Source organism: Ammospiza caudacuta, chromosome 6 (assembly GCF_027887145.1).
Source record: "Ammospiza caudacuta isolate bAmmCau1 chromosome 6, bAmmCau1.pri, whole genome shotgun sequence".
Lineage (NCBI taxonomy): Eukaryota > Metazoa > Chordata > Aves > Passeriformes > Passerellidae > Ammospiza > Ammospiza caudacuta.
In genome coordinates this window covers 36,737,043-36,858,487 of record NC_080598.1, presented here as the reverse complement: position 1 = coordinate 36,858,487, position 121,445 = coordinate 36,737,043, and the positions used below count along the sequence as shown (strand labels likewise).

General features: G+C 38.0%; 3 protein-coding genes across 4 annotated transcripts; all 3 read right to left on the bottom strand.

The window, feature by feature from the left end:
- Positions 1 to 694: 694 nt before the first annotated feature.
- ACTC1 (actin alpha cardiac muscle 1) lies at positions 695 to 5,699 on the bottom strand. The gene is made up of 7 exons (XM_058806367.1): positions 5,612 to 5,699; positions 4,968 to 5,116; positions 3,883 to 4,207; positions 3,078 to 3,239; positions 2,774 to 2,965; positions 1,362 to 1,543; positions 695 to 1,023 (listed from the first exon to the last, which is right to left on the bottom strand). Exons 2-7 carry the CDS (start codon positions 5,094 to 5,096, stop codon positions 880 to 882), a joined length of 1,134 nt encoding a protein of 377 aa, XP_058662350.1. The 5' UTR covers positions 5,097 to 5,116; positions 5,612 to 5,699; the 3' UTR covers positions 695 to 879.
- Positions 5,700 to 30,841: 25,142 nt separating this feature from the next.
- Positions 30,842 to 79,083, bottom strand: AQR (aquarius intron-binding spliceosomal factor). The gene is made up of 35 exons (XM_058806365.1): positions 78,916 to 79,083; positions 77,966 to 78,022; positions 77,105 to 77,145; positions 76,069 to 76,104; positions 74,912 to 75,032; positions 73,485 to 73,625; positions 71,847 to 71,915; positions 71,273 to 71,373; positions 70,553 to 70,629; positions 69,278 to 69,342; positions 65,984 to 66,100; positions 64,421 to 64,534; positions 63,573 to 63,676; positions 62,960 to 63,062; positions 61,830 to 61,950; positions 59,946 to 60,087; positions 59,064 to 59,242; positions 57,108 to 57,275; positions 56,511 to 56,680; positions 53,171 to 53,412; positions 51,590 to 51,733; positions 51,002 to 51,071; positions 49,975 to 50,085; positions 48,722 to 48,831; positions 47,250 to 47,385; positions 45,363 to 45,572; positions 44,412 to 44,549; positions 43,474 to 43,545; positions 41,863 to 42,050; positions 40,064 to 40,235; positions 37,647 to 37,817; positions 36,775 to 36,860; positions 35,802 to 35,976; positions 34,399 to 34,512; positions 30,842 to 31,366 (listed from the first exon to the last, which is right to left on the bottom strand). The coding sequence occupies exons 1-35, from the start codon at positions 79,009 to 79,011 to the stop codon at positions 31,121 to 31,123; spliced, it is 4,407 nt and encodes a 1,468-aa protein (XP_058662348.1). The 5' UTR covers positions 79,012 to 79,083; the 3' UTR covers positions 30,842 to 31,120.
- A 10,098-nt stretch (positions 79,084 to 89,181) lies between these two features.
- Positions 89,182 to 97,954, bottom strand: ZNF770 (zinc finger protein 770). Of its 2 annotated transcripts, none has more exons than XM_058807258.1 (2): positions 97,916 to 97,954; positions 89,182 to 93,164 (listed from the first exon to the last, which is right to left on the bottom strand). In XM_058807258.1, exon 2 carries the CDS (start codon positions 93,020 to 93,022, stop codon positions 90,827 to 90,829), a length of 2,196 nt encoding a protein of 731 aa, XP_058663241.1. In that variant the 5' UTR covers positions 93,023 to 93,164; positions 97,916 to 97,954; the 3' UTR covers positions 89,182 to 90,826. The 2 variants fall into 2 exon arrangements, with proteins under 2 accessions (XP_058663241.1, XP_058663240.1); XM_058807257.1 differs by having other exon boundaries at positions 97,895 to 97,926.
- Positions 97,955 to 121,445: the final 23,491 nt, after the last annotated feature.

The following is a 121,445-nucleotide window of genomic DNA, read 5'->3' as shown; positions in this document are numbered from 1 at the left end:
TGATTGTAGTATCTGGGTCAAATAGCAAAGAAAGGATAGCAAAGATTAAGGATTAAAAATTGCCTAAGACATATGAATGATGATGTGAAAATAATTGCGATTGTAATAATTCTGGGTTTATACAACAGAAGTTTGATTCCTGTGCATTAGTACAATAAAGATTTCACTTCTTTATCTCTGGTTTCGAAGAGATAGGGGAAGATGAGTAAGCTGTCAGTTTCAATTAATGTTTTGCCATAAATATTTATAGCCCATGGAAAACAATTGCATGACTCTTTAGGATTGAACTAATTATTTATAAATCACATTCTAAATGTATTAACATAATTCTTTTACAGAAGCTTTGGCTTTTAATAAATGAATATTAAAATCCCATTACGATAAATGGGATAGAAGAATCTTTCTTAAGTGAGTGAGTGAGTATGAGAGGTTTCCTTTCACTTTTTCCACTTACTGGGTCAGCCCTAAGGCTTTTTCTTTATAAGCCTTGAAATATATTGCTTCTTTTGTTCCAAATTTCAAAATTAAAACTATAAAGTGTAAATTCTTTCTTACAGAAAACCATGACCTAACATGCATATATCAGTTAGGATGCAGTAAAAGTACTCCTAGGTCTGATGGGAGTTTCCAAATCCCAGGGGTTTAGTCGCATTTTTCTGACCAAAAAGTACTTGAAATAAGACAAAAGACAATATTTTGTAGGTTGCAAGTCCCAGATCTCGTTTATTTATAAAGCAATAAATATTAGAAGCACAAATAAATTGCACGGGTGTGTAAACAAACTGTACAATGACTGAAGAGTTCGGGAAGGTTTGCCAGAAGACTCCAAGAAGCATATTGTCGTCATCCTGAGTGGGAAGTAAATTGAGGAGGGAGTGCTTAGAAGCACTTGCGGTGTACAATGGATGGACCAGCCTCATCATACTCCTGTTTGCTGATCCACATCTGCTGGAAGGTGGACAGAGATGCTAGAATGGAGCCACCAATCCAGACAGAGTACTTGCGTTCAGGAGGAGCAATGATCTAGGATAAAGAAAAGCAACAAAATCCTCATTTCTGAACAGTGAATCCATATTGCAATGTTACATGCCAGTAGATATTTCCACAAGAAAGTAAAGAACATTTCTATAATGGTATTGATCTTCAGCAGCTCTTAAAATACATGTAATGTATTAAAAAAATCTGTAATCATATTTTCTTCTCTTCTAACCAAGAAAATTATTCTGATTAAATGGAATTTCTGCTCATCTGCCCATCAGCTCTAGATCTCATTTTTGAGTTGTTCCCACATCCCAGTTTAATGAAGCTGACATTGTCTCCACCTTTATCCACCATTTATAACACAGGGTCAAGTTCCTTACCTTGATCTTCATAGTGCTAGGAGCCAGGGCAGTGATTTCTTTCTGCATGCGGTCAGCGATGCCAGGGTACATTGTTGTACCACCCGAGAGGACGTTGTTAGCATAGAGGTCCTTGCGGATATCAATATCACACTTCATGATGCTGTTATAGGTAGTTTCATGGATACCAGCAGATTCCATACCTTGAGGAAAAAAAGACAGTAGGCCAGTGAATTATACAAGAGGTCTCCATTAAATGAAACATTGGCATTCCTGATCATTGTTAACATGAACTTTTTTGGCCTTTTTCTTGTAAAAATGTTTCCTGGTTATAAAGTGTTACAGAAAAATATTTAAAAAAGAGAATTACAAAACTAATTTAGGAAGTGAACATTACTTGTTAGAAAAGGTAAGAATCATAATGCATGTGCAAAGGCAAGAGACTCAAAATATAACAAGTAAGATAACAAGTAGACATGTGAGATAAACTCATTTAGTAAATGTCAGTGGAAGAAGGGTATCAAGAACAGAAAACGTGACTATTGGTTTACATCAGTCTCACTGAAAGTACTAGCTGAATATAGTAAAGACAGCAAATGAAGACAATAAAAATAGTTGAAGTAGAACTAAAGAAGATAATAGTAACTTCTTCAGTCTACTCAAAATGTAGTCTATACCACTCAGAATCATCAAGGCAAGACATAAGCGTCACACGGAATTAAGATATTCGTACTTGATGGTAAGAAAAAAGAAACAAGAAGCAAGTGGTTGTAGGTTGCATTCCAATTTGTTAATTTTAACAGGTGCTTCCTGAAAGGGCAGACACTGGATCCACAGTAAGAAGTCAGCTGATGAACAACTGCATGTACTACTTGGGACTCAAGAGTGTAACATTTGCTGCATCTGTCAGCTGCGTGCACGATCAGCAAGGCTTACCATCTCGACCATGGCAATGTTAATTAGAGTGTATATAAATACACTCACACCTTCACTCCATGTCCTTCCCCTCTCTGACACTTCACTTCTTCATGGAAATAGATACTGTTTCGAGTGTAAGCCTTACAAATACAGCTCTGAAGGCTATTCTTGCCATCAGTGACACAGAATCATAAAATGTCTTGAGCTGGAAGGGACCCATAAAGATCATGGAGTCCAACTCCTTAATGATGGTATTGTAACTGTATGTTTTATCATTAAAAAACTGGGACCCTAAAACTTGATCTAAACCTTGCAGCAAGAGCCTGGAACTCAGCTAATTACCAGATGAGCTCACATCAAGCCCATCTTACAGGAACCAAATGATCTAAATTATTATTCATTCATGTCGGATTTTGTGCCAAATTTAGGTAAGCAGGAAGAGGAGCAGGGCACCTTCCAAATCTTCTAATTCATTCATACCTCCTACGGAAAGGAGAATTTCCTGGAACACTTACCAATGAAGGATGGCTGGAATAAGGTTTCAGGGCAGCGGAAACGTTCGTTACCAATTGTGATCACTTGACCATCAGGCAATTCATAGCTCTTTTCCAGAGAGGAGGAAGAGGCAGCAGTGGCCATTTCATTCTCAAAGTCCAGTGCAACATAGCACAGTTTCTCTTTGATGTCACGGACAATCTCACGTTCCGCTGTGGATACAGGAGAATCAAATCAAGCTTTGGATAAGCACAACACTAGAGAAGATGGTGGGCCAAGAGAGACGTGAGGGTTTTCACAGCAGAGAAAAGATGAAGGACTGACCTGTTGTCACAAAGGAGTAGCCACGCTCCGTGAGGATCTTCATGAGGTAGTCAGTGAGATCCCTGCCAGCCAGATCCAGACGCATGATGGCATGAGGCAAGGCATACCCTTCGTAGATAGGCACATTGTGGGTGACACCATCGCCAGAGTCAAGGACAATACCTGGGAGAGAAATGTCAGAGAGCAGCTGCAGTCACCTAGAGAATGCTTAGAGCCCTTACACACTGGACGCAGCAAGAAACACAACAAAATAAAGGATTTTTCAGGCAGTATAAAGTAGCATAATTCTTTTTCAGTCACAAAGATCTTTCCAATTCTTTCTGCCTTTGCTTGCCTGGACATTTGTGAGGGGTGTGAATCTTCACACAGAATAGTTGCTCCACACATATATATATGGATAATCCATAAAACCTGCCTTCCACTACTACTATACTGAGCAGTAAGAATATTTGCAATAGTGATTGTCTTGGTCTGATAATGGGCATCTTTGGTCCAGTCTAAACCCTTAAACTGGTGTAACACTTTTGTGACTGCAGTATCCCTACAGGAATGTCTCCTCATTTGCACCACAACAAGCAGTGGGACAGCCAGTTCCATGGTGCCTCTCCAAAAGCAAGGCAAATTGTCTGTGGAAAGAACAATGTGGACCTATTTTGTACTGGCTTTTATGCTACTGTTGTCATTAATTGCCATAAACCAAAAAGACCTATTTTTCTGTAAATTTAGTGTGTTTTCCTATTTAGAATGGAAAGGAAGGAGAGTTCCTGAAAGGAAACAGAATCTAAACGGTGTTTATTTGTTTTACCTGTTGTACGACCAGAAGCATACAAGGAGAGGACAGCCTGGATTGCCACGTACATAGCAGGTACGTTGAAGGTCTCAAACATGATCTGGGTCATCTTTTCACGATTAGCTTTAGGGTTCAAGGGGGCTTCTGTGAGCAAAGTAGGGTGTTCCTCAGGGGCCACACGGAGTTCATTGTAGAAAGTGTGGTGCCAGATCTTTTCCATATCATCCCAGTTGGTGATGATGCCGTGTTCAATTGGGTATTTCAAAGTAAGGATACCTCTTTTGCTCTGAGCTTCATCACCCACATAGGAATCTTTTTGACCCATACCAACCATAACACCCTAAGAGAAGAAAAAACAGAAAAGCATTATTTGAGGAAAACGACATCACAGAGTCCAAACAAATACATCACAGACAGCTGGCCTGAGGCTGAGTCAGGAGAGGTTTAGGCTGGATATTAGAAAAAGGTTCTTCACCCAGAGGGTGATTGGGCACTGAGCAGGCTCCCCATGGAAGGAGTCACAGCACCAGCCCTGACAGGATTCAAGCAGAATTTGGGCAACTGTCTGAGGCATATGGTGTGACTCCCATGTAGGACCAGGAATTGGACTTGTTGATTCTTGTTTGTCCCTTCCAAGTCAGGATATTCTATGATTCTACAATTCTAACTGTCTTATTTTCAAGAAAGGTACTAGCAGTCACACTCCTGAAAAGATGTTTGTGAAAATAAATTTAACATTATTAAAATATTATGTCAACAGAATCTGAGGTGTTCTCATAAAATCTTTTTTTTTCCTTCCATGAGATTAATAAATTTTCCCCCATTTATAATACACCTCTTATATTCATATTCTTTTTTCTTATTTGTTTCTTTCTGATTTTCAAAAATTTGACTGAAAGTAAACTGCACAATATCATGAGCAGGAAAAGGAGTTTGTAAACAGGACAATACAACTGATCAGATACTTCATATTACTTTGCAACCTTAGCAGTAATTTATCCAGGATAAAAAAAAAAAAAATAAAAAAAAATAAAAGTACAAATTGTAAATGTTTTCATTTAAAAACCCATTTTTATGGAGTCTTCTGCCTCTGAATTTACCTGGTGCCTCGGGCGACCGACGATGGACGGGAAAACGGCCCTGGGGGCATCGTCCCCGGCAAAGCCCGCCTTGACCAGCCCCGAGCCATTGTCGCACACCAGCGCGGTGGTTTCCTCGTCGTCGCACATCTTCGGGAGGAAGCACGAACCTGGAAAACAGCAGGGCGGCCGGCTCAGAGCCCCGCGGGCAGCCCCTCCGCGCCCTCCCGCCCGCCATCCCAGGGAGCGCGGCCGGCTCGCTGAGGCGGGAGCGGAGCGGGAAATTCGAGCTGTCCCGGAGGATGCTCCACGGCTCTAAACGGGATCCGTCAGCCGCCGGCTCCTCCGCGCTCCAAAAGCCGCCCCAGCTTGCAAAATGCTCCATGAGGGCGTCATTAGCGGATCCCTCTGGCCGCAGATCGAGAAGGGAGGGAAAGCTTTTTAAATCGCAGAGATGTGTCCGGCCCGGAGCGCGTCGCGGGCGGTGTCCCCGGCAGGAGCAGCGCCAGCCGGGAGCAGCACGGCCCCGGCCCCGGCCGCGCCTGCACGACCGGCGGTGCCTCCCGTCCATCCCTCCCGTGCGCTCCATCCCGCCCCGTCCCGTCCCGTCCCGTCCCGTCCCACCCAAAGGCTCCCGGCCCGCCCCTCGGCGCTGCGCTACTCACCAGACCAGCACCGGCGGCGGGGGCGCAGCGGAGGAGACCCGGGCTGCTGGCTCGGCGGAGACGCCCCGATTTATACCCGCCGAGGGGCAGCGCGGTGCGGGGCCCGGCGGGCCGGGGCAGCCACCTTCTCCTTATTTGGTCGCTGCCGCGGCCCCGAGCGGCCGCGCAGCCATGAATGGAGCCGGGCCAGCCCCGGCCGCCCGGCCCATGTAAGGCAGGCGCGGGGCAGCGCGGCCCCGGCCGCCGCATGGCCAAATAGGGAGCCCAGCGCAGCCCCCGGGGGTCAGCGCCGGCGGGCAGGGGCTGCGAGGGGCCGGGCAGGGGCCGGGAAGGGGCCGCAGCCCCGCTCGGCCCCCGCGGTCAGCAGCCGCCCGTGCCCGGCCAGGTGCGGCGCCGCCAACTCGCGATGCTCGGGCTTGGCGGAGGGTGCGAGGGAAGCCGCACGGGCGTTCTCTCTCCCGGGTTTTCATTTTTCCACCGAAAATAAAAGGCCAGTCGAGCTTCTGTTCAACCAACGAGTGATGAGGTTACTTCGGTGCCAACAACTGAGGCTCCTCTCTTGCGTGGGGGCGGCATCTGCTCTCCTGTGCTGCCTTAGGAAGGAGCAGTGCACACTCAATTTCTTTTAAACTTTGATGAGCACATCCTGTAAAAATCACCCTTTTCTCTGCTTTTGGCTGACATCTATAGCGCAAAATGGGATGTGCTCACTTATGTTACTATGCATATACTTAAACTCTTCTTTGCTCTTTTAATGCACACCAGATCAGTAAGGGATAGTGATATGTCTAGGGCAGAGAACGAGATATGGAAATAGCTTGGACAAAACCCAGCTATGGTATTAATGTAATGTGACAGTTGTTTTCCTGCTCAGTTGTTGAAACATCCACATTGATAATTTGTTGCAGCGGTGGAACCTTGAAAATCCGTGTGTCTTCAGGACTTTTTTTTTTGTTTGTTAAAAATAGAAAGACTGGAGAGGCATCCCTTGAGTGGGTTTGGCCTGGTATGTGAAAGCAGAGATTGTCAACTCATGTCCCAGAGAAACTCATTATAATGTGGAGTGCAGTGTCCTCCAGGAGCTCATCTTGTAAAGTGCCCCGTGTCTGCCGGTGAAGCAATGCTGGGATGCAGTGGGGAGAACTGAGGTTTGGGACAGGAGGGGATGGTGAGATTCAAAGCCAAGAGAGGAACACTCAAGTGGATCAGCTGCTTAAACACAGGTCCAGTTTATGAGATGCCTTACAAAGGCTGGCAGACATCACATGGATGTATACATCTTAAATTAAGTGGAAGGAAAGAGCTTGTGAATGCTACACAACCTGAAGTCGGGGGCTTTGAGAAGTGTTTGGGGAAGAGCAATCTGCATGGTGGTTTAGCTCTGACAAAGCACAAACAACTGGAAATCCCTATTTGTTTCTAAACAATATCCAAAGGGGGCGTCAGAGACCCCGAGACTTTGATTTCTTCTGAAATCAGAGATTGTGGCATCAGTTTCCTTGTTTCTAGCACAATTAATGAGGTGGTTAGCTCCACCCCAACCCCAGTTTATCTTGGGTTTGTGCTAAATTACAATCACAGCTCTGAAAGAGATGGTAGCAGCAAAGTTCTTGGATAAGCTCCTGCTTTACTTTAAGTGCTGCAAGGAAAGAGAACCTGTTCCAGGTGAGACACCATTTTTGTACAGAGTTTTGTATGTTTATTTAATACATCAGTATATATAAATATATATGCCCATATATATTTTATATGCACGTATTTATCTGTGTGTATATGTCTTTATTTATATATTGCTTTTTTATTTTTCTTAGCTACCTAAGAAAGGCTGTGTAGGACTGTGAAATGCAGTGACCTCAAAAGGTCAAAGCAGCAAAACGTTGTGATTCAATGCCTCTGCTCTGGACAAGCTTTGGCTCTTTGTTTGCTTTGTCTTGATGGAAAATCAACCAAAATCAATACTGGTGGGATAAGGCCCCCGAGAATTTGTTTATCTAAAGAATATGTTTATCTAAATTGATCAAGCCCACGTAACAGACACTTGGAAATGCTTTGGTGATAGTGATGCTTGTTTATACAAGAATTCATACAGATGCAAGGATTTCTAAGCATATACACCCTGGTACAGAGCAATTTTTCAAAGAAAAAAATATCACCATATGCTGCTTTCAATTTGAAAAAGTCAGCATATTTTACCCGATGGTAAGTTGCCATATATAGTTTAAATCTGCTTATTTTTTTCCCTAGCACATCTTTTCTACAGAAACCATATAATGTGAGGGATTGACCACCTTTGCCAGCACTAAGATTAGTTTACAGTGTTATCTCAGCTGTTGCTTGGTTCAGAGGTGTTGCAGTATTTACATAGAAGTCCACTGCTGATAGCTGCATTGAATTCCTCCCCAATCAGACTCTCTCTGACACATCCTACATTCCCTCTGGCTAGGGAGAGACAGACTCTCCTGAAACTGAGACAGAGCCAGCTCTCACTGAAAAAAATCTATGAAACAGTTTGTATTTTCTTGTTTACTGCCAAACTAAATTTTTGTTTTCTGCACTATTTCCTCAAGTTTTACATTTCTAATCCAGCAGGACTCACAGTTAGCATCCTGGTCCATTTGAGAACTCATCAGTCCACACACCAACTCACTCCCATATATTGCAAGGTCAAATGAAAAGGGCACCACACAACATACATAATTCCAAAATATCATTTCCTTCCTTGTAGCCACTTGAAAATTGCCCAGCTAAAGTTATTCCTTGGGCCAAAATAATTCTGCTTTCTGCAATGAAGTGTCATCACAGGCTTGAGTAAACCAGAGAAGGAAAAACCTACTGAAGTATGTTATGCAATGTCATCTACAGGAATAACACTCCAGCAGCTCTGGCTGACCAGGGCTCCCACATGCTGTGTACATTTCTCATGACTTGGCTGTTGGGAGTGACCCCAGGGACAGGGGAAACACAGGCAGTGCAGGGTGCTGGAGAGCACACAGATCTGCGTGGACGTGATCTGCATGTCCCCAGAACAGCCTGAGCACACAGGAGCATGAAGCCTCAATCTGTGTGATTATTAATAGGAGAGAAAAATTAAATACATGTATGTCTGTGTACATATATATAGAGAGATGTGTATATATATATATATATATAGATATATATAGGAGACACATGGATATGGGCAATACTGGATGTGTTGTTCAACCAACAAGACACTGTTGTGGCTGCAGCCAAAATGAGAACATGAGTCCTTACCTCTGCATGGTAAAAATGTGAACAAAAGCAAACACATTGTGATCTTGTGAGGCCTAGAAATCCTCACAATTGCTATTCAGCTTTTGACTAAAATAAAATACAACAGCTTAAAAATATAGCCATGATTCTTTAAAAGCTTTAAAGCCTAGAACACTTATTACAACAGCCTTCAGATTATTTACAGTATTTAGCAATGCATTCAGAAATTGCAAATGTGTAGAATCGGGTCCTCTCTGTATTTTTAACTCAGCCTTTCAGTTTATTATGTTTTTTCTGTAAATTTCCCAATAAAATCAACAAATTTTTCATAATATACCAAACAATCTTATATACAGTATATCCTGACCTATCAGATTCTACAGCAACTTCTCACTTAAAATCTGGTCTTTCTAAATCCAATGGATGTTGACATATAAAATCTGTCCTAGCACAGAGCCAAATGTTACCTCTCTTAAGCCTCAGGCCAGTGTAGTCTTTGAAAGAAACTTAACATTTTCAAGAAAAAGAAGCAAATGCCATTCTGACAGGCTTTCTATTGTCTCTTTTGTCTCACAACAGCTGTTTGGAGCTATATGGTCTTTAGAAATATAGGCAGCATTGCAGCAGAGTCTTGTTGATGGGCAGAAGTCCTGATGAGATAAGAATGCCAAACATGCAATATATGATGAAAATCACTGTCATGAAGGAGTCACTGTCACGAAGGAGCCATGTGTTGTTATCAATGTCTGTGCAGTTATGAATCTCCCTGTGAATGCAGACATACCAGGAGAAGCCAGAGAAGACAGTTCTGCAGTCACCACAAATCTGAAATTATTCCCTATGAAACTATTGAAGTCTTGAACCTTCCAAGTGAGAAATCTTTCTCCTAGAAGAGTCTCCCAGTTTAATAATTACATTATCTGGTAAAATTTCCAGAGAATTCACTGGGTGTTCCCTTTTCTTAGTTATGTCTCATCCACCCCAGTACTAGCCCATGTTTCATGCCTTATATATTCCTTGTCTGCTCAGCATTTAAACCCTTCACATAATTGCAGGCGCTTATCATCTCCCTGCCAGTCTCTCTCACTCACTCATGTGCTGCTGCACTTCTATAATTAACCTAAAACATCTTAAGTGTGCGCTGAAAGGGTGAAATGATGGGGTGGGCGCTGGGAGTCAGACGTGCAGCTGAAACCTCTTGTCACAAAGCCACGGGCAGCCTACGGGGAGGTGAGAGCCAGTCAAAGAGTTTGTTCTTCTGAGTCTCTCACTCTCCAGGGGTACTATTTGCCAAATGTCAGTTCCAAAGAAAGGATGGGATTCTTACACCCATCCTGCAGCTTTCCTGTGAGGAAAAGCTGAGAGAATTGGGAGTGCTCAGCCTGGAAAAAGGAAGGCTTGGGGGTGACCTAATGGTGGCCTTCCAGTACCTGCAAGTAGCCTACAAGAAAAATGGAGAGGGACTTCTTAAAAGGACCTGGAGTGACAGGACAGGGGGGAATGGCTTCAAATTGAAAGATACTATATTTAGATTAGACATTAGGAAGAAATTATTTTAATTTGAAACTAAAGGACCCTGAATCTACCAGCTGCTCCAAAGTAAGGTGAGAGCATCCAGATTGTTTCTCAGCTGCCTTTTCGTTCTCCAGAATCAGACAGATGTCTCTTGATTACTACAAAAGCAGCAATTTCACAGTCTTTTTTAATTGGATTCTGACTAAAGAATTACCCTTTAATAGGGAAAACCATCAAATACTTGCTTTTCTCTTAACCTTTTTACATGCATTTGGTTGTACTGTGTGTGAAAGCAGGAGGACCAGCATTTCTTAATCTGCATAGGCTAAGGAGAGAAGGAAGTGATGCTTTACAGATGAGAGCTTCAGCAGGACAGTGGAAGTCACAGTGGAAATCAGCAGTTTCTGTAAGAATTGAATCCAGCTCCTGAAGACCAGTTCTGCCATTGAATAAGAAGCACTCCATTGCTCTCAGATATGAGTACATAAGATTTTCAGAATCTGTGGTGTATGCAGAGAGTTGGCTTTGCCACAATTCACAGATACATCTTTCTGAAGAAAAGTTGTGTTCCAAGACCCATGGATCCTGCTGGAGCTATAAGGAACACAAAGATATTTGATGAGTCTCATAAAATTGTGATGGTTCCCACATATAATTTTGCTAAGCTGTAAGATGATTTAGATAAAAAAAATCTCAGTTATTAATAGAGGGTGTAGCTGCCCTGTGTTACATGGAGTTGAAGAAAGTGGATTCAGGTGTAGAACTGGATGATGCAGAGACCGGCTTGGAACTTTCTGTAAAAATTATTTATCTTGCTAAAAAACCAAACCTCCATCAAAATACATTTACCCCAGAAGTTTGTTACTCCATTTTTCAAAGAATGCTCCCAAATCAGGTCATTTTACTTTCATACAATTTTTAAAAATCCAGAAAGCTACAGATTTACTTTGCAGAAAAACCCTATATGAATTGCAAAGAAAAAATTTTTTTGATGGGAACTATTTTTTTCCAAATTTTGTTTCTAAGTATTTTGATATTTTTGTCCCCCAGACAAATTCAGTAGAAAAATTATTTTTGTCTCACTGTTTTCAAAAGATGAAAAATTAATAATAAAGAATATTAATTAATTAATAATTAACATAACAGCTTCAGTTCCCTTGAAAACTGAACAATTAGCAATTAAGCAACTGGCTACAAGATTGAAGAAGCTTCCATAATGTTACCTTATAAAGAGAGTCTATGTAATAGAAAACCAAAATCTTATAAGAGCAAACTGATATATTGTATATTGTATTTTATGTAAATTCAAATATTTTATATTGTGGTTGCATACCATGTTACAAATGCAAATTTTATTCAACTTTTCCCATTTTTTCTCCTTATGCCTAGTAAGAGAGAGAGAAAGATTGAGACAGAAAGCATAATTCAAAAATCTACACTTACCAGGGAAGGAATGGTTATGTAATATGGGTTCCATTTCCTGAATTTTCACTCAGCCACTGGATCACGAATTTTGCTTTCGCAGGGAACTGATAATATGGCTGCATTTTTTGTGCAGGTAGGCTTAGGCTTTTTACCAGATTTTATCAATAGTTACTTGCATAGTCTGTTTAATAAAGAGCACCCAAATATTTACAAAATCCATGTCCTACAGTGAGCTGTCTTCAGTAATGCAATCTTAATTCCAATCCAGAATTTCCATAATATATTCAGTACAACTAATAAGAATCCATAGCAGACTGACATTTTTCATTTTACCAATAAAATATATGTGCAACATTTTAACAGTACTGACAGACTTTTAACATCTCAGACAGCAATTATTGAGTTACTCCTATTGAGTACCTACAGGCTAAGAAAACCAATACCACAACAAAAAATCAGAGTGAAATGAGAATAGCAAAACCACATTTTAAATCATTATAAAATGCTTGGTGATGGAAACAATCCCAGTGGACTAAGAGGGGATTACATTCAGGGTTTAATAATTTTCTAAATAGTATTCTAGAATGACAGTGGGAAATATTTTCTACCAGTACTTATTTTGTCACTTATTTATTCAAAGTCCCAACTACAGAAAAAAATAAGTCAGGGTGTCCTTCATTTTTCTTGCTAAAACGCCCTGTTTTATACAAGACTAAGCATTTGCCAAGATTTCATTAACATGATAGAAAACATGGCATTTCTGAGTTAATTGTAGAACAGAAAACTGGATTTCCAAGGTATTGGAATACTTTATTCAAGGTACTGTCGTCCTTAACATAGGAAGATATGTTACTGGCTCATCAAACTTAATAATTATTTATGCTTGCTACAAAGGTATCCAAAATACAAATTTCAATTAGTATTTTGTATGAAGTTGTCCAATATGTACTGCAGGTAGAATTTGTAGACACCAGTAAGAGAATTTTCCATTTAAAATGCTGTTAGTCATAGCTAAAATTTCTATTGATTGTCATTCATCCAGTAAAGAATTGACTAACAGGAGCTATTCTAAGCTTGGGAACAATGATCCATTGCAGGTGGGGGTTTGAATAATTGCAAAACTCTGGGAAACTTCTGGGAAAAAAGGTTAAAAGGTTAAAAATTGAAAGGTTAAATGCCTATTCAAGGAGCAGGTAATCTACCTAAAAATCTCAGTAATTCAAGATCAGAGAAAGTACCAGATGGAAATCAGTAAAATCTCACTGGCAAAAGTTCATCATTTAAGTCATTTGGGGAAAGTGTTGCTGAAAACATGGTTTTAATAGATTGCCTTAAGCATAGTAGATGTTCAGGGGAAAAAAGGAAAGGTCAATTCAATGGTTCATGAAGCAATTATTTCCCCATAAAATGTTTTTGAAAATAATATACATAGTACAACCAAAGGCAGGGACCACAAGGAAAATCTAAATACTTTGCAAAATGGTATCTAAACTACCAGGTTGCCCTCAGAGGAAAGGCTGTCATGATGAGCATTTGTTTCCCAGTGCCAAATGTCTTGTCTTGGATTGTACTGTCCTCATGACGTAGCTTGACATGAAAAAAAAATTCAAATATATCATACTGCATTTCAAAATGAGATAAAATGGCCTTAAAACAAATGATTCAGCAAAAAGCAGTAAAAAAGAGCAGTTTCTTGCAGAGGGTTCCAAGCCATCTCACGTATTGCAGGTGGAACCAAGACACCTATGCCAATTCTCTAGACTCCTGCTGAGTGAGAGGCAGCTAAGAATTAGGTGTGCAGCACCCCCAGCCTTCCTTACATTTAGCACAATACACCTATTTTTCTGAAAGCAACAATTAAAATCTATGATGCTTTCAAAAAAGATATGATTTTTAAGCTAAAGGCCTTAAATACAAGAATCTCTCCTGAAATGTAAATTCTGTTAAAGCTTTTGGAAACTGAAAAGAAATACTTTGTAAGACTCATCTTCATTGGTTCCTTTTTGTGTCATTCATGGTCAAGCTGATTCCCAGTGAGGACCCTAGGACAGCTCAGATGGAAGCTATCTAAATGGCTGCTGTCAGAATTAAACAATTAAACCATTGCACTCAGAAGGCAGGTTCTAAGTACTCTGGTCCAAGAAAAATGGGAATTAACTCCAGGAAATTCAGAAGCATGATATGTTTGAGAGAAAATCTTTAGAAGAAAGCTTAAGGAGTTCATAAAAACTGCACTAAAATTCTTTATTGTCCCTCGCTGAATTTATTTGCTTTGGAATATGTCCAAGAAGAATCATTTAGGTGTATTTCTTTCCTATCAAATTAAGAAGGACACAACAACTATTTATAGCTATGTAGAAGGCATAAATGCCCAAGGATAAAGAAATATTTGTTTGGTAGAAATATAACTAGCATGTTTACTCTGGTCATTAAATATTAATTACTGTGTAGCCTACAAAACTGTTAATTTAGGTTGTCACCTTGAAAGGATACTGGGAGAGTTCAAACCACAGCAGAAACTGGACTATTCCTGTTGAACTAAGCAGCTGACATATTATTGTGCTGAGTCAATTTCCGTAACACCAGGAAGAAGATGCATTTCCATACAAGCAGGAAATAAATTCAAGATTAAATAAGTAATAGGATGAATATTGAAAATATAATGTCTAAATATACTCTGAAAATTCCTGTTGGCCTGGGAGCATATACACTAGGAAGTTTACATACAAACTAAATGAGTTCTCAAAGCCTGAACATTAAGAGAAAAAGATAGAATATGCACTATAATTACATTCTTGGGCTAGCTAACAGCCTGTCTCTGTCCTACAGTCAGTAGTTCTCTGGCTCTTCAGAGGTCTTCTGGTCTGATATAACTATGATGTTCATGCTTCTTAGTGAATTTTACATTCCCAAAACTCCTGTGAGGCTTCCATGCATAAAGCAATGAGGTACAGGTTAAATGATTTATTGATAAAAAAATTGTTTATCAACCCAAAAAATAGGAAAAAATCTTCTTGGAAGTACCACTCCAGTGTTTTAAACATCAGTCCTACAGTCCTCAAATTTTCTAAATATCCCCCATTCCTTCGAGTGTTTTGTGGCATGCAGTTTTGCAGATGACTTTAACATGACGGCATAATTGTCAGCTTGAGGAAACTCCTTTGCTCAGCCATGTTTTCCAAGCTGATCTTCTTGAAAGCCCTGGAAAGTACTGCTGGTTTCAGCAGCTATACCCACCTGAAGCCAAAGAGCAGTAAGATTCTGCCTTCAATTATTAATAAAAAGGAAATTAAATACTGGAGGCCTTACCTTTAGGAAAATTATCTCTGCATTATTCAAATAAAAAAAAAATCTTGAGCACAGAAACACAAGGGGTTGAAAATCACAGCTTAACATATATTCTTGGTTTACCTCCTAGTTCTGGAACTGTTGGGAGAATGTAGTTGGATATAAAAATCTCACTGCTAGCAAAACAACCTGTATGATATCATGAGAGATTAATTACTTAGCATGGAAAAAAACATGTGAGATAGGTGAACTCTAAAAGGAAGACTGAAGAAATTATCCTAGAAATTTGAGTAAAGGAAAAGAATGTTAGAAAAGGTAAATTCTGTGGGGTCCAAGTGAGATGCAAGGACCAAAGGGGGTGCACAGGACAATCCGCTGGGGTGCAGGAAGAACATATTCATTGTACCATTATTAGATAAGATAAAAATATTTTTAAATTGTGTTTGTTTAATCTTTATCTCATTCACTCTCCAATTTTTTTTTAATAGGTTTTATAGTGTACAGAATGTGTTATTACAGTAGCACTCATACATAAGTTATACATTAATAAATACACATAGATTGGATGTGCTCGCTTAAAATTTTTACTGACAGAGGTGTGCAATCAAAAAAGTTTGGAGACCACCAGCGTTGGAACATTTAATGCTGGAAGCCCATTCCAACTAGGAAACAATAAACAATAGGATGTAGTCCAAAAATCTGATCAAGGATGGCTGAACAAGAAAACTTAATAACATAAGGTTTAACAGACTGTGATCCAAAAAACACAACAAAAAACCAAAGCACCACAACACAAAACAAAATGCAAAAACCCCTCAAGACATACTCAGCACAAGGAATTCTACAATTGCTATGTCAGGCATAAAAGCAGCTTTTTTAAATATAAAAGGGACTTTAACAAAGTAAAGTGTGTCATGGTGAAGGTAGAAAATATAATGAAGGAAAAATAAAATCTATTAAAAATCTCAAATTAAAAGAGGATGCAAATTACAATGAACTAAACAAAAAGCCAGAAATATAGGAAAAATAGAGGAAAGACTTAAAGAGACTAAAGATGGATAGCATATTAAGACTGAAAGGGAAGGGAAAAGAATGGAGGCTATTCTAATTGACATTCAAATCTGTCTTGATTGGTGGGTTCCAAAACTCATTGCAATCCAAAAGTTTTTGAGCAATTACCTACTAATTTTTAATTTGAGGGAGATGGAGAGGGAAGAGCAAATTAAAGAGGTGCTCACAGAGATCACTCAGCATCCTAATTCCCAGTCTCCGTCTCCCAAATGCTCCTGGGGCCCTGGGCCACAGACACAGCCTTGACACGTTGGTGCCCATGGGTGTGTAAATAACTGGGAGTGTGACAGAAGTGACACAAAGAGCCAGCCAGCTGCTGCTCCAGTGCTCCCAAGCAGCACCTGCTAGGCTTGAGTAGCTAAAAGATGTTTGTACATTGGAGGTTCCATTTTACCAGCCAGTGCAGTCGCTGTTGGAAGTCACACAGCAACATTTGTGATTGAGAAGGAGATCTAATTACAAGATTGATTTTTGCAGAGCAAAAATTAACACATACAGGTATTTCAAAATATCTGATTTTTCAGAAGTTTTTCTCAATTCTGTTCAATCATTATGGAGCTATAAAAGAGGGAGAAAAGAGAAAATAGCTGAGTCATCCTGTCTGTGCTAAATAAGTCAAACAAAAAATATGCTTTCATTCCAGCACTTAAAAACCAACCTACAGGGAGTCCCTCACATGAACCACATACAAAGTTTAGGTTTTGAGTTTGGATGTACTTATTTCTCTTATTTTTAATATCAAAAACACATACTGCGCCCAATCTAAATCTCATATTTCCACCTGATGTGTTAACATGAATGTTAGATGAATGTTTAATGTCTAAGTTTTATCTGTCTGCTCTGCCCTAGCAGAATTCACAGCTCCCATGTTAATATGCAGGGGAAGTTAAATGTTTCAGAGAACAGAATCAGCAAAAAAAAAAAACCCCAGTGAATCAGCATTGTGTATTCTCTGGTCCTATCCTCTAAAATATTAAATTTCTCCTGTGTATCATCACCCAATTCAGCATAAGATGATGCTTGAAGGTTGAGGCTAAATGAGGACAAGGGTATTTCTGAAATACCATTCATCTTCAAAGCTTAGATGCTCTTTTTTGCCAGTTTTCAGTATTCACAGCCTGACACCACTTCCTAAAGGCTAAAAATGCATCAGTTATGGTCAACTTTATTTTCCAAAGGTTTTTTAATTGCAGTAGCTTTTTCATAAATAGCTTATTCTCGAATAGTGTATGTAATCCTTCTGTTTTCCTACTGAGGTAGAAATATATGTCACTGCCTCTCAGAGCCAAGTTCAAGGCAGTTCTAGCTCTTACAAGAGTAATTATGGATAGCTGTACACAGGATTGAATCTCTCACTATACCCTGATGATTAAGTGCATCATCAAAAAGAGGTAATATTTGAGATATCAAGAGAGATATTTGGGGGTTGTTTCTCTATCCTTCCCTTTCAGTAGTTAAAAAGTAACTGCATTACATAAATACTGAAAACAGCCTTGGAGATGGTTCTCTAAGCTGTCGGCAGGAGAAGATGGACTCTGGTTTCCTCAGGCATTTTCCTGTACCCTTCTTCACCACAGAGTTTTCCAAAGGTCCTGCAGAACAAGAGGGTACATTAATCTCCACATATGAAAAGCTCTGGAATAGGTTTGAATAAAATTAAAGTCTGAAGCATCACACCCAAAGCACATCCCTGTAGTGATACCAAAACCCCTGCTGAAGAGAATATTTGCAGTCATTTAACTTTACATAACCACTAAGAGAAACAATCCCTTCTTTAGATTCTTGACTTTGTAGGCATGGTATACTTTCACTGAATTGTCTTTGCAAAAAGTCTTCAGGGAGACTTAAAGAAGGAAGCTGAAATTCAGAAGTGACATCATATAGCACCATAATGCTTTTTCCTCAGTGAGGTTTGGGTCTTTACTTTCACCAATATTACTGTCACAGTAATATGTGTGTTTCCACAACCATGTTGAAGGTAAGTACCATTCCTGGGTGCATTGTTTTCCTCTAAATCTTTCAACAACATCTCATCAGCCCTATAACCTCATTCTTTCTGTTACATTCAAGTCTACCTCCATCTTGGCTGCCCTATCCTCCGGTTTTCAATTGTTTCTAATTAATTAGGTTTTGACACTGAGTTCAAAACCTGATAAATGCATATAGATCTACCTTTTCCAAGTAAGCCACCTTCTGAAAGTACACGGTATCATTACTCAGTTTCACTTCCATTGTATATTTTAGGAGACAAAACCTCTGGATTGTTAAGGTTTCTGTGACATGCTCAAGAGAAAGGTTGCTCATACCTGAAAAACAAGGATTAACAGAGTAAACTCTGAAATGCACCAGCCTGCAGCTGAGAGGTGCTGTGATGCAGAGCTGCCTGCCCTGCCTGGCACAGGAGCTGCCCACTGCAGGCACCGTGAGCACGCTGCCTCCCCAGCAACGCTGCGCGCTCCAGCGACACTTTGCTTCCTTCATCAGCTCCTGCTGAGCCAAGGGACGAGAAAGGAATCCAGGGAGGGCACACAGGGCTGCACCTATGGGCCAGCCGAGAAACACCAGCAAAATAAGGCATGAGGCAAAATAATCTCCGTGATATGCAGATGGCAGTGGTTTCTGCCATCTGAACCACTGACATGGAAAAGAAGGGTTGATTTGGACTGTGAGTGCCTATAGAGATGTATAGATAGACCTCTTTCATCTGATTTTTTTTTTTTTTTTTTGAGCGAGGGAGTGACAGATATTTTCAGCCAAGGAAGACCTGTTTCCTCTATTTAACAAAAGCCTAATTTAAAAAATACCAAGTCATACATGCCTTTTGGGCTTTCCTCCTGAGGAAGAAAGGAAAATACCAGAGTCACTTTAATGAGTAGCATTCTAGAGCAGAAGGACTTAGATGCAAACTTTTAACACAGCTCTACAGAGATAAGTTTCAATGTCCCTTCAGTGCATGATAAAATATTGCTATAGATGAAGAATAAAATTAATATATGGAAGACAATACATTTGGAATATAATACGTTATTAAAATCCCAAGAATAAGACTATGGCTAGTCCGTAAAGCTCAGAACATTGCAGGCTGACAGCATTGCTTATTTTCTGGCTTAACAAGGAATAGGTTGCACACAACCAACCAGTAGCAGGTTAATTAAGTTTGCATATCTGCTGGTTCTTTTCATTATCACCTACTCCCTGTGATGAGCTTCGAGACTATGTGCTTTATTTAACGGATCCATCAAGCCTATTATCCACTAAGAATATTAACAGCTATCTCCCCAATGACTGAGATGTGTTGTGGGCTGTCACAGTATTTTATTTCTGCCTTGCTCATTCTTTCAGCAGACAGGAAAATTGCAGATATATTTATGATAACACCACACAATTGAAAACACAACCTGTTGTTTTCTGATGGTCTTGTGAGAGGTCCAAAAACTAAATAAACCTAAAAAAAGGATGCAATGGAAAAATAAAGCATCATATCTAAAATACTGAGACATTTCTCAATGTTTCCTTTTTAATAATTCATAATTGAGATTTCATGGTAAAAATACAAGCTTCTTTTAAAATTAGAATCCAAGAACTCTGTACACTCTTGGTTATCAGATGACTGCTGTTAACTAGTTATATGATGTACAAGGTGATAAAGGGGTTAAACATCAAGGAGAGAGAAAGAGAAGCAAAAGTTGGGGTAGTAAAAAGTAGTATTTCTCAGTCTAATGAGAGATAGATAGCTGGATATGGTACAGTATTATTGAGTTAAACAGATTGCTGCAATTCAGATGTTAATGAAATACATGAACAACACACAGGGGGCACCTCTTTAAAATCATGACAAAGTAAACAGTGACATGAAAAATAAGAGTATCTCTGGGTGTAGGGGCAACATACACAGTTCCATTTCTTCAGACAAGTTCTGCTTATAAAGCATTTAAATATGATCAGAAAGAATGCTTTCTTGAACAGTATAGCTTTACCTAGAGTGTGTTGCTCGTGGGCAAATTTCATAGCAATCACACTGATCATACTAACACAATCACAAAATCTAACATGCTAATCTAACTAACATACTAATGCAGTTTTCATCATTCCTGTTAATGAAAATGGACCAAAGAAGGGCTCAAAGATCAGAAGGTGTGGATTAACTAGCTGAATTTTTAGTGCCTTATGATGTCATACTGTAAAGTACACAAATTTATCAATTATGAGTAAAACCAGAAAAATATATGGGAAACAGCCTTCCTTACCTTGACAGCACAGATTAATGGCTTTCTAAATGATCCAGTGGGTATTCACCAAAGCAGGAAATCAATGTTTGTCACCCTGCTGTCTCCTCTTGTGTCACCCGAACACCACCAACCCCACTGTAGCCAAAACACAGCCATGCCACAGGCACAGGTGTGGTCCCAGCAAGTGGCCCATGCCTCAGGAGGGCTGCAGGGGACGGAGGGACTTCTGTGGTCAGCAAATGTCTCTCAGGAACTGAGGGGTCCTGAGCCTGACATTCCCCAACACTCACACCTGTAAACCAGCAACCATGGCAGGAAATATCTTTGTGCTGGCTCATGGAATCCCAGCTGGTGGCTGGGCTATCTGGAGCTGCTGGGCAAGGACAGAAGGGTGCAGATGTCACCAGCATCAGCCAGAGACTGCCCATCCCAAGAGGCATCGATGGCTGCCCTGGTTAGACCCCTGTATGTCACTTGTTCTGAAGAGCTGAAGATGCAGCTTCCAGCCTCAGCTATGGTTTGGCAGAGGCATTTCAGTGAATACAGTAAGTTTCTTCTGATCTCAGCTACAAAAACATGAGGCAAGGAAACTAAAAACAGACACTAATGCATGTGCATGCTGTGTTTTGATTAGTGAAAACTTCTGGAGGAGAGACATGGCACACCTGAAGATATTAAAAACTAGTCCCTCCATTCCTTCCGTGACAGGAATAGAAAAATAAAGAGGACTAGAAAAATTTTGCAGTGATCTTACAGAAAACTTCACAGTGATCACTGTGAAACAGCATATTCGTCATGTCATTCACATGGCATGAATCAGGTGAGGTTTAGATTGGACATTGGAAAAATGTTCTTCCCCCAGAGGGTGGTTGGGCACTGGAGCAGGCTGCCCAGGGAAGGGGTCACAGCACCAAACCTGACAGAGCTCAAGAAATGTTTGGAAAATGCTCTCAGGCACAGGGTGAGCCTTGGGGATGGTGCTGTGCAGGGCCAGGAGCTGGACTCAGTGACCCTTTCAACCCAAATATTCTGTGATTCTGTGATTTTGGTACAGGCATACCAAAGAAACAGGAAACAAACAGGAAGCAACCAGACAGGGAGGAAAACATGTCCCAAAAACCCTATGTGAAAGTTTCTGTTTTTATTCATCATACAAGCACTTCCTCAAATCCTCCATTTAACTTGTCTTTGCCATCATTTTGCTAGATGACAAGAACATTCTATGGCTTCCAGGGAATGTTCAGTCTGTATTTTTGTTAGCACATTTGGTAATTTTTTAAAGGCATTTAACAAATGCTTTTGTATAGACAGCTTTTTTATAATTCAACAATGTTTATGCTTCAGAAAATTCTGTTAAAATTCACTTAGACTATATTAAATCACATCGGAGTGAAATGCTGTAAGATATTCTAAGTAACTCTCTTCTTGTGGAGATATCTCAAAGAAAGTCTCTGCCACAAAATGAGTTGAGCATTTAGTTTAACAAAACATCTTATAGTCAATGTAAATAGATGTTGATTTGAACAATGTCAACATTTTTTTTTCACAGTGTATATGAAGAAGTCAGGTTTTTTCCATAAATTTATTCCATCACTGAAGTTGCAAAACAAATATTTTTGTTGAAAATCTAAGTATATGGATGTCATGATATTCACAGTGAAAATGCTGCTGGCAAGCCTGACAGCTTGTCAGCTGAAATTTTAAACACACAGTCAACTTAAGCAAAAGAACAAATTAAAATAAAGAAAATGTACCGGACACAGCAAAATAATGGCACTGTACCTTCAGTCTCATAATTCCTGAACAGGCCCTTAACACTAATTTGGAGATGGTCTGAATTTTTTTCTGCCCATCGAAAACAAACAAAACCTTCACTTTGAATATGTACCCAGAGAAAAAAAAATTGCAAATTGGTGCTTAATTTCTGATTGCTTTTCCAAAACAATTAAATAGCTAATTAAATCTGTCTTCAAAGTTCTCAGTTATGAATATATTTACGATGTCCCAATCTGGCTTCAAGCTCGAACAAGAGAAGAAAGTACAGTCTGTTTTGTTCTATTGGGTGAGGGGGTTCCCTATTTTAAACAGATTTGACAAGGGCATCTGAAATGGTGATAGTAAAAGAAATTAATGAAAACATTATGAACACATTCAAGTCTTTTCTCAGAATTACCCAAAAGATTGTTAGAAATAATTGTTCCTTGTCTTCAAGATTGCTGATTTGAAAAGATTCTGATACCCATAACAGCATAGGGGTAGATCTGAAAGGAAAAACCCCTATCCAAACCAAAACTTTTGTGAATACAACAGCATGTAAACATCAAAATCAAAATCCATAACCTGAAAATCTGCACATATCTCCTACCTAATGCAACAGGGTTGTGTGGCTTAGGAGAGACTTTGATGTGCATGGCTGACATTGAGTCAGGCAGTGGCAGTTTGACACTTTAGTGTTACAGTTGCACTTATAAACCCTATACAGATTTCTGCTTATGAACAAATTCTTTCTTTTTTCACACTAATCTCTCAGAGACTCACCTTGCAAGGTTAAGCTTATGTCTTTCCCTTCAACTGCGAGTTGAATGTGGCCCTACCTAGAGTGCAAAAGTCTGTAAAACCCATTCAGCAAAGTTTCCAAGCTGAGAAGTTCCTATCAAGAGCAAACTGAGGCAGAAGGCAGAGGGGAGGGGAAGATTCCCATTAAGGCTTTTCTGGTTGGCTTGAGGATGAGAGCTGGCTCTGCAGGCATCAGTGTGAAAACAGTAGCAAACACAGTTGCCTTTGCTTCTCAAAGGAGAAAAGTAGCCTAAGGTGCAGACAGGTGCCAGCTGGGAAAATATTTTATCAAAGCAGATGTATTTATAGCTCATTTACAAGATGTTGCCAGAAGAAACAAGGAGCTGTTGTTACATTCATAAATTAATGCTAAACCACTGAGGTACACATGTAGCTCACTGCTACACATTATTGGGCATCTCCTCTTGCTGTGCTTATGGCATATTATGCACCTCTGATCTAATGGTCTCACCAGCTTGTACCTATTGCGTTTCAGGTCCCAGTTACTCACACCCATGCAACCCCTTATGAAAAGGTTTGGGTAGCAATTTTTAGGACAAATTTATATATGGGTAAATTTGGCATCTTTCTCTAAGGTCTAGGAGAATCAAGATAAATAGTTTTGATCAAAAACCTCATTAGCCTGGGTGAAACATGCTTTCCTCTAGTACTCTCCTTTGCTGGCAGAATTCCAAAATGTAAGAGAGGGATTGCCTTCTCTTGCCTTCTTCACATGCTAGAGAAGCATTAGCAATAACAATAACTTGCATTGGCCCTTTATTCCACTGTATTCATTTTGGAACACTGTAAGGCATAATTTCTAAATGTAATAAAATAAATGCAAATAGAATAACTTTAAACTTGCAGGAAAAAACCCTTTTATGTTGTTTAAATTGAAAGGCTTTTTGCATATTTACATAAGAAGAAAGCATATTCACTCAGTTCCTTAAAATGAAATAGTATCAAAAAGCTGGTTTAAAATAATAATTTACAAAATAGGCTTTAAGTTATACTTAGATAAACTCTCAGGCTTTATATGGGCAAAACTGAACACATTTGTGATAACAGTAAGACATTCTCTTTAGAATCAGCTTGATATAAATTTACCACTACAGAAGGTATGCATGTGTACTTGCACTGATATTTGTGTTTCAACGGATAAAAATTTAAAGCCTTAAACCTGCTGTGTTTGCTCAGTATTTGTTTCCAGCGTACGGTGGCTGTCTCAGCTCAGAGTTCCAGCAGGTACTGAGCACTGGGATGAGTCAGGAGCAGCAGCTGTGCTCGGTGTCTGCTCTCATTGCGCAGCTCAGACTGACAGAGCGCCAGTGGGGGAGCGCTGCGGGAGCAGGGAGCAGTCCGGGACAACTGTCCCACCACTGAGGCATCTGTGCATGCAGGAACAAGATTAGCTCATAGCACATTAGAGATCAAATGAGATAAAGGACTGAGCCTGTGAAAATTTCTTAGCGTTTCTTAGCTCTGAGTAAAACTAGCAGGTGCCTCAAACATGGACAGAGTGGACAAGGAAATAAACAGTATGATACTACATCTCTTACCAGGACAGGAAGGCAGGGCTTTCAGGACAATTCCAATAGCTTGAACTTTATGAAGGTCATAGTGAATCACCCACTTCTGCAAAGAGATAGGCCATTTTCCAAAACTGGGGCACAAGCGGTAGTGCAGGAATGGTTCAATATTCAAACATATTTGACCAGAGCTGGTCATATTTTGATGTTTTTATTTGGTGTGAAACTCCAAATTTTAAATTCCTTTCACTGCTAATTGGATCAACAAACAAAACAAAACAACAGAAATTTTGAACAATCAATTGTGTTGGGGTGTTTTTTTTTTTTGGTGTGGGTGGGTTTTTTTGTTTGATTGGTTGATTTTTTTTTTTTTGTTTGCCTATGGTGTTTTTCAATATTGCACCTTTTACTTTCTATTTCATCCCTTGACTTCCTAAAAATGTATAATTCATGGAAGGGAAAAGAAATGTACTTTTCCCTTCTATTAATTATACAAGGAAGGTGCTTGAACAGTTTCTATTTGTTGTTTGTTTTTAAACAAATGCCCAACAAATTGCAACATAATTGCAATATTTTGGGAAAAGCATCACTTTGGGAAAACTGTCTTCAAGTCTAGAACCCCATTATTTTTGAAAACAATATCCCACAGGAGTTTCCAAAGAATGTAATTTATTTTCTGGTTGAAAACCCATAGCTCATCACTTAAAGTTTATGTAATATATGTGTTGCAATAGTTCAGATACAAAGTTATACTACAGACTTGAACTGGAAGCCACGGGTTCTGGCCTTGCTCTTCACAAGATTTCTCACGACTACACATCAAGAGAGATAAGAGAATCCAGATCAATACACAGTAGGCTATCAGTAAAAAAACAGTCTGCAAAATAAGGACTCAAAATTTTCTCGAAGGTGAATATGTAGCATTCTCCTCTAGAATCTGTATGAAACCACAGAACTCCTAATAGAAATTTAGTAAATATTTTAATTTTAAAATTACTATCAAAGAATAGTAATTTTCAGAATATCTTTCTCATATGCAAAACCACTATCTCTTCTTATCTTAAATTTAGTGATTCTTAGGTTTAATTCAGAGCTATACAGATGCAATATTTGGATTTGCATGAGTTCTCTTCAAATTTAGATCATACATTACATTACATATTTACAATAGAGCAGTTTTTTTTATTTAACCCTGATCACATTTCCAGGGGTTGTCAGTGACAGACAGCAAGAAAACCTTTCCACAGTTGGACTTTTTTTCATCCCAGTTAGTGCTGCTCCAGTGCTCTTGAATGTGTCCTCAGCAGAGGAAGATTATCGGTGAGTCGATTTCTCCCCTCTCTGACTCAGCCTGCAAAACACGGTCGCACTTTAGAAAACAGGTATTGCCCAATAGGACATGGCTGCTGCTGCCAAAATTCAATCTGAAAAAATAGGGCAAGCTTAAACTGCTGTGGCCTATGGTCAGAAACAGAATCTTTGTGCCTCTGTACTGAGCTTCTCCCTGCCCACTCCTGCTGCCCCTGAACTACTTCCTTTCTTCCTTTACAGCAGCTAAGACACGTTCTGTCCCTAAGGACTGTCCCATCTAAAAATAAGTGCTCTTGACACACAAGAGATGTCAGACTAGCACAGCAGGATGCTGAAGCGTCTCTAGATGTGTAGCAGGGCTTCTCTTACAGTGGGTTGCAGCAATTTAGGAATTCACACTTGATAAATGCAATACGGGCGGCTTCTTTTTATCTCTTGCAAATGGTGCCAGGGCTGATGTATTCCTGATCCTTATTTGGCAATCCAGCTTGCTTCTTCTATGCTGTTCTTTGGAATCACAAAATTCTAATGTTTGATGAAGCAAACACGCACTGTTATTGTATATAGCTTTTTCACTGTTATCTATAGGTGAACTGTCATTGTCAGCTGCTGGCTCAACCTTTGGTTTAGGTCTACATTTTGTCAGAACATACTTGTACAGAAACATACTCTGCTCTGACAGTATTTCTAAAGCAGAAAGATAATGCCTGAACTCTGGGAAGTTTCTTACCTATAGCTGAAACAACTCCTCTTCACCTTCTTTTTCAATCTCATTTTCCAGATACAGCGATACAGCAACAGGTTACTCTGTATTACACATAATTAATGCTATTACTTGATTCAATTATCCTTGCCCTTGCTCCTTTTTCAAGGTGAGTGAAAATCATAATGGCAGCTAAATAAAACACATTATCTTTCTTAATAGCAACATATTACATTGTCCCTTATATTGTTTAGATTAAGCTAAAGCCCTGCCAGAGCAAGGCCTGGAGAGATGATCTGTCCTTCTTACCTACCGTAAGTGTGGGGGAAAAAAAAATCACTTTCTCATTACTGTAGTAGTGTTTAGTCAGAAATACTACTATTTAGAAACTGAGAGGAAGTAACTACAATTGTTGTTTCTCTCTCTGCTTTTCTCTTCAATGTAGCCATTTTGTAGATGCTCATGTTTGCAAGGTTTGGAAGTTTGTGTACTGTACTTTTTCAGATACCTCCCAACAACTTAGGAAAATACATAATTTACAGAGGATACCTAGCTGAAAGTCTTTCAAGAATGTTCTGCAATTTGCAATGGAAACAGCATTCTTTGAAAACATTACACTGAACATTACACTGTTATTGGGCTTTTCCAACAGGTACCTAAGCAACCAATACTTTGAGGAAAAGGATTGCAAAAGAACTACACTTGAGAAACTGCATAGCAAAGGAAACACTAAGGACCATAAAAACAGCTTCCAAAACTGCCACAAAAACATTCATTTTCAATTGATTTTCTCTCCTGAGAGCATTACCATATTTGGCAAAGGAAACTATGGTGTCATCTATCTTAACAGCACTCACAGCTTCTTGACTGCTGTGGGTTGTGATTCATTTGTTGACCAGGACATTCCTTTTTGTTTGATTGCTACAAGATTTCAAGCCTTACCTACTTCCCATTTCAATAGAATTTTATGTCACCGTGTTTATCCAGCATGTGATTGTCACCACCTCTAGGCCTTCTTTCAAAAGAATTCAGTGATTTCAGAAAACTGGTCTCCCTTGTCCTGTCAGCAAAGCCATTCTGTTAAAAAAAAAAAAAAAACTTAATTTCTACTCCTTGTGAGAATACTTTTCTTCAGGATTCAAAGCCTTTTACATGCCAGGAAATGGCAAGATCCATTCCAAGAGGGAAGGGAAACTGCCGGTGCTTGCCTCCCCTCCAAAAGAAGTTGGGTTCTACCTTATTGAACACACAGAGCAGTACTTGGTATACACTACTAAAGGAAATACAATGTAGGGTAGCAAAAAGTGGCCCTGTCTTTAGAAGTTTATCATATATTAGTATATTTAATATTACAGATTATATGTATTGTATGTCTTACATTTACTTGTCCCTTTTTTTCCCCTTGGCAAAACTGCTCCTGAATGTTGTAGTCCTGACCTACCCACCACCTTTGCCAAGCCCTCTCAAAGTCCATACTAAAAACTAAAGCAAAAGCAAACCATGCTCTGAGTTACCAAGGCATTTCTTTGATAATAGCAAACCCTGCATTATTTCAGTCACAGACAGAAAACAGCCTGCGTTTATATAGCATTATTTCACCTACATATGGATGACAGAGCCCAAAGTAAATTGCTCTTTACCTTCCTTTTTCTGGCTATTACAGAAATGAACAGGACATTGCCTTACAGTATCGTTTTTGCCTTAGCACTACATCAGCACCCAAGGGTTCAGCTGTTTCCAAACCAGTCTCTAAGCAAGTCTGGAAAGTAGTAACCAAGTTGTTTTACAGGTTCAGTGTAAGAGGAAAATGAGGCAATTCATGTAAGGGTTGGCTAAATAAATATGAAGAAAAATCCCTAATGGCGCTTTAGTTCCACTCAAATGTCCTTAATGGATTTCTTACTCTTTAGCTTTGGACAATAAAATAAAGCAATTTTCTATCTTTTCCTCCAGTTCATACTCTTAGGGAATCTTGCCCTCAGAAAGATGTTAATTTTGTTCACTAGGTTTTCATGCACTGCTATAATCTTTGCAATAACGTTTGACGAGACTTTTTTTAAACAATTAAAAATTATTTTGTTAAAGATTCTGTCTTTTTAAAGTAATTAAATTTGTGTGTATTTTTTTTTTAAATTTCAATACATTTAGTTAAGAACTGGATATTGTTGTTCACTTGAACAGAGATGCTGAGTCCTAAACAAACATTGCCACTGGAAAGCAAACCACATAGATTAAAATTACAGTTTTAGACTCTTTCACTTCCCCCACCTAATCCTTCTTGAAAGAAAATGCGAATCAATCATAAAAAACTATTTTGGTGGAAAAGACAAAATTCATCCTTTACCAAAAATTAAAAACAGAACTAAAAAGCTTTGGAAGTAAAAGGCCCCAAACCCAACCTCACACTCCAAATCAAAGCCTCAAGAATCACTTTCCAACCACTGCTAGAATGACAACATGATTTTCCCAAATTCCTGAGGATGCATTCTCCTAACATGTCTCTGAAAAAAAGGCAATTTTAACATGTGGAAGATGGCATTAAGGATAATGAAGGACCTGCTCTGCTCAAGTTACCTCAACAAAACTTTCCACTTTTTTTTTATAGGTGGTGCTTGGTGCATCAGAAAGCTGCACATTGAAGCTGTTCAAGCTTTTACAATTGTTTGCAGTTCCACTGGCTCTTCCTGCGCTTTAGCCAGAAACAACCTCCATTGCCACTCCTCTCCTGCCTTCAGGGCCCCACTGAGGTCGGTCTGGGACAGCTCCATCCTTGGCTGCTGCTCTGCAAGGAGTGACCAGGCACACCTGGGGCCAGCACACAGAGCACACAGAGCACAGCCAGCTGTGGACACTGTCCCCTGCCAACTGCACAACTCAAAGGTCTCTGCAGCCCCCTTCAGCTTCAGGTGTTCATTAAGAGTCATTCTGCCCTAATTTTTTACGGAACCTCTGCCAGTTAAATTATTCATTTTAGAAAAAAAATCCCAAACAACTGGAGAGTCCTTTTCAAATTCCTAAAATACTAAACCAAGTAAATTATTGTCAAACTCGGTATTTATAGAAAATTAGTTGGAAAACAAAGATGACAACCCTCATCTGAGCTAGTTGCTTGTGGCCTGAAGGCTGAGTATTATTAAATTCTGCATGAACATGATTGTTACTGCATGAAACTTAATACCCATATGTTCAACACAATTAGTTCTTCCAAGGCAGGCAATTCAGTAATAAACAGTACCATCCTTTATATCAAAACACAAAACAAGGATGGAACACAAATTCTGCATTATTATTAGTTTCTTGTTTGAGAAAATTTCATTTCAACAAAGGGAGAACATTAAAGAACAGTGTGTACTGAAGGTAAGTACTTAGATCTGCTACTCCTGAGCTTGCCTCTGAGAGAAGGGAGAGAATGATTTCAGGAGGAGGGGCAGATGAGATCCCAGCACACACAGACTGGTATGCAATAGATGAACTTCAAGGAGCTTGGCATACACTTAACTTCATACTGTTTTTTCCTGTACTATACTTTAAAAATATTAAGGAAATAAACTTAAACTTCAATGCTGTTAAAAAAGCTTGGAACTCAATTATTTTCTAATCATTCTAGCAAGTCCATCTGGCAGCTTCACAACTGCAACACTTGAAATCCAAGAGTTTTCCCTTTGCCAGCAAATGGTGTTCTTATGGCAGTTGCTGTGCTTGAAAACCTACTTGGAAATTCCTAAGTCTCATTAAATCACTGACTAATTTGACATGATGACAAGTATTCATAATGAATCAGGGACAAATCATTTCTCTGATCACTTTATGAAATGTGCACACTCAGAAGTTACCCTAAAAAAACCCCACTCAACCGTTATGTCATTAATATAAATATTGTGTGTTTTACATATCCTGCATTCAGGGAACTACTTTCTCTTTTCTTCCTCGTGTGGCTTTAGCCTGGGCAATTACTGTGTCTCCTTCAAGCAAGAGAAATTTAATTCAAAACACTGATTCAGAACCCAGTGCTGTTGAAAAGCTGCATCCTTCCTTCTTCTGTACAGAATAAAAACAACATCAGAACAATGATATGAATGATAAGAAATTGCTACACTATGTGGATCTTGAGAATCCAATAAGGTAAAAATTCAATAAAGCTTTTGATCACTTCCAAGTCCCATGACAATTCACATTTCTCAGACATACAATCAGATATCATAATGACCTTGAGCCTATGCCTAAAATACCATCTCAGTGTATACAAGCACAGCCCTGCATGAGGAATTCTCCATGGAAAAATACTAAGGAAACCATAAAGCATGTCTGACCAATACTGAATATACTTAGTGAGGTTTACTGGGTGACTGAATTAAGAGTCAAATATTCAAAATTGGTATAAAAAGCATCTTTACTGAACAACTTATAAAAAGGAAAATGCATATAATTTGAGGCCATTAAACAAATTATATTACCAATAGTGACAAGAACTCAGTAGAATGTTTGCCAAATATGTTGCTTGTCCACAAAGTATTCAGTGAAAAATATACCAACCAGGTATTACAGAGGCAACCATTTAATGAAAGTCAATGTAAAAATAGCAGTTATTTTTTCCAACTGCTCTTTTCCCTGTCAATTTCCCAAAATGCATTAAGGACAAGGATTCCATCAATCACTTTTCAGTCTCATTCTCAGGTTCACTGTCTCCACTATCACTGTCTCTTCCAGGGTGTTCTGGCATTTTTCGATGTTCATCAATTTCATCCACATTCAATTCTCCTTCCTTCATCATTTCTTCCACTACTTCACTTTCTTCTGCTGCATCTTCCTGCAGGCCCTGAACTTCACCTTCTGCTTCAGTCTCTCCAGTTTGTGTCGGTTCTGGTTCTTCAATCATGGCAGGTGGGGGCAGTAAATGCTGGATGATTGAAAAAGGAAGGATTTTAAGTTTTTACACTTTAGCTCGAACTGCTCATCTCATATTTGGGATTTTGCATTAACAATAAACACTTAAAATTTACAAGTCGTAATGATTTGTAAGCAATTCACGCCTATATATAAAAAAATTAGAATAACGGTCACAATACAGTCATCTTAGATATTTTGGTTTTTTTTGAAAAGAGGGCATAAAAAATCTCAGGACTTTCAATTTAAGGACAGAAAACACATTTCATTACCTTAAACACTCAGACAAGTAATAGGGTTATGGTAAATCCCTACTTGGAGCAATATGCGTATTTCTACCCAAATCTCATCTGTCACCATTTCACACTCCAAGACATGTTTAACTTGGTTTTGATGCCTTCAACAGGCCTGTCTTTAACAACTCATATCCATAATTTCCCCTTGCAGCATCTTATAAAATACTATGTGAATGTTACCTGTACTTACACAATTCAAGTTTCAATAGCAGTTAAACAATGCTTAAATATTTTCACACAATACTTCTGAAAAAGTAATTTCATATATTCACAGTGTTGTGCTTACCAAAGAAATAGTTTGTAAAACATTCTAGGCTGAATGGTAGCCAAGTAACACAACTGGACAAAAAATACCAGGAATACATTGAGCTGATGAGTATGGATGAATGCTATTCAATTGGAGGCTGAACAGAAGCACTCATACTTCTTGCAGCCTGACATTATTTAATGACATGATGGATATTTCTTTAGAATACTTTGGACCATTTCAATGAAAAGCAATCTTGAAAACTTGACCATTTGTTTTGCTCAAAAACCAACTTTGTATCACATGACAAATTAGGTATTTAATTACAGTGAAGTTTTACTTTCAGTTAGATGACACTAATATTACAAATTTGCATAGGCAAATCTACAAATCAATTATGATTACCAGCAGAGATATAAAAAGCATTTTCTATAGACTTTGAAGTTATCAGACTGGTCTCTATATCCATCTGTACACAGGAAAGTGTAGTTCCAAACAAAGATCTTACAAAAATACATTCTTGATGTATGAGACAAACTCAGACTTCTGTGACTTACTTAGATGCACCTTGTGCTTTCTGATGACTACTGTAAGGACTAGTGTAAAAGAAAAGGAAAATAATAATGTTGTACTGAATAGAACAAAAGAAATTTAGTGCCAGCTTTGCTTTTTTCAGTAGTTCACTTCTCAGCTTCTCCGGCAAGGAGAATGTGATTCATTGTCACAGTAGGAAAACAGCAGTTTTGTAACTAATTTGAGCTAGCAATGGATAAGATTAGGATGCCAAAAAGAGTAACAGGTATTAGCAGGAGAAATGTGTCCACATTTGATTAAAGTGTCAAGCAAATGCTTTTTGGTAAAATTTAGGTGCTATCATCTGATTTTCAGGACATGTATACGCTTCCCTGGTTTGACAGGGCTATTAATTTACACCTAAATGTGGCAAATCTACTGCACAATCTACTAAGTCTTCATCACATAACATTTTGCATGGTTGAAAGATCACCAACTATATTAGACAAACTGGCTTCAAAGCAAGTCTTGTCAGATGCTTATAGGACTGGGTTTCTAAAAAAACAGTGTGAGCTTACTTCACTACTACTAAAAAAAATTACAGTAAGAAGAAATTCTAATAGTGTCCTCTTTGTATATCCCCTTTTTTTTTATAGCACACAGGTAATTACAGCATTTCTTCAAAACAGTGAGAAAGTATCCTCTCTGTTCAGCCTGGAAAAGGATTTTTCTGGGTAATAAAACACTTCAAATTTGGCTGAAGCTTTCTCTCAGAAATAAAAATAAAATCCAGAAGTCACTGGGTAAGAACTGCAGAGAAAAATAAATTTTTGGGAAGTCTGACATTCAGTTACTTTTGGGTTCTGATCTCCACTGATTACACTGTTCCATATTAGATGAAACATGGAAGTGAAAGAAAAAAAGGATGTGGCAGAGACATCCCTGCATTAGAGAACAGGACCTAGATCTCTTAGACTATCTGTTCAAGGACAATCATGTTCACATTCTCCTCTCACAATCAGCTAACACAGAGTAAGCAATGTCCTTTTACATCAATTTTGTACACTTTTGGAAATCTTTCAGAAGAGCAAAAACCAATAAGGGAACTTCAGAGAACCATGAAAGAATAAATTATAGGTAATACAACATATATAACATATGAAGAATAATATATAGGTAATATAAAGATGACAGACCCTAGACGCTGTGTGAAAGCTGATGCAGTTAAGGGGGAGCATTTAAGACCATTCCCTCTTGGTTTAACCACTTCTAGGCTTTACAGCTCCAAGTATGCTGAGTAAAGGCAGCTTTCTGCTCAGCACACTATCTAAGCTACCTTAATTCTCCACTCACTTACATGAGACTACAAAGACTTTCTGGTGGGTTCTGAATTCTGCTTCAGGGATTAAACAGTGACAAAACTAGGTACAGAAGTGTCTACAACGGCTTCCAACCCCATGCAATTCTCCTTAATGCTGAAGTATGGCTGAAAAAAATTGCTCCAGGACAAAAAACACTACAGTTGCAAGCCAATCTGGATAATAGGGAGATTCAACAGGATCAAAATGGTTTCAAGACATGATCTGGTGTTTCCCTTACAAAACATTATTACATCATGCAGTGGTGTTATAATCCAACTAGCTGAAATCCCACACTTACCTGAAAGGTAACACACAAGTCTCCCTCAAATTAGTACTGGACAAGCTAGTTCTGTAGTATTAATGAACAGCATTTTTGGCCCAGAGAGAGCCATCAACGCACTTGTCATCAATTACTGATGGGTTTGGGGCCTTAAACTGTGGCTTACACTACTAGAAGATACATCTTTTGCTATTGCAACATTTTACAAGACCTCAATATTCTTTCAGTCATGAATACTTCTTGAATTTTAAATATAACAGAAACAGACTCAAATCTCAACAGCTTCTCATGTCATTTACAAAAAAATGATTCATTTTAAATGCATTCCAAAACTTAGAAGTTCCTCACCTGTTGATGGTGGCGTGTACTCTGTATCATGTGCATATACATATTGTACACAAAGTTAGCCATTTGAGGCATGTTCTTAATAATATGTATTTGGTGAGCTGGTCTTTCTCCATTCTAAGGAAGGGGAAAAAAGTTGACATTCAGCAAACAAAGCAAAACAACCACCATTCAAAGGTTATTTAACTATACTAGAAGTCAAAAGTCCCAAGAAATTAAATAACGCTTTTCAAAGAAAAAAAGAATTGGTGAATTCTTTGGAAAGTTCGGAAGCATAGGTCTTACATTTTGGGGAACTGAATCAATCATGACAATGCAGCCTGGAGAAGAAACTTCAAAAGGGGAGGCTGGGTTCTGATTCTTACTCCATGAAGTACATTTTGGACATGAGTAATTTAACATATTAAAGGCACAAATTGGTTATGATCAGATTAGGATTTAGCCTCTTGCCTGTTGCAGCCCAGCTCCTTGCTCACACTCACTGACCACGCTTGTTGCATTCTTGTTTCACAGTTGATCTGAAAGTTTAAACTGAAAGGGCTCCCTCCCAAACCAACAGCATTTAAGACCAGGGAAAGAGCTGTAACTGAGTTTTGGGTGCATGCAGGCATCCCTTCTCAAAGCTTCAGGAAGCAGAGCAGATATGCTCCTTTGTGTCTTCATTGAGCATCCTGCTGTGTGCCCTGGGCTTAGACCCTCCATATGAACCTTTCCCCTAAAGATCTAGTGCATTATTACAAATTAGGTTTTTGTACTTATGAAGCTATCTCAGCAGCAAAACTCTCATTATATTGAAACCAATTCAAAGAGAAAAAAAATTAACTTGTAATCCTGAATTACTTGGTTACATAGAATTTTACCTCTTTAAATGAGAAATGAGTAGCTTTATGTAGCTTTGCTTGAGAAATAGTGCAATTTGGTTTCATAATATGACCAAAAACATATAAGAACTAAAAAACTATTTTGATCACAAAAAAAAGAATACTGAATCATTCACACAGGCAGAACTTAGGAAAAAGCAGGCCCAACAGCTACTGATAATTAAATTATACTGATAATTAACTTTTGTGGAAACATCTGGTATGTATCATGACAAAAGATCACCCCAAGGAGTTATTCATAGAATCATTAAGGTTGGAAAAGACCTCTAGTATCAACAAAATTTAATCATCAAGTGGCACTGTTGAGTTCACCACTAAACCCTCAACTGCCACATCCACACCTTTTTTAAAATACTTCCAGGGATGGTGATTCCATCATTTTCCTGGGCAGCCTGGTCCAATGCCAAGAAGCAAATGCACCAGTCTGGCAGAGAAAACAGTTTCACCTCTTTCAGCCTACTCAAAAAAAGTGAGCAAACACAAACACCCATTATAGATACCAAAATCCAGTGCAGCTGTCCCTACCTGTCTTGCCGTTGGAAAACATTCAGTGGGAACGATATGGAGGTGAAGTGGTCGAGCTGTGAGTTGGCTGAAAGCTGGAGTTAGCTCAAAACAGTTCTGAAATAGTGATACCCTTGCAAAGATATAAAGTCCAAGTCTAGCTCTTGACATGGCAACGACTAATCGCCGGACATCCCTTCAGAAAATAAAATCAAACATTATTTTCCACCGATGACACATTTGCAATAAAAATAACTAGACATGAGTCTTAATTAAAAGAAATATAAAAACACCTGCCCAAATACTATCTTGTCTTTAGTTTTTTTTACTACACATTGTTCCAGTAACTAGCAAATCCTAGTACCATTATATAGAAACATAAATATATTGGTTCACTGTACCAATACCACTATGAAAAACCACCTTCTACTGTTTTCCTGCACCTCAGAAGTTGAGAGTAGACATTGAGAAAAAATCCCAATAGCATTTCAGCATCTGAACAAGTAAAGATGAATTTGAGAACTCATCTATCTACCTAAGATTGTTTCTCCATCACATCCCAAAGCAAAAGTGCAAACATTTAAAACTACACACAATAATGCAACTTATGCAATGATCAAACACTTCTGATGCAAAATAAATAAAAACTTTGATTACAGGAAAGGATCTGTGAGAAAATTTAAGCCTGTATTTGCTCAACAAATACTACAGTTCTATCATTCACCTCAGGTGAAACCAAGGTCAGCCTATCTGCAGCAATATAAACTAATCACAGGGTAGGAGCCATTACCAAAGGATAAAGTGCTCGAGAAGAGGGTACCAGGCAGTTATAAAAGGAAGTCTCTCTGAACTCCATTAGATACATAGCATTGAACTTCATTTCTACTACATACTCATACAATAGAATTTTTTGTACAGTGCACCATAAACATTCCTGTATCTGATACAGAGTTCAAGTACTGCTATGGCACTACAGGAAGATGTTCTTGCATACCTAAGGTGGCCTACAGCTTTGGTACGCACTAGGGAAAGCAGGATATAATCGTTCTGCTGGCCTTGAAACCTGTCCACAGTTGTTACCTAGAGAATTCAAAAGGAAGGAAAAAACTCTATAGGTTAATCTTTGCCATTTCAATTAAAACATGACACCACAATTTTAACATTGACTTTGGACTGAGATTGCAGTAAACATGAAAAGAGAATTCTTTAACTGATTTAGCTGGCTTCTAAAAAAAAAAACATATTTTTTTGGAATATGTTGGGAGGACCTTTTGTCTGACTGTACACTGTTTCTTTTACTTCTTTTTATTTAAATTTGGACAGAGAAGTAAGGTGCTAATTCCAAAAGATTACGGAAAGCCATTAGCTTTGTAAGACAGTTTTAAGCTGCAGAATTAGCACCAGACATTTATAACTATATTCTTTATTTGTTTCTTCATGATCATACATCCTATCAAATAATTTCCACTCTGGGTGGATCTTTCGAATGATGTGATTTTGGGGAATGATGTTATTTTTTATCATTTGTGATTAAAAAAATAAATTATAAATAGTTATTCTGTCCCACAAAGCCTGTAGTCTTTTCACCTTCACCAACTTCACTCTGTCAAATTATTCACAGGCAAAAACAAGGGCACTAATCTATGAAATTCCATAGAATGTAGGTTCATAAATATGTGGTTAAATACTTATTAATATATTAAATACTTCCACAGATACCTGTATAAGTATAGCTTAAATCAGCCAGATTTGCCATATGACAATTTAAAAACCAGAAACTGACAATTGACAATATGACAATAGAAAAATATGACAATAGAAACCAGAACTAGTGCAATGGCTGCTATGATACACTTTCAAAGTCACCTTGTTTGGCCTTCCAATCAGAGGATTGTTTCCACATCGCTGATTAATGACGTCACGGATCAGGTGTTTCTGTCCATTATATGTAGTCAGGATACTTATCCTGTCTGCAGGATAGCCAAGCAGGCACATGTACATGAAAACTGCCACAACATACTCCGCCTCACCAAGATTCTAAAGTTTTAAATGAAAGAAAAAGACATGAAGACAAAAAAAAAAAACGGTTACTCATCGTGTAAGGTTACAAAGAATAACACCTGTAACATTGTCAGGTATTTAGACAAATATTTTAGTGCTGAGAGAAATGTCCCTAGATCTGATGATTCTTTGCTCACTTCACACAAGCCACTCTGAAAGAATGAAAGAACCACAATTAGGTTTAATACCTTCAGTCTCACTCCTTTTCAGACAACTGTTAAAATATCTACATCAATATTATTGTTAGTCACTGATTGAAACTTTGCAATATTTACTCAAAAAAAGGTGCAATGACTCACTCCCCAGTAAACTGAAATAAGAACTAGTTACGCTAGTATAAAGTCTTTAAAGTATTACTTAGGAGACAGACATCTGGATTATCAAATCCAGTTATTTCCACTGCAGGCCATGCTATTCAATTACAAATTACCAGCTGTTATTTTGTATATTGTAACTTTCTCTCTCTGTCATTACTTTATGAGTCTGTTCCAAAGTACTACTCTTCTGGCTATGGGAAGCTTTGTTCTATTTCCAGACTGATGTTATTCATAGGCTATTTAAATCCATTTTCTGTCAACAAAAATTATCTTTCAGGTTAAAAAGTTGTTCTCAAATGCTGACATTTACTCCTGTTCTATTTATACAAGGAATTTTATCCCCACTTGGCGTATGTTTGAATAGGCTGGACATACCAGCTTCATTTATTTTTTCTTACTAAGTGGGCTCTGCATTACTTGGAAAATGCAGTTGCCAGGCATATCAAACACCTGTGGGTGTAAAGCTATTCTACAAATTTTAATCCCCTTTAACTCTGGAAAGAAAAGCCAAAATTTACAAAGAGAATTATACATGACAACAATCTGTTATCTCATGAAAAACCTAGAATGCCACCAACATATTCTGCTAACTATCACATCAATTATCAAGATCACAAAAAAAAAAGTAACGGTAGGAAGTATTAGAAGAGTGTGCACATGAGAGTGCTGATATAATGAGAAGTGTGTTCTGTGTCCTCATGTCAGTGTTCTTAATCTTCTTTAGCCAAAGAGTGGTCTAAAGCAGTGCTAGCATTCCAAATTATGAGGCACTCATTTCAGCTGTTTGTGTTCCACTGGACAACTTTTTACTACTCGCATGTTAGAGTTTCAAAAACAAAACCAAAATAGTATCTCCAAGCAATTCTGTCCTCAATCTAGCAATGGGATAAAGTGGATTATGATTAACCATTGCTTTCTTCTCTAGCAGCCCACTAATTTGTACTGAAAAAGCACTGAGAAGAACCCAAGCAAAACTTATGAATATATTTCATACCTTTTTAAAAACAGAGATTCACATAAGTCTCACTAATCTTCAGAGGAAAAAATGAACATGAATATTATTATCATAAAGTATATTGTTTGATTTCCATAATATTGAGCAAAATATAAGGTGTTGATTCCATGTTTGAATTAAACTCCTTAACTTGCACATCACTCCAGCTCTTATTTTTCCAAAGCCCAGGTTTGCTATTTTAGACACCATAGTTTGTTTCACTAGTTTTTAAAACAAGAAAAATAAAAGGACTGAAAATATAAGCATCTCATTACAAGTGTAAAATGTTTTCCTAATTTAAGAAAAACAGATAGACTGTTGATGATGGCTTAATTCCAAAATTTAGTTGAACGTTTCAAAACTTAGTTGAGAAAATCCAAGATTAAGGTTTTTTTGGCAATTTACTTCACCCTCAATGTCTCTATGCCTCTTATGTATATTACTAGCAGTACTGTTTTATTCTTTAATGAATGGGCATTTTAGCATTCCTACCTATAGCACAAATAACACAGTGACTCTTCAAACTCGGGTATGAGCAACCAAGCAAGCTTCCATTCTTTTTGCTCAGGGGAAGTGCTACTGTTTTTCCACTATCATGGCAGTACAGCTGAATTACAATGGACTTTAATTTGCCTTAGGTCAAAATTACATTTTGTAATGAATTACACCAAGTCTCATCCTTCCCATAACAATGAGAAAACAAAGTAATTCACTGAGCAAAAGCCCCAACACAATGTTTTCATTTTCAACATTCAAAACTCATTAAAAGGAGGAAAAAAATCATACACATGACTCAATTATCAGAGAATATGAACTGAATGTCAGTTTACTGTTTTTGATAGTCTGTCTTCATTGCAGATCTAACAAACCCTATTGAGGTTAATAAATAACACATGTAGTACTTCCCTTACCTGATAGAAATAAGGATTGGGTTCAGACTCTCCTACACCATTGAAGTCGTCTACATTTATAAGCTGGAAGTCATACAAGAAGCCAGCATTGGCTGTTCTGAACTCTGGCAGAAGCTGCACGTGAGGCAGGTTACCCAGGTTCTTGTAGCGCCAGTTGTAGAGGTTACACAAACTGTCCAAAGGCACACAGACACAAAGCACACAGAGTGAGCTACAGCAGGCTCTTCTACTCATCCCAGAGAGTTCACATGCATTTGGGATCAAGGCTTTTGTAGGATTTCAGTGAAAAGAGTAATTCTGCTAGGCAGCCTGTACATATATAAACGAACACACCCGAACAATCTATCCAGCAATATTATTTTTAGGTTGTGATTCTGTTTTGTTCTCTCTCACTGAAAACTTCAGATGCCATGTCAATGTGGCACATTTGGGTTTAAGTCTGTTCCTCCTGATCAAGCTACAAATTTTGAGAGAATTCTAGCGAAAACTTTGATGGGTAAGAAAACTTAAGGAATATTAGTCCTTCTTTACAAAACAGAAGGAATAAGGAAAATAGTATTTTCTGCGTTAACTGTGGTAAAGCTTCTTACTTTTTTTACTTTTTCTAACAAAAAGTAAAAAGGAAATTTATTTCCTTATTTATTTTGTGTATTTCCTAGTATTAACACAAGACATGAATGGAAACAAACAAAATCTACCTAATTCTAAATGATTCCTGATATTTCTAGGGACAGTAATGCTAACAAAATGTCTCATTCACAAATGCCTAACAATATCCAGACCAGACCAAGAAGCAGATAGCTCAGGGGGAAGCTACCCATGATCACAAAAGACAAAGCACAGGAAGTAATTTCTTGATCAAGAAATGACTTGCAAAGTGAAAGACTTTTGCTCTCTTATCACTAAGAAGTTCACTAAGATTTTGAAAAATAAACTTTATTCACCAGCACATTCAGATAAAATTTTAATTTTAAAAATCATACTGAACTGTCATTCATAAGACTAGAAAAGAATATTCTAGATTCCAAGCATTTCCTACATGAAAAAATTGAAGTTATCCTTTATATTGTTGACTACACTTTATGCCTAAAATAAAGATTTAGAACTAAACCTAGAGTAGCAAGATTTTATATGAAGTAATTTTCTCTTATTTGGTTTTATTTTTTGTTCTTAACATGACACCACAAATATACAATTTACACAATCAATAAATCTGATGTTTAAATTACTACCGTGAAATGACAAATACATAGATAAAAAAAAACTATTACACTACAGAGTTGCAGTATTTCCTTTACTATAAAAAGGCTTTTTGTTCTCATGAGGACAACCTGAATCTGCCCAACCTCTGGATGCATCTCTCCTGAAATACTACAGAAAAGCAGCCTTTTACAGTCTTTAAGGGAATTATTATATATTCAAGGTTAAATAAATCAGATTTTTATTTCACTTTGAATATACTAAACATTAGTTTAGAAAAAAAAGCTTCTGTAAAGTTTCATTTGTAAAAAAACCCTGAACATCTAAGATGATTAAGTACCTTGAAATACAATTTTCATTAAAGTACTCATGCAACAGCAGAGTACTACTATATAAAAATAACAATGAAGAAATTAATCTGATAGCATTTCAGAGAAGTAGAATCTGCCTTCCTAGTCTAAGCTGAAATTAATGGAACTAAATTCCAGTTTTGCACACTCCTGTCCTAACAATAAAAACCAGCTTCCCTAGCTGTGTGTGCTCTCTCACTTTCAACTTGTTACTTTCTTACAAGCCAGACAAAGGATTTCCTGTCTTACCTTGCTCTTGCTCTTCCTTGTGCATCCAAATCAACAGTTGGCACTCCAACACGAACAAACCGTGTAAAAAGAGACTGTTCCATGTTGGAGTACTTCTGAAAAGCCATGTTCTTAATGACTGGTGGCAACTGATGATGGTCACCAATCATAATCCAGCGCTTCAAACGACTGAATCCATCCTGGGGGTTCTAGAATGGAACAGTTACACCATTGCAACCATTACAATATAATCAAGGCACTCAAAACACATTAAGAGTCAGATTGTCTGCCTTTGTCTTAGCCCTTCAACATTTCTTTTTAAGCTACACTGAACTTCAGTCTTTTTAAAGATTGCTAGCTTCCATCCAATCAGAGAGTATAATTGTAAATAAAGTCTCTTTTCATATAAAACAATAAAAAACAATAAAGTACCTTTATCTACTAAAATTAGTAGAGAAATATCAGAATAAAGATCCTATTTTATTGTTTTAAAGGCCAAAACCCCTGATTACTTCAGTCACAGCAGTCAACCCAGAACTGCCCTCTGAACTTTATTTTTGGATTCTGAGGTAGTGAATATGAAGCATCTGAAACAGTTTTTAGTGTTCAGATGTCTGAGGCAACACTGAACCTGCCTTTCAAGTGTCTCTGTAGATCATGCTTACTTCTGTAATTCTCAAATAGCTTCTCCCATGACCAGGATGTGCCCCTAACTAATTCCCGTCTTGGCTCTTGGGCTGAATGCTCTTCACAATTAGCATCCTGGAGACTTCCAGCTGTCAGATCCTCATTACACACTCCTGTGGTAATTCCCTTTCTTATGGGAACACTATTTGAGACAGAGCATAAAGCTCCTTCTCCTGACACTTGAAGTGGAAGAGCTCTGAAGCAGTTTCTGATCAGACATCAAGGAAAGAAAACTGAACTCTGGACTTCCAACTCCCCAAGCCTGAAAACATCTTAGAAAAAAAGAGTACGGAAATAATTTTATTAGCAAGAATAAAAATCCCCACAAAAACCCAAAGCTTACTGTCTTTTTTTTTACTCACTCCTGGAAGTTTCCTCTTTGCACATGATGAAGCATTCCATATAGTTTTCTGGACATACCAGCCATTTAAATCTTGGACAAAGAGGTCCCCCAGAATTCTGTTTTTAAAAGTTTCTCACTGAATTGCAAGTAAAAAAATCAACTACTGCTGCTCTGGAAGGCTAGATCCTTAGGTTTTGTTAAAATTAAAACCCACTCAATTTTCAAAGAGTATTTGGATGCCTCACATAAATAAACTCATAGAATATCCCTCAGAATATGCCTTTATGGTGAAATGGTCTACTCTAATTATACAAACTGTTCAGTTTCTGCATTGCTCACATATACCTACTTTCCCTCAACTGCCAGATGCAGCTGGTTAATCAATGCTCATTTAAAAGTTTGATAAAAAATGTAAGATGGTTACTTCATTGCATTAAATAATTTCATAATTAAAAATCAAATCAGTCAAATCAATGTGAAAGGTCTTACTAGCAAATATCAGTTCTGGGTTACTTCCTGCACATGATATTTTTCATTTTAATATTCAATAGTGTTCAAGAGCACAAAGTCTTATTTAAGATCTTTTATGTTTTAAGTCTAACCTGCAACAGGAGAGGTATAAAGGTTTCTATCTCCAGAATCTGAGCAGACTCTTCCATTAAGATGTTGTCATACTGAGAAAAAAAAAAGTAAGGAGATGTCCATAAACACAGTAACACAAATAAAGGTATTTATTCAGCCTACCAAAAGAAAGCATCTATTACTCCTTCAGATTTTTCCAGGTGGGATGGTTACAGCAGTATTTCACCTTATAGGGAGAATATCAGTATTACCAAATAGGTGAAGTCCTACTACACAAATGGCAGAACTCTCTGTACCAGTCAGGGCTTATACCTAGAAGGAATCCAAGACTGAATTACATTACTTGCTTCCTATATGCCATAACCACAAGAGTAAAGTTTTCTGCAGTGGAGCAAAATAATTTGTATCTCTGCACTGAAGCTGAAGAGAAGCCATTTTGTGATCCAATACAGTACATGATCAGTGAAAAATAATACTGAAGAATTACTGGTGGCTGGCTTTTGTCAGAAACCAAGACTGCACTAAATTAACAGTTATAGTTACCACTTCGGAATGAAAAAAAGTATTGCATCATAGTTATTTTTCCTCAAATTGTTGATTTTTTAGGTAAACAAAGCTGTAAAGGTCATGTTTACTGGCCATAGAGGCCAGTTCTACCTCTATTTTATTAATCCTATCACTGCTGTTTATCATGTAATATGGTAAAACTTTTTTAAAAAAGCACTATTTACAATTTTAGTATATACAGTAAGTCAAAAGTGATTTAATCTTTTACTTACAGAAGTTATATTTTTCTTCAGTAAAATTAAAAAATTGAAACATACAGGTAAAAAAATGCAACTCTAAATAATCTAGCTGGCCTAGATTTGAGGCAGATAAAAAGATTCATATGGGGTGGGGAATAGGGGAGACCCAACACCAAAATCAAACAGTACAGTAACACTAGTAAAATCATTACTTTGAAACCTAATTCAACCAGGTCCCGTCGTTTCAGAGCAGCATGAGTACAAGTCATTGCAATGATTTTTGCTTCTTTCACCAACAGGTATTTTGATCTATCCAGGCCACTGCGGAGAAGTTCAAATGCTCTGAATTCCTATGGAAGACAAAAGAAAAGTCTTGAAAGTCAGAATATGAAAAAAATATCACTTATAGAGTAAATCCACTCAAACTCTGTGGCTACCTTCTTGACATAATTAAACAAGAAAGCTCTGAGGCTATGTACTATTAACAATCCCATCTGAATAATTTGTTGTTGTTTCCAGGTTTAGTGCATTTTGAAAAACAATCTTGTAAAAACCTATGAAAGAATAATTCCAACCTGTACGTACGTATAAATTTACAGACAAATATTCAAATAATTCTGAGGAACCCTCTCAGAATCCCCCAAAATTTTCTTTTATTATATCTTCTTGTTTCCTACTTTACTGCATCATAACATGACATCAAATTCAGTAGTAGAAAGACCATTACAGTTAATAAAATCAAATTATCACAAATCACCTTTATCCTAATATTTAATAGCCTCTTAAGCAATTCTGGCAAAACCAGAAGATAATCTGTTACTTTTAGGTTATCTGATTAAAGGCATCTCACTGTAAATACAAAGACCCTGCGAGGATCAGAGGAGTAGTGACAGGTGTACCAATCCTTGTAACCTCATCAGTGAAAATGGATGCAGAATGGCTGCTTCCCATGATCCAACTAAAAGAGACCAGACCCTTGCTCCTACTGTGTAACCTATATACCTATATTACTGTAAGGTGGAAATTCCTACCTTGCCAAGTAATGAAGCTTCCTAGACATGTATATTTCTTCTAGGAAGTAGGGAAAATGAGAATTTTGGAGTCGTGTAATTTTTCTACAAGATTAGCCAGATTCACTTGCCATTAACAGTTACATGTCTTACCTCAAGCTGAGTGAATATTTTCTTAATATGTCTAAAACACCCTTCAGCAATTTCCATATCTTCTTCATACGATTTGCCTTTGAAAACTGGTTGAGGAGCATTTGCAAAATACTGGTGAAAAGGAAAGAAACTGGAGACATCTGCAACATCTGGCGATTTTCCACCTTTAACCTTCACTTTACTGATATACTCCTCCCAGCGAGACATTACCTGTGACAAAGCAAGGTGGGTTTATATCATAAGGTATTTGGCAATATACAGGCTTGCAGCATACCATTAAAAAAATTATCACAGAAGTAAGGTATGTCTTAGGTAGCATTTGACCTTGTGTCAGAAAGACATTTTTGAAGTTGTGGTGGGCTGCACTTGGCTCAACCCTGGTTGGCTGCCAGACTCCCAACCCAGTTTCTCCCACTCCCCCTCTTCAACAGGACAGTGAGAGAAATTAAGACAGAAAAGTTTATGGGTTGAGATAAAGACAGGGAGATTGCTTAGCAAGTAGCATCACTGACAAAACAGGGAAAATTATTATTGAAAATTAAAAACAGAGTAAGATGGTGAGCAACAAAGACAAAACTAAAACCATCTTTCTCCTCCACTCCCTCTTTGTTCCCAGGGTTAATTTCATTGTCAATTTTTTTACCTCCTCCCTACCCTGAGCAGTACAGATCATTCAAGTTCACAACACCACATCTCTGCCACCCCTTCCTACTCACACTTCTTCTCTGCTCCAGCATGGGATTTTGACAGGCTGCCTCTTCCTTCAGGACATACCCACCTGCTCAGCATGGGGAACTCCATGGGCTGCATTGGCAGTATCTGCTCTGCCACAGCCTCTCCACTGGCTGCAGGTGGAAAACCTGCTTTACTATGGCTGTCTCCACAAGCTATGGGGAATCTGTGCTCTGACGCCTGGAGCACTTCCTGCCCCCTCATTTTCTTCTGTCCTGGGTGTATGGGGTTGTTTCTCACACTTCCCTCTCTGCCCTCGGCTGCTGCTGGTTTTTGGCCTCTTCTCAAAGAGGTTTTCAAAGACACAGCACCAGTTTCACTATGGATTCAGCTTTGCTCAGCAGTGGGTCTGCTGGAGCTGCCTGGGTCCTGCACAGGGCAGCCCTTGGCCTCTTCTCAGAGGGCATTCCTACAGCCACCTGCTACCAAAACCTTGCCACATAAACCCAGTACAGAAGTAACCTTCTTTATTATCTCTACTTACACTACTTTGATTTAAATACCAAGTGGGATTCATTTAGGAGGAAACTGAACCAGAAGATGACCTCTAGCAGTGCTCCTTGCATTCTTCAACATCTAATGTCCATTTAATGTTAAGGTCCACACTAAAGCTAGACCAGAGTAACTGCTGTAAAAACGTACACAAGTAAGTGCATTCAGTCCTAAGTTCCACTCTGTAAACCTCCTTATGCAACACTAATTGCAAATGTAGACTACATCACTGAAAAATACATGGAGGAGAAATGAGGGACATGCAACATACCATTTTGTACAATGTACATTTAATTTCACACTGGCATTTAATGCTATAAAAGCCTCCTATCAGGACCATCAAGTAGCTGCTCTAATGCTTGTCCAAAATACAAAGCAGCCCACAGATTTTCCTATCTGAAGGAGAAGCTTCAGGTTAGAATCTTTGCCAGCATTCATGAAGGGCAGCAATGACTTGGTGAGTCAGCAGGCAGGATTTAAAACAATAGCAACACAAGCGAGTCATGCTGCAATTTTAACTTTAGCAGTTACTGTATTGTGAATCACCAAGGAAAATGCTTTTTGCTTTTACTCTCAACTCTGAAAAATTCATTGCAAGTTTTACACAGTGTTTCGTAACATATTTAGGTCATACAGTCTCTGCAAAAGTATTTTAGTCCTTACTTGGTATAAGAAAAAGTGGCCAGCTGTTTCACAAGTGTAAGATACATCTCCTGGGACTCCAAGACTCTCTTGTAATCGCCCAACTTCTCGCAGAAGTTCAAGTCTTCGAGCCAGCACATAATTGACTCTTCCATACCTACAAAACAGATTATATATAACATATGTAATATATAATAATAATTTTTATTAAACTCAAAATAGTATCTCAATATCACAATGAGAGATCACAAAAAAACCCAGCACCCTGCCAAAACACTGTCACAAGTACAACCCTGTTTCAAAGCCTAAGAATTTGTTACATGCTGACTATTTTTATCAGTTGAATCCTAACAATTCACAAAGCCAAGCTAATGAGAAATTAAGTTCTCAGAGTAGTGCAGCCCATGTTCAAATATGTTCCTCAACCTTTACCCCTCCCTCTTGAACTACCAGAACCCATAGTGCTTGCACAAATATCCCACAGGTCTGGAGTTACCTTGAGAAAGTGTGAAAACAGACAACATAGTGTCAGAAAGAAAATTCCTTTTAACAATGAATGCTACAGTTCAAGGAATATACTAAACTATGGATAGTACTACATAAATATCTGCTATGGCATCATTCAATAAGTTTTTGGCTATCAAATTTCTGGAATAATTTGACTATGTCAAAGCATTCAATTCAAAAGAAAAAAAAATCACAAGGCATTTATTTTGCTAAATACTGAACTATGTATATGTGGGTAGCTTCTAGTGACTATATATAATTTTTACTACAGCTTTTGAAGTCAAAGTATTGCTATGATAATCCAGTACTGGACAGTTCAGATATTTCCAGTGCACGACCATTATACCCCGCTTACATTCATGAATGTGGGTAATCCTACTGACGTCAATTGGACTAACGCATGACAAACACACAAATATTTAGAAGAACAGGTTCTTAAGTCTTTGTACTGACACAGAGTTCACAGCTTTCCTTACATATGTATACTTCAAAACATGTTATCAATGAAATAAGCAACTTTGATGTTAAGGAAAGTTGAAGAAGAATTCAAAGCAGAAAGTTTGATTTCCTGTTTATTAATGCAAAAATCACCATGACAGTAGAAGTGATACCATATTTGAACAAAAAAACTGTAGCTCTAAGAATCCACCTTATTATTCTAATTTCTCTCACAGATTAATTGTATGAAGGTATGAGGGTCAAAAAAATATATAAATATCTATTATTCAAGCAGTTGATTTTGTGAAAAAGCAACTGTCTGTCTCTAGATGCTCATGGAAGCACAGCTTCTGTACAGAGTAAGAACCAAAATTAATAAATGTGGTACGGAAAACTAGTGCAATCTGCGTTACTGGGATTGAATAACATGAGAAGGGTAAAACTTGTCCACCACTGCTCCTTCGCCTGGGAGGCAGAGTGGATTCAATAGAGACATCTTGCTGCCATGTTTATACAAGGGAGTTTATCATTAGCATCTCCTTCCTCACCTGCTGAAATCTTTCTCTGTCTCTAATTCCTCCTCTCCGTGACCCAGACGCAGAAGGTGACGCTCATCAATGTCTAAAGCCATGATTTTTTCGAACAGCTGGTTCAAAGCCTAAAGATTGACAAGAACAGGAGAAAAGGTAGTTTTTAGAAGTTCAGAGGCTCTTGCAGGGCAAAATGGAGGAATTACTTGTAAGTAAAATAAGAGATTTTTCCTAATTTAGAATAAATGGAAGCTGAAACAAACAAAAATAATTTGTTTTAACAAAACAAAGTTAATACTGAAACTCCTAATCTTGACAACAAGGAAATTAGCCTACTAACACCCTTTTATTTGCATACTTTATACAACTATCACACTTGATTTAGAATTAAATTTTGAAATTGTAATCATACAGTTAACTCAGTTGATAAAGCTATCAATTTACAAAACTGTCCCACAAACATCAATTTTTGTACAATGATATTAAACAATTTAACTTTTACTGTACATGAGAGAAGTATGATCTGGTACTGGCTGTCAGGTACTGGGACTCTATCCCATTCTGGATAACTAAATTTTGCTTAACTAAACTTCTAGATGTGCTACATCTTCTACCTTAAGCTTTTCAGTTCTCTAGTGGCTTACTATCAACTAACTCGTTTATTTCAAAGGAGCAAGCTTGTAAGCACTGGATCATCAAGTTTTGAAAATAAGAATAAACACAAACAAGCTCCACTTGCAGCTGCAACTGATGTAAACATCTTAAAGTGCAGCATCAAAGCATGGGTAATGTACCCTGCTGAGATACAGTAAATTTCCCAGGGCACAATTTCAAGTTAATGTCCTCATTAAAGTCTTGTCTAGTAAGAAGTCTTCTATCTGCCTCAAAGTATTTCCTTCTTTCTCAATGGACATGTTCTCAATGTTCTCAACCCTTTCTCCCAACTGTCACTCTCCTGCCACCCAATGCAGACTGGCCTGTATTATTCCACGCTGTAACTCCTCACCAAATGATACTTTTTCAAAAATACTTTCTTATTTTTGACCTCCAACCAATTAAACACATTGAAAACTTCAGGTAAATAGTTTAGAACTACACACCTGAAATTCAAAGATTTAATTTCTCATTATCAAATTGGCAAAACTGCACGTAAGTTGACTCAATTTTCCATTGTTAGGAGACAAATGCAATTCCCAAACTACTGATCTCTACACCTACTGCTCTTCTACATTGCAATTACAGGAAAATTCCACACATGATTGACACTTTACCTGATTAGAGTGGGTAACTATTAGAGTTCGTTGTTCTGGGAAATTATGATAAAGATTGGAGATTATCTGGACCGCTACATCGGTTTTTCCAGTACCAGGTGGACCCACTACCTAAAATCAAACACACACACACACACAAAAATAAAACCAAACAAAAATTAATCACAATTTATCAGAATACTTCAACAAAATAAAGAAAAACAAGAGTTGGCTGGGGAAGAAAAAACCCAGAACAATCTCACAAGACACTGACATTACACATTGCTTCCTGGCTCCGGTGAACTTTCAGACCAAATACAACATATTATAACTATTTTGGCAGATTCCTGACTAAAAGGAATATGGTAATCCAGCACAGGAAGTACTAATAAGAAAAGAGATGTTCTCAGAGAAAAAAGGCAGAACAGGCTTAACAGGGGAGAAACAGTGAAAAGAGAATCAAGACACACAACTGAAAAACAATAGGGAGAAACAGACATAAAGAACAGGAAAAATTTTTAAAAAGAGAGTTCATTCCTTCTATTTACTCAGAAATCTACAACTGATGATATAGACATATAATAACAATTAATGTTTTCATAGGCTCAATTCTACAAACACTCCAAAACTGACAGCTCAGACATTTTAAAGGTATCCAAATATTATAAAGAAAGCATCTCAAAACAATTTTTGCATGATTAAGAAGCACAGAATAGCAGTTTTCATAAGCATCAACACATAAAATTACAAATTGCTATGAAAGCATTCCTCCTTTATTTAAAGACTCTCCAACCACTTCAAAAGTAAATTCAGTTGCTGTGGAAAGCATTCAGCCACGGAAATACATGATACAGAGATGTGTTGCTCTATGATTTTGTGAGGATTGGTGCATGTTGAGCCTCTGAAAGTTAGTTCTTCATATCCTTAAACTATTAATAGAAGTTACCTCAGCAAGGCTACAGAAAGGGGCATTACTAGGATTTCACTGAAGGTACCTAAGGCCAGAATTAATAAAATAAGAGTTTAGAATCCTTGAAAACATCCTCACCATAGTTAGTCCAGGCTGCATTCCTGCACGGATGGCTTCAATCTGAGTATGGGTAAATTGAATAGTATTGCTGTAACAAAGCAGAATGACATCTGATAATTGATAGACTTTGCCAACAATTTTTGTAAAAGCAATTGTTTTAACAAGTTTTATTTCAATTAATTGTTTATATCTTTCCTGAACAACACATTTGCAAAATTTTGCACAAATTAAATCAGCATTAGAACTACGTTTTTATAGATACAACAGTCTTGAAATTTCTGAGCAAGACAGTAAATCATGTTGTCCATGTGACAACTCTTTCCATCTAAAAGCCTGTTTGTCTTTAGTCATTATTTGCAGAGAATGTTGTAGAATTATTTAGGTATTACTTTCCTAATATTCAAATTCCTGAGACAAAAATCACTAGAAGACAGTATTTCTCCCTGTTCTTCAAGGGACTATTTTCACAGATGGGGGACAACAGAATAAATTTTTCACAGATGGGGGACAATTTTGATTCAAATATAAAACAACCAGTCTCATTTCTGAAAATGAACTGCTATGCACATGTTGTCATTTGAAACTAAGTTCCCATCCATTTCTTACCGTTTTGGTTGATTATATGGATATGGTCCCCTGTTTGGGATAACATGAGGCTCTACAATCAGTGTTTTAGCTTCTTCAGGGTTTTCTTCACTTCCATCCCCTTTTCTTTTCGTTCCTTTACCTTCCTTCATTGGGAAAGTTATTCTGCAACACATAATTTAAGGTTAAACATGTTCACTATGACATGGACTGTCTCAGAAGGTGATAAAGATTTTTTCTCCCCATTAAGACAAACTCTCATACAACAGGGAAACAAGTGCTGCAAATGACAAAGTTTTAAGGAGAATAAAGAAGAGAAATGCCAAATGAAATGATGAAGCTGATTAAACAAAAAGTGTGTCAAAAGCACTCTTTTCATAACTGGAAAAGCCAGGAGCAGTGCTAAGAGCCAGCTGGAAGAACACTGAAGACAAGGAGTTCATAAGTGAAAATGGAAGGGACAGGAGAAAAGTTATCATGGAACATAAGCTGGGTCAGTATTCCAAACTATTCCAACAGATGAAGGTTTTTATCCTCCAATTTCAATTTTTTATAGCCTTCTATGCATTCAGAAACAAATCACAGGTGAAGAAATCCCAATGCCCATCCAAAATGTAGATATCTATAACAATAATAATCTCTTACAGGACAAATGTAGCAGTAGGAAGAGCAACAGCTATTCATAAAGAGCAGTATCTCTGAACTGAAACTGAACAACAGGTCATTGAGGAAAACTGTGTGAGATCTTTTCCTGATACCTTCAGACTATTTTTATATCATTATATAGTGTTAGTGCCTTCTCCACACAAATTCTCCATGTAGTGTTTCCAAAAAAAGCTCAGGAGATTACCTCCCTGCTTTTCAAGATTCAGTTTAGCCATGATAAAAGCTGACTGATGCAGGGGAAAGGCATCTTTTCCCTCCACAGATTTATTCCTTTACAAGGAAAAGATGTAGTCTCTTCAGCTGAAGGAACTGTTCTCCAATACTATGCACTGTGAAACTCAGTTGTCAAAATTCAAGGAACCGGACCAGGAGGGACAGAATTGTCAGGTCTAAAATTGCTGAACAACAGCACCACTAAAACAAAACAAGTAAATCTCATTTAGTTGCCAATGGCATCCTATTTCAGAAATCATTTCTAAAAATAAGCATTATGGGATTTCAGACTTAATCTTTTATGTTGATTGAACAGTGTTTCCAAAAGCTCAAATCTTAACTGGTGTTGAAATTGCTGTTCTTAGCTTGTTGTAATGAGACATGTAAGGAAATGATGTAATTAAAATTCTCTAGCCTGATCTTGAGGAGACTAGATGCATATATTCTTGAGGAAACTTTCAGCATATATTCTGTAGGCTGATCTACAAGCAATGCTCTGATGCATTTTTATACAGAAGTGAACAGAAGCCGGTCCTGGGTCTTGCTGTCATACAGTTAACTCTATCATGTAACTATCTAAATCTTACATATCTAAACATAATCTAAACATATCTCCATCTTTTTTTTAAATAAAGAGCATCTCCTTTCAACCTCTGAACATAACTCCACCTGAAAACATGTTTCAGCAAGAATATCAAGAAGTACTTGAAATATTAAGATCACCTGAAGGGGGGTACATGCAGATCTGGATTGTCAACAGTGACTTTAACATTGTACCCAGGAAAGCTAGCTTTTAAATGATCAATGGACAGGAAAGTGTCATTAAAATCCAGAGTTGCAATCTGATTGGGCATTTTTGAATAGTGTGCACTACTTGGGTCTCCATATCCAAGAATGATGTCATGCAGCCAGTCAGGAACCACACAATCTGTGTTCATCAGGTTCCTGATAGTCTCCAGAAGTGCCTGTAAATAAGAAAAGCCAGAAAAAATAGGATTGAAGAGACTGACTTATTATCAGGTAAAAATCATACTGAAGATCAATCAAATCTGTTTTAAGACTATAGAACAGAACACTTTAATTGACAGTGTTTGGTTAGATTGAGTCAATATATGGACAGTGTATATATGCAACAAAACACCAGTATCAAAGCACAGGATTCTTAAACTAAGAATAAAATAAGAGCTAGTAAAGATGACTGCAATCATCAGTAACATTTTCATCCCAGAACATTCACAGCAAGGGAAAAACGCATAGAAGATCCTCATGCAGTTTAAGGTTTCCTCTTACAGGCCTATAAACTTCACCCTTGCAGTCAGCTTAAGCCTTCCTTCAAGCATTTGCTCTTCACCCAAGAATCATCTGTGGTTATACAAGTTTTCTCTCCTTTCCCCTCTTGTGAAAATACCAAAGCTCCAGACCCTAGACTTGCAGAGAAGGTGTGCTTTTTAACTAAGAGGTAACTGAATTTTAGCCTTCCTTTTAAAGGGCTACTTTAGTGGCAAGGCTTGAAGAACTATCTCACTTGAAACTTAGCATTTGGTCACCATGTATTTGCACTGATTTCCAGATCCTCTGACTTCCTTTGCCACCAAACATGGACACAAATGAATGGCAAACACGGTGCATCAGCCGTCCATGCCAGAATAAAATACAGAACCTCTAAATGCCAAACTTGTAAAAGAACAGTCAGTCAAATCAAAGCACAGAATTTTATTCAGATAGTCTACATTTATATACCCATCCCCAAAGGGTAGGTTTTTCTTTTCCTGCTTGTGCTGTATCATTGAAAGAGTCAAGTAATGTGATCACCATCCCTGCTCAGCCAACCTCTATTAAGGTCCTGGTTCTTCCCCACTACTCAGCGTGGGTGAGACCACATCTGGAGGGCTGTGTCCAGTGCTGGCTCCTCAGGACAGGGGACACAGACATACTGGAATGGCTCTAGCAAAGAGCCACTGAGATGATGAAGGGATTGGAGAATCTGTTGTATGACAAGCTGAGAGAGCTGGGATTGTTCAGCCTCAAGAACACAAAACTCAAGGAGCATTGGAGAATTTGAGTGATTTGTATCAATAAAATTCACTGGGAGGAAGTTAGATCAATGGAATGAGAGTCCACTCAGTAGTGCCCTGTGAAGGGACAAGGGGCAATGGACATGAATTGAGATATGGGAAATTCCACCTAAATACACTAAAATATTTTTACTGTAGAGGTAATGCAACACTGGAACAGGCTGTCTAGACTGGCTAGGTAGTTTCCATCACTGGACATATCCAATTCCAACTACATAGTGACAAGATCTTGAGCAAATTGCTCTAGCTGACTCTGCTTTAAACAGGTCTTGGACTAAATCAACTCTTAAGGTCCCTCCAACCTTAACCCTTCTCTGAATATGTTTCTTCCAGTCACAGTTATGCTGTGGATTCTGTGACAGACCTGCAAAGCTATGAAGTTGAAGGCATCTTAGAACTTCTGAAGCCTGAATAACTTCAAAGATATATGGATGGACAAGTCCCATATTAAGTAAGAATTTTTATATTTTTGTTGCAAATATAGAACAAGTACTTCTGGCTCAAACATATATTGAGCACAGCATAATATGTTTGTGGTCAGAAAAGCACAAAGAAATCAGAAAATGTCACATTTTTTTCGGGTAGTATTTCTAAACCCAGTGATCAGTTTCTAAGAGGAAGCAAGAAATATGTTCCTAACTGCAAATGTGGTGCTTCTACATCACAAAAACTTTGCTTCAGCTTTTCAAAAAGTAATTTATATGCATGTAAAAATAGTAACATTCATTCTTGTAAAAACTAACACTGCTGACCAATTGTAGTGACACAGTGGTGTCACCTCCAGCAAACACACTGTGTTTGCACTTTCTCTGCTATCTCATCTGTTTAATTTCCAAGGACTGCACAAGAGTTTTCTTGTCTTCTCTCCTACAAGCTCAGCTTTAAACTTCAAGCTGCCTTTCATCTGCTGCATACACTGTCTACACTAACCAGAGCATCATCTTGTTTTCTTTCCTCCAGCTGAAGTTAGAAAGGTTTGCAAATGGCATGGAATGCATGCACCTAAACTGGCAGCAATGTGATAAATGGGGAAATACCTTGGATTGTCTTGAAAAATGAAGGTATGAGTCTTTCATAAATGCCAGCATAAAATGGCTTGCATTGGGATTTGCCTGTAAATTAGCTGCAAGTACACAGCACAAATGATGGCACCACAATGGTCCATGCAGGCTGCAAGGTGCTGCTTCACACCAGAGCTATCTTTCTAGATACAGAAAGAAAAAAAGTCTTCCTGCCTACTTGTTAATCCATTTACAGAGAACCTGCTATAGAATCCCTCAAAATTAAAATCACTTCAATTATGCAGTGCATGATTTTAAGGCACCAAAAGACATGTAGCTTTTCATTCATGCTGCATTTTCAAAATGGAAAATTCAAGGAACATTAATGATTTAGAGGTCTAAAAAGCAAAGAAACTGAGTAAGAAATATTTTTAGGTGTATAAAATTATGCACCCTCACAGTGAAGGCTGGCCTACAGCACCTTGTGCTACAGTATGAATTTGCCCAGCAGGTGAAGGGAAGTGGCTCCTTCCTTTCTGCTCAGCACTGTTGAGGCTGAATCATAGAATAGTTTTGGCTGAAAGGAATCTTAATCTAGTCCACCCCTGCTGCAATGAGCAGGGCCATCTTCAAGCAGACCAAGTTTCTCAGAGCCCTGTTCAACTTGACCTTGAAAATTTCCAGGGATGGGGCATCTACCACCTCTGGGCAACCTGTTCCAGTATTTCATCACCCTCATCATGAAATAGTTTTCTTTTATCTGGGCTGCATCTACCATCTTTTAGTTAATAAACATTATCCCTTGTACTAGCACAATTAGAAAGTTAGTGCTCATCTTTTTTATAAGCCCCCTTACTGAAAGGGTGCAGTCAGATCTCCCTGAAACCTTCTCTTCTCCAGAATAAACAACTCCAACTCTCTCAGGCTTCCCCTGCAGGAGAGGAGCTCCATCCTTCTGACCTAAGAGCTAAGAGGCAAGTATCTTACCTTGAAATTGTTTTCTTTTGGTTTTCTTCTCATTATTATATTAAATGTCTCATAGACATCTTCTGCTCCATTTTGGATTGTGTTGGTCATGTCCTGCTGATACTGGTTTGGGTCCAGAAATACTCTGTATGTTCTGCAATCACCTTTAAGTCTTGGTTTTGGTTCAGGTCCTGCCCATAATGAAACAACAAGATTAGAATTTGATTCAGTGCTAAAAGCAAATTATCATTCAAATAAGTGATCCATAATTGTTCCTCAAATGAAATTCAGACAAATTCATATGATGAAACTAATTTCTGCATAGCAATGGATACATTTTCACTGCATTATTCTAATAGTTTTTGAACAGAATCTCTTTTACTCCTTAACTCAATACTGGATTTATTTAATTAATGTAGCTACATCAGATTTTACCAGAGGAAACTAGCTGACCTTTCTCAGGCTGCTTATGGAATTGGTTTGTTTTTTTCCATGTATGTAACTTATTCAATGAGCATTCTTTAAAAGAGAGAAAAATTATCAATTAGCCTGTTAAATATAAAAAAACCCACAGAGACAGAAAGATAAATCTCTTGAAGAAGTTTTGGGCTATCATACCTTCTTCAATGACACGCCCCTTCTCGTCCAGCATGCCCTGAATTTCACAGCCTCTGACATAGACCAGGCCAGTCTGCTCCACGAAAGGCTGTCTCCTGTCAAACTTGGTGCCGTAGGGCTGCATGGGACGCACCGTGATCAGGAAGCAGACGTCGTGCTTGCGCAGACCTGGGCCCCAAAAGGAACAGGCAGAGATTCGATTGAACGGCACTGTCCTCATCAACTCCTTAGCATATGTATATAAAAGATTGCACTCATATTTCTTTTATAAAATCCCACCTGTGTATATTTTGTTTTGCTTCAAAGTATGCCTTGAACTTAGAGAATACAAAACCACAGGACACTGTGATATAATAGATATGAAAAGTAGAAGTTGAATGCTTTTTTCATAAGAACAAACATTATTTCAAGATTATTCTTCTCCCAATAATCTTACTCTAGTTATTTTTACCTAATTATTTTCAATTTTCTCTAAGAAGTGTGGCATTAATCTCTTATTCTCATTGCTTCTCTCTGGACAAACCTCCAATTCCTTTTTTTCTGTTTTTTACAACAAGTTAAGTGCAGTGCCTAGAACTGGGCACAAAACCCTAAACCAAGTTACTTTAGTTACCTATTTAATAAAGTAAAAGGTCGCTTAACCAAGTTACTTGCTTACTGTTACATTCCAGTTTATAAATTCCAATACAACGTGAGATTTTGTCTCTTTCCCTCCGTACTAACACAATGTTGGGAACCACATTCACTTGTGAGCAAAGGTGACCACTGCTCCTTCTGTTCTGCAGAAGTACTGCCTGTTAAGTTATTCCCCCAACATGTATTTGTACAGTGACTTGTTCTTGCTTAATAATCATCCCTGTTGAACTATATCCTACTTGTAAAATGCTGCTTCTCCAATTCACTAACATAATTCTGAACACTAAATTTTCTCTCCAGCACACCTTCAGAATCTCAGATATCTAAGACACCTTCAAAGCTCAGAAAACATGCTGTATTTTTCATGAGACAAATAATTCCTCATTAAGCACCAGATACTGTTCAACAGAAGGCAGTTTCGTCAAGATTCTGTTGAGTCAGGCAGTGATTTATGAATTCTTCATCTCAGTTTTGATTTAGTTAAAATATTATTTTTTACAAATCATAAAGGCTGTTTTAGTACTTAAAAAGCTAAGTGCATCACTATATAGATACCTTCATTATAGTGAATTCTCTGCCATCCTCCTAGATTTTTTACTTTAAGAGAAATCTACAGCCCCAAAGCGGCATCTGCTCATTTATCACACAGTCCAGCTTTAGCATTTGTGCTATGTGACCTGCAATCACACTACGCAGCTCCAGCACGTTTATCAGGTTTCTCTAACAAAAGAGAAAGGAGTGACATTTACTGATAACACAAGTACAACTGCATGCTTCCATGCCACTTGCCAACACAGTCAACTAAAGTTCAAATCCCCAAGCGAAAGAAGTGTCGCCTGCGGATACTTACAAGAAACAGTATTTGGTACAGTCAGCACTTCATAATATTCAAACACACTGTAAACTGCTGAAATGCCCTGGTTTGAAGTAAATAAAAATCTGTCCTCCCCACTTGTGTATGAGATAGATATCACCTTCCCCATGCTTTTCAATATGACATTTTTAGCTTAAAATGCTAAGTTAACTTTCCACAGTCCTGTAAAGGACAGCATTTTACAGCTGGTCACTGACTGACATTAGTCTGAAGTAATAAACACTCAGATCCCAATGAAACATCTAAGTAATTATTTCAAACTTCACTTTATGAAAATATAAACCCCTTAAACTTGGAATTTGAGTAACTGTCCTCTAAACAGTGTATCAGGATTGACAAATCTATACCATGGATTAAAACCTCCTTTTCTCACAAAACAGACTACATCAAAGTGTATTTTGATGAGCACCTATTCTGAGCGCTTTATTTCCAAGCAAATTAAGTACCTTCCCATTCATCTTTGATGTTATCTCGCACATTCAAATTGATTGTAACGTCTGCTCGCACTCGCATGGGCCAGTTTTCACCAATGTTGGGCTTGGCCACCTCCACCACTGTGAAAGAGACAATGGGCTGAGCCATCCTAGCCCATCCACCAAAGACCACACCTCCATATTCTGATAACCTAAGAAATAAACACCAAAATTTTGGTAGTCATTAGTTGATAACAGATTCAATTCTTTTTTAAACTACGAAAAAATTACCCCACAGTAACTTTTAAGAAAAATATAGAATTTTTAACTTTATGTGCTACTGAATTAGATTCATGCAATACTGCATGTTAGAATCGAAGCACAACATGACTTATATTTCAAAAAACAAAAGCAAGTTATGCTAGCATTATTCAAAAAACTCACAGAGACAGAAGATAAAGGAAAGGTAACAAAAAGCCACGTACTGAGTATAAAAGACATCACACCAAATAAACCCTTTAAACCAAAAGAAGATTAAAATGTGGCAGATAGCAAATTCAAGAATACTCAGTAACATCCCCCCCAAACAGAGGAGTTTATGACATTTGCATATTTTGTCAAGTCAGCCATGGAAAATTAACTCGCCCATCCTAACACAACTAAGGCTTTTTGTTAGCATCCAGCATGCTGCCTTTAACACACCTGCAGGGATACATAACCACAAACCCCTAAAATATCAACCCTTGGCATGGTAACACCTTATGGAAGGAGTAAGTACAAACCACAGGATCTATGTAATAATTTTAACACATTTGTTACTATGTACTTAGTATACACACAGTATCAGTTTTTGATTCCTAAACACACTTTGATTAGAAGGGAACTGACTGGCTTGCACCGGTTAATAAATATTACCATGGCTTCATCCTACTGACACTGTCTTCAATGTCCTGCCTGATCTCATAGGTGGACTCCAAGCGGAAAAGATTGAAGTTCCTCAGCAGGTAGTCATGGAGAGTCAGGAACTGTAGATTCAACTTGGGAAGTGCAAGACAGCCTAAGGATTTAAGGGATGATGGACAAACAAAAAAAAAATATTAATTAATATACTGTTTCTATGAATTCATAAATAGACACACACTTTACTGTACATCTGCCATCGCAGTTATCCTTGGAGATTCTAAAAACCACCCCTTTTATCAATACACACCTCTAAAAAGCATGTACTTTTCAGGTTCTCTCTAAAAGATCCTGTACAAGATTGAAGGAATTTTCATCCTTCTAGCACTAATACAGTGAACTACTTAAATATTGAATCCATCAATGTATTCAGACAACAAAATGAAGTTTAGGAAAATCAAATGCACAACAAAGTAATGGTCTTTAGAAGTGCAACAATTAAGTAAGCATTAAAAAATTATGAAAAAGACTAATAAAATAATAAAAACCATCCAACAATTTCCCTATTCCCATGCCTTGTGTTTATTAGATGCCATAAAAACCATTAATGTACAAAAAGAGCTTTAAGTCACAAAATCAAATTTTAACACACATCTCTAAAGTCTGTATTACTGCTTTGTTTTTTAAATGAGAAAGAAAAACAGAGGAAGATTAGATCCTACTACACAAGGAGTATAAGAACTCATAGACAGGTTCTAAAGTTTTTTCCATTGTTTTAGGATAGTCTTGGATGAAAATTTTCCGTAATTTTAATTCCTATAAGTTACTCATCTAACATTACTGGACTACTATTACAATTGTTATCTATGTTTAAGACCTGTGAAAGCATCTTGCTTTTGAAACTTGCAATATCATTGTTGAAACCTTTCTCTGGTATAGGTACTACATACTGACTTTCACATGCACTGAGAAACAACAGCAATGAAGAAAGGCAGCAGAGCACAGTAATTTATATTGTTGAAAGTTTGATGGTGATAAAATACTTTAACACATTTCCCAACACCAAGTAAGAAACCCTGTCCTGTTAAGCTAGTTATATGCACAAAGGGCAAGGTGGGAAGCAACACCTCTTTAAGGCTGCACAGTGTTCATCTAAGAGATGTTCTTCTTCCCTCATTTCTAAAAGGAAACAGAAACAATACTCCTAACATTCTTGGGTTAAATTACTCTTACGTAAATTTTAGACCAAATTTATTTAATTTATTCCTTTTAAGAACACAAAAAAACCTTTGTAAGACCACAAAACCAACACTGTTTTGTTTGAAACCAGGACAGGAGAACACATGGAGATGAAAAAGAGAAAGTGTAAACTAAACCAAGAGAAGCAAAATAGAAAAAAAATACTTGTAACAGTCTGATAGCAAAAGAAATACTTCACAACATCACCATCAATACCATAATTCCAAAAGTGTTCACCACAGGAGGAAATGTTTCCACTAGCAACCAGTGTTACTTGACAAAATTACACCTCACCATTAACAAAATTTCTTTAATGCACTATTAAAAAGTCACAATGATGACCTGCCTTCTCCTCCTGTCCCCCCTTCCCTCCCCCTCTGCAACCCATATTGCCATAAATATATTTGGCTGATCAAACATAAGCCCACAGCACACAGAAGTCAACCACCCAGAACAGGATGAATGGCAGTAGAGCTGCTCTGACCTGCCTTTAGAACCTGAATGGTTCAGAGCATTACAACAACCTGTGATACCCCCTGATCTTACTCTAAGATACTGGAAGATGCCAAAGTACCGTGTGTAAGTTTCTTGGACAGAATAAACAGAACACATCAGAATTCCTTTTTTTAATTGCAGCATTTACTGAACTACTAATCATACCTTCTCCAGAGTAATATTCAGTGGGCACAATATTTTCATCCCAAATAATCTTCTCTGTGGGATAGAGAGGCATCTGGTTGAGCTGCTGAATTTGAGATATTCGTCGCTCATGACGGGAAACCTAAAGAAAGGAAGCATTTCAAATCTCTGAGTCAAAAAGGAACAATAAAGATACTTTTGAAACAGACAATAATTCATAAGGGGGTCACTTGAGTTTTCTCCATCAATATTTTTCTAATTAAATATTTTAATATAACTAAATGCAAACAGTGACATCAGAAGATGAACAAAGACATAGTCCAACTACTGGTCATAGTACAAGAATCAAACAATCCTTCGGGTATTCAGCAGACCAAAAATGGCACAACAGAATTGAAAATACTCAATCAAGGTTCAGCAGAGAATCAAGTTCAAATAAAACTTACTTTACTTTCCATTAAAAATATGGTCAGTACCTAACTAATACTACTCATTCAGTAACAGTCTTTGTTTCCTCTTTGGAACACAAAAAAAATCTATCCAATACTATAACATGTTACCTGAACAAATATCTTTCCATGGCAGCCAGAGGCATATCATTACCTTCAATACCGTAGAAAACCACATGAACTATTTAAAAAAAAAACAACCACGAAACAAACTCATGAATGAGATTTCAAAAAACAGCTACGGTATTCTGATATCAAATTAGAAGCCTACAACAGTATTGCTACACCTTGAATATCCAAAAAACCATGATGTGCATCAAACAATATTTCAAATTGGTTTGGGGCCCAAATAGATACTGAATATCTAGATCTACTTTAGCATATCTTTTTGTTTTTAAATGGGAAAAAAACTTTTTCAGAAGAACTCAAAACTGTTTCCAAGGCTCTGCTTATTGACCTAAAAAACACATAAATATAGTTTCTCATGGAAACTATATTTATAAATAGGCATTTTCGAATACTTAATTTATATAGTTTTAAACCCCATCTTAACATTCCAATTACTGCAACAACACTGCTGTGGCTCACAGGTGGCTCAGAAAACATTCTAAACGACTACTTTACTGCAGTGCAGCTGCTGGATGTAGCTATGCCTTCAGTTTTGAATAGAAGAAGTGCAAGGAGCATTATTCATGTTTTTACCAGCAATTCCAGCAGGAACTCCTTCTCGTGCCTCGTGTCCTCCCCCTCGGCCAGCGGCGGCAGCAGGCACAGGTACGACGCCACCTGGTGGAGAACGTTGGAGCTGCACGGCGAAAGGAAAACAAGAAGCCTCTGTCACACTGAAACCAGGGACAGCACTGACTTACTGCAGCTGCTTTTTCCTTAAAGAAAACTCCAGCCGTCTGATTCCACCAGAGCTAAACAATTACGGGTCAGGCTTTTAAGTGAGGTTTGTGTATAAGGTGTAAGCTGAACCCCTCACCTACAATAACATGGCAAGGGTTGGATATTTTTGCATTATTTCAAGACCTGACGCAGAAGCAAACAACAAAGCATACACTGCCTTTGTCAAAATACATACTGCTATCCTTTTACTCACAGCATTTACAATGCAGTACAGTTAATACAGTGGCATGCTTTCATGATTTCTGTTGTAGTTGTTCTACAGAACAGAGTAAAAAAAATAAACTAAACAAGTTAGATGTTAACTACTGGCTATGCACATGAGAAGTGAGAAGAAAAAAAGGCTGGAAATTTGTTAAATTTAATCACACTGAGAATCAAGAACTTCAATTTCAATTTGCTAACTTACCTAAGAGGTCCAAATAACTTCACCAGTGCATCACGAGTATCTACTGCAGCTACATTTGAGAGTGCAAAGTCATATAATTCTGGGAAATGTGCAAACGCTGCTCTCTGCAAAAGATTCATGCATGGAAAGTGGATGTAAGCATATTAATCAAATGATTTAATAACAGTTTAAATACTTAGAAAAAAGCACAGTTTCTTCTGGTTCATAACATGAACCACTCTATGGACTCCATCAGGATAGAAATACAAGCCAGATTGAATCTCTTTTTCTTAACACCATCTATTTGTTACTCCTCTACTTCTGACACACTATCTTCCTTATTTCACCCTTATACCACCATTTGTTGTCATTAAAATAAAACATAAGGAAGCAGATACACAGCTTTGCAAGCAACTAAGAAAAGCCATAAACAAGTTTAACTTAACCACGCTTCCTTGAATTGTTCTGTTAAAACTGATGCAAACAATTCTAAAAAGTGTGAGTGAATTTGTACAAGGGACCCCTATGTGCACACTGATCTTGAGGAAATGCTGCCACCTACTGCAACACCACAGGATCCTACAGCATTCTGCTTTCCCTTCTTAACAGACTTAACAGGAACAGTTCATTCTGGTAACACAAGGTCAAAAATGCTGATGTTTTGCTAGAGCATATTAATTAGTCATAGTCTCATCCACCACTGCACATCTTCAACTGCTACAGCCAAGCTAAAGTTATTCCTGTAACTCAAGAGGGAAAATAAAGGGTTTGATTTGGGAAATAACCGCCTGCCTATCCCAAATGCAAATTAGACTACAACAGCAAAACCAAATCCTCTGTCTCTCATAAGCACTTCATCCTCTACTTACCTGCAGAGAAGTAATTCTGTCATAGTGAATTGTAGTCATCTCATTCTCTGTCAAAGCATTTCCAGTCTGATCATTGATTTCAAAGCCAGTGTAGAATTTGAGCATATCTAAAAGCTGAGACACCATCAATATAAATTAGTGGATTAACAATAAGAGACACCCCACAAACACGACAAACAAAACCACAGTTCAAGAGGGCAAATGCACAAACAAGAGCTCCTCAAAGTTCTAGAAGAACTGGGAATAGTATCTGAATTTTATACTTGGCTGATGCACAAAACAGTTTTTGTTAGGTATCTCATCTGCAAGCCATCAAAATTTCAGTATAGTTCACAAGCAATATGGTTTCTTGATATACTAGGGCTTGAAATTGAAACTCATCACAGTAAGGTGATCTAGCCAGAGGCTGTCATTGAACCCAACTTACAGCTTCCTGCTACCAAAAGGGAGAGGCCTTGTGCCTTTCTGCCCTCTCTGATGGCAGCTCTGAAGTTCATCTGACCTTCCAACAGGATTATTTAACTTGGAGGAAGAAAATAATTCAGATATGTTGCTGCCTTTGTGTACCATCAATACTGACCCTCAGCAAAAACGAACAAGTGGCAGAGATGGGGGACAGCAAGCAGCAGGAAAAGCAGCTGAGATGCAGGAAAGGGGACAGATCTTCAGACCCTGCCATATAAAAAACAATGTACTAGCTATGAGTAAACTGAAGGACAGAAGTGAAAAACAGCTGCAGTGCAAAACAGGGTGAAGTCAAAATGAACGAGAGAAGAATGCAGTGGTGACAACTTCTGCTATGTGTGTGGTAAAGCATGCCAGAAGCTGCACTGCTTTCTAGCTTGTACTTTTAAGAACTCAAAATCAGAAGCAGAAATATTACTTTGCTCTGGTGAAACCCCACCTGCAGTACTGTGTCCAGGTCTGGGGTCTCCAACACTAAAAAAACTTGTTGGAAAATGTCCAGAGGAGTTTAGTATAGGGCTGAAGCACCTCTTCTGTAACAACAGGCTGAGAGTCGAGACTGTTCAGCCTGGAGAAGGCTCCAGGGAGACCCTATAGCTTCCTTTACAGTATCTAAAGGGAACTACAAGGATGGAGAAGGACTTCTCACAGAACATGTAATCATAGGACAAGAGGGAATGGCCTTATACTGAAGGAGGGTGGGTTGAGATTAGACAGCAGGATAAAACTTTTCACTGTGAGGATGGTGAAGCACTGGAACTGGGTGCCCACAGATGCCCCATCCCTGGAGGTGTTCATGACCAGGTTTGATGGGACTCTGAGTAACCTGATCTAGTGGAAGGTGTCCCTGTCCATGGCAGAGGCATTGGAAGTGGATGATCTTTAAGGTTTGTTCCAAGCCACTCTGTGATTCCATGAAAAGTTATGTGAGTAGTTACACACACAGGTACAGGTAAGAAAAAATACTGTGTGAAAGATTTAAATAAAGATGTAGTTTGTATCAAACAAAAGCCTATTAAAAAAAAAAAAAAGAAACCAACTGCAGCATTCAGAAACAAAGGGAATGAAAAAGTTATTTTCAAGAACATTGTATCTCACCTGGCAGAAGAGATGACCCTCTTTTTCTCTTTTAGCAAGACTAGACAGGTAACAGTGAACAACAAGATGGGAGTCATCCAACACTGTATTAAACCAGCGCCGTGTGGGGAGCAAAGCCTGCAGTAAATAACATCATGTTAATACAAGCAGCTCCTCAAAAAGTAAGAAGTCCTGGCTTCTCAGGATTTTCCATTGCAAGAAGGCATATTAAGACAGATTGCTGCAGTTATTTGCATATCTAATACCCTCACAAAGGTATTAAAGCAGCAGTTATGTGTGCCAAGACACTGGGTAGATGCAGGTAAGCTGCTATGAACAGTCCTTTATGTAACAGGGAGCATGGCATGAACTTGCCATGAGTGAGCAGTCATCCTGCCAGTCAAAAAGTAAATTAAATAAAGCAATTATTCTACTACTAAATGTCTACATGTGGTGGTTTGACCAGGAAGAAGTGGGAATTCTGGGATGTTCTGGTCAAACCAATGGGTGCTTGGATTTTGATATTGGCACCTGGTGTAGCCAGTGGGTTTTAGGACACACCTCCGAGAACACCCAGGGGTTAAAAGCAGAGCTTCGGCCGTGGGAGGCTCTCTTGGGACTTCGAGGGACGGAGGTCGGAGCTCTCCCTGTTCAGCCGCTGCCTCTGGGTGGGGCAGGGGCAGCCATGTGGTAGGCCTGGGCCTGGACAGAGATGGGGGTGAGGAGGCCCTGGAGGATGGAAGGGTGGAGGAAGAGCCCCAAGAGACATCGGGCAGCCATTCCCCCCCCCCCCCCCCCTTGGAGACAGACAGAGAGAGAGAGAGAGAGAGTGCAGCCTGTGTCCTTATCTTGAAACTCAGTAAATATGTGCTGGCAGCAGGCAGCCCAGCTGAGGAGATGGGGGGGGTGCAGCCAGGAGTCCAGCCGCCTGGAGGAGTTTTTAACCCTTTTTGGACAATGAAAACCTTACAGAACATTAACCCTTCCTAGGCGAGTGATAAGAGTGGGGGAGGACGAAGGAAATGAACGAGTGATGGGGGTCTGGACCAGAGAGAGAGAGAGTGAGAGATGTTGAAAGAATGGAGAAGATGGAGTGGCATTTTATGCTGGACTCTTTCGTGTAGCCATGGACAGAGCCATGTTTCCGTGAGATACAGAGACTGAGTCCAGGGGGAGAAATGTCCCAGTGCCAGAGAAGATTCAGTGTGGGTACCCCTCGGCCCCAGGGGGTATATAAAATATGGGGGGGACAGATGTCCCAGAGGTGAGAAGGTGAGATACTGTGCTTTTCTGGAACTGGACAAAGCATCCTTAAAAAGACAACCCTGGAAGCAGCCCTGATCCCTGTTCGGTGGTGAGAGCACCGGAACAAGGACGGAAAAGGCCACCACGACACATGGAAGGACTCCCTCTCCTCTTGAGGAACTGGAAGTTTGAGCAATCTAGAGGGTGGTGTTGGACCCAGAACTGGTGATTTTGGAGGATGTATTGTATTGGGAATTTAGAGGGGAGGAGGGGGAGAGTGTTTTTTGTGAGGTTTTCATTTTCCTCGTGTTTTTTTTTTCTTTTGTGTGTAGTTTAGTAATTGTTTGCGTGTAGTTGGGTTAATAAACTTTTCTTTATGTTTAAGCTGGAGCCTGCTTTGCTTATTCCTGGTCACATCTCACAGCAGACACCGGGGAGAAGGTGTACTCATGGGGGCTCTGGCTTTGCCAGGCCAAAACCATAACACTACAGAATGATTGTGTGCTAAAAATGATAAGTCAAACTGCTTCAGCATTGTTTTAAATGTCTGTTTTCTACACTAATTAAATTAATTTTAAGCTTGAGGTCTTTAAAATTGCCAACTGCTTCTTCTAAATATGACAGGGTATCTTCTTTTCTTTGCAAAATACTCAAGTGTTTTTCAAATCTTTAATAACAACACAAATAGAGATCTTTTCAATAAAGAAATAATAAATAGATTAAGCTGCTATATGTAGCAAATGTTGAACAGCATACAGAAGACCACAACAATTTAAGTGAAAAATGAGCTGTTCTCTGCAGACTGAATTTAGAAAGCCAGAAAGACATCAGTATGATGCTTAGAACTGAGATGAAAAAAATAAAAAAATCTGTAATAGAAAATGTTGGTTGCCTTGTACAATAATGATGAAAACAAACTCATAAAACCTTAAGAACTCTCCACTGAATTATTACTTTCAAATTATCAAATCACCAGTTTTGATATGCAGCATATACACTGTAATATGAAACAGTAATATTCTGAAAAAAGCCAAGTAAAAAGCACCCATGTAGCCCACATGCTACAAAGGCAAAAAGACTTGAATTTACAGATAATTTCTCATTTGCTTGTTACAGTCACTTGAACAGACTTTCTAAACCTGTCTGAATTCTGATCTTTCTATAATACCTAGAGGGAACCAATCTTAGAAATGCTTCTAAGCATTTTAAGTCAGACTTTAGTTCACCTTCCAACACGTTTTCTCTTACCAGAGTATATTACATACATAAGACAGGAAGATCTAATTTAAATTATTCAATCTATTACAACTACAAGAACAGACTACTTCAGTGATTTAACAGAGTGAGCCTGCAGAAATTCACCACAAAAGCATTTTAAAGTTCCCTGTGACACTGTTTCAGAAAATGCTTGTTTTATTTCACAGCGCCTTCTGAATCTGAAGTTACTCTAAAATAATTACTCATGCAAAAAATTGCACATGAATGCCTTTTAATACTGGTACTGTGGTGCTTAAAACTGTCTCACTTCCTTGGTATCTGCTGAAAACTTCACAAAACCTTGCTCCATGTCTTATGACTCTAATAAACTGCAGATCCCCAGACCTGGTACTTCTAAATAATGAAGTCTAGCCAAACAGGAATAGTTTGCATTTCAGACTACTGCTGCTTTCTGGGATTTAACCCAACAACACAAAAGAGACTTTAAGTGACCTGTTATGCACTGGGGGAAGAATAATTCTGAATTATTCCTACCAATTAAAGCATTACACATTTTCAGAAATGGCCAGTATTATCACCTCTATTCCAATTAAATCCTCTTCATTAAGCACTTTAGGATCCTAGTTTTGTCTGCTGGCTTATCAACATTGCTGGTCAGCTCCCAGTATGGATGCAATGCTGCAACCTCTTATTTACAGATGGAAAATCACTTTTAAATCACTTTTAAACAACCACATGCACAGCTGTGACATAATCACCTCCTATTTGGAATAAGGTTGTAATAATTAATTTATGCACTTTAACCCTAGAAAAGTACACCTGGAAACTGGCTGAATCCATTTAAAAACTTACCTCAAGGTCTAGCATGAGTTCAATAAACCTCTCACAATAATGAACTTTGTCCATAGAAATAGGACCTAGACAAAAAAATTTTAAAAAGTTTAAATTGATCCATATCACAATATACTTACACTTGAACAATTCCTTAAAAACTAAATAAATGCTACAAATATAAAAGAATTAATTTTAATCTTGTTAAAAGCTAATTAAAATATTATTCTCTTTTTAAAACAATCCTTTCTTATATTAAAAATTCTTCTGGTTAACAATGAAAGAGTAACAGAACCAGAATTTCAGGAGTGATTTTATCTGCTTTGAAAAACCTGGAATAACAAGCAAAAATGCTCACTTCCACAAGGTATCACTTGCCCATTATGTTTGTTAAGAACTTTTAATGCCAGGTACTCAAAAATACATTTTTAAAAGCTGCAAACAAGATGTGTGCAAAAGGCCTTGACCATATTCAAAGGTACTCAGAGGTGACTACTAAGGAGCCTTTAGAATCATGTCAAAACACACCACATCTCCCTTGATGACTTTCCAACTCTTACAGCCTCCAAAGAAATGTTGAAGTAAATCTAAAACAGGTTTAGTATAATTAGGAAATCAGAAGGGATAAGTATCCTTTCTGAGGAAGCCACATTACAAAATTTACAGCTTAGGTAAGAGCTGAAGTTTGCTAAGAGTTTAACAGAGAAAGGAAAACTCTGGGAACTGATTTCACCCAAACTGTGCTGTGCTTAGAGCATAATAACCCTTTTCTGTTAAAAGGCTAACACCTTCCTCCACAAACACTTTTCCTTTCTAAATCAGGCAAGGAGATAATTTTGCTTGTCACAATGACTCAAGAGCAGTCAAATCTTACAGAATTTCACTTCACTTAGGCTTTTGTTCTTACTGTAAATCAACAGAATGAACAGACAGAGCCTTATGATATCCATTTATACCATCTATTTAATAAGGTACTTAAGTAAGTATGAAATGCTTTAAGGCTCTAAGCACACAGTAAAGAATATCAGTTCCCAGAAATATTGTTTTTACTAAGTACATACTGAATAGAAGGAGGTTTAAAGTAGCTTTTTACTGTTTAATTTTTAAAGTATATACAGATTTACATATTCATTTTAATATGAAATCCATGCAGACAGGCATAGTGCCCACTATAAGGCTCATCTGAATAAGGTCCCCAACCTCAGGCTGCTATCCTAAGGACTAGTTGCTTCAGCAACACAAAAAGATTTTCAAACAAATTACCAGATAACAAAGTAACATAAGAAACGCAGTTACCTGAGACAGGTATTGACTTTAAAACAGAAATGAATTTCTGAATGAGCTGTGAAAGAAATCTTCTCTCTCGATATGCTCTAAAGTTGGACATAAGACAAAATAATTAATACTCCTTAAATGCAGACTGGAAGGATATTGTAGCTTTCACAAATACAAAATTAGCTGCCTCAAAATTATTATACTGATAGTAGGCTGCTTTGAAACACACCTAAACTGTTTAGATGAAAACTTTCTCTCTGCACTCAGGAAGACAGATTAGCAGCCTACATTTTTGGGCACAGAAACTGGTTAACAATCTATGCTTCTCATGTGTCAAGGAGAAGTCAGTCCCCTCCTACACCTTAGCACAAAGCACTGGAACATTTAATTTTGGTGAGATAGACACACATTAATGAAATTCTTGCATAAGCTATATATACCTAAGAGTGAAACACTTGCTAAAGGTCGTGAAAAAAAGTGAGAAGTTACATGAATATTCTTTTGTGCCTTCATCCTTTAGTTTTAAGATTTGGAATCACAAATTCACTGACCAAATAAAATATGAAGTTCTATAACAGTATTTTGCATAAAGACTACTGAAAAACAGAACAGCTTCCAGGAGACCATGTATGATAAATTCTCATTGGCCACAGGTATTCAAAAACCACCTTTTTCATTGAAACAATTTATTTTAGCTGAAACACAATGAATGCATTAAAGAAAAAAGGCTTCTGTACATACTGCATTCTTGACTCTTCATCCATTTTTGCATCATTTTTCTTAATTAGATTCCAGAATTTTCTTAGTTTTGGTGTCTTTTTCAACTCTTGTTCCAATCGATTCTGTAATGTTAAAGTGATATTCAGTCACCAAGGAATCCTGTTTTCATGAGATAAAAATACAGTCCGGTCTTTTTATTAAAAAAAAAGGAAAAAATATATAACAAACTGAAATAAAGAACTGTCTCTGTCTACTCTCACTAAGTATCACTGTGAAACAAAAAGGAAATAATGCTAGAGAGTCCAGCCATGACTAGATGTCAACTCGACTGCCTCCCTGTGACCTCATGGCCTTGTCTACAAATTATAGTTTGAAGAAGCTATAAACAACAAAGCTCAGTTTTCTGAAAAATTTCATAAAAAACATTATTACATGGAAATTTACAACAAAAAAACAAAAAGGATTTAGCAAAGCAGACAAAAATGTAAGTCCACAGCAATGCTGTAAATATTAGAGTTCCTCAACATGAGAATTCACTGTACAGGATTTGGACACTGCCTAAAACTGCTCTGCCAGTTAACAGTGTTATGCTTACAGGTTGTAGAGCCATCCACATGGGTAAGGAAATCAGCTGCTGCACCTGTCCTCTGATCAAATCCACTTCCTGTTAGAAAGTCACAGATGATAAAAAATTTTAGAACATTCTTATGTTTTCTGGTATGCCTGTCTTACAAAATACATCTATGTACAAATCTGACAAAAATATTTATATTGTTTTATCAGATTTCACAACTTCCTAAGAGGAACCTGCACTATAACCCTACCCAGAGACACCTCTGTACTTTAGGTTCTTTTCATGGAGTCTGTCAGTTCTTAACACTTCACCATGGGCCCCATCCCTGCAAGTACTTTTAGGACAAAAGCTGCTGAGAACTGATGTTCCTTCTTCCATCATTTCTTATTCCTGAACTCACCCACTGTGCTTTCTCTACTTGTTTTTAAGCTGTTCTTTGTCTCCAGGAGCCCTTAATTTATCAAGTTTCTCTCACTTCTACACTCTTCCCATTGTCTGAAAAAACCATTTTCTCCATGTCAGTTCAAATGTGCTCTCTCCAACTATGCCTATGATCTGGATCCACAAAGTTTTCCTTCTTTCCTGAGCTACTGAAAAATTTCAATTAACATGTTAAGTACGTCTTCATGGACAAATACTCCATTCTCAGCATTCTGAAACTTCAAACTTCAATGCTCTTCACTAAAAACACTACTGTGACTATTCCATTCTGCCTTTCACAAAGAAGGGCAGCTTCTAATAACAGTGTGCTTCCACAGGAACATTTTCAACAGTTTCCCTATGATGTTTTACTAGAAATATGCTCTGCAAGAAGGATTCTGTCAAACTATGTAAAGTGAAGATGCATTTTACCATTGTGGCCACTACAGAAAAACACTATCTCAATAAACTATACACATAAAATTCAAGATGGTTACTGGCTCCCAAAATCATTCCTAATCCCAAAATCAACTAATACACTTTCTATGTTGTTTTGTCTGAGAGACAATTTTATTTGTGCAGACCCTGATTTTGGATAATACACCCCACATGAACTATAAGTAAGGAAAAAGCCCAGTAGCAAGAGAGGTTAGAGAGCACTGCTACATATAACAGGTAAAGTGTTCTTCCTGCTTGCTACTTAACTCTGTTTTAACCACAGATTGAGAACACAAGTTGGTCTAATGATTTCTTAAAACTAACTCAGGAGAACTGCAGATAAAAATTGTATCTAAACCTGGTTTCAAAAGTGAAAAAAGCCTCACTGTCTTTCTCAATAATTAAGGGAAATAATTTTTGTGCTATTTCTTAGGCAAACTAAAAAGAGCACAGTAGTAACTAATCGGTTTTAAATGTGAAGCATCTTTTCAAAAATAAATACATAAATTTCACAGTACCATTTTTAATACAAAAATTTATATTAAATCCTGTTTTATAATTGTCTAACTGCCAATCCTTCAGTTGCAAGTCTCATCTATGACCTTATACCAGAGAAAAGCAAATGTGTAGAGAGAGATGAGTCAGAGTCAAAACAGAGGGTAAAAGCCCTCTGGTACTGTGTTTTCATTAAATCAGAATTTTGCTTCACCTGTCTTGTAAGAAGAAATTGCTCAAACTAAACTGCCACAAACACAAACAGCATAAACACACTGGAAATATTTACATTTACTTTTAACATACCAAACTATTGAAGCAGTGATCAAGGAAAAGCAGCAGGACTGTCTGTTCATGCAGAGAGTACTCACTCTCATTTTCGACCAGCGATGCTTCCAGTATGCGTTTGAAAAAGAAAGGAAAATGTTCTGGCCTTTTTTTGAATGTCTAGGAATAGAAGAGGAAGGTAACTTTGAGTCAGGTTGATAGAAATAATTTCAATCTTCATCCACATAACATAGCAGAAATTCTCTAAATCCATTTAAATCTATAAAAGAAGGGATTATTTTTTTTAATTTTCATTTATTCTAACTAGGCAGCACAAGCAAAACAGACTAATGATATCCTTCTGAAAAGGGATCCTGCCCCTAATACCTTCTGCATAGTCTAACAGGTGATGCACAGGACAAACTAAACAAGAAGCACAGGTGAAGCCTTGTGGGGATGCTCACCTCGTGACTGCACAGAAATACTCTAACATCTCCCAGCTAGAAGATAAATGGTAGGTTTTGGCCAAAGCTACGGCAAACTTAAGTGATGTGCAAAAAGTGAGCAAATAAAAACCACCAGAGATTAATTATAGTCCTGAAACTTCCACTGAGCTACGTGAGCAGGAAAAAGATAAACTGAATAATCACCAAAATAAAGTCATTCCTTTACAAGGGCAGCCATGTACCAAATAAATTGAACTAAGCTGCTTGGAACATAATGTGCACCTGACATTTTACTTCTAGCACATGTGCAAGAAGAAAAGCACACAGATAATATACGAGCAAGTTATTAATCCTTTGTGCTTTGCCAACACTCAAGTAATGGCACACACATTGAACTCAGTGTGCTTCTGAAATAATGCCATGCATAACTAGGCTTCTGTTGTTGAGGTGGCCTGTAAAACCTGGATTGTTTGTAGAAACATTAAATAATTTCTAAACCTATTATTACAAAAAAAAAAAAAAAACCACAATCAACCAAACAATATACACAAAAGGAGAATAAGACATTATTTTAAAATAAAGCAAAAAAGGTAGAAACCAATATGCACATGTTTTAAGCAAGGTGTTATTGGATAATACATTAGACTTTCAGTGGTGCCTTCCTGAATATACAGATATAGAAATCCTTCTTTTTCCTTCAGTATCGGAACAAGAACTTCCCGGTAAATACCCAACCTCTGTCAAGTGGCAAAAAAGTAAATGCTGGTGATAATGTTCAGCATCTCACAGCAGAACCAAGGACTTTCAAAGCAGAAGGAATCAAGTAATTTTTCACCTGTCCATTCCCTTCTCCAAAAAAGAACACAAAATTTGGAACACCACGTGAGGTATTCCAGCTGAGGCACCATTTCCTTTTTAACACTACAAGCTCTTCCACCTTCTGTCACTGTAAGTGAGCACACTGTAAAAGCTGCAACTTGCAGATCAAAGTCAATTCTAGCTGCAATTGAAATCAGTTACCTCCCACGCAGGGACATTCTCTCTGAACTTCTCATTCACCATACAGCAGATTGACATTAAATATGCCTTACTGGACACCTCTGGAGAATAATTCATCCATAGGTAATTTTCAAGGTACTGACTGTAAAGAGATAAAGAGTATTTCATTAGTTGCAGCCACCCACATAATCTGTCACTCATTTAAAAAAGCAGTTATCCACAAGGCTTTTTTTCCCCTTCTTCCCCTGAAAGCCATCTTCATAGTTTGTGAGCAGTTCCTCAAGTTACCTCTCATCTAGGTCACTGAAGCAAAACTTGTTAGACTCAGTAACTGATGACACTAACACTTTCACAGAAAGGACAGGAACCTCTAACCCTGTTCTACTGCTGACATACAAATTCCAGAAGTCCACTGCATGCCATTTGTTAGTGTCAAACCCTTAACCACAACTGACATTTTTTCTTCTGCACTCTTTCTAATTAAGATGCAAAAAACCAAGGGAAGTTTGTCCTTTAGTTACTGGTACTAACTTAGAGACTTGAGCCTTTCTGAAACATAATGTATCTCAAACAAAAAAAATCTCATATTTTCTCTTAAGATTTGAGAGATATAAGAACCAAATAGAACATAAAATACTGTGGTTTTAAGTACATATTGCTAATATTTCTTTTACATATTTTTAGACATACTCTGTAAATTCTTCCAGGAAAGTCTGAAGCAGTTGTGAACCACTGTTTAAACAGATTTCCATTCTTTTTCAAGAGAAGAAAACGTTAATGATGCTGCTGCAGCACAATCCATTTTTAACCTCATACTAAGAGACATAATCCAAAAACTTCCCTGATTTCAGTGAGTTCTGATTTAAGGCTTAATGATACATTCCAAATTACAGACCCAAGTTTTTCACTTATTTCATTCATACTCTCTTTCTCAGTGTTCCACTTACACTAGAAATTGAGAATCATAAGACAGTCTGAAATGTCACTTACATTTATGGAATTATTTCCTCTTTAAACTAAGGTCTCCTCACTTAATTTTCCTCAGTTCACAATTCAAGGCCTTACAAAGTATGAACAAATACACTTACCTTCAAACTGTCTTACTGCCCTGCATTTGCTTCTCACCTTTACAGGTTCCTAGGAAAATATAACTCCAAATTTCCCTCCCATTAGCTCACCTGAATTCAAGAAGCATTATCTTCCTAATGGCAAACCTAAAAAGGAAAAATTAATCAATTAACACAGGAAAGAGAGCCTCCCACACACAGCTGCATGGAAAATGACTATATTTTCCTTTATTTTATTATATAAGGAAACTTGTAGAAACACTCAGGAATTACTTCTGTCCTGACATTTCCATGCAATAGCAACCACTTAAATGCAGAAGCAACTGCTGGAACACTGGAGATGCTCAAGTTCATAGAGATTCATTAAGCAATTAAATTCACATTTTAAAGAGATTCATGTAGGTCTTTTAAATATGAAAACACCACTTCTAATAGCCTTGATGATACAAACTGCCTGTGGATGAGAGCGTCTCCTGGAAAACTACAATTATATATTTAATCTGTTCAAAATGGTGTTTTCTTCTTAGTGACTGGCAATGGAAGTTTGCTTTGACTCCATATGACAAATTCTTAGATTGTTTTCATACAGGAATAATACAGAGAATTCTCTGCAGAGCTCAATCTTCCCCAAAAAGCTCCAGCTACACTTACACCTCTTTTCTGCACAGAGAGCTGCAGAATGCAGTGTATCTCAGATTTGTCTCCCCCATCTAACAGTACAATTCATTGAAACCACTTTCCCTTCATGAATCTGTAAGAGCAGCCAGAACAGAGGAGGAAGGTGGAGGCAGTGCACTCTGCAGCAGTTTTTGTTCTTTACATTGCTTAGTGGCAAAAGAAGAGATCAGCCTTCTATAACTACCACAACAAAACCAACATAAAAGACAACAGACCACCAGGGAAAGGGTCTGAAAAATATTTACTCCAACCATCACATTTAAGGTTTATGGGCTTAGGAACTCTCTTGTTACCACACTCAGACTTTGAAATACCATCATGGTTAAATTACTTAAATGCACTTGAGTAATTTTCATCTGCTTTTAACATATAGGCAAGTTTGAAAGTATTCTATCAAACATTAGAAACAACTCCAACATTGTTAATGTTGGAATGATAGTAAATAAGAGAAAGCAACCTGTCTACTTACTTTGACCTGACAATTTCTTTTGTATAAACATCTTCAATGACCTATGGAAAAAAATTTAAGAGACTTTTATATACCCACAAATGTGGTTCAAAATGCATTAAGACATTTTACTCTTAATTAGATACTCTCTGCTTACAGCTATTAAAATACTTTCAAAAAATTTTTCCAACAATAACGAAAGAACCTGCACTATAAGTCGTAACTGACTTATAGTCTGGCACATTTTGACATCACATGACACAGAGATGCTGTTCAGATGTTGATGTACATCCTAACAATCTACAGTTCTAACTATCACAAATACTACAAAATAAACTGAGGCTAAATGGAGATTTTGGCAAGCATCCACAAGGAAAAGAAACTTAACATTTAAGTACCCTGCAGTACACAAAACCTAACACACTATGCCAAATTTTAAACATTCAAAATGCACATATCCACCAGAATGGCAATAAAGTTGTCCGATGGAAGCTTACCAAAGAAGCTTTTAGAAAGAACACAGTTCAGTAATACCTGCATCTTTCATCCCCATTTGATTTGTAAAAGTAGAACCTCTTCAAGCATCTTTTCACCTCTAAGGAGATGCTTGAAAGTCTTTTGCCCTCATAACTTCGAGCCAAAATAAACTGAATAGAATACAAATCAACTGCATGCTACAGCATACCTTCCTGTAAATGTAGTGCCTACATTTATAAACTACAAATACATAACAAATTACATTGTCTCAAGCAACAGCTGACCTTCCAAGCAGTCTCCTAATAGTCTCATATAAAATAAGTAACGCTAAATATTGGCACATCACAGACTGGTTGATCCTCATTCCTTTACAGACCCCAACAAAATTCCAGTAGAAGTAATTACCTTTACATCAAAAGACAGTGTTTTCTTCACATGTGGAGCCCAGTATTTATTTGCTAACTGCACAAGGATAAAAAAAGAAAGGTTAAATACATACATTTTCATGTCAATGACACATCTCTACAACATATCCCATCTCCACACTTTATTTCACTAGTATCTTGCTTAATTTCAGCTTATGCTAACTACAAGTAACAAAATCATGTTTTTAACAGCCATGCTTATTTAAGGCTGATAAGCACTGCTGTTTATAGGCTTTTATGCCTAAACCTCTTTCAACAGAAATGCAATTCTTTGGAAAAATTTCAGATGCATAGGCTGCTATCTAACAAACATTTCCTATTCTTAACTAACGTCTAACAAATCCATCAAAAGTAAGCCATAAACTTTTAGGAAATGCAAATGCCAAAGGGCTAGTGATTATGCTTCCTTGAGGAATGTGACAAGTAACTAGAGGCGATATAGAAAAGTGTAGCATTGTAAGGCTCTTTGCTGCAGCCATCACTTCACCGATACTCCTGAGCAATGGTGACAAGAGCTTCCTGTGCAACTTTATTCAAGCTTCTTGATGCTCTGGACGAGGAAGGAGAGCAGATCAAAAAAAAAAAATAATAATAAAAGAAGAAAGAAAAGAAGAAAGAAGACTTGTAGGAAATCACGTAGAACTTTAACCAACAAGGAACTCTCGGCAGCTATTCTCACATTAAAGCCCGCCTTACAGCAATGCGCAGTGCATTGCACGGACGCGTTTGGCAGCGCTGCTTTGTAAATCCCGCTGGTCGGAAGCGCGGGGGGAAGCACCTCTCGTACAGGACAGAGGCGTACATCCCTCACCAGCTGCGACCAGCGAGACCCTGTCACCATCTCCCACGGCCTGCAAAGGCTATTTAAACACCGCCAGGATGTCCCTTCGAGCCGCGGCAGAGGCGGCCCGGAGGCGCCGCCGGCCCTACCTGTGTCACGTACTCCGCGTTGATCTGCGACACCGTGGGCGCCACGATCTTCTTCGGCGGGGCCGAGGACGCCGCCGTCGCCGCGGCCGCCGCCATGGTGCCGCCGCTGGAGCCGCCCGGCACAGGCCCCGGTGCCCCGGCGCCGCCAGGCCGAGGGAGGGACCTCCGGGCCGGGAGCAGCGGAGGCGGGAGCGCTTCCGGGGCCGGGAGGGCTGGAGCGGCCGCGGGGCGGCGGGCGGCGGCCGCGCCATCTGCTGCTCCCTCCGTGCCGCTGCAGCTCCGACTCGCACCGCCGCAGCTCCCTCCTGCACTGCTGCTCCATCCCTGCACCGCCGCAGCTCCCTCCTACTGCACTGCAGCCCCCTCCTACACTGCTGCTCCATCCCTGCACCGCCACAGGTCCCTCACTCCTGCACCGCAGCCCCCTCCTGCACTGCTGCTCCGTCCCTGCACTGCTGCTCCGTCCCTGCACCGCCACAGCTCCCTCCTGCACTGCTGCTCCATCCCTGTACCGCCGCAGCTCCCTCACTCCTGCACCGCCGCAGCTCCCTCCTGCACTGCTGCTCCATCCCTGCACCGCCGCAGCTCCCTCCTGCACTGCTGCTCCGTCCCTGCACCGCCGCAGCTCCCTCCTGCACTGCTGCTCCGTCCCTGCCGCCTGTCAGCGCACCGCGTTGCTGCCACACTCAGCTTTCTAACGCTTACGGGGACTCCTATTTTATGTATCACCTAGAGCGCAGCTTCCCGTCCATCTGACGTGAAAAACCCCCACACTCTTTTTAATATCAAACAGTTGCCACCGACTCCTGAGCGTGTTTGAGCGCTCTGTCCCATCCACAGGCCCGAAATTAAGGCCTTTTACTTAAGAGTTGGCCGGGATGATCCTTACCGGTCCCTTCCAACTCAGCGTACTCTGTTGAATCTCTTAAAATGTGTGCAATTTTACAAGGGTAAAATTGCATGCTCAAGAAAGTCAACAGTTTGGTAATTGTTTAGAATGGTTTGCAATTAACTTACCCTATTTGGTAAACTAATTAAGGAGGAAATTACCAGACTCCCCAGGGAAGTTACTGTGCTTTGTTTCTGGGCTCATTATCCATCACCTGCCACTTGAGTGCTTTAAACTTCCAGGCAGGTCCCATTGAAGTCTGTTTGAATATGACCTCCTTTGTTTTCATATCAAGGTGATCTCCATTTCATTTCTTCAAGCAGAGGTTAAACTGAATATTCTTTTTGAAGTTGAATTAGAATGTACAATGGGAGTGGGAAAGGTAATGGCAGTACCTTGAATAGGATCAGACAATGGCTGCATTCAAAGAAATATGCCTACTGCATACCTTTACTTTGGAAGATCCAGAAAGACGAGAACTCGTAAAATTTAAAATTTACAAAAGTACCAAAAACAAATTTTGTAAATAACAAGGATTGAAATTGAAGCTACAAAACAGTGATAAAAAAGGACAAAGGAATGTAATTTTATTACGTATATATAGATTGAAAATAGGAACGTTTCTGAACTGGCTTTCAGATGGAAGCCAAAAGTTTGGTTTGTGCTAAGACGGGACAATTAGGAGAGACAAATGCATTTTGGACTTTGTAAATTTTGTAAAAAAATTTGTGAATTTTCTCAAACAGCCTTGCAAGGCTAACCTAAATCTTCTGGTTATGCTGGGTCATCAGGCCTGTGTCAAAACCCACAAATTTCTATATGTTATCAAAGCTATGAAACCTCAAGGAGGAATCCACATTTACCTAACTTTAGTCGTTTGGGTGTCCCAGTGAGGAGGTCAGTTGTCTTCAACCTCACTACAGTCAGTGTGGCAACAGATGTCCTTCCAAAGGGCAAGTCAGAACGAATCTGAGTGCTCTCATTCTCTGAAGGAGCTTCTGGTATCAGAAACTAATATTAGATGCCTAATGTTAGGCAGTAGGATTACATCCCTCAGTGAAAATGTCAAAGCAAGTGACAAAGATCCTCTCCCTATAAATATTATTTTTTTTCTCTATACAGGGTATTGTTTATTTAGAGAGTGCTGGGGACAGTAGGACTACAAATGAATAGCAAAAGTATAAATTAATGCTTTGGAAAATACACTGCTTTCATCCTCAAGAGCAGGGGAACCTCTAAAGAATTGTGGGAGACTAAGCACAGTGACACCCAGTGTTGTACCTTTGTCTCCATCTGCAAATCTCACCCCAGCTCTCAACTGTCTAATAAGACTGGTCTCTTGAATTCCTATGCTCAGTTTCCCCAGAGTGGAGGCACATCTGACACTTTCCACTCCAAACTCCTTTGTAACTGAGGAGAAATAAAATCCTCTACCCCATCATCCCAGCAGCCTTCTGTGAAGTTCTCCATCTTTCTATACTCATTGGCTTAACATGTCAAGAAAATCAAACATTCCTTTCAAAAACCTGTTAATTCATTAATGAAGACATGTATTATTTAAAAGTCACATATTTGAGTCAATGCAGTTTTCAAGACTATTGTTCATTCCTAGGCTGCAGTCCTCGTCAATTTATATTCCATGCTGTTTTCTCGCTTAATTAGCTCCTCTTGTTTTGGATGCTTCCCCTTCTATATTATTGTAACCAGGAAAAATAGGTTTTTCTCCTTTTCTTTGTAAACTGTGTAAGGCAAGGTCATCAGTGAGCTGGCCATTGGTTTTATGTCAGTTATACTCTCCTGAGCACAGTTCCACCAGAACAGGAAGTACCTAGTGATAATCAGCAGGGGTTGAGTCTATGTTCTCTGCTTTCTACCTTGTGGATTATTTTAGATTCTTCCTAGAGCCACAGAAAATATTAATTCCTGGCAATGAAAACTCCAGACAATTCATAGATAAAGATTTCAAACATTTATTGATTTTGTTTGTTACTGAGTCATCAGTGAGACATGACCAGTGAATTCAGCAGATTCAGCAGTGCCATAGATTTAGCAGGGCCATACTTCTAATGTAAACACTATTTCACTTTTGACTGTTTGTCTATCACATGAAGATTTAGACTTCAGTTTCTTAGACATAAACTCTGCTCTAAGACTCTGTATGGATACCATCTTGTATCTTTGTATACTCTGGTGGGAAAGTTTGGTTCCAAAGCAGGTAAAAAATACCAACACTGTACTCAGCATGCAAAATGGCATTATCTTGCCCATTGTAGTAATCCAATTTTTTCAAAATTATGAACAGGCATCTTGTCAGGTGGACAACTGACTTGTTCTCCTCCAAGGAAGCATTCTGCTGGGGCAGATGATTCCCCATGTGCCTCAGCCTGGTCACTGCAGCACAGCAGCAGTGACTATTCCTGGCTCTTTGATCTGGAATGATGGGGTGGCTACTTTCACAGCTCTACTGTCACCTGTCCAGGTGGCCAGGGGAGCAGAACAAACGTTCCCCTGACATAAGATGGAATTGAAGATATCAAAACCTTCTTTCCAGGGTGAAGACTCTGTTCCCTCATAGCTGAGGGCATGCTAACACCACTCTCATAAAAGAGAAAAGCAGCTCACTGACAGCAGCACTGTTGTACTGCCCCATGCTCTCCCATCCAGGAGCTGTTTTGCTGCTGGTCCACCTGTACCATTTCAAGCTAGGCATAAAGTTCCAGTACATGACCAAGGCTGTTGAGTCTTTGGCCTCAACTGCTTCTTGATAGAGACACTGGGGCCTGATAGATGGAGATTCTTCTTCCTTCCAAAATCATTGACTGTGGCTGTACTTCCCTTTTCGACAGCAGTTTTTTCTCCTTTCTGCATATACTGAATACCCTTAGTGTTTCTTGGCCCATGTGTACCATAACTCAGAGGCCAAGGGAAGTTTACATTCCCTTTTTGAAAGTGAGCCCTGAGTGTTCTGACAGCCATGCTCTGTGTGCAGAAAGACAAAACCAGCTAAGTTTTGGTGACTGAATTGTGCTTTTTCTGTGCACAACTTACAGATTTTGAGGTGGTTTTTAATAGAACTATGCTTCTCAGGATGGGGGTTGAAATATCTGGCACGCACCTCGCTGCTGTATGGGCCTGTATTGTCTGGCCTAATGTCATTGCATCGTACTACATGTGTACACTTGGCTTTGGGGAGGTGCCCAACTGCACGCTGTACACCTTCATTTAAAGCAGATGAATCTCAGCCTGAGTGACACTAAGCCATATGTTGGGTAGGCTTTCTGTGAAGTGAGTCTGTAAAGCTTAGGGAACACATCGCTTTAAAATCAGCTTTTATCTTAGTTTATTGACTTTTGCACGTACACATGAGATTTTCAAGAGGCATCCCTCTGAAAAGCTCTGGAACCGAAATCTTGACATATGAGAATTTCAAGTGTCATCATGCATCACGTAAATATACCAACTTGCATGTACCACTTTTTTTCTAATCAAAGGACAAAAGTGATTATTAATATGCAATATTTTGAAATATTTCTTGCTAAGTTATATGAAATAATTTTTTCAAAGTGATGAGGGGATGAACTGCATATAAATAGAATAATATGTACATTAAGCAAAGAAGAGCTGAAATCTCTGTGTCTCTCACTGGTTGAAATTATAGAAAAAATATATTAATTTAAACCTGCTTTCAGGTAAATAAAATTTGGAAAATCTTCTCAAAAAAGATTAGAGGAATCCTTTAACATGTAAAAAGCTTAGACACAATGACAGGGGGTTATTGCTTTGGTTATAGCTCATCCTTCATAGCAGTTAATATTCATATAAACTAAATGTTCAGTCTGTTCATTACAGCTTTAATTCAATCATGTCACGTTGGTTTTACTATTTTATTTATGTGCATTCTTCTAGTCCAAGACTTTTATCACTGTGTTCATCTCATTAAATATGTGTACTTCCACTCAGTAAATATGGGTACTTTCAAAAATGATGCCTCAGTTTAGTAACAGATGCTTCTTAAAATATTTAGAATTTTAAAGTGTAAAGAAGCCATCAGTAGCATTCTGATTTGTGTATAAATATTTATTTAGCACACATTCTGGCCAATGTACTACCCTTGATTTTTGTGCAAAACTTACAGTAACTTTAATGGATATTCTGAGCTCATGACTAGAGGAAAATATGGTTAATTCAGCAACCCAGCTGCTTTTATATCCCAGAATAGCAAGCAGTGCCTCTAGTGAAGGAGATGGTGAAAGAGGAGACTTTGTGTCATTCTTAGCTTTCTGTTGCTGGGCTCACATTTGGGTAACAGCTCAAGTTAGAGCAGGCTCAGGACTATTCTAATTCTCTTCAGAGACTTCTAGCTAGGTTCCTGCCAGCTGAGAGAGAACAGTGGTAAGAAGGTGAGATCAATGGTCAGAAAAGCTAGCAATATTGATAAAAATCCTGTGAGAGGCTTTTATGTAGTGATGTTTCTGTGTGAAAAAAAATTAATGTGAAATAAATCTGTTTGATGGAGAAGTTTCATCACTCAAGTGAGATTTTTAAGGCAAATAATTTCCTTTCTGCTAGTGCTGACATGAGAAGTGCTATAGAAATTTGGGTCCATTTGCAGCATCATTGCAAAAGTGCATTCTTGGTCACATCTCTTTTCTCACAATCAGGGAAGAAAATACACGTTGCAGACAAAACTGTAACATTTCTAATATGCAGCAAAAAACTCAAGACAGCAATTCTAAGATGCTGAGAGCTAGCTCCAGTTTCCTAAAGCTTTCATCCTTGCTTTTCTCTATATTCTCTAGGTTTTTGGTTGACATTTCCATTAGCATTTCAGGATTTTAAAGGAGTATAAAATAGCGATAAAACAGAATACATGTGGAAAACAGCAAATTCACACCCGTGTAATAAAAAAAAAGTTTTTACTTTTAATAATTCCTTTTAATGTAAAAACCCTTCTACTGTAATATAAACTACAGTATTACCCAACAAATCATTTTAGCTTATTGGCAAATAGACATTTTTCCTCCACTGATTGCATTAGCATCCAGACACATTATTCAACATCTGAGAGGATTCCTCCAGAGATATTCTCATTATCCAAGTACCTGCCATTTTTAAGACCCAAAGTAAAAATACAAGATATAGTACACTACAGCAAACAATGTTGGCAAAATACTGGTCCAAGGTTGCTCTCAGTGTAATGAAAAAATCCTAACCTGTTTTGAACTTAAAATTCTATTATCCTCAAATTGGCTGCTACACCTGGGGTGTCTAGATAGCTTAGCAGATTTCTACTTCATTTAGTAGGACTATTGTCACTAGCAGGAATCCCTCTGCTCTGCTTTGTTTTCAGAATCATCTTAGAAACAAAATCAGCTAGAAATTGAGAAAATAATCTGATTTTTCTGCTTTTGCAAACACATACTAGGGATTAAAACTAATACTCTAAAAAATGCACAGATGAAGTAATGCTACAGCATCCAGAGAGTGTTTTCCTTTATGTCAATAGGATTTGAATGCAGTGTATTAGGAGTACAAAGGAGAGACACAATGCATAACTGGCTTCTTTAGTTTAGGAACAGTCTTTTACTTTTTTAAATAGCAATGGCCACAGAATTCTGTTTCTCCTCCTTCACCGTGTCAGCAAGGCACATTCCAGTGCCACAGGCAAAGCTGGACAGTCACCATATCCACGTGCTCCTACACACCTAGATGACTTTGAGTGGAGAGTGACAGGCCACAGCCTGCATCATCACCAGCCAGCTTCTCACCTCTTGCTGCACTCACATCCTCAGGCACTCTTTACACACCATGGCAGCACAGGGCAGCAGCCAGCTCTGTGGCTCTTGGACTGGAGCTCACAGATGGGGCTTTACAGGGCCATACAGACTGGCACCAGGGACACTGGAAGGATTCCAGCAGAGAGGAAAAATTTCAGCCACATACCCAAATCATGTCAAGCGTGTAAGAGTCAAGCCCCACATAAGGATATCCTGGGAGCAGTCAGGAGCTGGAATGGCAGCCAGCAGAAGTACAACAGCATTCAGAGGCCCATGATAACTCAGCATAATGACACTTTCATGTTAGAACAATAGTTTCTTAACAAGGAAATATCAGTTCTCTTGTGAGTCATTTTGTTGTCATAGGACTGATTTCTCCTTCACTTGCATGGACTTTGAAGATTCACTTTTTTAACAGATGCTAAAAAAAAGTTGTTTAAAAGCTGCTTGACAGAACTAGTCATTATATGAAGAAATACAACTTATTTGCTTAACCTGGAGAAAGAACGTTATAGGAGAGCATAGAAAAGTCACTTCTGTAATTTCAATTTTCTTTATGATAACTGCCTCTCCGACACATCTCATCCACAGCCATCAGACCGTAAAACCAGGCTATTAAGTTAAAACTTACACTTTAAAAATCCACAAAACCTTGTGCTAGGAATATGAACCATTACCACTTCAGTTATTTAGGAGGTCTGGGCATTTTCAACATCATTACAAGTGGCCATTAGATGGACTGAATTCACAGTCTTTATTGATTTAAGAGTCATCCAGCTGTACTTAGGTGTTACTCAAATGAGCTACCATTGAAAGATTATGACTTTTGGAGTTTTACATTTATACTAGGAGGCAGTCAGGAAAACTAAACATTAGATCCAGCGTCTTGGTTTGAAGCCTAAGGTGTCAGTAACTTCAATTAAGTTTATTTTGTGTTTATCTCCCTCACTAATTATTTTGTTGGCTCTGGGTGTGTCAGAGCAGACCAGAGCTGAGTGAGAAACCCAACGCACAGTGAAAAGCAGTTTCAGTGATGAAACAGTTTTTTCTGTGATTTATTATTGCTTTTTTCCTCTTTTGAATTTTGCTGTAGATACATATAGGAATACTTACATATGTATGTTTTGACTTTCTGCAAACCTTGCGTGGGGGTACAGCTGCCACCCACCCACACACCTTGGGCCACGCTATGATCTCAGAACTGCTCCTCAGGCCTTGGCCTTGATGAAGTGGGGCTGAGCTACTCTTGAGCTTAACAGAAACACTCTCTCTTCCTGGGAACTTCTGTTATCTAACAAGCTCCTGGTTTTTAACAAACAGCCTTGGAAACTTATTTTTGTTGCCTGCATAACAACACAAGTGGAAAAATTTTTTTGTACCAAACTTTCAAAGAAAGTTACCGAGCTGAATTTCATCCCAGGATGAAAAGTTACTGTGACTAAAGGCAACTCTCTAGCAACCTTATAAACAGAGTCCTAAGTGAGACCCTTGGAGTTCCCCTGAACCACAGTGGGCTTCAACCAGCACTTGCCCTGAGTGGGATGGCTCTCAGCTGGTGAGCTCTCAAGCTTGCTACACTCTGAGGACTGCACTGAACACCATTGGGCTGATTCCCCCCAGGCAGCCCTTTGCCCACTGAGAAGATGCAATGGCGTCTGATGTGAGAACTTCACTGAACTTGAGGGTGGTTTTTCACAGGTATATACCCTGGACATACTCCTTTAGTTCTCTGTGTGTGTGAGTGTGAATCTGCTGAAGGAAACAGACCATGAATGTTGCTCTCTTGGATTCTTAAGTATGTTAAATTTGTGAGTTAGGCCTGTGAGTTACTGTGGTTCTTTGGGAAGTTTCTTTGGGAAATGGTTTAAATTCAGTGCTTTTAAAATGTTGGTCAAATCTGGGGCTAAGTTTGGGGCTAAGTCTGGGGCAAGGGGCTCCCCATTTGAACCTTGTGACTCAATTGGAGGGTCCCTCTTATTTCTTTTATCCTTTACCCTTTTCCATCCTTTGCCTTTTTCCATCACCAACATCCACACAGATTATTTTAGTTTGATTTTAATCATAGATTGATTTATTTTTGATTTCAGACTGGTTTTTTTGCGGAAGAGGTTTTACAGAGCCAGAGAAAAGTTTGATAAAAGGATCCATGTTTACCCCTGAAAGAATTTTCTACCAAGGTCATTGACATAGAAACCAAGAAAGAAAGGATAAATAAGAGAAACCTGCAACTGCCTATTGCAGTAAGCACTTTGTCTCTCATGACCAATGAGTAAAGTGTAAACTAAGGAGTTTTGTAAGAATGTATGAAAAGCATGCATGCTAGAATAAAAACGGTTTGAAGCCTTCTGGAAATGGAGTGTGTGGCTTTGCATTGTCTCAGTCTCAACTACAACAATATTTGTCTGTATACTTCAACCATCCAATTAGTAATGAACACTGCCAACAAACTTTGTTGTGCTTTCACTTTTACATTAAACTGCTTTTGATGATACCTTTGCCAGTGATTCCTTGACCAACCTAATACAGTCATTTGTGACACACTGCAATGATAGTGCACCATGAACATTTTAAAGGCATCCCTAGCCACATCTAGGCAGCAAATGTATGATGTGATCAGTTAGTACTGCAGTTGAGTAATTTGTCTTAAAAAAATCCCTTTTATTTTTTTCTGCTTGTTTTAAAATATTTGACCCTTCTTCTATTCCACACAGAACAACCTCAGTTCTAAACCCATGCTGTTGGAGAAGTTCTCCTCAGCAGGAGCTCATGGTTAACACAGAAGGACCAACTGTTTTCCTCTGTAGAATATGCTTTGGTTCTGCATAGTCTCAAAAAATCCACTACTTCAGTACTATCAGATTATTATTATTAGTCATCAGTTCATTCTAACAAAACCACAGGCAATGTTTCTGCCACCAAAGATATTTAAAGAGTGATGGCTTGAAGTTGCCTCGAAGCATTATGGAAAATGACTGACATACTAATCAACAAAAGTGTTACTGTGAACACAGAGAGAACTGCTCTAGTTCAAATTCTCAAAGACACCTGAAGAATCTCACTGTTAACTGCAAAACACACAGGATTCCAACCTTGGGTTTTTTCTTTCCTGAATCTTAGAAACCATTTAACCCCTTTTCAGGTAGTTTATGGAATAATCCCCATAAAATAATTAATTTATACTGACACAAAACTTTTTATGAAGGGATGGAGAGCCAGATAGACATTGTGACTCTGAAATCCAAGCCCAAAGATTTCATTACTTTTCCAATTCATCAGACAGTAACACTTCCTGCAAATGTCTATTCATCCCTCAAAATATTTTTGTATTACTTTCCCCTCATTTTACTTAAATTGGTATTTTCAAAACATTTAAGTTTTGTCTTCTCTAAACATTACTCTCATAGCATTTTTAAATGACTGTAATTCCATAAGAAAGATGTTATTATCTTCAAACATATTTATATTTTGTAACAAAAAATATCTGAAATGACACCTATTGTTCTATCATATAAAGTTATTTTGATGCAGTCTTTTCTGCATAATGAATGTTAGGTAGTTTCAAAACTCTGGTTTGCACATAAAGCACATTCTGAAAGTACATATAAATAAAATAGTTTATTACCAGTATTTTAAAAGAGCTCTATAATACGCTTTCAAAACATTTTATACAGCATTTTGCCTTTCAATATGAAACAATTCACACAAGGAGAAAAAAAATCTCAATATATAACTATAATCATCATTAATATATACTGAATTTGTCTGTCATACAAAAGGCAGAGTAACTACAGACTGTTTCCAAGCATTTTTCTTGGTTTTATTCTCACTGAAAATGGAAAAGTAACATGTATGAAAATAAAACTCCTTTTGCCCTTCATGTTCACGAAGTACCACAACATTCATGCCATTTCAAAAATAAAAAAAAAATCAAACCCATTTTACTTAAATAAATATGTTTCTATTTAAATACTAAAAAAATTGTCATGTATCTCACAGGCATGTTAATTTAGAAACAGGAATAAGAACTTCAGGATTCAGCAACTTAAAGTTGCATAACAAAGGAAGTATCCTAAAAGGTAGTTTTTCAGAGGACAAAAAAGAAGAAACGAACTTCATTCTTGTTTGTGATGTATGAGCTCCACTGTACTTGCATTCTTGCCAGCCCCCTTGGCACAATGGACAAAACCATCTAGTTACCAGAAAGTAAAACTACAGATTCTATTAATACAAAATCAGAATGACTTAATTTCAGTTAAAAGTAATTTTCAGTCTCTTATATTTAATGTAATGAGAAAATGACTTCCTGACAAAACTGCTCATCTGAGTTATTATCACATCTTAAGAGAACATTTCTTTTACTGGTTCACTTTGTATGCTAGAAGGAGACTGAACAAAGTAAGCCCATTTTTAACCTTAATGCTAATTTCTTGTCTTCTTTTCTTAGAGAAAAAAAATTGAGTAAAGTATAAATTGGCCAAAAATGCTAGAGAAGGCAAGGGATTTACAAGAAAGTAGAGTTAATGAAGTGGTGAAATGAATAAATTGATTATAAATCCTAATATTATAGCATTATCTCCTTGTATTTTATATAAAAAGGGAAATTAGCTAATTCCTTATGTATAGCTCTCCAAGCACATTAAGTATAAATAACAAAGCAGGTTTTTTTTCCTATCCTATAGGAAACAGAATCTTCTATAACACATCAACATTTTTCTCACTAAATTTTCTCCCCTTTTTCTACTTTTTCTACTCCCTTCTCTTTTATCAAAAAAAGCCCCTTTTTTTTTTAAGTATGGGATAGATACAGCAATAATCCTTTGCTTGGAACATATGGGGAGCCAGAAGAAAGTAAAATGACCTTTTTTTCATATTCTCAAAATTATCTTTTTGTCTTTACTGATAGTTTAAAAGTGTTACATTTTCCCATATAGTATTTTATAGTTTTAGGGATAATTATCTTATTCATGAAACATTGTAGATTACTGCAACACTATTGATACAACATGAATGTGTATTTATAAATTTAATCTAGCCAAGGGGAATGCAAAGAGCGTGTGGGTTTGCTGCATTTTAAAAAAACATCTCAACATGAATATCTCAGAAATTATATTAAGTAGAGAGTTTTGAACAGTAAATTAACTTCACCAGGTCATCTCTGTAATAGAAAATATAATCCCCTTCAGTTCATTGTTTGGCCTATTATAAATCTTTTATAATTATGCAACCAAATAATGTTAAAATTATTTCATAGGACATTATCCTGTTTTGATAAAACTAATACATTCTCTGCTTGTTCCTCAGTGGAACTAAGCTTTAAGCTCTCTTTAAAGTGAATAAGGTGGTGTCTTTTCAAATGTGGGGCTTGTCTGAATTTTTTTCCACAAACTAAACATTCAAATGGCTTCTGTCCAGCATGCATTAGATGATGTCTTTCAAGCTTAGAAGGAGATTTAAAAGTTTTAAAGCAGATACTGCATTGATATAATTTGTTAACAGCTTCACTTTTTTCAGTATTTTCAGAAAAATCATGCCAATAGCTGTAACAGCTTTGCTCTGTTTCCAGCAATTTACTGCACAAATATGGCTGTGGGTTTCTACTGCTGGTGTCAAGAACAAAATCCCCTGATTCAATTTCAACTTTGATTTCAGCTGCTTGGTTTGACTGAATCAGCTCAAATTCTTGAAAGCCAGATGGGTGTGAAGGTGTTTGAGAGTAACCTGAATAACCCACAGGCTGAGAAGACATAAATTCAGTGTGATCTCCCTGGTGGTTGAAAAGTTTGTTCAGGTTTACAAATTCTACCTGGCAAACAGGGCTTTTACAGGCTCTCTTTTCAGTATGGGTGAGCTGATGTCTTTTTAAGTGAGCTGACTGTCTAAATGCCTTCCCACAAACATTACAGCCAAAGGGCTTTTGTCCCGTGTGTATAAGATAATGTCTTTGAAGTTTGGATGAAGATGGAAAAATTTTTTCACATCTGTCACATTTACACACTTTGTGTCTGTTACGTGTATTTTTTGCAGAAGATGAAAAAGCAGAGTGAAGTACTTCTGGATTATCAAAAAAACTATCATTTGATGAACCATAAAAAGCATCATCTTTATTATCCAGTGAATCACCAACATTTAAGATGCCTTCACCAGGAAGCACATCCTTGAAATTCCTGCCCACGTCAGGAGGCTGTGGGTACTCTTGCCAAGGCAATGGCACAGCAAACGTTCTTTTCACCCGACTACAAACTGACTTGTGCACGTCACGCCAGCCCCGGCGCTCCTTGGGAGGTTTAGTGGACACGTGCTGATCACAACGCTGCTCCCTAGCTGTGACCGGGGCAGGACTTCCAACATGACCTGATTTAATTTTTTTTCTGTCAGTCAGAGAAAAATCTGTTGCCTTTCCTCCAGTATGCTTCAGTTTCATCAGGCTCTTATTTTTCCTGTTGACTGCACATCTGCGTGCTGTTGTACCATTATTTGAACTTCTGCTGTCTTTTGGATAACAACATTTGTGTAACTTTAGAAAATGCTCTGTTTCAAAACACTGGTCACATGCTGGGCACTGAAAGGGTACAATATAAATTGAGTGCACATCATGTGGGTCATTCTCCTGTGACTTGTGTGTATCAGCATTCTCAAAACTATCCCATTTTCCTTCCAACACGTTGTGTAGTCTGGGACATTTAAGAGTCTTTGCTTTGCATACAGCATTGGGGAAAGTCTTATTTCTGGCATGGAGCTGTTTATGCTTCATGAGTTTGCTCCGTATTTTAAATCCCTTCTGACAAAAACAGCACTGAAAAGGCCTTTCTTCTGTGTGTGTGAGCTGATGAATTTTCAAGTGTGTTGACTGTCTGAAAGATTTGCCACATGAAGAACATTTAAAAGGTTTCTGGCCAGTGTGAATAAGGAAGTGCCTTTCTAGCTTGGATCTGGACGGAAATGTCTTGTTACACGATTCACAAGTGTGAGTTTTCTTCTTTCTCCTTCTGGCACCATGTTGATGATCTGACTTGAGACACTGATGCAGCATCCACCTCTGTTCAGTTGCAAAGGGTTTCCAGCACACAGAACAATGAAATATGCCACAAGTGACCCTGTCCTGCTCAGAACTCACATAGTTTTCTGTTTGCTTTGTATCATTCTCATAATTTTCATTATGAAGTTGCTGATGCTTTAAGAAAGTGATTACATTTTTGAAGTTTCTATAGCAAACAATACACTTAAAAGGCAGATTATGGGTTAACTGATGCCTCTCCAGGTGGACTAACTGCCTGAACGTTTTATTGCATACATGACATTCAAATGGCTTTTGACCAGTATGTATGAGGTAATGCCTAGCTAATTTTGATGGGGTTTCAAACTGTTTATAGCACATGTCACAAATATATGGCTTTTTCTTGGGTATCTTGACAGCTGCTACACAATGCTGAGTTTTTAACATTTTTAAAAGGTAATTACACCTCGCCTACTCTTAATTTCTTCAGATAGGTATTTCGAGTGAAATCATCAAGTGCACACTAAGATGGAACACTGAACAAGCAGCAAATTTTCTTAGGAGAGAGATTCTTAAATCCCACTGGTTCCTAAAACAAGAAAAAGAGTATTATTTAGCCTATATTAATGCATAAGTGCCTAAGTTTGTCTCTTGTTTTCTACAGAAGATACCAAAAGTATCTAGATTAGCACACTCTTGATTTAATTTAACTTAAAATACTTTCCTTGTAACAGAGTAATCACTAGTTGCTACGTGATACAGAAAAACTAGATTATTTACCAGAAGAAAAACAAGTTTAAGTCATCTGTGCTATAAATGCATCTGTTCTTCCAAATAATTCACAGTTCAGCTACATTAAATTAATTTTTAAAAAATTCAAGAACTTATTGTAATAAATGTCTTCTTTACAGCAGTAATTCTAACGCCCATGTAAAATATTTATGAAGATGAGAGAAAAAGAGAAGAACTAAGATTTCTTGCACTTCAGAAATACATTAAATGAATGCACTGTTAGTGAAAAGAAAACACTTAGCTTCAATTTACTGTTAAATTTACTATTCATGTTTCTGCATCTTATCAACTGTACACAGCAGTACAATCAATTTTGATTTCTCTCACAATGGCAAATGCTGGAGCCAGCAGCAAGAGCAACACACTAGCCACAAACTACAACCATAACAAAGACAACTCCCAGAACGTGGAAAAAACACAGGCTATGTTTGCTGTCTCACCATAAAGCTAGAATATCAGGGTTGTGATACCTAACCATGCATATACTGTGAAGTCATCAGGAATACCAAGGTAGTCAGCATAATTCATCATAATTATTGTTTTAGTCTAAACCAAAATAGTGAAATAGTTCTAATTTTGTTTGAATTTTCAACACAGAATACAGCTGGGCAAGCTACTATGCCTAAGCTCAACGACTTACAAACAAGAAAAAATAATTTGCAAGTTCCTGAGTGCATGAAAAGTTATTAAAATTTTCATAGGAACAGCTAGAAAGTACCTCAACCAAGCCTTCCACTGTGAGGCCAACCCATGTCTCCACAGCCTCCAAAGTGGTCTTAAAAACTTCACTGAGGGAGGTTCCTTAACCTCAGCAGGGCTCCTGCTTCGAAGTTTCACCTCCTCATGAAGCTTTTCCTTCCACCCAGCTGGGCCTTTCTTTGCTGCAAGGCTATTATCAGTGTTCTCTGCCACTACATTATGTATTCAAAGTCTGCTTTCTCATCTTTTGTTTTGAAACTATGAAAATCCTGGGGTTTCCTAAGTACTGTTTTTAGGTTCACAAAAAAAAAAAAAACAAACCAAAAACAAAAAACAAAAACACACCAAAAACCCACAACTAAAAAACCCGTGTTTTTAATCATCTCTGGACCAATTTCAGTTGGTCACCTTATTCCTAAATTGCAGCATCTAAAAAAGATTAAGTATTCCAGTCCACAAGTGCAGTACAAACAACAGAATAAAAAACCCTCTATGATATTACCAATATAAAACAAAAGGGATGAAGGGAGCAAACTTTAAAGCAAGAGCATAACAGTTAGCACTTGAGTTGTAATATCTAACTACCACAAATTATAGTTAGTAGAAATACCTTGTGTATCTCGCAGTTATTACAAGTTGAATATTCATTTAACAAACCAGCAGAATAAAAAATTAATTTCTTCAGTGCCTCCAAAACCCTTTTCACTTCACAGAGAGATAATGTCCTTTTTATAAAAAAAAATCCTAAGTATCCAAAATGTCTATTCAAAGTAACTGCAAAGAATAAAAGCCTACTGCATTTTAAAGCAAGTTACAACCAGGTTCAAGATTCAAGAAGCATACACTAAGACTGAAAATATCTGGCCAATCAAGATTTTTCTTAAGCTTAATGGAAAGAAAACCTGGCAATGAGGTAGAATTGTTCCATCCCTACCAGATATGTTCCTATGTAACTATGGGCCTTAATAAGGAACATTTGGATGTTTGCCTAAGAAGTGACTGTCACTACACTGAGGGGTTTCTTAATCTCACTGAAACAGTTCAGGGTAGATAAAGCAGTTGAGAATGTCATTTTTTCCTTTCCAATTCTCTTTTCCTGTTGAATTTAACAGCTACTCAGTTTCAGTCTCCTTTTGAAGATGAAAGAAAACAGAACACTTTTAGGAGACCCCCTTTTCCTCCCAGTTGTCACATCATGTGGATGCTGGGAGTTTAGAGAGAGTAAGTGTGTGACACCAATGCTTTCTAGTTGGTGCTACCACGAAGCTAAAGACAGGCAGAATGAGGAGAGGAGAAAAGATCCTCTGCTCTGCTGAGTTTCTGTGCAGCTCAAGGCAGCCTCCATTAGCAGGGAAAGAAAATCTCCTGAGGAAGAACTGCAAAGAGTGATGAATTTCAGTTAACATACTGTCATGCAGATCTAATTTAGACATCAGGAAAATGCTCAAACACTACAGTGACATGCAAGGAAAAGAAGTCCGAAGTAAGAGACAGCTGTGGCACATTACACAAGGGATTTTGTATTTAGCTTATAAATTTTTTAAGATTCTATCTGGTGAATGAGGAAAATGCTCTGTAGTACAAGGTGTCAAAAGCAGAGCAGAGCTTCTTGCTGTGATCTTCTTGCCCTGTGAAAGACTAAGGCTCAGATAAGCTAAACCAAGGGGATGCAAGGGAAGGAGAAAGGAGCCAAGACAGAGCATTACTGTGTGGCCCAAATATATTTTCAAATCCTATTTACTAAGGACAGGCATCTCCACAGCTATTTCAAGGTGCTCTGTGCCTTGGACATCTAAGGAATAAACATGCTGCTGCTGAAGATCAAATAGCAAAAGACAAGCTTGGAATGTTGCTTCCTGCTAGCCTTGTCCTAATTAGAGTTAGAAAACACCTCACTATGTGAAAAGGATTTGGTTTCTGGCAAAGCTCCAATTTAATATTACGTTGTCTCTACTTTTCATCTTAGCTGCAAGGTCATGCAGAAAAATAGAACCAAGGAGTTACACAGGCCACTGAAAGTTCAGAGAGGACCCTCCTAAGTAGTATTGTTTAATAATTAACTGTTTCCTTAATATTACAGATGGCAGCAAGCTGCAACAAAACAAAACCACGATGGAAGAAAATTCTGAACTCGAATCCAATCTTTGCTAATCAGAAAAGTTTGCATTGTAGTGTTTGTTTGTTTTTTTGTTGTTGTTTTAAAAAGCTCCAATAAAAAAGTAAACAACCAATCAGGAAGAGGAAAGAGGGTATTTAAAGAAGAAAAGAAAGATCTACAATTTAGGACAGAATAATCCCCTGGTGCAGAAAAGACCTAGGGTCTAAGTTGGAACAGAAGGTGAATATGCCAAAGGCTGCCATCCATACCAGGATGAGTGAACAGATGTAAAGCTTTAAGAGGACATAAATCTTCCTTCCTACTTACTTACTACTGTTTAGAATTCAGCTAGAGTAGTCTAGTTTTGAATACTGCCCTTTGAATTGAGTCAAACATATGAATCGATCAGAATGAATGAATTCAGAGAAGGGGATCAAGAATGATCTGAGCTTAAATGCAAAATATACAAAAAAAAGATTAAAGTAACTGAGAATATTTAGGCTAAAAAAAAGGAGACATAATTAAAAAAAATAACACACACACACACCCTGCAAGACAAAGCAGAAGAATCACTTTTAAGGGAAACAGAAATAAGCTGTTCCCCAAACCATTCATTGTTGCAAATGAAAACGGCTTCAAATTATTGTAGAAAGAATTCAAGTATATTATTGTCCTTACAGCTGCAAAGTGTTTCTTAATGAGCATACAAATAAGTTATATGGGGAGACTGCTCTGCCTGCATTGGAGGTCTCCAAAGCAGGTTGTACAAACATTTTTCAAATTCCTACACTCATACAGCTGACCCTACATAAGAGAATATGTTCTTGTATTATTTTTTGGTGACTCCTTATTGTAATTCAAAACAAGACATTTAGGAATTCAAAATTCAATATATTTCAAAATTTTCCAGGGAGGATTCTTCTGCATTACTATTAGTATATCTTCAAATCCTTGAGGCACACTAATGCTTATAACCTCCCAGAAACAATTATATAAGAAAACAAATTATAATAATAGGTATGTGAAGAAACATAAGGTGCCTCAAATAACACTAATGACTCAAAAAGAAAGTGAAAATCTAGCTGCTGATTTATGAAACAGCATGCCAGAGAGAGGAACCTGAGCACCAAGACAAACATTTTGCCCGCTGGATGTCCTCACCAGCTCTCCTGAGGGAAAAGTTTGGATTGCTACAATGGGAGAACAAATCACATCAGAAATGGAACCTTAACTCGCCACTTACACAGAAATCAACAACAGGCATTATGGCTCCTCAAAGTTAACACCCTTTATTCTCTCCTCTTTTCCTTGTAACTATCCCATACACTTCCTGAAGCCAACCAAAGTAAAAGATGTATGATTGTGAAGCAGGGCTGGTTTAAAAACAAACGTACGTTCTGTTTTGGGGGCCTGAGAGCCCTGCGTGTCACCCACACTCCCCCAACAGGACTCACGGAAATCCAGTCAGAAACCTAAGAGCAGGTGTCGAGGCGGCCCTTGCGGACACACATACATACATACATACATACATACATACACACATACATACATACATAGCACCCCCGCCCCGGGCCGACTCTCCCTCAGCGGGTCCCTACTGGGCCCGCGGCCGCCCGGCCCCGCCGCACCTTCCCCCGCGCACGGAGACCCCCCCGGCCCGGCCCGGCCCCGCGGTGCCCCGGGCTCGGCCCAGGGAAGGGGCAGCGACCGGGGACGAAGAAGGGAGCGACCTGGAGAAGCAGCTAGCGCACCTCCACCTTCCTCATCTCTCCCGGGATTGCTGCCGCCTAAACTCTTCCCCCCGGATGGCACCGGGACAGCGGGAAACCCGGGCCGCTGCTTTCCGTTCCCCCCGCAATCCGGCCCCGCCCGCCGCTGGGCCGCGGCCGGGACCAGGGGCGGGGGAGGCTTCATTTATGTCATTTATGCCCAGGCAGAACATGCCCCCGGCCCTGCCGATAGATTTTTAATTGGTGTGGCACGTTGTTCCGTACGAACAAGACACATTTTCTACTGCAGCCCCCCAAAAGCACATAACCAGTGCGCGGTGGTTGCAGGGTTGCAAGCAAAGCACGATGGCAATTACACTCTTATTATGTGTTAAACGCACCGCAAAGCCAAACCAACTGGCCTGAAAGGGCAGGAAATGGTCCCAGGAAGGGAAGGGGAGAAGAGACGCTTGCCCAGGAATTCTAAAAGCACCTCCAATTACGCGTGCACACAAATGTGACGGGTTTGGCTCCTCTGCAGGAGAGCGGGAGCCAACAAGGGCAGGAGCTGTGGCTGAGGGATGGACACCGGCCCAGCAGGACTCAGATCTCCCTCGGTGGCCACAGCCCGGCTGAGGTTACCTCAGAGGGATGGCCAGCAAAGGGCTGAAGGCATACAGAAAAGGACAGAAACCATTTACAGGCGGGGCCTGCACCCAGTTCAGGGCTCCCCAGCCCAGGACCTGCTGGAGCAAGTCAGAAGAGGCCGCAAGAAGGAGCAGTAGGAGCACCTCTCCTGTGAAGACACACTTGGAGAGCTGGGGTTGTTGAGGAAGAGAAAAGGCTCTGGGGAAACCCTACTGCTGCCCTCCTGTGCTTAAAGGAGGCTTATAAGACTTTCCAAGGCGTATAGTGACAGGACAAGGAGCAAACATTTTAAACTGAAAGAGAATAGATTTAGATTGGACATAAAGAATCAATGTTGCACAAATAAGAGTGGTGAGGCACTGGAAAAGGTTGCCCAGAAGCTGTGGATGCCCCATCCCTGAAGTGCTCAAGGCCAGGCTGAATGGGCTTTAAGCAAGTTGGTCTGGTGAAAGATGTCCCTATCTACAGCAAGGGGTTAGGCTAGATAACCTGGGTTTGGTCCCTGCCAAACCAAATCACTCTATTCTGTGATTCTGCCTCATAAAAGAACATGCAAATGACACAACAAAGTGTAAGAGATTAATCATAAATGTCTGTTAATAAAACACAAGGACATGGATGAGGCTGGTTACATTGGTCCCCATTGGGACAGAGAATTTCTAGTCACGAGACTTTTGACTTAGCCACCTGCATTTACAGCTCAATATGAACTCTATTAGTGAAATCCCAAACTCTTTATCAAAAGAACATAAAGACATATTGCAAATTTCTTCTATTTTTTGTAATTTGTTATTTTTAAGGTATCTGCCATATCCCAGGAATTACAGAGGACCAGCAGATGTCTTCTATGCTTTCCTTGTTCCTTTAAAAAAGGGACAGTTCACCAACCCCCACCTTTTTAAACACTGATAATTGATTTGACTATCTTTGTGAGTGAAATTGCAATACTGAAGACAAAATAAGTGATTCCCTGCGATAAAGCTTATAAGAGGTTTAATTTTTTTCATGCAGATGCATTTTCCTAAGAGCTTTGCTTATTTTCTTTTGTTCATGCAGACTGAAATTAAATAATTATTTGCACGTGCAGCATAAATTTCTTAGAAAAACATGACTGCCAGCTCACTCATCTTTTTTCAGCTGTCCTTTTACTGAGACTCCATCTCGGTACAATGCATCTGACTCTTAGCAGGAGGAACAGAAGAGGGCAGAGCAAACAAAATATCAAAGATGTAAATTAGTAAAGTTTTAAAATTGCTGTGGTAACTTAAATTGTCTTTCTGCTCTGGGTGTTAAGCTCTCTTTCCTAGTCCTATTGGTAATTCAAGTAGAAGCCATCTGTGCTGAGGAAACTCCAAACAACTGCTTTATATATAAAAAAGTAATTGTTTACTCATGAATGTTTTATACAGAATTGAAAGAGAATTTGGCAGCATTTACTAGCCTAAGGATAAGTTTTTCAGGCCTTGGTGCCTGTGAAGAGCTGTTCTTGAGATACCTAGAAATGTCCTTTTGTGATACCTAGGAACAAATGTCTGTAGAACAATCACTACTTCTTAGCCTAGCAACATTAAAAATCAAATTATTCTCATCGCCAGTGGTATAAATAACATCTGACCTAATTCACAACACACGAGCCAAATTGTAACACTACAGAACAAAATTTATTTCCATTTAAGCTGAAATGCTCAAGCAAACAGCGTAGTTAGTGTTGCTTGTTGCTTTAGTAGCATACAGTCACATATTAACCAGTTACTCCCTGAAAGGGTGCCAAGTCTTGTGGTTAAAATGGGGATTGGGACAGCCTAGAGCTGAAGGCTTGAAAACACTATATGGCCACAGGGAAGTCACTCAGGCTTCTAGATGTCCCTCCCCTAGCTATAAAAAGTGCATAATAATTGCCACGTGCATCTCATAAAGCTATTCAGAAATATTAGTCATCATTTAATAACTGCAGATCACCTGAATATATATATTTTTCTTTTTAAAGCATCTATTTCATTTTAAAGTGTATCCAGCCTTAGCAACCTGCTCATGAAACCCTTGGTCTGGTCTGAAGCAAGTACACAAGCAGCTGAGCTCTGCATGTGCCTGGTAACAAGCTAGTATAGCAGACCCACAGCTGGTCTAGATTGTTGTAGCTCTCTTGATTTTAACAAAGCTGTTGCAATGAATACCAGCTGAGAATCTTCTTGTGTAGTTCTAGAAGTTACCAGAAAGTATAATCCAAAAATACTAAATTCAATCCTAGCCCAGTTATAACAAAACAGGTGAATTAATTCAATATGTTTTTGTGGAAAACACTGCAAACACATGGAGTCAATGATATGGTTTTATGATGCCAAAGAAAAAATAGGCAGGGTTTGTAGGAAGTCATGTCGCAACATTGTAGCAACAATGCAAGACCTCCTAGGAGTGGAAAGTGGATTTCTTTTAAATCTAAACTGATTTCAACTATTCACTTATGCCTTCTTCCCACATCTCGGTTGTGGATGTCTTTTTGTAACCTGACCACAGTTATTTTCATAATCCTGTCCCACTTCAACAAGTCATTGGGATTTACTCGCTGCCCTTTGCCTCATCTTGTGTGCTTCCAAGCTGTAGGTAGATATGTGCTGGGATCTTGATGACCTGTTAATCGAGGTGCTGTGGTACACACCATTCTTGTAACTATTCTCCAGCTGGTTTTTCTTTCTGATGCTTCCACATCCAGATGTTATTCATTCTTACTGTAAACTAATATTAACATTTGTAGCAGTTTTCTACATGCTAAGAATATGCAGAATATTCAGGATATGCATGCTTTTGTATACATATTATCCTTGTTTTACTTATCTAGATAAGGTTACATTTAACAGATAATAAACCAGGAGCATATTGAAACAATCTGCATGATTGTTATCTAACTTGGCACTCGAGAGGTTTTACAGAATTAGCTGTAGTGATAGCTATATTGTTATGTGCAAGATCCTTTTTAAGCGGCTTTTTTTCAAAGAAAAGGAAATGTAAAAAATAAATGAAAAAATAATTCCTAAACTTTCCTTAAATAAAAATTGTGCAATAGAATAGTTTCACTGGCTAGTGCTGAATTTCAAGATCCTGAAATGCTGTGTTCCTTCATACGTGAAAGAAAATTTTACACAAGAACATAAGTTATGTAATCCTTTTACATTTTTATTCTAAATGCATATTGCTCCACTTCTTGTAGAAGGCACACTATCTAGAGTAGGTATTAACATCTCAGTCTCAATTTTAACAGAAAATGAGTGATTAGTCTTTTTGTGGGTATATGCTGTAGTCTATTGATATGGAAAGCCAGAACTCATTCAAATAAATTTCCGTTCCCATTAATTTTTAGGAAGCATAAGATTTTGCCTTAAAATATTGTGAAGATGCCTCTGCAAGCTGACAGTTGGCAATTCAATTACATGAGTTGCAGGGACAGTCTGTGAGTTAACTGCAACACATTATCATTAATCTGCTCTTGTCTGCTTTTGTAAGGTGTTCCCTACTTTAAACACAAGCTGTATATGCAATGTGTTACAGCGATTCCCCTGGTGTTATTTTTATTGTGTTATAGGCTAAATAGACACATAACACAGTATATAACTTGCTAATGTGTCAATTAATGCCACCTCGGGGCTGCAGTAAATTGCAAAGGCTTTTAAAACTGTGAATATGCATTTAATGTTAGTCTTAGGTTTCTTCCTTTTTCTATTGCCCTATTTTCTGCCTTTTTTTTTTCCCTAAATAGTCCATCTTAAAGCCCTCTGGTGCATAACAATGAATTGCCTTGAGGGAAGATAGTTGTTTAATGAATCTCAGAAATATGTATTCTACACATGCAAGTATCATATTATATTTGATTAAGCACTGTGTGTCAAGAGCTCCATAAATTCTCTCTGTATGCTCAAAACAGAAAACAACTTGTAATGAAATTTTTGAGAAGAATAAAAGTTATTCAGCCAGACTTAAAAAAAAAAGGGAAAAGAAAGAGAAATTTCCAAAGAATATGACATAATTTTAAAGACAACACATTCTACTCACTTAATTCTATGAGATGTAAGAATAATCACATTTCAGTGCCTTTAAGAATCACTTTCATTAACTTTTTGGCTTTGTCTAGCAATATATTATGCTTTGTTTAGCAGTATATTTCAAAATAATTTTCTTATCTGGTATAAAGTACATGAAACTTATACACAAACCAGTGTATGTAGATGTTCATTTCTTGAGTGAAAAACCCACAAATTGCTGGCTCACAGCTCTTAATCTCTTCAATCCCTTAAGAATCCCTGCTTTGAAATTAGTTGCAGGCTCTATCAATTTTATCTGTTTAAATGGACAAACCTAATTACTACAGAAGAGCAATTGATTTTTAAATTACCACTGATTGCACAGTGGGTATCTCAGTGGGAAGACAGGTACATTCAGGCTCTCAAATAGAATCAAGGTATTAATTAATCTACAGATTGACATACTCCGTAGAAAGTTCCCCTCTCTTCACCTCCTTCCTGTAGATTCATTTGTTTCATTTTAAAAGACATTTCTGATGATATAGAAGTGAAAAATCAAAATGCAATATAAAATTGCACTTGCTGTGTCTAATGTGTGAGTTTTGAGTTTCTAACTTTGCACATCCAGTGCCATTTGCTAGCTTAGGTGGACACTGAGTGATAAAGCATTCCTTACATCACTGAAACATTAAATTGTGCAATATAATTCCAAGGTATATGTATGCATGCAAGAGCTAAAAATGACCTTTCATTAAATGGAAATTCATTCCTTTCAGGGAATTAGTAAAAATTAACATAAACAAAAACAGATATGGAGAAAACAAAACATGTGCTCAGTACTGTGCCCACTGCTGGCCTTCCCAGTAGAAGGTAGAGCTGGAAATACTGGAATGAGTCCAGCAAAAAGGCACTAAGATGATTAAGTAGCATCTGCTCTGGAAGGAGAAGCTCAAAGAGCTGTAGCTGTTTAGCCTCAGAAAGAGAAGACTTAGCAGGGATCTTATCAATGTGTTTAGATACATTTTGAAGTGGGAGGCAGGGAGGGAAGAAGCTGGAGCTGGACTCCTCTCAGTGGTCCCCACTGCAAGGGCAGGAAGCACAGACTGAAATCCAGTGCTCCCCCTAAACATGAAAAAATCCTCAACTTTTTTGCTTGAAAATAGTAAAGGTCTGGAAGAGGTAGCTGTGAGGTCTCCATCACTAGAGACATTAGGGACAAAATTAAAGGTAGTTGGAGCTGATGGAGGTTTGAAAGACAACAGGATCTAACATTTAAGCTTGTTTATAGGTCTGTGGACCATAGCTTTAGTTAAGGAGAAATATACGAGCTATGAACAAAACAGTCAAAATTACTGCTGGACAGACCAGTTTCAGTGTCATTCCCTGGGAGAATAGTGTCAATAAGAATATTCAGAACCAGTTATTCTCAGATTTGGTAGGCAATAGTGAATGATTACTGAATCAAATAGAGCTGATTCTATTTTAGAACTGATTTACATTTGATTTTTGAAGTGGTATGTGCACTAAAGAACAGCTAGTCATAAAAACAACCTTTTAAGGGATGCCATGCAGATAACATTTTGATTAGCTGATGCTTAATAGAATTTAGTCTTCAGGTTTATTGATTTCAAAAGAAAGGGTGAATTTCACGAAATTAGAATTAATTAAACCACATAGTGGTCAGCAAGGAAAGCTAAACATCAGTGATGCGAAGTGTAGTGGTGAAATAAAATTTACTGAAAATCAAACATTATGAATCTTAAAAAATAGATAACAAAAGGTTCTTTGTCCACATAAATTTAAAAGAACATTAAGTGACATCCCTGTTCCCTGATTGGAGGATAAACCATGCATGGTTCAAAATGCAATGGATATTTTCCTCAGTTTTCAATGTGGATCACTAGGTAGGTGAAAAGAGAGGGAAACTGAGAATCTTAAGTAGCAGCAAAACTTGTAAGGCTTGAAGTATGACAATTGGGAAAGCTGTATGTTTATTTTTCCAGAAATACAGCAGCAGTAGAACATGAGACACTTGACCACCTGTGGCACCAGGAAATTGGATTTGATGAGCTATGAAATCCTTTCCATTCTTAAACTCCAGTGCCCCTGTATTGACTTGCTCAAAAGCTTCTGTCTGTCAATACAATTAGTTTTATCTACACTGCAGAGAATCTTGACAAATCAAATTGTCAAATCATCAAATTATTTGATAACTTAATAAACATGCCGAAATTTAATAATTTGCATAATGTCAACTAAAGTCATATTGCAGGAAGGATACAATTGGCTTGGACAAAACTATACTTTTGGCTTCTAAGGCTAGATATTTTGCATAAGGATTGGATATTAAGGTAAAAGATATTTTCTATCTCACAGTGCTTTACCCTGCCAACTTCAGCTTTAAATTATCTTTACATGAGTAATAAAAACAAGAAAATAGAAAATTGGTAAATTCTACACACCTCCTAAGACCTCTAGTTATTGAAATGCATTGTGGATACTCATGTCAGCCTACACATTTACTTGTGTCTCCTTGACTACTCCAGAACTGTAATGAGAGTGTAACACCTTTAACTATAACAGTCTACATCTGTCTATTTCCCCTTTCATTGGAGAGAGAGGAAATGCTGATTTTTCAGAGTCCCATCCCTTATTCCCATAGATTGTCTACCTTTTACCATATGTTATGTTGTGTTTCCATTTATGACAAACTGAATTTCACCCCTGTCTATCCTTGCCCTAGTGGGTACGTTGGGTCTTTTCTAGGACAAAGTCCAAACTACTTTTTTTGCTTGACATCATTCATCTGATACCAGCACACAGTCTGATGGCATAAGTAAGCTGCTAGGCTTAGGCATGAATTTCCAGGACATGTCTTCACCTAATGTACTTTCTTGAGTTAGCCAGAAGAAGAAGACACTTTCTTGCTAGTTGTACTGAATGTGCTGCCCACAGCTAACCCTGAAAGGTTTAAACAGTCAAACAGTATGGATAAATGATGCATTTGCCTTCAAAACTCGCTCTGATACTTCATCTGCCCTGCAGTGTGATCACCTCTGCACAGTTATTCTGAAAACCCTGATGCATTCTTTAGTTTCCAACTTTTGCTTTAACCCTAAGTCAGAAAGCAAATAATATTATGAACAACTTCCTGGGCTCAGTGGTCTGAGTTTGGTAGCTTTCCATTAAAACTTGTTTCAGTAAGTCAAAAGCTGAAGGTGCTTCACTGTGTAGGGTCTGTCTTTGATCCAGCAAAGGCATACCACATCCTAATGAATTTTACCATCCTATAATTCTGAGTTTATGTGGTACTTTTTTTCTACACCTTTTCCATTCATCTTTTATATAGTAACAACTTAAAAGCTTCAAAAAGATGAGACTTTATAACCTGTAGAAGGTCCACCAATGAATAGATAAAGTAAACCATCCCAGAACCTAAAAGTCATCTGGCAGAGATCAATACAATATATAAAAAGATTAGAAACCAAAGCACCAGTCCAAAGAGAAGGTTTTGTTTCTGTTACTGAATGCTGACAACTGGAGGGAAAGGAAAATGGTTCCATGAATCCCATTTCTTGCCTTAGCTCTTTTTGGAAAACCAGTGACCACAGAACCTCTTATGTTTTACTCTTATGTTTAGGTTTATGAGTTAGAGAAAAAGATGATCACTCAGTAGTCACAAACATCTTAATTTCAAGATGAATGATTGGTTAACAAAAAAGCTGTAATTATCTGCTAATCAGCACTAGTCAATGTTGGCCAATTCATAATGGCTCTTCACAGTCTTGCACCATCCTATGTTTTTGTCTGAGTGGACCATAGGATTCCTCTCAGTTTCACTCAATATTTGCTGAGCCATGTCTTCATTCATATCTTCAGCATCTTTGTTTTAATGTCCCAGCACAACTTCAGATATTTGTTCAGGAGTCTATCTATATTAATCACCATAAGGAATAACAGATCTCTAGGCCACCTGCCAGTACGTAGCAGAAAGAAAAACAACAAAAGAAAAACCAGAGAATGAAACAAGAGAAGTTATAGAAACTGTTTAGTTTCATTCCTGGTCTGAAATTCTGTCATTTTCTGATAGGGGTCCAGCAGTGCATGACATCATAAATCCAGCAATGCATGCAGTAACAGCAGAACATTGTGATGTATGACTATGGCATTCAGCACTGTTTTTAAAACACTGCAGTGCAGGGCAATCACAGAAATGCAAAGGAAAGATGTTTAGGTACATATGTCCACACATCTACAGCATGATGAGACCTGGTGTTACAAATCATTTAACCCTCAGAAAAAACCTGGCAAATTTTAAAGGTATATGTAACCCTGGAAGAGCATGAAACTAAAAAACTTAGGATACTGTTTTGATGTACTCAAGTAAAGTATAGGACACATTTCTAAACTCTCTCACAGAATGAAATGTTCTCTCCAGCCTGGGTATTGTAACTTCTCATTATATTAATTTCTAGTACTGAGAAGGCAAAGATGTATAAGAAAATCTATACTGCAACACAACTTGCTGGATTGCTTCAGCATCTGTGAACAGTATTTATTAAAAAAAATACAAGACTGAAATATGTGTAATGTATTTTGTTCTTAAAACTTACAAAATACATACAAAGAACAGCATAAATTGATCCTCATTTATTCTGCTTGCAGGCTGTCATCATCTATTTTCCTGTTGAATAACCAGCTTGTGACAATACACGTAATGGATGAGATAAAATAGTTTTTAAATTTGATTATACTCTTTGCACTTGAAGTGCGAAGGTTGTGTTAGCATTTCCACTATGAGCTCCTGTTTTGGCAACGTTTATGTTGCCACCATAAAAATGTGTTTCTGACTTAGTCTGGCTACTTAAGATTGCTGTCTGAGGAATAATTAGATTATGCATAATTAAAAATATATTTTATGTGCACTTCCATACATTGGAACATTGTTAATAAAGATTTTTAGTATCATGATCAAAGGCTGACTAGTGCTCCTTTCTTTAAAACCACATATCTTCTTTTTACCTCTACATCTCCTATTATGCTTAGCTGATAGAACTTTTCAGGTATCATTATCTCCAAGAGAATTCCAGCTATGTACTAGAAAAAAAAATAAACAAAAAAGAAACTTTGTATGTTTCTAAATATTCTCAGATATGTAACCATAAATTCCTTTCAAAAAGGGAGAGGTTAAGTGCTGCGTCAGTTTTCATGCTGAGGATAATGAAATGATAGTGATACCTCAGGAAATATTTTTAATATAAATTTAATTAATTTTTTTAATGTATTATAAATTCACCAAAATTTGTGCAAAGCTTACATTAGTGGAACTAGTCAAGAACTGCCTGAAGAAACCACCTTTTTATTATAAAATACTCATTCACTAAAACTATTTTTTGACCCATCTATCAGTTTTAACACAACCTTTTTTTGGTGAAGTTATCTTATGTCAAGCATGTGTTTTTCCTGACTGAAACTGGAAAGTGAGACTGCCCCTCTTCCTGAACAAACAAATAGCTAAGACATTCATAGGGGATGTGGAAAATCCCACTTCACTGCTGTGCTCTGCAACAGGCAAAACTGGAATTTAAACCCATGTGTCTGTATGTGATGTGTGCCTGAGGCATGAAGCTGCTGATTGTTGCTGTTTTGCTAGTTAAAAGAAAACAGCTCAGAGTTAACCTACTTTGCTGGAAAAGCTGAGATATCCTGAGATCTCCCCAGCTCTGTGCATGTAGCAGCTGTTGTCAGTGTAAATGAAAACACTGTATGTAGTCCCATAAAATATTGTGCCATGTTTACACAGGTACAAGCGATCCCACATTACATGAAGTGACAGAAAGGCTGCCTCTGGAAGGGGTTGGACTTGCTTCCATTGTGCACTTCATACAGTCAGATCTAAAAAACCAGAGGGGTGATTAAATGTCATTGAGTGGATATATTCATATTTTTAAAAGCCCTAACATTTAAATGCCAGTGTATGCGAATGGTTCAAAGTACACATCCAGTCTTGCAATGTCTGAATATATGCTCAACATACACACTGCAATCAAAAATCAGTTTGGCAGGGAATTCCTTGACAATTCTGGCTTGAAGCTCAAAGATATATTAAACCTCCTCCTTATCTCAAAACAGAAAGTGCACAAGCCAAGATTTGTCAGTGGGCCATGCCTTGTGCTGTGCCCAAACTGTGGTTGTGTTTATGGCTATGAAGTAGATGAAGAATGTGCATTTTGTCTTTGTGATGAATTTGCTGTCTTATGATTAATGATGAAGATTCAGGTATAAAGTGTTTGGAATTTCTGTTTGTAAGTTGAACCATTATCTATAGAGAATAATCAGAGTGAGGACTGGGATTTCAGGATGCTGTGGTTTCTAAGGCAGCTTCTTACGGGGAAACAATGAGATGAGGAAGATCACAGCAGTAGACCTAATTATTCCTTATTATCTTCTCTTTATTTTTTTTCCATTGTCCCCTTGATTCTTGAGAAGGATTTTTTTTTCAGGGGGAGCCACCCAAAACCATTTTTTTTTCTATTTTTGGGAGCCACATTTCTTACTTTCTCAATAGGATAAGTCAGCCAGTCCACCTTCTCATGGAAAAATAAAAATGAAAAAAAAATATTTTGAAAGTTTAAAATTTTAGTTATGAGGAAGATCAAACTGTCTATTTTCATTGTATTTTTGAACTTTAGGCAGATGACTTAGTAATGAAGAGGTTAAATCTCCCATGTACCTAAAATATGTTCTTAGGAATAGATTTCAGTTAGGTTAAAGCAGGACAAACATATCAAGTCTCTATACAACTCTATACAGTTCCCTTTCAACATATGGCTAGGAAAGGACATTGATGAAAACAGTGACCTAAGAATTCTGAAAGCCTCTGGCATAAATACTTCAGTTAAAAACAGAGATGTAGTGAGAAGTATGGGGAACTTAGGAAACCACTTGGGGTTAATATTCCAATAAAGCACATGAAAGATTAGTCTGAAATTAAAGGCACTTTTCATATCTCTAATATAACTGAAACAACGAAAACAGTTGGTGAACATGTCACTCACTTTTTAGACATGTCTCAGCTGTCCATGTGCTTACCACATCACCCTGTTAAATTTTTAGAGTTTTTAATATGAATATCAATCCTTCTTTTCATAAATGTAACCCATAAATGCCAGAAATCCCTTAGGAGTTTTCTCAGACTTTATTTAATGCCCCACAAGAAAGGATGTAAAAGAGACCTTTCTTTTGTAAAGTGATCCTATAATTCTGTTCAATATCCATCATTTTCAAGGCCAAGTAATCATATTTAATGGATCCTAAATTACTTTCTGTCAGGCAAGGATTCCCTCGATAATATTAACCAGTACAGAGGGCTGACACTTGGAGGGCTGAAGCTAAGAGGTTTTTTTATTGCAAGCAGCTTACAAGTACTTAGACAGGGGTGATGATCACTAGCCCTGCAGTAGGCAAGGGTCAGTGTTTCCATTTTGACCTGGGCTTTGAATGGGTTTTAACTTGGCAATAAATACTCAAATATGTTTCTGCCAAAAAAGTAATGCCTAAAGTGACCTGCAAAGGATTTTTATCCATTGCTGTGTTTGTCTTGTATTTTTTTCTCTCATTTTTTGTGTGTGGGTTATGATTTCTTATGGTTATGATTTCTTATGGTTATGATTTCTTATTTCTTATCAGCAAGAGCAGGATGTTCTCTAAAGAAAAGGGAGCCAAGGGTGACCAAAGGCAGGTGCAGGGCTGTGATTGCACTAACAAAGGGTCCAGTCCCAAAAAACCCAAAGCAGAGGACGGCAAGTCTGGTGATGGCAATGAGGGTCAGCCAACAGTCCAGGGGTTGCCAGACAAATCTGTGGTGGTCCGACAAGTGCATGTCCAAGCTGTGAAAGCAAGTCAGTGAGTCAGGATCAAGTCTGGATCACTGGGGTGCATGGCCAGGCATGGCCAAGGACCCTTGGCAGGGATCAAGTGAAAGAACAGGGAATTGAAAGCAGCTTCTGAGAAAGGAGGGCTCGAGCAGCCCCTTCTTCCAGTTTTTTCTCATGCAACTCTTTTCTCAACAATCTAAACCATGATTATGCAGGTGCACTGTGTCTGTGGTGCCTTGAGAACAGACAGAAATCCCTTGTTGCAGAAGGGCCTGTGGCTGCTCTCAAAGAACTGGTAAATGCAAGTCTGCAAGCTTGTATCTACCTCAGATTTTGTTCCTTTTTTCATATACTTTGCTTTTTCTGCTGATACATTTAAGAGTTCAAATAAGCAGCATCATGTCTAGTCTTTAATCTTGAGTAGAAGTTTTTGTAGAGAGGAGCTTGTTGTGCTGTGAAGAGGTGGCTGGGAATGCATTCACTCTATGAAGTGCCTCCAATTTTACCTAGGGTGCTTTCACTAATTCAGAAGTTATGGAATTGATATTTCAAAAATTAAACTCTTTTTCCAAGTATTCTATAGAAATTAAAGTTCAGAAAATATTTAATAAAATTTACTTAAAATTGTTAGTCAAACATTGTCAAAACACTTTCCATCTCAATTTTTTCAGTAGAGAATGGTACTGAAGATTTCAGGATATGGAACATTGGGGTTATATGGTCTGGACTGAGTTTGATAATAAGCACATGATTTTCTGTGCCTTTAAATGAAAAAATAATGTATTTATTACCTCTATTGTACAATAAGATCCAGCACTAATGAGGAGGAAATCAGCTCTACATTATTGAAATTAAGGACCAATAAGGGGATACACTGAAAACTTAGCATTGCCAATCTAGTTTTTAATAAGATAGATGCTAAGGATCTGAGTGACATTTCTCAGTCTGTTCGCTAAAAATTTCTTTTTCATTACAAATTAGTCATTTAAAGGATGGTCTTGCTCCCATATGTAGTTGTTTACAAGGTGAGGTTACCCCAAGGTTTCCCTAGTGGGAAATATCATTCATCTCCCACATAAAAATGGTTTCATTGTCAACCACTGAGAAAAATATGACTTTCAGAGTTCTGCTGTCCTTTGGTTTGTTTCTGAAAAATTGAGAGATCAAATATTTTCTTGATCAAAAAAATGCTTTAAAACAAAATTTGTTATTATTTGTGCTGTGCTGAAACACCATTGTACTTGGTGTTGCATCATGCCTAGGGGCAAAGATTCCTGCTCTCGGGAGAAAATACAATAACTTCTGTCAATTCTCCCAAAGTCCCATTCTGCAGACTTTGCTGAGTCCCATAGCTACAGGTGGTGGAATACCAGGTCTCAAGTCAAGGAATTTCTATTACTTCTGGATGCATTCAAAGCTTTTTCTGTATATCTCCATAGCAACAAAATAGACAGTAAAGATCCTTTCCGTGTGCCAAATAGTAGTCACATTTTATCGTAAGTTTCATGTTCCATTTTTGTTTTATAATTTCTACTAATTTGTACTCTTTTGTACTCAATAAAGTTTCTACTGTTGTCTCTGATAAGTGCTTTACACCAATCCTACAGAATTTATCTGAACTGTACAGATATTCCTAGGAATTTAACCACCAGATGATCACGGGCTTCAAATGGAAAAAGCTTTTTCCATCATCCCAACCTACTGTATTGAAGTGAAGAAAATATTTTTCCTCAAAAGTAACATTATTTCACAGAAATATTCTTTTCTTTTTTTGGGACTGACAGGTTTGCCAATATTCATCTACAGTGGAGAGTTTGAATCAGTGATATGAACATTATGCAGAAGTCTATGAATGCAGGCTTAAGAAAGAAAATAACATTTTACAATGTCATATGAAGCACAATTAAGAGAATTTATCAGACCATTTTTTTTCAAGTATTCGGGTAGAAACAAATACTTCTGTTTACTGGATTACATGAAAGATAGAAACTAATTAAATCTTTAAAAAATATTTTTATTAGGAAATAGGACTAGGAAAGGATAGTAGGATCAATTGTGAAAACAGTTGAAGGAGGCATTATGAATTTGAGGGTCATAGGAGAGTAAAAGAGTAGGAGAAAATGAAGGTGAGCAGTACCGACATATCCAACAAGCAACCCAGGTTTCCTGAGAGTCAGGACAAATAAGGCAATGGGAAATCACTGACACAAATGAAGTATCTCAAAAATTTTCTGTGAAGTAAATATTATTAATATGCATTAATTCTTTGAACATTTACATGAGGTCTTCTGGAGGTGATGATTTAGTGTACAGGCTTTGGGTGGGGAAGACATTAAAATCCATTTTTTCTCTGATTTAGAGTGGCCAGGGACTAATACTCTGTGCTGAGTGCAAAAGGCAGAAAATACATATCTGACTTTGATGCCTTGGGCCAATACCCTAACCAGCAGGAAATGAGATTTTCAAAAGTCTTTTACTCATTCAAAATGTAAAGAAGAACAAATGTAAACTGCTATAGCAAGAGGAATTATTGTTGTCTTTTTAGCTACACCTTCTTTAGTCCTGCTTTTGCCACTTCTGGCATTTTAAAATACAATCTATTTCATACACATTCTCCAAGAGGAAATCAATATGAAACTCTAATCTGAGCTATATGTAGTTGCTACAGTGAGAAAAAAGTTTGATACACTGAACTGCTCAACCAAATAAATAATTTAGATAACTGAGTCAATGGTGCTGAAAAGTAAGTCTTTATTAATGGACATCACTGAGAGAGCAAAGAAAGCAAAATGAATCATCAGTCTATTGCCTTTAATAATATGATTAAAGAAAGAAGGTACTGAATTATTAAGAACAGTGGGGGTGGAAAAGAAAAAGAGCAAAACTCATAAAGGTACCAGTTTGCAGAATGATGATGAACTGGTTACTCATGCAATTCTGAAGGGGTTTGTTTTTCTTTTAATTTTATAAGTCTGAGAGCTGACAATTACATAGGCCTTGATTCTCTACCTAGCAAAATCACAAGCATCTCCTTCCTCTCAATTCCATATAAATCAATGATTTATGTAATTTACATATAAAAGTGGATTAGCAACTCTGAATTTTCAGTCCCCTGAAGTAGTATGACAATCAAGTCTTATTCTTTAAGAGGTTAAGAGCAAAACTCAGAGAGACTCTAATGAGGACAGAAACAACCTCCCGGATTTTGAAGCTGGGAGAGGAGAGTAACATACATAGTTTGTTTTTTAGCACAGAAATAAAGATGAATTCACAAAATTTAATTCCATGAGAGAAGAATATTTTAGAATGATAACTGTATGCTCTGAATCCACCTTCTAGATAATTCCACAAAGCCAATTCCCTTAGATTCCCTCAGGCATTGCTTCAAGAAAAGGCCAGCTTTACTGCCCCTTTTTATTTGACTGTTCAGCTGGATATTTTTCTTCATATACAAGCTTATGTGTACCCTTAAATGGGATGTACAGTTCAAAGATTTCTTATATGCTGGACTGGTTTTACTCTCACAAATTATCCAAGTCTGCTCTCTGGATATAGAATCCCTAAGTAATTATGCATTTGGATTTAGTTTTAGATTTGCAACTCTTCAAAAGAATATTGTAAAAAGCTGAGGTAAGTCCTTGTCCATGACATCTGTGCATAAAGATTTGCTCAGATTCACTTGGTTATCTAAGTACGTGCTTTTTACATGCCATTAAAGCATGATGAAAGGGTATGCTGGGGATTCTTTATTTTAATTTGATTTGATCAGTTGTTAACTTTTATTCCTTCTGAATTGGACATTCTAACAGCAAGGGTAACCTCATTTGGTGTGCTACCGAGACCTCTTAATAATGATAACATGACCTGTTATCATTATTACTAAATTCCATTATATAAAAGACACAGATTTATTTTTATTTATTTTATTTCATTTCATTTAATTCTATTTTATTTTTATTTTATTTCTATTCTCATAAATTTACCTTGTGAAATTTACATTTACATGCTTGCCTTTGCTAACCATGTAGATACAATGCTATAACCTCTGCCCTCTTCCAACTGCCCCATGTTTTGTTTCTTTCATCCCTTTCATTGGGCTACATTGTGTTTAAATTGCATTGTTACCTATCCTAGGATGAACAGAGAGAACTCTGTATGTTTACAGTACTACAAAAATAGTTAATCACTGCACTCTGATCCCACTCATAAAAACTCCTGCATATCCCTGCCCTATATTGAAAGCATGTGTTTTAAATTGTCTGAAGAAACCCCATTTGCTGAGGGCAAAAGGAGGTAAAAAATATGGTCACCAGCAGATAGGTTCAGTGTATGACCCACACAGCAACTCTTATCACCTCATATGCTTGTACCTGGGAAAGGAATTGTTTGATCCTTTGAGCAGTTGCCAGGACAACCTGTCCATGTTTTGATCCTTATTTAAAAGAGCAAGGAATGAGAAGGACATACATCAGTAACTGAATTGCTGTCACAAATTTCACCTAACCAGCAGGCTATGAACAAGGCGCTCCAGCTGTACATCACTGATGAAGCTCATACAGAGATATTGGAATATGTTGCTTAATGCACTGCAGACCGAAGTTTGTGTACTGTAGTAATGACTGTGGTATTGAAATCTCTGTATGGCACAGTAATCTCAGTATAAATCATCCTGCATTTCAGAAGGAGCAGCAATGGAGCTGGATGGATACCTATTGCTTATTATCTCTTCCCAGGCAAGAAGCAATGGCTGCCAGCTGAAGCTGACGACAGAGCAGCAAGAACAAACAATAGGGCATGTTTGCTTGTTTTCAGGAGTGGCTTATGCAGAAAAGACAGAAGATGAAAACTACTATTTCAGGAGTTAAAAATGTAGAGCTCCTGTCAAATGTTAGCATCCAACTGAATCATTTCATGCCATCTAAATGTGCATTCTCCAAAAGATTCTTTTTTCCCAAATTATAAGTACAAAAAACTCCAAGGTATACCTGAGTGGCAAATGTCCATAGATCCCCACAGAAGATCAAGGGCTCTTTTGTTGTCTGTTTGCCAGAGATGGTAGGAAACCACTAAATAAATTCTCCTCCCTCAGTGTGGCATTTCTGGTTTGTTTCCATATTGGCAAACTTTCTTCATTGTCTGACTCAGAGGAAAAGCTGTCCTCAGTGTTTATGTTGGAGTTGAGAGCTTTGCTTAACCCATTGCATGATAAATTTTAGAGTGTTCAGACCTTGGACTCCTTTATATTAGATTCACTTTTAATATAGTTCATTGGACTTGGTTGCAACCCCTGAATGTCTTTGGGGATCCATTTCTAATTTTCCTGTCTTGAATTTTTCCTGTATCTCCCGAAATGCAATATTTTATGTGGTTGCACCGCTGCAGCTGGTTGTTTGCCATGAATCCCAGCGTGTTACTGACTGTATGAAATCAGCATGTTGGCCAGTAAGGCCTCGGTTTCAAAGCACAGAACAAATACATATTGCTGTCCTTGTGATTTTCACTTTGTGAAACTTCAGGAAAATAATAATAAGTAATTATCTCTGTTTACTTCAAAAGCACAGAAAGGACTCAGTGACAATAGAAGTTGTCAGCCTGATACATTTTAGCACCTGTTAAGCAGAACAGTATCTTGACAGTGGTATGATTAGACTTACCAGCAAACCTGAAAGCAGACTAATTAAGACTGACATAAACCCCCCAATAACATAACCTATTCAGAAATGTCCAAAGCAGTTAAATCTACAAGTGACAAGTGTTGGTCTCACCCAACTAAAGTGAGGAAGAAAGAAAAATGGAGAAACAGAGAGCTTTGATAAACAGGATCATCAGGTTATCAACTATTTCTGTTATGTCATCTCTGCCTTTCTACTTCTAAAGAACTTTTGGCAAAGAGACTTTACAAGCAATGTGTAGTTGGACATAACATAATATTCTGATTAAGTATATTGCAATGAAAGATGATTTAATTTTTGTGTTTCATGAACATTTTACTGTGTCAAATAAAAGCATGACAGTGCTAACATTACAGAAATTTTCTGGTTTTTCTTTGGCAGATCCCTCAGTTAAATAACAACAACAACAACAACAACAATAATAATAATCTAGAAGTGTGAATCAATATTTTAGGAGAAATAAGGCTCTTCTAGGGATTCTTGTTCATGACTTGAATTTGCCCTAATATTTCACGCTGAACTCCAGAGAATGACAACCTGAGAGTAGTTATTCAGCTACTAGAGGCTGACTAGCATCCCAAATTGAAGATATTAAAGCACCAAAAGTTGTCAATTTTTTCAGGATATTATCTGAAAAAAATCATCTTGGCTTCTTTAGTCAGATGATTTTTTTTGTAGTCAGGTGAAAGTGCAGGAAACTGCCATAAGGGCAGCTGTACGTCTGGTGATAAAAGCTTTGCAGGGCTGAATCTCTGACTTTCTTTTGAAAACTTTAGCTAGCCTGTGGGCTCAAAGACCAAAAGTTATTTGAATTTATGGACAAACAGACTCAGTTTTTGGAATTTAAATCTCAGGGTAATCTCACTTATTCACACCAGGCACTACATTATATGAAAGGTAATTCAGAAGGGAATATGTTACATTTTCTGTAACATCTGCAACCTCAGACCCAGCTCATCCAAAACTAAACATATTTGGTAGTCAACTTCATCATTTCACCCAAAGAAAACCTAACAGCTTTTAGATAATCTAAGTCCTTCTGAGAGAGCACTTCCCTTGAAGCCTGATGCATGGTTTTTTGGCAATTGCAGGTGAATCAAAACTTAGACACAGAGCAGTCTTCATCAGCTCTTTTCACCAAGTATTTAATGAAGTTCTAACAGTCTGGGTTTTCCACAGTTGATTCTCAATTATAGCATTTCTTCTATAATGGTTGATCTAAAAATACCCAGAGCACCAAACACTTTTGCATAACCTTACTAGGATTACTTGATCTAGTGGGCTTTCTCCAGTAATTTTTTACTTTCAGTCTGTCTGTAGTGAGAAAAATGAGGCTCTCTGTCATATGGATTCAGCTTTCTACATTTCAACTGGATACCCATCAAATGCAGACAAGGCATAACAAATATTCAAATATTCATGACAATAAGGCAAAAATCTCAGAATTTGAATTACTTTAGCAATTCCAAATGTTCTCTGTAAAACAGGGATGGAACTGGGATCTCAAGTGAGGCCTGATTCCTCACATCTGTATTATTGACTGTTCTAGAAAATAGCTTGAAAGGATGCACGTGTGAATGTGTGCCTCTGTGTGTAGTGAGGATGTTGTAAAAATTTTCTTCTTCCTTTAAGAAAAATCTGCTGTATACCGAGCTGCATGCAAACCCAGGCAAAAAAAAAAAAATAAAAAAGGTGGAAAACAGATATTAGGCTGTTATTAAACAAAATCCTACTAGGTTGTTAGTCTTGCAATGCAGAATTTAATTTCCACAACATATTTTCCTAAATCAAGATTTTCAAGACCAGTGGTACTTTGTGATGCGAATAAGGTTTTTATTCACTGTGAAATAGTGCCTGTGCCACCTGTGGCCTTTCCTTGTCTTTCCCACCACAGACTAGATATTAATGCTGTGCTTTAAATATACGAGACTGCTTAAATCACATCCAGCCCTCCTCAGGAGAATGTTAAACAAACAGAGAAACAGTTAACCTAACATTTATCAGCACACACACTGGCAGAAACAGTCTCAGAGAGATTGAATAAATAAAAAAGCTGTTTCCATCTCCTCATTAATGTTTTTTTTAATAAGACAACCTATATGGACATATGACTATCTTAAGTGATCAGTAGTAAAAAATTTATAAATGCCATGTTAGTAACAGGAATTACATGTTCCAGTAAAACTCCACAATGTGATCAATTTGGCACTCATTATTTATAAATATTTTATAATATTTATATTTAGTCATTGTGTAAGACAATAGTAAGCTGTGTCTGTTCCAGACAAAGCTGAAAGAGTTTGGAGCTATTCCACCCTCCAATATTATAGTAATTTTCGTGTTTTGAATCTGTCCCAAATGGAACAAAATTGTCCAGTCATGCTGTGCAACAATATTTTCTCAAATGTGTATCAACTCTTTTGGAGTTGATTTATATTCTGTTAATTTATATTCTATGTATTAAAGTGCTTTTCCAGAGGGAGGAAGTTGGAAAGGGCTGAAAAGGAAGGAAAAGAATCTTGTTCAAATATTTCACAATTCACTCAAAATCTAGTTACGTGCTGAGTTCCTACAGTTTGGTAGATCTTACTCCACCTTTGATCAAGTCACACATGGTCATTCCAAGCTGTCAGGCAGCCTTCATTTCCTCTAAGAACCCACACAGATCATGTCTGATGGGGCTGCTGCAATATAGAAGTCACAGGTTTTGTGTTGAGGGGAGCTGCTGAGGCAGTCACAGTTATGTCTCCATTGCTGCTTCTGGGAATAAAGGCTATACCATTTCTAACAAAATATTGTTATGGCTTGATGTAAGAAAAACAACACATAATCAACCAAAAGTATTTTCTGAACATCCTTTAAATCTTTCTGGCAAGGCAGTCCCAACCCTTTTAATTGTTTATGTGTTGTTCAAAACTCAAATGAAGTCAAAAATCATGGCAATCCACAATGGTGTCCTTGAAGAGTGTGAAGCTTTCAAGAAGTAGTGGCAATTTTGTGGTGCCTTCTGAGTCTATTTTTCAACCCTACCTAGAGTTCAGAGCAGCATGGAAACACTTCTACCTTCCTGAAATCAGGCAGGTGTAGATCAAACATTGTACATTTATCAGAGCTTTACAGGGGAATTGCAGGTAGGTCACTGATATGCAAAGCTAACCTCTAATTGTCTTCAAAAGTTTAAGGATCATTTAAATTGCAATTCTACAGGGAAAGGAGGATGGAAATGTGAAATAAAGAGTCTGTGGGCCTGATTCATGAAAAAGTTACAGACCATTTACATAGGAAAGGAATGCATGAAAATCCTTTAGAGTGTGCCTACATGATTTATTAGATTCCTTTTCTGTGTGTAATCGGTTAACTGCACTTGAAAGGTGTAGATTACAGAGATGAGAGCAAAAGGCTGCTGAAATTGAGGTAGAGCATTGTACCTTGCTCAAGATTTGTGCCCAGCTGACAGACAAAAAGGTAACTGTGGTGAGCACAGAAAACACTTTTGAGATTCAGCAGTCTTCCCTTGAAGTGCTCCTTGACAGTGAGCTCAAGAGTGCTTAGAGTTCTCTGTCATGAAGGATAAGGAAATGCTGCTGTACTGGAACTTGAAAAATTATCTATGTTAAGAGCTTGTTTGTTTTGATGGTAGTGTTTTTATAGTAATCTCATTATATTAAAAACCTGGGAGTAGCACAATTGTAATGTTGAACTCCATAGTCAAAGGAAGAGTCATCAAAGCTAAACACTCAGTATGACTGAAAATATTTTCTCCTACTTACTGATCTTTTTTCAGCATCTTTGTCAGCCATGAAAGCACTTATGTCAGACAGTATCACCAAAAGGTAGAAACTTCCCCTCTTTTTGTGCAAATCTATTACCAATGGCCTTTGAAGGGCTAATAATCACTTGCTTATTTTGCCCTCATCATTCAAACTGGAACTGTTATCTGTAGCTCCCCAACATGCTTGTTAACTGTGTCTTACAGGTCAGGGCTCAGGATCAGAGATTTGCATTGATCAGAAAGGGATAGTTAACATTCACTGATGCTTTAAGTAGGAACTTCCTTACTCATATTACAGACAAAATGGTTTAATATCACATTAGATAAAACTTTTTATCACAAGGCACATTTTGCAAAGACAAGTTATTGAAGAGTAGGGTAGATATCAGGCCCCACCAAAATGTATGCGAGACTAGAACTTCTTTTAACTACCCATGACTTAAAACTCACATGGCTAAGGAAATGTAGACAGATGGCTAAAAAAAATGTAAAAGTGAAAGGAAAGAGAGAGAAACAATTAGAAATACAAAAAGTTATTTGATAAATATATAATGAAGAGAAGGGAGTCTGGAACATTTCTTAATTGGAAAAAAAAAACAACAGCTTTTTTTAGGAAAGCAGGAAGTTACTGGAGAAGGAAAGAGAGAAAGAATGCAAAAATATGCCATCATCTTTTATGCCATCGCTGAACTCTAAAACCAGCAAGGCAAGATATTCAGCCAATCCAGAGAACAGAAACCTGCATTGATCTATAATGCCATGAGCTGTGCTGGAGCCCAGATGAATAGGACAAACTGAATGGACTCTGTGTGGCCATAAGGATATATAGGATGTGCATGACAATCAAATCGGGATGTGTCATGGCATGCGTTAGAGAAATTGATCAAGGATGTATAAAAAACCATGAAAGACTGAACTGAGGTGTGTGGGTTGAGCTGGCATAGAGGTAGAATGAATTTCTGCACATATCAAACAAATGGTTTGGTTGTTTTTATGATTTAGAAGATGAAAAAGGAGCTTTTTTTACCATTGTTTTGCTTAGCAACAGCAACAAAGACAAGTACTCAGCTGGGACTGTCATTTGCTCAGTTCATTAAAATATTAAGAGAGAACACAGCAGAGCTCTGAGCCTGCAGAGCTGCCAAAATCAGGTTCCCAATTCACAGGGAAGGAGTGCTGAGAGTTTTTCTCTTTTTCTCTTTTACCCCTTATTGTCATCAGTCCTGAGGCAGAGTGCTTCCTGCTGTTAGTTTTCACTAGGTACTTTTCTCGTGTCTCAAGTAAAAAGAGGCCTGAGGCACCATGTTCCAAGGCTTCTTCCACAAATGATTCAGATTAATGTCCATGCCAGAAGACCTGTTCTAAGAGGTTTCTTTTCCTTGAGTCCTCCTGTAGCCAAAACTATGCAAAGTTCTCTTCCTGCCATGACAAACTGATTTATATGAGAGGGATAATAGAACCAAAACTGAGAAGATAACTTAAGGATCTGAAGATGTTGCAGCTTGTATGATTGTCAGAATATGTTGTGTAAAGGAGGAATTTGAGTAATTTCAAGGCTTTTTGACTGACTTTATGAAATTTTGTTAAGTG

Coding starts and splice junctions, on each gene's coding strand:
- ACTC1 (XM_058806367.1), bottom strand. CDS start 5,096: ATGTGCGACGACGAGGAAACCACCGCGCTGGTGTGCGACAATGGCTCG. Junction 2,966..3,077: donor CTACTCCTTTGTGACAACAG/GTCAGTCCTTCA, acceptor CTGTATCCACAG/CGGAACGTGAGATTGTCCGT. Junction 1,024..1,361: donor CTAGCACTATGAAGATCAAG/GTAAGGAACTTG, acceptor TCTTTATCCTAG/ATCATTGCTCCTCCTGAACG.
- AQR (XM_058806365.1), bottom strand. CDS start 79,011: ATGGCGGCGGCCGCGGCGACGGCGGCGTCCTCGGCCCCGCCGAAGAAG. Junction 48,832..49,974: donor TAGTTACCCACTCTAATCAG/GTAAAGTGTCAA, acceptor GTCAATCTTTAG/GCTTTGAACCAGCTGTTCGA. Junction 37,818..40,063: donor CCAATCCTTATTTCTATCAG/GTAAGGGAAGTA, acceptor TTAAAACTTTAG/AATCTTGGTGAGGCGGAGTA.
- ZNF770 (XM_058807258.1), bottom strand. CDS start 93,022: ATGTTAAAAACTCAGCATTGTGTAGCAGCTGTCAAGATACCCAAGAAA.